The sequence below is a fragment of the Diplotaxodon limnothrissa genome, linkage group LG19 (genome assembly GCF_057381915.1).
Source record: "Diplotaxodon limnothrissa isolate DT_005_m linkage group LG19, D_limnothrissa_male_GT1.1, whole genome shotgun sequence".
In the NCBI taxonomy this organism is placed as follows: Eukaryota; Metazoa; Chordata; class Actinopteri; order Cichliformes; family Cichlidae; genus Diplotaxodon; species Diplotaxodon limnothrissa.
Window position 1 is genome coordinate 27,081,433 of NC_140614.1, and position 120,931 is coordinate 27,202,363.

Consider the following 120,931-nt stretch of genomic DNA (forward strand, 5'->3'; position numbering starts at 1 on the left):
TGAAGCTCAGCTAATGTGGCCAAAGAACCATGAATAAAATTAAGCAAGAATCAGTATAACATTAAACGCCCCTTTCACATATTTTGAGAAAATCATAATTGATTGTAAAACACATAAGTTCTGAGTGAGGTGAAGCAAACAGACGCTACTTTTCTGTAATCTTTAGAAAAAATACAAATACATAATTTGAGATAATGATCAAGTATTCTTTCTGTCAGGTACATAACTTCATCCAGATAAGTTGTTGTTTGCTTGTTTGTTTGTTTTTTAACTGGTATACTACATGCTTATTTGTTTGTTTTTTATAGAAATTCATAAAGTCTACCAAACTAAACTTCTGTCTATAAACTGTTGGACAAAGACACAATTTCTATAGATTTGCTGCTGCACATCACCGCAATAACTTTTAAATCAGCCATATTTCAGCTTTAATTCGGTGGTTTGGCAAAGATTTTAATTAACGTAAGCACCTGTTAATTAAATTTTAATTACGTGTTTATGAATTAGCTGCATCAAACTGGCTGAAAGTATTAGCTATATTTATACATAGACCTTATTTACAAACATTCATTCTGTTTAGGAATAAACTAAGTCATAAATGCAGCCTAAAGATCAGACGATCTGTCTGACTTTGTTTGTTCCATCATTTGCACCAACATCTCTTTAGGTCCTATCTTGAAATTACAATGAAAGGTTTAAAAAAAACAAGGCCGCACTTGCCACAAAACAAAACTGTTTGTCACTGACTTCTCTAATTACATTTGAGGCTCTAATGAAGAACTATAAAAATGACTATAATAAAGTAAAATGTTTGTTAAACCTGCTGAATGTCATGGTCCTGGGCCATGTGGGCCCAGTATTCTTAGTTTTCATGTATTTTTGTATTTTGTTCTTTATTTAGGCCATGCTTCCTGGGTTGATCTGTTACGTTGTTCCTTATGTGTTTTCCCTTCGTGACTCTTACCCCCTGTGTGCCCCTCTGTGTATTTATGAGCCCTCGTCTCTCTTTGTGCTTTATTCTATGTTTTCCCCAGCCCGTTATGTCTGCGTTCTCCCCGTGCTCTCTCTCCTCCTGTTTGAACCTCTGTGTACTTCCTGCTTTACTTTGCCCATCTCCCATCAGTGTTACGTTCACTCCTGTCGTGTCTTGTTATGATTATCAGTGTCACCTGTGTTCCCCGTGTGCATCCACTTCCCCTGATCTTCCCTCATGTGTATTTAGTCTCTGTGTTTCGTACAGTCTGTGTCGCGTCGTCTGTGTTCTCACCCCCATGTTTTCACGATCAGTCTTTTGTGATCATCTTCGTCTCAGAGTTCTCTTAGTTTGTCACAGTATTAGTTTTCCCAGTTTAGTTATAGTTTAGCCACGCTATCCCTGCTGTGTTTGTATTCCTGGTCTTCAGTCATATTAAAGGCTCGCTTTCTGTTAAACTCACTCCCGTCTACTCACTTGTGTACGCTCCTGGGTCCATTACACACACCACCGCACGACCTGCCTCTGCAGACCGTGACACTGAACTAAAGTTGAAGGTCTGCACTTCAGTCGCATCTGAACTGTATGATTTAAAATTGTGTGGCGGGACAAAAAAAAATCCCACTGAGGTTGAATATCTCTGTCTGGATAAACCACTGAATGGTTACAAAGCCAAACACCCCCAACAAAGAGAAACGCACAAACAAATGTTTAAATCACTGTGAAATATTTTATTTATTTATATTTATTTACAATTTTATATACCTTTCTATTAAACATAAACCAGGGCAAAGGGTGACTCTTTACCCTGAAAAAAAAAATGAAATAATAAAAATAAAATTAATGTTGATTACATGCCACTGATCTCCGCCTCACTGAGGAAACCTGCAAATGTAATCAGTCAATAAACTGTAGGATGCACAAATATTTTTATATTAATCTGTGCACATGATCATAGGTTTGATATGTTTAAAAGGAATTGTTAATGAAATTGTTAAAAAAAAAAAAATCTTAGTAGAGCTAGAAAGAAAGTAGTTTAAGTTTCTTCTGACCTCTTCAGACCAGAGGGTAGCTTGCTGCAGTAGCAATCCCACACTGGTTGGATTTGTTCCTGCTCATCTTAATGTATCCCTTGTCTCCCCATTCAAGACCCCAGCTGCAGAAAGAAACAAATTAATAAACATTTAGCAGATATAATATGTAACCGAATGTAGCGACGTAATAATCTACATGTATTACCTCTCAGTAACTATTAGAACGAGCATCAGTCAAGTTATTTACCTGTTCTTGACCAGCCAGTAGTCATTTCCGTCCTCAGTACCATAACCCACAGCCAGCACACCATGGTCCAACTGTAAGCTGCTGCACTGGGGCTCATTGTACACTCCTAGAAATACATATCATTTAGACTGAGAGGTTTAAAAATAAATAAATAAATCTTCACATTTCTTTCTCTATATAAGATTTTTATTTGGCTCTTTCAAAACAGTGTTTTACCTGATTCGTAGAATTGGAATGACATCTGAGAAGCATCAATGGCTACAGAAACGGGTCCGATGGTGGCCACAGCCTCTTTCAGGGCGTCTTCATCGCCTTTAGTCACATCAGTATAGCCGGTGGATGTGGCTCCAATATTATCAGGATTATAACGGCATTTTCCATCCTAGTCGAGAGAAAATTATCTACTGACACATTTTGCAAGTCGCTATTGTAAAAATATAAGAGATGAGAGCATTTACCAAGCGCTATAATTTTAAAGATAAATATAAAAGTAGTCAATAAATTGACCTTGATCAGATTTGCGTCACTAGATATATTTTTTCCACAAGGTGGCAGTAAAGTACACCAGTTGTTTGCAAGTCTATCATGAATAATTGTCTTTTCATCTCCAACTCTGTCATTTGTCAAGATAATGACAGTCAAGTGATGAACAATAACATTATAACATTATAATAAGCACATTATTCTCCACTCTTTTATTACCTCGGCCTCATAAGGGTAGGACTCCTCAGTGTCAATCCCTCCATTTGCTTGGATGTACTGGAAGGCGGAGTCCATCCAGCCTCCACCGCAGCCCTCATTGCCATAGTCTCCCGAGCAGTCGACCAGCTGCTGCTCGCTCAGAGACACCAGCTTTCCTGTCTTCCTGAAGTGCTGACCCTCCAGTGAGCCAGTCTGCAACAAGCGTCAGTCAGTTTGAAGCCAACAGTCGAGCAAAGTTTCCTGCTTTACAATAATAGAGAAGACTACGTTATATGTACTCACTGCACTGAAGGCCCAGCAGGAGCCACACTGCTTCTGATCCTTGACATCAGTGACATATCCCTTATCCCTCCAGTCAACAGTGTCGGGCAGATCAGTACCTTCAGGTAGTGTGAAGAAGGTAGAGCCACGGCGAGGCAGAGAAGCATTGAAGGAGTGAAGGCAGCCCTGGGAAATCACTCGCTTGTACTCTTCATTTTCCTGATGAAGAAGAACATAATTCTGGGCTTATTGGGTTGTTATCCAAAATGCTATTCTCTGTGTCGTTCTCTGCTAATTGCAGTGAAAAATGCTGATGACCTACACATAAAAACCTAAACAGACATACAAACATACCATGTCAGCAAAGTAGGTCATGCCGAGGCGGTAGGACTTCAAACCCTGGTCTGCCAAGATGTTGTGTACAAGCACAAATTTGCGGTTGTTGAGCCAGATCTGCCTCCGGTGAGCCTCCTCTGGTGGAGAGTGGTAGGATCTTTCTGCCATTTTGAAAAAACAATTGTCAGAAAGAGAATGAAGGAACCAGGATGAATCCTTAAATATTAACAATCTAATTTCCAGTAAGAGATTTTCCTTTATTCTAGTCTTATAATGTTTTACAAGCGTGAGCAAGGCCAAATTTAAGGGTTCCTTTAAGACCACGAAACATGATGAATATCATTTGACAAAAAGCTCAAACAAATAGGAGAGGAAGAGTCTGCTGTCTCACCAAACTTGAGTTTCCAGGCATGAAACTCCAGATCTTCCAGAGAGATGCTGGCACAGCTGGCCACAGCCAGAACAGCAGCAACAACAAGCAGCAACTTCATCTTGACTGGACACAAGCAGAAAAAGACACAGATCCTGTGTGGTGTGCAGAAAACCAGACAGATTGTTTCTGATGCCTGTCACATCAGCTTTAAAATACTCTCTATCGTGATGTTGGATGTCACTTCCACACTACCACAGTATCCGCTCTACGTCCTGGTTTCTTTAACTTTCTGTTTCATCTCTCCTTTCTATTCTTTCTCAAATGAATGACTCTTTCATCATTCTGTCACTAAAAAGTGTAGTCTGTTTGTGCAGTAGTCTGTGCTGTAGCTACTCACCTGGCTCGATGTCAGTGTACGTGCTGAAGACTGAGGTAGAAGCACCTGTGGGTGTTGTAGAGCTGTCTGAGGAGTTCTTATATAGCCAGCTACAGTTATGACTACAGTATTCCAGTCAGGTGGCTGTCAGCAGGTCACAAAAAATATGGCACATGAAAGTCAATCACTGAAACAGACAAAGGTGGAGTTATACATTAAGAGGAGGATCGCACGATGACACTGTTTTGAGGAAATATTTTAGTCAACCTCAGCAAAAACACTGAACATTACTGTCATGAATCCTGTTTACTGCTTTTTTCTTTGGTTTTTAGGTTTTTTTGAGGGCATGATCAGTTTTGGTTTAGTCATATGGATTCACGTTCAACAAACACCATATGTCTGTATGTGTTATTGTTATGTGTTTTCCCCTGTAATCTGTTTCCCACCACAAAGAGATGGGAAGTCTCCAAAACGAACAACAGCAGAAAAAACAAACAAACAAAAACAAAGCAGACATACAGAAACAACACAGCGTGTGTGCTAATGTGTCATCCACCTGCGAGCTGAAACCTTAAGAAGAAACAGATTACATCATTCTGGAAAATATGCAAAATCCTCATAGAGGTGCTTTTATTTCTTGAAATTGTAGGTGGCACCTCAGCTAACACCCACTCAGTGAATGTTGTTTAATGAGTTACATGAATGATCAGGATGTATTTGAAGTGTTACCCCATCTTTTTTCTTCTTTAAGAAACTGAAATGATGTATTGTCTTCATATGTACGCATATAACCTCTCTCAGACTGATTAAAGTCTCTAAATTTTCCCACAAATATGGAATTTTTGTCCCCTTTTGTCTGAAAGTTTTCTTAAGGTTTTGAGCTACGGTGCAAACAAGCACACAGCCACACACAACTTCCGATAAACTCTATTCTGAGTTTGATATTGTTTGATTTATGATTCATGCGGGTTTCCACTGACAGTTATTCAACACTTCCTTTCTGTTTCCACAAACACATCCTGTTTTTAAGCTTGACTGTAAGGCCTGATTTTCTGGGCAAATCCCACCCATCTTTATCAGTGCAAATACAAAAATGTGCATTTTGTCTTTAAATTCTTCCCTGTAAGTAAGATATCAGCCTTTTTTTTTACTGGCAATTTATCTTCTGTAACTGACGTCTGTCTGTCTGGCTGACTAGTGGTCACAAGGCTTTCAGTGTTACGATAGCCATAAAGAAGATGTGGAGTGGGTGGGAAACTAAGAACTAAGCAAAAGGTTTACAGATTTCAAGGAACTCTTATTTTAGTTTATGTCATGCATCTGACATCCCAACTGAAAGCACAGATATCAGTATTTTGTACACAAGATTGGGGTTATTTCTGTCAGAAAAGTGCAAATAGTTTGAATTCTAATACCTCTGGATCAATAAAAAAAAAAACAATATGCTGTTTCCTTTCTATGATAGAAATGCATAACTATTGCTACAGTGTAGCTTTGCAGTAGTATTATAATGCTTTATATATTTTCAGCAGTGGCTAATGTAAGGCATGAGAGGACAGTTCATTAGTGGTAGAAGAACACAGTTTTTGTTTCGTTTTTGTTTGTTTTTTCACTTAAGTGAAAGTAATACTACTCTGTAAAATATATTTAAAATTAAAGCCTGAAAGTCAAAATCCTCTAAAGTGAAAAAACCTATAATGTGTGAAAAAAAACAACTACAGCTGTTAGTATGGGAACCAGACAAATGTGTAGAGTCATGAAAACTATTCACAATAGACGATCGTAGACAAACATGAAGATTGTAATAGATAATAAAGTTATCTTTTTATTATTATTTTTTATTATTAGGAAGGTTGATTTTATTGATTTTATGTGTTTAATTATTTTATTATAATAAATAAATGTCATTATTTTTTTCCTGGGGGGTGGCATGTCTCCCAGCTCGATAAATTAATCTCACATAGTATTAAAATGATTCGTTTTTATTGTGAAGTCCAGCAGAAGTGGTCAGGTGCAGCATAGCGTGGATGCATAACAAGTAACAGGTTCACCGTGAGTCAGCACAACAGCAATTACGAGGATGGAAGTTCACAAATCAAAGTTTGCACATTTTTGTCTGCTTGTTTCGGGAAAAATGTGGAAGTAAAGCATGTGAACATGTTATGGTAAATGGGTCTAGGGACTTATCTGGAAAAATTAAAAGTGAAGAAAAAAAGTTTTGTGTGTGTTTTGTGATTTCTGCTACCACTTGTTTATACTACATCACGTGTTTCTTGCTTCATTTTTATTTGTCTCCTTTAGCTTGCACATGATGATTGTATCAGTTAGATATTAAAAGTTAAAACAGCAGGAAAGTCACATGTTTAAGAAATTCAGATGAGTAAAGCACAAAACTCAAGTTTACTGTGTTTTACACTCAGTAATCAGGTTATAAGATTCCAGTTTATTTAAAGCAGGGAGGATGACAGTTGATCACTGAGTGAATCATATGATTATTAAAATAAAAGTTGAAGATTTGGATCACAAACATGTAGTAAATCTGTATTTGTATATAATGTGCCATTTGACTCTAGAACCTGTATCATGTGACTACCACCAATGAGCCATCATATGACTATTGTTTTGAATCTGGGTCAGCATAGGGTTTGTCTTATTATAAACTCTTACTGAAACCAATGCATAGTGCAAGTGAGGCAATCAGTGGTTCTCAGAAAGTGCTCAGTAATGTCGGCCACTAACCTTTGCTCCCATATGTTGAGATGTTGTCCTGAACATGTAGTTCTCAAATTTCTGTGCCATGTTTTTTACACATGATTATGTATTATTTTTTATTAACAGACAGTCTGTGCACATTTATGAAAATGTCTTTTCAGTGTAATGATTATATAGCTGGAGCAAATGCAAGGGGGGTTTTTTTGCATTGGGCTCGTTAGTAGCTATTGATAAAGCTATATATAATCAACCAAGTAATCAACAGTGACCTCTGTACTAAGAGATAATACTGGTCAAATAGTTATAAAAAATGAGCTAAAGTAGTTCTTGGTTTTGACAGTTGATCTGACAGGTGCTCTCCAGTAGTCACGGATAAATATGCAAAGCAATTTATTCGCTCAAAGAAGAAGCTCATGCTATTTTTTAATTCTTAATTTTGTGTTTTCATAGCTAGTTTTAGTTAGTGTTGCTGTAAAAGCGCCATAAACTGTGTCTTGGCTGCATTACAGCAGCTCAACCTGTTGTAAGTGTGCCCTGTAAAACCTTTATTTGTTGTTGGCTTTGCAGTGCTATAAACACACCAGGAGATGTCACTATTTCATTTGGAATATTTCAGTTTACTAACAAACATGGAAACCACCAAACCAAATCCACTTTCTGTTAGTAATAAAACTAACGAATCAGTAATTAATCAAATTAAGCTACAACTTTAGGTTAAATCAATTTTAATTTTAATCTTGGTGTTATCCATAGTGAGTCAATTTATGCCTTCCTCATACAAACTACACTTGAATGTGCTGCTTCACATTATGTGGGATTTATTGACAGCCATGTACTGTAATGTGACAATATCTGTGGCTGCACACTTACTATGGATTAGATCCTGGAGGGTAAAAAAAAAAGAGGCTAGTGCCAGCAACAATACTAGCATGAAAAGGCTGTAAGGTGGTTGGAATGGGAAGCTGACAGGAAAGCTATCCCTGGTAAACTCTTTTAATTTTATTACTCTACATGTTTCCTCAGATTAAAGCCAATCACATAGTTGGCTGCTCTCTTAAGGGGGCGAGGGGTCACACATAACAGCCACTAAATTGTGACGGTGGCCAAGACTGGCATACCTTAGGGCATAATCTGATTATCAGATCAATAACACAGCAACATTTGGTGCATAGCTGGGATGGCTTGCTTCTTCTCTGGTTACACGTGGCTGGCATTTGCCACTCATTCCCACTTTATAGGTGACAAAGTGTGAATGCAAGCAGGAATTCAAATGGAAGGCCTTTTAAATAAGACGAGGTGCACAGCGTAACCTTGATCACATCTGGCTCTGCTACTGTATCTGGGAATCAGACAGCTATGAAAATGTCAGGGCACCCAACAAGTGTGCAAAATTAGAAACAGACCGAAAAGCCCTCATCACAGATATGTTACCTGACACCTGGAGTCTTCCCATGGAGCCAAATTTCTTCAGGCTAATATTAGTATTTATTATCTAGAAATATTACTCTCTTATATTCATGTTGCTAACATCGTTCAAGGTAAACATTTATGAGATGTGACAATGAACCATAAAAATATTTATTGACATCACATTCTTGGACACGAAAAAATGAGCACACCGAAAAAATAATCCCACAAATATTAAGAAAGCCAAAATTCAAAATTTCCACGAATGACAGAGAACAAAAGGACTAAAATGGAACAGCATCAAATTGAAAGTTCAGTTTTACCTGATAGTTCTGAGCAAACAAATCGTGGTAGATGCGAGAGATATTCTCCACATAAGATAGATGATAGATCTGGTATGGTCAGCTTTATCACCTCTTTTAAAATATATATATATATATAAAGCACAATCAGCTTGACACAAAAAAATTCAGAACACTGGCCAACCTAATATTTTAGAAATGCACATAAACACCAATAAATATAAACACTTTATTTCAGAGAGCAGTATTATATAATAACAAACACAAAAGGCCTCATTATAACAGTCACAGAGCTTAAACTGCCATAATTGCTGCTCTTGTTTATCACTGAATGTTGCATTTGTGAAATGCAGATAAGTGGATAATGAAAACCACTGTACCAACACAGAGCATGAGACAGAGATAACCAGGGACATTGGAGGAAATCCCTACTCTCTGCTATTCATCCCTCTGTCCCTCCATTCATCCTTCCATCTCTCTGTCCTCTGCAAAAAAAAAAAAAAGAAGTCTGTTGTGATCCTGTCTTTCTCAGTCCAAACAGGTCACTGTGGCTCCCACCTTGCCAAGGTCTGTGCAGTGACAGCAGAGGGAGACCAAAAGAGCTGAGAAAAAGAGAGCAACAGCACAGATTACAGACAGTTCGGACACTCTCCCTCTCTCGCTCCCTCTTTCGCTTTGCTTTATCTCCATGGTGCACACATGTCGACCTGGAGCAAGGCTGTATACTGGCAGGGGAGGCTAGAAACAGAGTGAAGGGGGTGGGTAGATGGGGATGCAAAGTGTGTATGGTGGAGGGGGGCGGGGGATAAAGGGACCTGCTGCGACAATAGCAAAGTAGGTCCAGGGACTAATTGGATCTGGTAATGGCTGGTCACTGTGACTGAAGGGCTCGTTAGAACCAGTAGAGCTCCTTGCCTTTCTTGTGCTGCTGGAGACCTGAGGGGAAAAAAAGAAAAGGATACAATGAGGAGGACAATGGTGAACACAGAACACAGGTTGTCATGGAGTCTACTTGTGCCAAACATCCTGTTTTTGTGGGGTGGCGGGGCTCCTGTGATGATTATGATGTGTTGTGTGCATTTGTGAGTGTGTCTGCATGCGTGGGAGTGTCTATAATGGTGACTGAGTTATTTAACTTCCTGAGCGTATATATGTTTGCATCTGATCATTTGTTTTCATATATAGAGCATTACAGGGGCTGAAAGCTGGTATAGCAGTGTGCAACAGAGTGTGGGTGTTTGTGTAAATGGTTATTTGACTGTATATTATTCATGAATCTTTGATATTTTAAAGTCAGGATTGCTTGGTGTGTTGTGTTGCTAAATTTAAAGGGATGAAAGTTCAATCTTGCACTAAAACTGCACTGTACCATCCAAAAGCCTCACATGGTTGAGTGGTTACCTGCATCCATGTTGAGGGCCAGGGTCTGGCTGACATCTCCTGGGGGGAGCAAACTGGGCCATGAGGTAGCGGGCTCCAGCTTGCTCACTTCATAGTGGCTTGGCAAGGTGGGAAGATGTGGTGGCCTCACGGTAGGCATGAGTAGGGGCCCATAATGGGGCTCCAAAGCCGAAGGTGAATAAAGTTCATGGAGAGGCCGTGGGGGGCCGTAGGCTTGGGCCTGAGGATATCCCCAGCTTTCTGGTGGGTGAGGGTGGGAGTGTGGATGAGCGTGTGGATGAGGATGAGCGTGTGGGTGCTGCAGGCTGGGGTGTAGCCCTGATGCGTACGGGTCCATGGAATAGGAAGGTGCACCGGTCTCACAGTGGGAGCGACTCTGAGGCGAGGAGTAGTTACTGTCCCAGAAGGATGGGGGGAAGCTTCGTCTACTGCTAGGCGACGGGGTATCTAATAAGGGAAGAGGTGGGAGAGAAGAGGTAGGAGGAGGCACAACAGTCAAACTTCGGCCAAGTCATGAACTGTTGCACAACTGCGTAGTGAATTGAATTGATTTATAGAAGCAAATGGAAAGGCTGGAGCTGTGCAGGAGGAGCAACACATACTAAAACATAGATGTCACTCACATGACTGCTACACCCTCTGGCCCAGATATCTTCCCCATTGGATCATACTGTCACACCGTCCTAGCCCCAACAAGACACAGAAATAAACACAACCACGTTCGAGCAGACAGAGGGGAGTGAGCGCTAAAGAGAAACGTAGAAAGCGCGATGTCCCTATACCCTGGAATTCTATATAAGGCAGGCGCTCTGACCTGGAACGAGCCCAAGACTCACAGGGTCTTAAATCACTTGCTGTGGTGACATCTCTCACTCTCCTGTCAGCTCACTACTTTTGAAAGTCTCACAACACACTCAAGCCGACACAGACACACACACACACTCAAAAAGCAATTCTAGCCCCGTTCTAGCACCCGCCAACCCTCTCTTCTGTCTCCTGCACCCCCACCTGTTGTTTTCTCTGCTCCCCCACCCTCCTCGCCCTTGACAGAATGTCAGCAAGCCATTATATGTTTTTAGCAGTATAATTTTCCCATGGGATAGTTATATGAAAAAAAATGCCCTATGCATCCCCCCAAGAGGCAGCGTTTCCCACTGCCCATATCACAATGACCGCAACTTATATAAATCTGACTGGCAGGTGGGCAACTGACTGAGCAACCATTGTGGGGCAAGAGCTGGAGCAAGAGACAGAATGGCAGCCATGGAGACGTTTGAAGGGGATACCGCAGCGAGGCTGTGCGCTTACGGTCATGTATAAACATAGCATCTGTTGTGAGGCAGGGAGCGTGCACTGGTGCTGAAATGAAGACGTCCGACTCAACAAGGAAAGAGACTAAAACCGACAGAGCAACAGAGTGAGTAGACGCTTTAGGCCCTACATGGATATCCAAGGGATATCGTCAAGCTGGCAGCAAAAAAGAACACTGGCATCTTTAAAATATTCATTTCGACATTTTTGTTTACTTTACATCCTGGTGCAATCAGATTTAAAATTGTAAAAAGAGGAAAGGAACATCTTTACTTAACACTAATTTGAGCTTTTATAGGATTCTCTGGATGATAGTTATGGATTATCTGTACTTGGTATTAACATAAGCCACAATAAACTCATAAATCCATAGCGTTTCGTGGAGATAAAGTTGCCAAAACATACTGCAATCACAGAGTCATATTTAGACCCGGGAGGCAGATATTAGAAATCTGACTATAGCTAGGTCTGATTTTGGGATTTTCACAGACAAAACCAACAATGCACGCTGACTCTCTTGTGTCTTTTTTAAACCTTTTAGCCTGGAAGAGTCAAAGTAGACCCATTTGACTTCCAACTGCTCCTAACCTTCCTGACCCGATGCCCCGACCTTTCCAGGGACAACTTTTTGAACAAATGAGCCCTTCAACTGACCAAATTACCTGTGTGACACTCTGCTGCGCTCCCTGTCAGTTCAGCATGTGTGGCCTCAAAATCTCATGCAATATATCTCAACTGTGACAAATATGCCACCTGTGCTTCCCTAAATACATGGGAGGAGAAGGATTTAGTTAGGAGAAACCCAACAATCGTCATGTAAACACGCCTAGAATAAATTAGTCTATTAAAGATTTGATAAAATTGATTGGTGTTGCTTTATTTTTGTGCATATACTGCACAAATTTGATTTTTAAGAACACCAAACATTCACTATGACTTTGTATTGCTGGTACAAGGACCTTTATTTGAGTCAAATAATCTTTCTGCATGCGCAATGAAATTTACCTGTTCCCCGATGTTCTGGTGCTCGACGTTTGCCCTCACCATCCATATAGGAGCTGAGGGCTCTGGAGAAGTGCTCATCCACAACGCTGCTGATGTCTCCCTGGTAGTAGGTGAAGAGGACACAGCGAGAAGTCAGGTATTCTGCCTCGGGAGCTTCCTGCTTCTCTTTGGGGCCTTCTTCTGGTCTTGAAGCCGCAGGAGTATAGGAGGAAGAAGAGCTGGATGAAGCAGAGGAGGAAGTTGATCCTCCAGTGCCTGGGCCCCCAGACATCCCCTCCGGGCCGTTGGGAGTGTCCATAAAATCCCGGCAATGAGATGAAGTGCAATTTAGACCTGTGGCAGCCTGGCGCGGTGTTAGAGGGCAGGGAGAGGAAGAACAGGGAGAGAGTTGAAACAGGTGTTGCAGAAGACAGTTCTGGAGCTGACTATGAGACATTTTGACACGATGCTCTTCTTTGTATGAGGCAGCACTGCTATGTGTAATCTGTGTGTGCGTGCGAGCTGCTGTGCGCTAATTAGTGGGTGCAGAGTGACTTCTGTGCTTGGTGTGACATGTACAGATATAAAGAAAAAATCTCAATAAATCAAACTAATTCTTAAATCACAAACTTAAACAAATAAATAACTTTTTGAATCGGGTTGTTTGCTTTTACGCACAAGCTGCATAAATTAGCATATCTGTTAACTAGCACAACAGGCTCCAATACTTGAGATGAGAGTTATCACAAGAACGTTTCCACATGTGCTCATTTCTTACCTGGAAGTTACTGATAAAAGCGGGAGCAGTCGGTGCGTACGATGCGTAATGTCCATAGGCTGGGTACATAACATCCAAACAGCTCATGGTAAATGAGCGATGTCTTCAATGCTCTGTTGAAACCGACCTTAGTGAGAGAGAGAGCGTCAACATTCCGTTTATGTCGGAGAGAAATGAGCTTCTTAGTCGCCGATCAGTGCACAAAAGCCCGTTCCAGGCTCGGCATAGTCACTCCAGGAGGAGCGCACCTCTCCGCTTTCATTGCGTGCGCCACACAGCTGCGGTACCAAAATGTGGTGAGGTTTATGGAGCAAGCATGAGGGTGTCCTGTCCTGTACATCTTTGTGTCAACCCCTCCCACCTTTACCAGCTCTCAACACCCCACATCACCGACATTAAGACTCCCACTGGCATAACATCTATAACAGATCGCTTTCGAGCAAATTTGACACACTACTGAAATTAACTGCCTGATGGGTGTAATCGTGTAAAAGCTCATTTAAAACATATAGGCGTAAATTATGTCAATATTTGTGAATATAAAATTGAAAGAGTGGGCAAGAGTGTATTCTAGAAAAGCTGTAAGCACACAGTAAATCATTATGACTCCAGACCATCGTAATCCTGGTGTAGAAAAAAAAAGGGTTAAATAGAATGTCATCTAGTTACACAAATAGATTTGGATGAAGTCACTGAGCTTTATAACTGGCCACACAACAATGAGCACATGATACACGTGGTTCAGCGACTTTTTATTCGTCTCCATGTACTTTGGATACTTAAAAACTTTGTGTTCAGTCCAGGTCGAAAGTGTATCCATGGTCTTAAAACAGCTATCGGTTGCCAAGTAAACCCTCAAGTCATCTGAAGTATTTAGTGGGTTCCGAGAATGACACATAGGTGTCAACTATAGGTTGCATACACTGGTCATACCAGCATAAAGGAGAAAGGGACTCTGCACAAATCTATGACAAATTATCACCTATCAGAAGTGCAAATAAAAAGATATTTTCACACACACTAACACAAACAGTGACAATCACAAGCACCACAGAAACACGGATTTCAAAACAACAACCATTCAATGTGAAGAACACTTTTTCCAATAGTGCAGCCTCTTTTGCTTGTTTTAAGTGTTTACGGGTGCCTGATGTTTAGGCATGCCAGTCTTTTTGACAGGCACTTCAGAATGCCTGGGAGAATAGTGTGGAAAGTTCGCAGAATTCCATGGACGAGTGTCAGATGAGGTGGAATGTCTCTGATGTATGCTAGTGGACGAGCTCCTCTGGAAGTTACATCGTTCCTTTGCTGCGTTCTCTAGATGCAGAACATGACCAACATCTTGCTATGCATACATCATACATACTGTGAATAACTGGTAGCAGGTTATTGGCATGCTAGTTAATCAAGTATGCTCTCAAATAGCAGTGGATATGCTTAAATATGTAAGTTTTCTCTTTTTCTATCAGCTTTTAATCATTATTATTTCAAAGCTGTGTGATATAATTCTCTATAATGCGCGGCACAGCATTGTATATAATCCCAAGACAGCAACAGAATCTCACTTTCTAAGCCACGTAAGTATTTTAATAACCTTATTTGGGCATTAGCCCTGCTTCCAGTGCATTGCCCTTGCAGTAAGTTGTGGAATAAGGGCTACCAGATCCATGTGCATGCAGGGTAATGTAATGCAGGACGCCACAGGAGTCAAGGAGAAAGAGAGTGATGCAATGCTAGAAAGCTCACTGTTACACCAGCGTGATCAACAGCTGCAGCTGACGGAAGGGAAGGGAGGCCACTATTAGTATTAATGGCCATGACTAAATTTCTCTGTCTCTGTAACTCTTTCTGTCTCTGCTCCCCCCACCCCTCCACTTGTCTTCCCTAGTGATACACACACCTTATCTCTATTTAATCACCCTGTCTTCCCCAGCCATAGCCAACCCCTGTGCACATTTGCGATTGCGTGTATAAGAGAGTGCTGCTGAGTGTGTGTGCACACATACATGTGGCCACATTTGTCATCAAGTGACCAAACTAGGAAGACAGCGAGAGAGACAGTCAGCCTGCAAGAACATGGCATTGGTCCCAAAGTCCAAAATTTAGTCAGCTGCTTCATTTGTTTTTGTCAGTGATATTTAATAGTGTATGCCAAACTCTATGCATGGGAAGAACAGTGTGCACACATCTTTAATTTATCTTGTGTGTGTTTCTGAGGGGAAATGTGTTTGGTGGTGTCTACATTTACGTGTATAGGCTGAAAATAAACACAGGTTACATCATTCCTTGTGACCCCTCAGCACATTTAAGCCCCGCCTCTCTTAAAAGAGGTCTGACCAGGCAAAGTCTTTCATTGGCTGAGATTTGCGGGCCGGCTGAGGTAGTAATGGCAACCAGGTTTTATTTAGACCACTATTCAAATTGCAACACCACCATTAATAGTTTATACTCTGTGCTAGAAATACCTGAGAACATTAAAGAAATAATTGTGAATGCTCCGTGTACCACTGTCTTTTTAAAGATCACTGAAGTTAAACTGTCAAAAGGAATATAAAGTTTATTAAGATGTAAATGCCACTGAGGAAAATGTGATCAGTAAGCATATGGTGATGGTCTGTAAAGTGGGGCTTGCAATATGAACCTGAAACCATATAACCTACCTCCTGAAACAACAAGTCCTTTATTAAGGTCTCAGAGTGGCTTGGTCCCGAGGGGGTCGGCCCCTCAGGATTCCACTGTTGTTTATATGCTTCAGTGAGTATGTGTGCCTGTGTGTGCGTGTACGTGTGTGTGTATATGTCCAAGACAGAGATGTACAGCTGCCCCGTTGTCCAGTTCACAAACTCATCTCAGCTGTTCAAAATCATCACCAAGTGTCATCAGAAACACAGACACCCAGGCACACACACACACACTCACACATGCATACATACAAAGGGCCACATATGGACAGGTCTGGCTCATTCAACCTTCTACACAAATGTTGGTGATAAATCCTCTGTGATAGAATGTGCATGTGTGCAGCTATTTTCTTCGTCAAACAACCTCCGCTTTGTCTCCGCGGACCACCAAGGCCCAAGTTTCCAGAGTTTGAATCTACAAGTTAGTTAACAAAAGTTAAGAAACATGCACAAATTTACCGTTTCAGTAGAAATCACATGCATTTGGCATTAATCGCCATTTTCCACAGCAGTGTTTACAGTGAATATAGAATGTATTTTATTTGAGGAAGTCTATGGTTTCAGGAGCCTACAAGTTAAAAAAAAAATCTATTCTGTCGCCTAAATGCATCTCAGTCTGTCAACAATTTTTTGGTCTTAAGTTGTACATTACAATTCAATGTTTACAGCAAATTTTTCTGTATTTCTTGAAATATTTAAGAAATAATTTAGAAGGTACAATAAATAATCATCATCATATTACACAACTGCCACGCCCCAAAATGATATCCATTTTCAGGTAATAACACAATCAGGGAGCTGTTGCTCCTTCCAGCACTAATTTACAAGAATTACCTTCTTGAGCAAGCAACCATGCAATAACACCAGTACTGTTGAGGGCTGGGAAAAACGCTTTCACAAATTTAAAACCAAGGTTTGATTTGCAAAGAAATCAGCAATAATGTTTTGGTTTATTTTTAGAATCAATGCTCTTAAATATGCAAAATCGCTGGTTATTTAGAAGTACACAGACAGATTTAAAAGGCTTTTTTAGAATATATTTATTAAACAGATCTGTAATACACTGACAGAAAATAAAATTTCACTATTGCTGGGGAGTCAATCATACAACAAGCAATGTGCTCCCTAGCTAAATATACTCAATTCCCACTGTATTGGAGGCTAACCTTATTAAATGGGTAGAATGTGAATTAACAGCATCCTCAGAGAGCCTGACAAGTGCTACATTGCTAACATCCTATTGCTGAGACAATTTTGCCGCCACATAACTGCATTGGTCATCGGAATGAGGCACACAAAAATACAAAATTACAAACTCGTTGAAAAGCACACACAGATATACAGTAAGGCCAAAAGAAAACATACAGACACAAGAAAGATGCACACAGGACCTCTCATCTGAGCATGTGGGATTGTCACCTTACTGCCTGACATTCCTGCTTCAGGGTGCCAGCAAGGCCTGCAGTTAGAAGGGCAATGCTGGTGGCAAGGGGGTGGGGGGGAAAGAGATGCGAGGGTGGACAGAGGGCAGAATCAGAAATTTGTCGTGTCACATGGTCAAACAGGGAAGATTTACGACAGATCAGGTTCCTCATCAGCAGCATAGTGTTGTGGCTTTAGAATGACAGGTATGGGAGTGAGATCAGACTCCGGCTTTAGTTTGTACACCCTTTCTGGCAACTGCAGCCAGTGTGACTGGCTCAAGATGGCAGTGTTGCGGATGGTAGGCATGAGTAATGCAACAGTCTTTCCTTGTGCTCGGTTTAACATCGTTCTCAGTGTTTACACGTGAATCTGAAAATGCAGACGTGCCAAATTCATAAAGAGTACATGCAGAGACTGACACAAACTTAGACAAATTAGGTCGAAAAACAACAAGACAAACTTTCAAGAGAAATTCTTGAAAAAAAAATCTCGTGCAAACATGCAAAACAGAGATTAGCAGTTATTTAATCATTTTATGTCTCTCTCTTCCTACTCTCAGAAGCTATGATTTACTCACCGGTGACATCATGGAGACCACAGCTATTTTTATTGGCTGGTAAGCAGCCAGCTCTTTGCCATGCTATGCCACCTGTCCAATCCACAGCAGTCAACAAGCCCCAGGGGAAAAAAAGTCAAGCACCCAAAAATGATTGAGAGATGAAAGGTGGAATATGAGACATGCATGCCATTCTACTGTCCTAGGCATGTTTCACAAGTCAAATGTCTTGTCACTGCTACTGGTTTGTCATCCCTATTTGCATTTGTTCTTCGTTAAGTCTGCTATATTTTCCATTCTTCAACACTTATCTGCGTTACTTCATCTCTGGAGTAATGGCTTTTACGCTGCTCTTGGACCATCGCTGACATTGTCTGAGCTGCAAAGATGGGGTTATTCCTGGCCCTGTATCGTGCCTTCTTAGGTGCAATTTAGTCACATGCCACGTACAGTAGATTGGGGTGGAGGGGGTCACCATTTCACTCAAGTGCCCTGCATGATGTTAACTATTACAAACTAAATATTACAGAGGCTAGAAGCTGGTGACATAAATGACTGTATATAATACCACATGTTTTGGAAGATTACAGTTTGTTAAAATATATTAAAAGTTGGTCTTGAGATGAAAATGACTCTGGGTCTTTGAATGAGTGGGTGTATTCTTAATAAGTTTATAAAGGATGACTTACAAGCTGAGGCAATATCAATATAGACACATTTGTAATTAGTGTCACTGAGTCTTGCATGGTCAAAATCAAACACATGATAAACACATAAAGAAAAAGTTAACTTCAAGAAAAGGATCTTCTTGTGAAATGCTTTTTATACTCGTGTAAGTGAGCAGAGTTCCTTTATAATGGAACTCATGGGAAAATAAGTGGAGGATCATTTGTGATAATTGGATTTCTTGGCCTTGCCACACACAAGAAAAAAACAACAACTTGATTTTAAAAGTTAAATTGAAAATTCAGGATTGTGTCTAGGTGTCCATCTTGTGGAAAGAGCATGAAATAGCAAGTACTAGTGTTGGAGTATTATCCTCTGAAACAACACTAGTGGGTGATAAAGACCTAGAAAACTAAATAGTGTCTGCAAATGATGGACAACTGGATGATTTGGTTTTTGTCAGAGGAAATCAAAGTTTTGGTTTATTTAGGGAAGTTCCAAAGAGTTTCAGCTGTCTTTGCATGCCCCAAAAAATACATTCACACAGTACTCAGTACTCACAAAGTACATTCATTCATTCAGAGGCTCAGCTTACAACCAGGCAAACTAGGCAATCGCTAAGTGCCCAGGGGTCTGTGCGTCCCCAAGGACCGACAAACTTTAAAATACAGTAGTAGCAGTATGCAAAGTTTGCAATGACAATAGTGGAGCCACACTTGACTCCACTCACGCTGTTCCAAGTAGCCTGTGTGAGTCAGATTACCACAAATCAATAAAACAGCAGTGTAGTTTTGTAGCGACGAAAGAAAAACAGCAGTGAGTGCAGCAGATAGCAACAATTACATACAGTCCCGATCCAAAGTTTAAGATCACATGAAAAATGGCAAAATGGCATTGTGTACTGTAGCGTTGTTCAGTTGAAAAACCCAGTCGTTACCACACAGACAAGGGTCCTCAGTCATGAGGGATGCTCTCTGCAACATCTGGACATAGCCAGCAGCCGTTTGACACCCCTGCACCTCCTGAAGCGCCATTGTTCCACTGAAGGAAAAAGCACCCCAGACCATTATGGCACCCTCTCCACTGTGCCGCGTAGAAAACATCTCAGGTGGGATCTGCAACGTTGGAAACCATCAAGGTTAAATTTTTCTCATCAGAGAATAAAACTTTCTTCCACTTTCAATGTCACATGTTTGGTGTTCTCTTGCAAAGTCCAAACAGTCAGTTTTGTGGCTTTCAAGGAGATGAGCCCTTTGAAGACATTTTTTTGTTTTTGAAGCTCTTCAGTCTCTGATGTCTGATGGTTATGGAGCTGCAGTCGGCACCAGTAACAGCCTTGATTTGGGTTGAGAATCATCCAGTGTCTTGACAGACAGGCAACTGGATCCTCCAGCTGAGTGTTGGTGAAATTTTTGGGGGTCTTCCACTTGACGTTTTTGTTCCCTAACTCTCAGGATCATTTAAGAAATTCCAAATGTCTTACTGCATCCCACCTCAGCAGCAATGGCGCACGGCGAGAGATCCTGTTTATGCAGTTCAACAACCCAACCAAAAAGGGAGAGGTTTTTTTTGCCTTTGCCATCAGAAAGTCATGACAGGGTGACTATCTGACAGAAAATGACAATGAATCCACATTTTTTGCACAGATTTAGCCTTTAAAGGCATGTGGTCTTAAACTTTTGATCAGCTGTAAAACAGCCTGTTTCAGTTTAAGCGCTGTTTTCAATAAACTGCATGCTAAAAAAACATGTTTTTTCTCTCTTTTTTCACTCCCATTTCTTCTTGTTGCAAGTTGAAGCTCTACTTGGAACCTTTTTATAAGATCCAATCAAGTAAAATGTGATTTTTTGCCATTTTTTAAGTGGTCTTAAATTTTTGATTGGTACTGTACAATATTAAATAACTAAACTGCTGCCAGATTAGCCTTAACTTTTGGGTGAGAAATACTTGCTACCCACTAACGTCACAGTATTTATTTTAGTCTCTTTGACATTTAATATTATTTAGCTAAGCTAGCAGAGCAGCCAAGGGTGTCCAGCTGTGGTGGCTGTGACAGTGAGTGCGAAATTTCTTTTAATGATGTCAGATTTTTTTAAACCATAATTTTAATGAATGGTGGTTGAAGGGGCCACCTGTGAATTTTTGCCTAAGGCCACTATAGACTCTAGAATCGGCACTGCATTCATTCATACCTCCAACCTGTACAATCACAGACTTCACAAGCTTGTAGCTCACACAGCAGCTCCCCTGGGGCAGGCTGGGGGCTTCTCTGAAGAAACACGTAATTTTGCAACCTACAACATTCACTCTGGGGCAACCTTCTGCTCTACTGATTTGGAAAGCAGTGCAAAAACAGCATGAAAATGATTTAAAGGTGCAACTGTTTCAGCAGTGAATTTTGAAAATAAATTCCTGGGTAAGTAACAGTTATATAACAGATTAGTTTTTAGGATTTTTAGATTAGAAATCCTGATTTCCTGATGTGGTTTTGTTTATCAGAATCAGAATCAGAGAGACTTGATCAATCCCAGAGGAAAATTGTTGTCATAGCACCACACATTCAGCAACCATCAAGCACATATATATGAAACATAAATAACATATTTATGTTATATTGTATATTGTTATGTTGTATTCTACATCCTACAGTGGTTTTATAAGAAATTTATATCTCAAATATCTTTCAGATGTTGATGTTTTATAATGAAAATAATAGCCTCTAACATCACCCTGGCTCCTCCACACCAATGGGGGGCGCACGTTTTTTGTAAATAAATACCATCGTGGGTTGACGAGGGCCGCCCAGCCATGTTGAGGAGTCTGTCAAGCAAACTGCAGCCCGCCATTGTGTAGAACCAGGCTCTGTAGAGAGATAAGGGTGCTTGGCTGAAACGCTTCAATAGCTTGATAATTATTTTACCCTGCCGCTTTTATTTAGGAGTAAATACAGTTACACAGGCTCCGGGGGGGGAAAGACATGTCAGCCAGCAGTCTTCTTGAACAGGTAAAGAGAGGTATTTTCTGAACATTTACGGGGGCCAAATTTCTCAGCATCGCGACGGGCTAGCGAGGATAGCTTAGCTCAGAGGCAGCGGCTCCGTAGTGCAGTAGGCCTGACCACCTGCTAAAGGAACTGACTGCTGAAAATATATCTCTTCATCTATTTTTTCCCCTTCCTCTCTTCTCATAAATCAAACCTTCATGAATCACCTGGACCCAATCCAGAGACCGAAAGGCCAAGCTAATAAAGGTAAGACCAAATATTATCTAACATTGTCGACTTGGGTTTGAGAGAGTGCGAATCTTTTTATGTACCTTTCGCTTTAGAAAATCTTGCGTGCGCGAACGCGATAGCTGGCTTCCTAGCTGCTCGGGTAGAATGGGCCTCTGTGTACACGATTTAAAGGTTTTCATATAATTTATCACTTGAGTGAAACGCCTAATGATACTGTGTTTCAGGTTGGGATTTTTCAGGCTTTAAACAAAGCAATTTTAAGTGTCCTTTACATCCCAGAAATCGCACAGGTTCCCACAGGTAGCTTCAGGCTAGCTGTCTCCAGAGTGGCTAACTTTAAATGGCAGCATGATACACATGAGCATCCTTTTCCTGGTTCTACTTTTAATGCCTTTTATCACCCATAGTTGCGTGGAAAACACCTTACTGCTCAGTGTCTTTAATTATCAGACATTATGAAATTTCTTTTGCAATATTAGGGCTACAGGTGCCACCCTATAGCACGCTGGCGACCTGGCTAATGTTAGCCAACTCCGTCAAGTTGAAAGGACTCTTGGCGCTCGTTAACATGGAGACGCTAGCGTGCTAATGTTAGCTGGTTGCTAGGTTAACCAAAATGACACGTCTTCCGACATGCTTTTCCTGTGTCAGAAAGGCCCTCGCGCTTTCCCATCATTATGCTGTCAGTCTATAATGTTGAATAAACACATTGAACAAATAATTTTTATTTTAATTCTCTGTCCCTTTCTCCGAAAAGCTCTGACAATCTCGTGTTTTCCAGCACATGAACATCACCTGTAACAGAGAGCGCTCTTTAACTCGCGGGGGCGGGGGGGCTCGCTCACACGCACTACTCATCTACCTGCATTTTAACATGCATTTTTTTTTTCTCTCGAAGTGATGTCAGTATTGGTTTTATGTATTTTTTTAATGTGTCTATTGCTGTGGGAATCTAAATTTCTTTAGTGCTCTTTTATGCCAGTATTTGACTACTTCCAAGTCCATTTAATTTTTCTTGGGCCTGATTCAAATAATTGAGCATACTATGTAATCTGAAGCATACTGAGCAATTATTGCTTTTTTTCCCCCTTGTTCTAATTTCAGGGAGTGGTTTTGTTATGTAACGAGTGGCGTTGGTGCTGATGTTAATTGCCTGATAATGTCTAACCCATTGCACCTCTGGGGTTGCACAGGCCTGTTAACACAAGTGTTGTTTCATTTACAGTGCAAAACGGAGCTGTGACCCAAAAGGATACTTTGAATGACGATGAATTTGAGCCTTACCTGAATACTCAGGCCAGACAGGTAAATGTTTTCCCAGTGTGTGAGGTTTTTGTTTTGTTGGGTTTTTTTGTTTGTTTTTTTAAATCTGAATCTTTCCCTTTTTTTTCTTTTTTTTTTTTTAAAGTAGTCTGTTACTGGCTTATCCTTAACTGTTCTTAGTTGAACACGAATCTTTTTTGTTTTATTGCACTAAAATTCAGATAAATCTGATAAGGGTTAACTGAAATTCTGGTTTAAGGAAGTTAAAATGGTGATGTAGAGATCAGCTGATATTCTCTAGCTTGCATCCACGACAAGTTTCATGACCGTGCATATATGAATAAATATATCCTAGTTACTGTAATCTTAGCACATCTGTTAAACCCAATTTCAGCCATATTATTAATTGTAAGTGAAACTATAAAAAAAGGTTTACTTTGCACATTTTTGTGTTTTGATTACGAAGAATATTAATGTGCATCTCTTTATTCACCTTTTTTATTGCTTTAATTTTTGTTAAATGTGGTTGTTCCCTGTGCAGTAACTAACACACGTACACATGCACTGTGAAGTGGGCTGTAGAGGAAAATAATAGAGCCTGTCTTTTGGTCCACTCAGAAGAATAGCTGTCCTTATCTTCTTCCAAGACACTCTAAATGGTGGTGGGGGAACAGTTCATTGTTTAGTTCTGTTTATTTATAGATGAGTTTAAAGGAGGAATAGTGAGAGGATTGTTTACATTGTTGTCACAATCGGTGGTGAGCAGTGACAGTTCAATTACTTATTTTTACTGTGGTTTCACTCCCTGAATGAAGAACAAGTTGCGCTCATGTTAAGAGGAGTGTTCAGCTGTTAATGTTACAAAATATGTTGCTTTAATACTTAAATGCTTGGGTGCTTTTCCACAAATTTTTTTATTTATTTATTTTTATTTATTTATTTTTCCCCATGTTGTCACTAAATCACATTTTTCTATTCCATTTAGAGCAATGCCTATACGGCCATGTCGGACTCGTACATGCCCAGCTACTACAGCCCCTCCATAGGATTTTCCTACTCCCTGAATGAGGCAGCATGGTCCACAGGTGGGGATCCTCCTATGCCTTACCTGGCCTCCTATGGACAGCTGAGCAATGGGGAACCCCACTACCTCCCGGACGCTATGTTTGGCCAACCAGGCCCCCTGGGGAGCAACCCATTTCTAGGTCAGCATGGCTTCAACTTTTTCCCCAGTGGCATCGACTTCTCAGCATGGGGTAACAACAGCTCTCAGGGACAGTCGGGGACACCGCAGAGCTCTGGCTACAGCAGCAGCTACGCCTATGCTCCCAGCTCACTTGGAGGTGCCATGATTGATGGACAGTCCCCATTTGCACCTGCTGCCAACGAGCCCCTTAACAAGGCACCTGGTATGAACAGCCTGGACCAGGGCATGGCGGGACTTAAGATAGGTGGTGCTGCTCCTGGTGGTACCGGGGACTTGGCGCCTAAAGTAGTTGGCTCTGGATTACCCGGTGGGGGTCCACTAGGCCCTGTATCATCTGTTGGACCTCCCAGCATGCCTCCTGTCTCAATTGCCCCTGCCAAGCCTGCCTCTTGGGCTGATATTGCCAGCAAACCAGCCAAACCCCAGCCCAAGCTTAAAACTAAGGGTGGCATGGCTGGTGCTAATTTGCCTCCTCCGCCCATTAAACACAACATGGACATTGGCACTTGGGACAACAAGGGCACAATGCCTAAAGCCACCACTCCTCAGCAGGTGCCCCCTATTCCCAGCAACGGGCAGCCGCCCAATCAGGCTTCCCCGCAGCCTGGAAGTACTGCTGTGGGGAATCCACAAATGCCCCTGAGCAATGGACAACTGGTTCCACCTGTTTCCCAGATGGGTCAGCATCAGCTTCCACCCACTGGGCAGCCAGGTATGGGTCAGATGCCCCAGCCTCCTCTCTCCCAGGGTGGTCCTCCTCCACCAAGCCAACAGCAACAACAATCTCAACCTACCCGCTGGGTCCCACCACGGAATAGGGCCAATGGATTTGGGGATACGAGTGGGAGTGGTACAGGCCAGTCACCTCCCTCTTCTTCAGGAGTGGGTGTGGTTCCAGGGGTCCCTTCGGAGCCTCACCCAGTTTTAGAGAAGTTGCGTATGGTCAACAACTATAACCCGAAGGACTTTGACTGGAATCCCAAGCAGGGCAGGGTGTTTATCATCAAGAGCTACTCCGAGGATGACATCCACCGCTCCATCAAGTATAACATCTGGTGCAGCACGGAGCATGGCAACAAGAGGCTTGATGCAGCTTACCGTTCACTGGGTGGTAAAGGACCACTTTATCTTCTGTTCAGTGTCAATGGGAGCGGTCACTTCTGTGGTGTAGCAGAAATGCGCTCACCCGTGGACTACAACACGTCTGCTGGCGTGTGGTCGCAGGACAAGTGGAAGGGTCGTTTTGATGTGCGCTGGATCTTTGTTAAGGACGTTCCCAACAGTCAACTGAGGCACATTCGACTGGAGAACAACGAAAATAAGCCAGTGACCAACTCTCGGGACACACAGGAGGTGCCACTGGACAAGGCCAGGCAGGTGCTAAAGATCATCGCTGGATATAAACACACCACTTCCATCTTCGATGACTTTTCTCACTACGAGAAGCGTCAGGAAGAAGAAGAGTGTGTGAAAAAGGTAACAAAGTCACTGTTGAATAAAGTGAATGACATAACAAATGAATGAAAAACAAGTGTGATCTTCAAAAAAGGTGGAGTGTTTGAAGCCTGTGTATGTGTGTTTGTACAACATTGATGTTATGCATTACAAAGAAACGGTACAATACAACCCTTTACAGATGGGCTGAGAGCTGATTTTCATGTGCTTATATGGATTAGAACAATTTGTCATCTTTTTTTCCTTTAGCTTTTATGTTCTACCTGTTAACAGTCACATGTAATGTTCTACTTTAAGAGTGGACAGCAAGAGAAAACATTTACAAAGATAAAATGGATAACATGCATGGTGTTTAGTTGTGTAATTATAGCAACTTTATCAGTGTTATCTTGTTCACAGCTGAAGCTGCTGTGCTGCTAAAACTATGAGAGATGTGGTCCCCTTTACTGCTTTATGATATTGATAATCTCTTTAGCTTATTTGAGCATGAAGGTAGCGGAGCAAAAATGGAAAAATGTCAAACCGAAAAGGGAAATTTGTTAAGTTTATACTGGGATCGTTCAATGGTTTTTTTGTTTTTTTTCTAGGGTTTCTTTCTTTTTCAAGCAAGCGGTGTGTGTGTGTTTTTTTTTTTGTTTTTTTTTTTTTTTTTTTTTTTTTTTTTTTCCTTTCGTGTTTTACTCTTTTTCTTTTTTCTTTTTTGACTACAGATACATTGATCAGTTAGTCTTGATGCCAAAATAGAGACCTTGTCTTTAGTCAGTTACTAAATCCAATACCTGCGTTACTTTAATAAGCTCTGTTACGAAGAGCACCAGATATGACATAACATTGCTTTTCTAGCTAACTGAAATGAAAAGTAAAATGTATCGATTAAAATTTACTTAGTTGTCCGTTATTAGAAGGATAAATGTCAATGGGACCTCTGCCCTCTCCCACTAAAACTCAAAAGGGGGTCAAATAAAAAGGTGGGGAGGAGGGAAGTGAGTGCTTAAAGTATTTGTATGCTTTCATGTCCGTCAGATGAGACATGTGTTTTGTCATTTTTAATCGTAATTATTTTGCCTCCCCTGTTAGTTTCTCTTCCCGTGAGCCCATCCTCACACATGGAGTTGAGAAAACGGGTGAAGGAAAATGTTACTCACTTTGGGTACAACTCATGCCACTTTCCTATTGTCAACTCATTTGACCAGTGTCAGCTGGATCACAGCTAAGCCACAGACTGGTGCAAGCACACAAAACTTGTTGGTGTAGTAAGCAAGAAATGACTCCATACTGCCAGCCCTTATTTCATCTTAATTGTGCGTTTCCTCTTTGGCAAATGGATTACATCCAAAATATGGGCGTATCAAGGTGGAGACAGTATTTAAATTTACATAAGCATACTCTGTATTGGAAATTACACCCACCCGTCTCCAAATGCTTGTTGATTTTCTATTTGTTGGGCAAATCTAGGGACAGTTGTTTTATTCAGTGTCATCTTTAAGTTTGCCTTCAATGAACTATACTGAACCCCAAGTGTGTGTGACACAAGGGTGGGGATTGTTGCTTTTGGGATTCTCCATCAGTTGGCTGGTGAGTGGATTATTCAGACAGAGCATATCAGAAGAATAATGAATGGCGAAAAGGCAAGCGGATACTGGTAACAAAGATCCACAATGCTTAACATCTGTCATCATTGTTGGGCCACAAAGCACCCACGTAGCAGTGTTGAGCTGGAACCTAATTTAAATTAGCCTCTTAATTATTTTTTTAATGGTGTGCACTGGCATTATATAGATGCATCTATTGACATGATTTTGCATTTTATTTTTCAGAACTGCTGTGATTGGAAAAACACGTGTAGCTTGCTAAAAACCCAAATGCGCTGCCTGGAGGTTACCACTTAGTATCTATGAGCTTGGATAGATTTAAATATAACTAAAATAACAAGAGGGGGAAAAAAGCAAAAACTTATATTTTTCATGAATATCTTTGTCTACACAATGTTTATGCTCAAATACGTAAGCTCGACTATTGGTGGAGGTGAATTTGCAGTATGTAGTTTAAATTAAATTTTATTGGGTATTTTGGCTTTCTCCTTCCTCGCTTGATGGCAAGACATCTGTTCAAAAATGAATTGAGAGCATAACTGCTCTTTTGTGGTCTCTGTAAGAAAGGGAAAACCTTTTAAATTTTATCCCAGGTGTTCGAAGTCTTAAAAACAGCATTTTAACCTGTGGTGATTTGTTCATTTTGAGTTATGTTTACACCCAGACTTGAAACTGAGCCACTTAATTGAGGACAGTAAACCTGAATTAATTGCTTACTGAAAAATAAAAAATGATAAATGGACATTTGAAGAAGATTCATCTAGGGTACATTGTCTTATATATGTCAGTTTGAGATGGACAACATTTGGTTTTATCTATTTTAATATCTGTTATCTGTATATAGAGTTATTGATATTTAGCTGTTGAGCTAGGCCACTCAGAATCTGCTCTGTTTCTAAGTAATCCTTTGGGCCAAATTACTGAATGATCTTACTACAAAGACCTGGCTCTTTCAATCTGAAGTGCTTCAGTTGTGCTCAGTTTTTGCTTCTTTTGTGACAGGTGGAGGTCCAAGGCAGTGAGCCATATCCCAGCAACCCAAACAACAGAAGTCATTACAGGCTTCAGGTAACTGTATTCTGAAGAAATTTAGCCTGTTTTCATACTTTGAGTCTGTGCCACTTGGATATTTTTCACATACATTACGTAGTTGATATTTTGGTACCTGTAACGCTGCTAAGTTATCGAGCTTTTCCTCCTTAAAACCCACAGCTGTTTAGGTTGTCGTTTGCAAACAAGAGCCGTGGTTTTATGAAACTATTAAAATGTGTATTAAGTGGATGCCCACATTTAACAAGAGAAACTGGAAGGATCTATTGCAATGTGCCTATATTTTGTATGATGTAATTTCTGCTTTGTGTGTAACATGCTGTCCTTTCATGTTCTAGGAGCGCCAAGGACGAGTCAAGTAACAGTTGGTGCTTTGGTCAAAGACTGCAATGGCCCCCTTAAAGCCCTCTACCCCATTACGTCATTACATCCAGATCTCTTAAAGAAATTCTAATAGGGGTGAAGAATTAACAAAGGACAGAAACTAAATGAAGACTTTGATTTCTTTTGACTTTAAAGACTTACTTTGAACTTGTAGTAAAAAGAAAAGGAAACAATTATTCATAGGACTACAACTAAATGCATAGCATCCTTAGGTGATTTTTTTTTTTTGCCCTCCCCCATTCCACTACATATGCTTTCTCCCCTTGTATGCTGCTTTTTTTCCTTTTTGAAATGAATGGATCAGCTTGTTGGTTTTTTTTTCTTTTTTTTCTTTCTTTTTTTTAAATGGTCCAAGAGCAGGTCTGTAATTCTCACACAAACACACAAATCAAATAGAAATAGTGTTGACTAATAATAGTGTCCCAAAGTGGAAAAATGGGCTGTTTGTCTCATTTTCTTTGTAACCCCACCACCACCCCACCCCAATCTGTCTTTTGAGGATGCTCAAATGTTCAACCGGGACCCAGCAGAGTTTCCTCCTTGGTGGATTTTCATCGTAGGCGTATGCCAGCTACACTCACTCCAGAATCTCTCTACACGCTTACCATGTTTTTGTTTGAGAGGACTGCAAATGTTCAGAAGGCCCTTCATTTTGTTTTCCCAGTGTGTTGGATGGAGTGTGTGGGGTGGTAGGGTAGGGAGGATCTAGAAGGGGATGGAAGAGGTTTAAGAGTTCGAAAGTAAAAGAAATGTTAAGTTGATAAAACCTTGCCCACTGTATAATTTTTAAGGTCTTAAAAAAAGGGGCCCTCTGACAGTCTTTGGACCTAATTTACCCCCCCCTTTTTTTTTTTTTTTTTCCTTCTTTCTATTGGACAAGTTGATTCGTTGTTGCTATGGGCTGCTTTTTGTTTCTCTCCTTCCTCCGTTTTCTAAAGACAGTGATGCGAGTGGTCTTGACCCACTCTTTCTATTAATCAGTTCAAAAGTAATAAATGTGGTATATTAAGCAGAACGGTGTGCATTCCCCTTGTTTGGAAAGCAGTTTTGTCATGCAGCATGTCTGTGTGGGTTTTCTATTTTTTTTTTGTTTTGTTGATTATTTTCCCCTCCCCTCTCATATGGGTATCTGAATGTTTCTTCCTGCCATTCTTCATCCTCCAACACCCCCCCCCCCCCCCCCCCCGACTGTGCTGCCCTGCATTTCTTACCTCTACTTTCCAAACCCGCCTTTGTGCTACACACTCCCGGATTCCCGTTTCTGCTCAGCCAACCATACATACTATATCACAATCAGCTTCGACCATTTTCAGAATGTCATTGTTGGTGAGTAAAAAGCGCAAGGTCCTCTTTCAGAACTACTGGCTTTTATTTGTGGCATAATAAAGATGCTCCACGAAGTCATGTGTGGTTTCTCATTGGGCTTTGCTTCCCCCCCCTTTAGTACCTAGGTTGTTTATACAGACTTGTCTGTGTGCATTGTCTTTGTGCTGATAGCAGGCAGGAATGCCATTTGGGATGCACAGTAAGATTGTTTTTAGTGTTTTGTTTCATCTGTCGCTGGGCCAGACACCACTTGTATGGTCTACTGGCATAAAAGACTGCAGGTGTACAGTGCGCAACACATGATTTGCAGCTCATTGTAAAATGAGCCTGATCGTCTTTAGTTTCCGATTCTACGCACTCAAAGGGAGCAAAGAACCGGAAAAACTGGTTCCTCTTACCTTTTGATATGGCGGAAGTAGAGTGAGGAAATGTGATGTACAGCTGTTTAACGTACAGTCCGCCATTTTCTCACCTTTGCTGCTTGCACTGAACATAGCAGACACAAGAGGGCGACACAGGACTATTTACTGACGCTTCAACATGATCAAGGACGAGGATTTTCAGCCTGGGCTCGATGGCGTTCCGAAACTGGCCTCAGCATCAAGGGCCTGCTGCGACTTTATTTGCTCTGAGATTCGTTGGTTTTATTCTTCCTGGCATTTTTTTTTTTTTTTTTTTTTTTTTTTTTAAATTCCTCCAAAAGTTACTGATAATAGAAATGGCACGTGCTCTTTAACCCTCATATTTTGTTTTTGTGAGACCTTAAACGCTGCCAACAGCTGGATAAAGATATGTAGTCTACAAAATTTCTAATGTATCTTTAAAATTGAAAAGCTGGTAGACAAAATTAAACAATTTAGCCTATTTCTGCACAGATAATGTAAACACTACAAAAGAAAGTCGTCGGTTTTTAATGCAAAACGCGTCCAAAGAGCCGTTCAATATTTTTAGAGCTTATGCGGCTTTACATCAGTCTTGCAAACACTGAAAATGTGGTATGCTGTAATTGCGAAACACTATTACTACTTCTTTATTTGCAGCCATACACGTTACATTCATAACTGACTTAACATAGATTCCATAGTCTGTCAAAAGAATATACCTCATAACGCTTTTATTTAAAGGAAGGGGTCGTTGCTTCAGTTCAAGTCCTCTTTCTTGCACACTGCCTGGAAAGCTGTAAGGACCTGCTGGTGTTGGACAACATAACTACAATGTGCTCAGTGATGGGCTTAAAAATAATATATATATTATTAAAGTACACAATGTAACAGAGAGAGGCCTGAGAGGAAAATATGAGGCGACACGGGCGAGCATCCTTTTGCTCTTTGGGATGAAAGTGCGGGGTCTGTGTAAAAGAACTGTGTGTACAAAGATAGAAGTAGCCTGCGAGGATCTGTGTGTGTTTGCGTGTGTGAGTGTCGAGAGGGAGGTCGACGGCACGTGTCGTGTCTGCATGGAGGGTGCGTGGCAAACATGCTGCCTCGAGGGGATCTCCCGTGACCCTTATCTGCGCGTCTCTGGGGACGCCTTTTAGCCCCTCCTGGGATGCAAATGAGCGGCCATAAAACAGAGGCAGATACTGCTACAGAGACGGTGGTGGAGGAGAAGAAAGGGAAATGGGACCAAGGGGAGAATGGAGGAGGAGGAGGAGGTGGTATAGAGGGGGGTCACCACTCACATCTCAGCGCGCGCATGAACCTAAATGCATGAAGGAGGTGGAGGCGAATATATATATATATATATATATATTTTTTTTTTTTTTTTAAACCCAATGTAGATATGATGGCTGCGTGTGTTGGTGGAGGACTTCTTGTGTTTTTCCATGTGTAGAATTCGGCATATTGACTGAATTCACAAGAGGCACTTGAATTATTATCAGTTAAAGTCCCTTTCCTGACTTCTGTGATTCGGAAAAAAATTTAGCTGTTAATACAGCAGCACCACAAACAATCCAGTGGATCTGTCAGCTGATTAAAGAAATGGTCTGATGTAGGCCCGTGGCGGGTTATTTATTTCATATTTCAAACATTAGTCCCTGCAAATTTTTCACACAGGGGAAAAAAGATTATTAAATATTTTCTGTTGGGAAGTATTGTTTAGAGAGAGCTACTTGAATGCGTTGTGTCGGTGGGTTCATATTGCGCTACAAGGTCATGGATCTGCTTTATTTTCCCCTCATTATCATAAGGCATCCATCTCTTTCTTCCATTAGTGACGCTTCACCATGTCGCCAAACCGACCTCTATTTACATGACTAAATTAGATTTCGTGCATTTTGTTTCAGAAAGCCTGCCCATAGCTAAAAGTAAAAAATAGAAGCAGTCCTGAAAGAATAAGGCACTTAATATAACTAATATGTATATGGACTGATATTTTTCTAATAGAAAAGAATAATATATGCATACACTCTGTGTTCTTGGACCTCACTGGCTGCAATTTCAGTCACTTTATTATATTTTGCATCTAATTTTCAAAGTGGATTTTTTTAATCAGGAATTTTTCACTATGTATACCTATATATATCTATATATATAGATATAGATATCTATATATAGATATATATCTATATATATATATATATATATATAGAGAGAGAGAGAGAGAGAGAGAGAGAGAGATATATATAAAGAACAGTCAATTCATGTTTTTTACCACATGATGGGGGGGTTTACACTCAGTCACCTGCTCTCCATTGCCAGGGGTTCCACACCGTTAATATATTGAGTGGTACCCCCTCATTTTGCCCATAGTCTTCCAATCGTATTGAGAGTTTTACAAAAAATGCATAATGTGTAGACAGCCATAGGGGCCTGAAAACAGTTGATGACCTCTGTCTTAACATATGTGGCACACTTGCCCTGTGCACGCTCTAATTATGTGCAGATGACAGTCAATAATGAATTGTTCTTCACCAGCATGTCAGCATAACGCATTTAGGCCTACAACAGATGCAGATTATTCTCGGGAAAGAAAACAAAAAAAGTCTTTTGTGTTTTTAATCTTCAAGTCTCTTCAAAATGTTGTCTTTTGGGGATGTTTTTATCCAGTTTTCCTATACTGAACACACTGAATCAAATTTTGAATATAAACTTTAATAATCGAATAGTATAGATATATAAATAAGTAAAATTAAACAAAATCAATTTATAAAAATATATATATATAAATTTTTTTTTTGCCTGTTCTGCTTCCATCATCCGAGATGTAGGTCAGCTCACATCTTTATTGCCTACAGCGATGTACAGCTTGAATCATCTGACACATCTCTGTGATTATAGGAGTAAAACCGAAGCTCGTCTTTTAAATTACTTTATTCATTATGTTTTTTTATTTACTACTTCTGAATTTTTCTCTTTTTTTTTTTGCTTTGAAAAGAAATACTAGATACTACAAATAGAAATGTTGTCCATGAAACGATGTCTTTATTGAGACTTTTTGCAGAACAAAAACACAAAGGTGTGACACAGAAACTGACAAACAAAACAAATATCATTCTAAATGAGCAAAAGTCATATAAAGTCAAGTGAAATCAAATTTTAAAAAGCCGTATTTTCAGACTATGAATAGCAACAGAAATCGGTTCAGTGGAAAAAGAATAAATCGGCATGCATGAGAATGGTGGAGGTGGTTGTTGTGTTTTATGATAGGCCTAAAAACAATAATTGTGTAGTAGCACATTATCCCCTTGTAGCATTTTCATCCTGTTTTTCATCTTTCTGTCAGATAGGGCAAGTGTACGCTCATGCGGAAATACACAGACCTTTGAAGTGGCTCTCTGTCACCACATGGCAAATCCCCCTAGTGTGATCCCTCTGTCCATTTGGCCAAAGGACCAACACTGGTAGGCTGCCTATGGCTCTGTCTGTCCTGACGTTATGGAAAACCAGTTTATTAGTATAGGCTTAGCCTGGCACCCAGTGATTGTGGTGTCCTTATTTCGCCTATTTTCCCTCAATGTCTAAAGAATATATGTTCTGTGGTTTGCATTAACTCATCTGTACACCTGTCTTAGGCCACTGTTTAGTAGCTCTGCCTAATGCCTACTTTCCTGATTCTCTTCCTAATCCCATAGAATGGTAACAAACACCCATCTGTGCAGTTACCAGTGCCACTTTCCTGTGTTGGATGGGCTTTACACTGTTTTCTCAGGTGAGCGAAGACTGTGGCTTCTCTCTTGGCATTCACCGCGTGCCTTAATTGTATTGAAATTAAATCAAGGTCCACTGTGAACACAAAGAGCCCAAACCGAAACTTCCAAAATGTTCCCAGCTACTTCGATGCCTCTAATCGCTTCACTTACCATGCTTGCACTACAGCAATTTTTAACATGCGCATTCTTTGCTAAACGCTGTCACTTTCTCAGTCTTCAATGGGCGTTTTGTTTTGGATTTCGCCACTCCGTCCCTGTTTGACTTTGTCATTCCTCTCTCCTCACCTGTGATTCCTTGTCCCTGAAGCCTCAGGGGCTGCTATGCGGTCCTTCTACACGACAAAGTACATTGCATGCTAATCCCACACTAACATGCACTCTCCCTTTGCAACGAAAACACATTTTCAATATAAACAATACAGAAAAAAGCATACACAATACAAGCCAGTGACATTGTGATTCTTCTAATGGAACAGCTCACAGTATGTAAATGCATGCATGCAGTTCTAGCTGTGCAAAAGAGAGGGTTTCCAGCAGAAAAAAGATGAAAAAAAAAATACATTTTGTGATCATCAAAATAGAATTCACACCATTAAGACATGTGTACACATTTTGTATACACATACTAAAGCATATCATAAAAACACCACAGAGAGAGGAAAGCACAGAGAAACAGGGAGGGAGATAGAGCAGGCGAGCAAAGCTACCTTTGTTGCACCATAAAGAGAGCAGCAGCCCAGCTACCTGATTGCTACCATTCCTGCAGACCATCTTCCCCTCAGAGCAAAACAAAGGACGACGACTAGATATTTATGAGAACACGTTACGATGCACAGCTACGCCTTATCCTCGCCATAGCACTGCCTCCACTGTTCCTGGTTAAGAGCTTGGTACGGTTTAACCAGATCAAGCAGTTCTTCATTACAGTTGGTAAAGCTGTGTCGTTATCTCCCCCTTACCCTCCCTCCCTCCCACTCTCCATCTCTTCTCTACTGTTCTCTCTCTCTCTCTCTCTGTGCTGCTCTGCGCATGCAACTATAGCTATGTACAGACTGGAAAACAGGATCTAAATAACAACACTCTCCATCCTGTAATTAAAAACTATGTATGTATAAGTAAATAAGTAACTAAAAAAAGTGAATATTAATGTTTGGCCCAAAGCAAAAGCGCAAGAGGAAAAATTAAGCTTGTTTGCCATTACGCAAGACTCTCCTGAAAAACTGATAGCGTTACAGCTAAAATCGCTCTTTTTACAACTCTTGATCACTGCCCTCAGGTCCTTTCTATTTTTAATACAGTTTTTGTTTTTTTGTTTTTCAGATCAAATATATCCTTCCTCACTAAAGACGTAGCAAAAAAAAAAAATTGCAAAGAAGGTGCAGTGTATTTCCTCCTTCGGGTCCTTGGTCCTGATTCTGTGATTGTTGTCGCTGTAGTTGTAGCTGTGCCTGCGCAGCTCCATCCTGTGAAGGTCCTTGTGGGTTGGGAAGAGCAGGGGAGCAGTCACACAGGGGGATGGTGGGATGGCGGACAAGGGGCTGAAGGGACGGGAGGCAGGCAGGCAGGTGTCACGCATGCAGTCAGGGGAAAGAGGAGAGGGTAGCAGGAAAAACAAAAAAAACAAAACTAAATTCTACCCAGTCACCACAAAATAGAAAAATCCATTCGGATCTGCTCAAGACAAAACCAAAAAGGAAGACAAAAAAGCCCAAGATGTAAAATATACATATATAAGCCAGGCAGGTATATATGTATAAGGATCCAAGGGAGAAGGAGGAGAAGGAGAGAGATAATGGATGGACGGACGAGGAGGAACAGGCAACTGGCTCACACACAGACACACTGCGCCGAGGCGAAGGCACGGGCTTCAATTTATGCTTTCTGGTCGACACCACCCCCCACCTAACACACACGCACGCAAACACACATGCAGACAGATACACGCGCACACACGCACATAGAGTGTCCCGCCCCTATCTGCCCCTGTCCCTGTCCTGTCCCGTACTGGATGCGTGGCCCAGCTGATCAGTGCAGAGGGATTAGCCAACAGGGCCAGCTGGCAGGGATTACACAGGCAAAGTGGGGGAGGTGTGTGTGTGTGTGTGTGCGTTAAGGGGGGGTGGGGGGTGATGGGAATGGGAGGGGGCATGAAGGGCGAGGAGGGTATGCCTACTGGGGGAGGGGGGATGGGAGGCCTTGTCTTGTCCTGGTAACACACAGGCGTACACACAACCACACACACACAGATGTGCAGGGAGACACACAAACTTGACCAGATAGTCGGCGCATAGATGTTTCATGCAGATGCGCATCCACGGCATGCACCAGTGCCTGGACACAACATAAAAAGCTTGCAAATATGATTTGAAGGAATGCATGAGCTGCAGTAACTGCAGGGGTAACGCAGCGAGTAAGCCGTGCAGCGCAGCCTCTTTCCCGACAAAACAGGGCAACACACAGTGTTGATAAATGTATGTAAATGTGCAGGAGGCTCCGGGGAACGGATGGCAGAGGGGGGCAGAGAGAGGGAGGGAACCCCACGGGAGAGTGGGGCCAGGCTGACAATGCAAGGCTTTGACCCTTGACCCTTCTCCGCTCCTTCATCCGTAGCCATCAGCTGATCCAGAGAAATGGACAGCCACAGTAATACCCCCCCCCCTCCCTCCGCTATCGCCCTCGCAAACACATGAACACATGCACACGGGGCGCTCGTCTGCTAACAACACTAAATCCACCCAGACCCATCTCACCTCTCTCTTTTTTTTTATTACCACTCCTTTTCCATCTCTCGCTCCCTCCATCCCTCCCTCCATTTCTCTTTGCCGTCTCATGCCTCACTTCACCACTTAGCTCAATCCAATATCCCCGCTCCTAACCTTTCTGATTATTTTGAAATGTGTCGACATCTACAACTTTCACATCTCTGCAGGAAGAGATTCAGCCTGCATGAGAATATTTTTCTCATACGTTCATGTTTTGATTTGTCCCTGTGTTATACTTAAAAAAAAATCCTAATTCAACCATTTTTAGACTTATTTTCAGCTATGTCACAACACAGTGACACATACTGTAGTTAAATTTTATATTTGTAGGATGAAACAATTTTTGCTTTTATAAATCAATCTTTTTTTGGAAAGTGTGGTAACTGTTTTACAGTAATAAACACTGAACAGCACGTAGTGTAAATTACATGTGCGGCTCAAACGATTAGAAATCATATAAGCAGCATCAGATTCTAATCTTTTACCTCCTGTATGTTCAGCTATCTATAATGATGCAGTTTAAAATAATCCTGGAAGCATGAATCATATGGTTTGGCCACTGCTGTCAGTGTGATTTTTGTCAGGCATTACCAAAATCACGCAGGCTAAACTACCCGCAAGTCTCCACAGTAGCAATTTGACACACATTTACTTCACACCCCTTTGATCTTCATTTCTGCAAAAGCGTCAAATATCTGCTTTAAATATCGCACAGAATTACATACCTTGATGGAGTGAAATGGTGTAGAATTTGATATATTATTTTTGCACAGAAAATATGATCTGTCTCGAGCCCGTCACTAAATCTGCCCAAACTGCCACATATACGGGGATAATTCGGGGATATTTTCAGTTAGCGTTAGCTGCGTCGAGTGTTATTTTGTGAAAAGCTAAAAGTCAAAAGTTATTCAGACTGTCAACAGCAGTTTGAGCTACAGTTTGTTAGACAGAGACACACATCAATCCAAACACACTCTTACACAGACGGGTACAAACACTACGCAGAGGTACACACTCACACACACAGTATGATTTATGAAAAATCAAAGAGACATTGTGTGAGGCCTTACAGGCAAAAAAGAAAAGAAAGAACTGTGCCACTGTTTTATAATAAATATATAGAATTAGACTTGGTTGACGTGTGACCGACATGACATTAGTTTACATTTGTTTACCGGGAATACACAATAACACCGCAGCAGAGCTCAATAGCTTGGCCACAAATGGAGGACAGCTTGGCCTTCTGTTTATGAGGCATGGGGAGATGGATTTTATGAGGTAACATAAGTTAAGGTTTACCTCAGAGGCATTTAGAAAAAAATTGTTTTATGTTTTTGTGGAATACACTTTTGTCAAAGATATATATACTTTTTTGTCTATGAACTGACAAAAGCTTGAACTTAATATTTATGCTCATCAATTACATGCCATACTTTTCATGCATATTGCAAATTTTATTTGTTTGTATCAGGTGTGTTGAGGATTTTGCACTTTCGCATGGCATTGGGAAAAAAAAAAGATTTGCAACTGCATTTTAATGTCCTTACAACCCCGTCCTCCATTTTAAAGGCTTGTACACGTGAGGATGAGAGCGGGCGAACAGGCATGCAACCTTACAAGCGCACAGCTCGGAGGATCATAGAGAGGCTAGCAAAGACTTTTTTTTGTCTTATCATACAGAAAAAATAAAAGGAGAAATAGACGAGCGATTATACAAAGAGACAAGCTGTCAGAGACAGACAGGCAGGAAGACAGAGAGACAGGCAAATAGACAGTGCTCGTCCCTACTTTGGTAATCTGATGGAGAGATTAGCAAGCAGGCAGCATTTGGGTCGGATTATCGAGTCATTAGAAAAGACTGATGCTCCAGAGCCTCTCTCATGTGTTAATGTGGCTTTACAGGTCCTCCCGGCAGTCTGTGCAGATTGTCTTGTATTGAGAGTATATATAGTAGATAGTCCTTCAATATGCAAATTCATAAATCTCACGCACCAGTTTCTGTATGTATGTATGTATTATTTACATCCCACCGGGATTATAATAGTCTTTATGAGTGATGTTCTAATTATTCAGAATATTTTAATTATCTTTTAAGAATGGCTCATAGTCAGAATTACACACGTTTTCTTTTTATTTGTATCTATTTTGTAAAGGTTGTAAAGGTAGCTCGTGCAATGCTTTAAATGTGTTTTAAAGCATGGTTGTGTTGGTACAAGAAAACAATATAAATCAAATTTCAAAATTGGAAATCTTTAGTTTTTTTATAATCTATATATTTTGAAATTTATCACCTGTAATTAGACTGTATTTATGTTAAAGTACCACAACATAGTTTCTTTTTTTTTAAATTGAAAACTTTATTTTTTAACTACACTGAGGCGTTAGTAAAAAGTCACTGAGAAAATGCATCTTCACTGTCCTTAAGTGTACTGCTAGGTAAGCTGTAGCATTTAGCACCATGTAGGTCAGTGGGGAAAATGGTGCTATATGGCCTTCTTGCACTTGCAAATCATATAGATGTGACGTTCAGTGATGATGGGATTTAAACAGGCTCAGGAAGGAGCCAGAGAGCTTATGAGTGTGTGGGTGTCTTTGCAAGGGAATACATGTATTTACAGTAGGTTATATGGATTTGGGGTATTTGCTCTCTAAATATCGGCAGTGACACACACAGCTCAGTTGTATGTGTATGTGTTTTGTTGTGTCAGGGGTCGGGGCAGCTGGGCTGTTCATTGACAGCTGATCAATGCTGCTGACGCTCTCTGTGTCAGTTGCGCTGATATGGTCGAGTGACTACAATATCAGTTTCAGTTTCACTAGAGTAGGCAATACAGCTGCTGATGAGTGTGTGTGTTTGGGTAATATTAGCTAGCCTTTTTTTAAAAAGAAAGAAAAAAGGAAAATTCCTCTCTGTCCAGACTCCTCATTTAGCTTGTGACCACTTCGCTACTTCACTTCCAGGTCGATCATACGCGCGTTCAGCCACTATCAAACAAACACACACGCATGCACGTGCAAACTCACACTATCTGATCTGCGTGTTCCCAAAAACCTTCCCTTTTGCTGCTGCCTCTGCATACAGCATGCCCCAGTTCCCCACCCCCATCCCTTTTTGTCAAATAAATTGCTATGTGACCTACTTCCCATTTTGCACCATTTCTCTCATGTTGAGATATTATTGTTTGAATGCGAGTGATTTGCTTTGGGGCATACAGTTTCAAAGAAATCGCAGTGTACAGTAAATCTTATGGGACAATCCATACTGTAAACTGTAATGAATATATATTTTAAAAAATATGAAAAAGTTAACATCACCATTGATTTTTTTTTTTCATGAATTGCAGTTTGGTGTTGTTGCAGTGTTGCACGTTCTTTTAATGTATAGGCAAACTTTTTTTTTTAAGGCTTTTGTTATTAAAATTGCTCTAGTATGATTTGTAATTAAAATACATGGTTCACATATTTCCCGATTAACACATACAATAATACTCATAGCCCTCATAATAGCAGGATGTCTTTGTGGTTGTCATAGACTAAAGAAATAAGGTAAATCAATTTTGCAGCCTAGTCAAGCAGAAAGCACAGTGGCAATTTCCAGTAATAACCATGGCTAATTCATTGGACCTCATTGCATTTATAAACCAGTTATGTCTGCAATAGTTGGCATCCAGTGTTTTCTTTGGAGTTGAGGTGGATTTATCAAATCACTTCACGATAAACGGGCTTTTGTAGCAAAGGGTTGAAAATCCAGAAAATTACAGATAGGCAGGTTAAACAGCAGCTGAGCTTTACTGACTTATTGTGTTTCGTTATTTTGCTTTAATTAAATTTTAATATATAATACTTCAAAAATAGCCTTTCATAATTTGTTTCAATTAAATCTTCTTTATAAATTGTACTCATTAACTCATTTATTCATATATCTTATATTTCTTGTTCATCGTTTTGAGCCTTACATTTAAATAGCTGTCTTCGTGAGAGTGTGTGTGTCCATTATTGTGACTTTCCATGTGTGTATATTTGTATATGTGTACCTTTTCCTGCATCTCAGTGTATCAGATCAAGGCTCCCTTGTGCCTTTGCCCAGCCATGAAGAGATGGCACCGGAGACCACACTGACCCTGATTTATTGGGATCAGAATCCACATGACAGCAATTAATTTACATCCATTAACCACATCGCTCGCTCTTTCTTTCGTGCTCTTTGTGGACGTTTGGCACTCTCGCACAATCGGTTTGAACATTTTTTCGCTTCTTCCACTTGCTCTAAGACTTTCTCCCATCTCAGCATGTTCTCTCCGCTTTAATCAGTCACTCTCACGCTACCGGTAGCTCCCACATTTCCCTCTTAGTGTACCGGGATTTCATATTCCTAATCCATTTAGCAGACCTTTAGCATCACTTTTGACCTAGGTCTCTACATAAACGATAATGCCATCAAGTTCATAGTATTTGTCTGTGAGTTTGTGCTAATATAGTGTGTATGAGGGAGATAGGGAGGGAGGGAGTGTGTTACTGCCCCCCGAAGAGCTGAGGAATCTCCTGTTTAATTGTATAAATAATCCCTGTAAATAATCATTATGTTACATATACTCACTCTTTTTAATAAATGAACACACATTGTGTAATCAGAAGGAATTAAACAGTGCTCAGTAAATTGTCTGATTATGATTAAACAAGGAATTTAACATTAACATTATAAGCTCAGCACCTTTTGTTCATTTGAGTGCATCCTTCATGCTGTTTTATCGTTAAAGCATCCAAGTTGTGCAGTTTATATGCTCAAGGGTGTTCCTCTCTTCCCCTTACATTAAGTCTCTTTATTGCTGTCCTACATCTGTCGCTGCTACCCTACCTCTTACTCGTCTTTTCTACCAGTATCTGTCTTCCAAATGCTTTTTGCTGGCCTTTCAACTCAAGACAGGAGACTTTGCTTGAGGGAGAATTTGCCATTTATTTTTGGAGACAAAAAAAAAAGGAAAGGGGCTTTAGTGCTTTGTATCTTTTCCCCTTTTTGTCTTCTTTTTCTACGCATCTTTGCTCTCAGCACCATTGTGGTGCCTCTTCATCCAACTCAGGCCTCCATGCCTTCACTTTGTCCTTGGGGTGAGAGGAACAGAAGAGCGTGGCTGGCTAAATGTGTGCGTGATTGGGACAGTACAGCAGAAGATGAATTCTCTACTGTCTCATTTATTTCCTTACCCTATATTGACAAGCACTCACGTGCAAACACATAGCAAGTCTTTTTAAAATAAGGCTGCTTCCTATGTATAGTCATGTATTACCGCATGCTCATATACACATACCCAAGCAAGCGTTTCGTTTTAGCATAGTGCGTGTGCAAAACTTGACACTTCTTGCCTAATTCAAAATTTATTCTGAAGGGAGAGACAATGAAAAAAAAATCCTTTTCTTGCATCTCTTAACCAGCATAGCTCGGGGACAGGTTCTACCAGTATCTGTTCAAGGATTGGCTCAGGATGTGGTGCGGGAGGAAAAGTTGCAGTTGGCAGCAGGCAGAAAGACACTGCAAAGGGAGCGGGGGTTCACAATAAAGGATTTTAAACCAAAGCCTCTTTGGTAAAGAGGAGGGAGGAAGGGAGGGAGGAAAGAATGGGGCTATGGGGGTGGTGGATAGAGACAGGATGACACCAGGTCCAGATTAACCCTAATCTCAGGCCTGGTGCTTTAGGTGAGGCTGAGCGACTGAAGGAAGCTATCCCATGCCAGGTGGTCATGAGGAGGTTAAAACTGGGAGAGGGTGGGGGGCACTGGGAGTATGAGGATGGGACTGGGTGTTGCTAGGGAAGGCGGGGAGAAAAGAGAGTGAGGGGGAAGCGACTGAAATGTAGGTATTTTGATATCTGCTTATCCTGGGCTTTTTTTTTCTTTTTCTTTTTTTAACCGATAAAACTAAAACCAAAAGTCCAAAATGACTGACCGTAAACAGAAACTGAGAAGATGTTATGGATTGAAGTGGGGGTTACAGAGCTAACAGAACAGCAGGGACTGTGGTGGTGGCTGCAGGGTGATTGGGTGGTTGGTGCATGGTGACAGTGGCACATGCCCTAGTGCATGGGATTAGAGGGACAGCCAGTAATCTGCTGTTTAGGCTGTATGTAGGGCAAGAGTAGCTTAGCCCAGCCACTCTTAGCATGGGTGAAGCACCGGTGTGAGAGGGAGAGGAAGTGGGCTGGTGTTACATAGCTACACTCAAATCACCCCTGGCTTTCTCTGTGCTTATCTCCCCCCCTTCCCACTTTATCCTTATATTTCTACACAGAGTTGGCTGATCAACTTTTTCATGACATCAATTTAAGGAGAAAAACTTTCTAATTTTTTTTTTTTTTTTTTTTTTTTGGGGGGGGGGGGGGGGGGGGGGTGTCATTCACTCATTTGCTTAGGCAAGTATGAGTACATCACAACACATTTCCATTTAACCCCTAATTATTAAAAACAAAACAAAGAAACAATGGAATAGTTACTCAAATGATCTTTTTTGTAAATCTTATAAAATGTTACAATTCCTATTACAATATTGTAATGTTAAATTGTCTATTTGGGAGGAAAATTGCTCTATAAAAATGTTTCTAAAAAAGGTTCTGCAAAAAAAAGGGACTTAAGTATGAATATGTGTGAGCCCGTGTTGTAGCCCTTCTGCCCCCAACCACAACAGTGGAAAAGCCCTTAATAAATACATTACATTTTACTGAGGGGAGAAAAAAAAATAAAGGTATAAATATAGAAAAATCTGATGGGTGCAGGTGCAAAAAAAATAAGTGCTCCCACTTACCATCACTTGAGAAGGATCTATTAAATATAAAATCTAGGCCTTAACAACCCCTTTAATACTCCATAACGTATTTAGTTGCAGTAGTGCTCCAGATTTACAACATAAGTATGTCTTAGACTACAAATGTTTTATAGTGAAGTAAAAATCAGTGGGCAAAATAAATCTAATTATTTGAACCACTGACAAAACAAATGCAAAACTCTCAATAAAATGATATGCTAGATGACTCTAAAGAGAGAGTACAAATTGGCCGACTATCTCTGCAGAAGCACGGCCACATCCTGACCGAGTTTACAGTATAGTGACTGTCAAATGAGAGGGAGAGAAAAATGCAACAAAAAAACGAGTGCATACAGTTTGTAATCACTGTTGAACAGGGACAGTTTAGACAGAGATGCACTTTCTCCTTCACTGTGGAAAGTTCTCATTGTTCTCGTTGTTTTCTGAGCTGACAGAACACACTCCACAGAAATTCCCTTTTATCTGTCAAGACTGAGAACATTTATGAATAAGAAAGCAATATTTTATTATTCATTGGCAATACCTCTTGGCTTCTGCATTTTCTGTTGCTCTGAAACACTGAAATTATTATAAAATCAAAATAAAAGTATTTTTGGTACTTGGATGTTGTGTGAGTGAGTTTTTAAGCAAAATTCAGGTAATTGGTGGGGCTGAACTATTCAATCGTTCAAGCTTCAAAGACTATGAATATTTTTCTTTTTTGGTCTTCTGTACACAGAAGTAATCCGAGTATCTTGGAGCTTTTTGTTTGTTTTTGTGTTTTTTGCTTGCACAAAATCAGATACTTGACAGCATCACAGTGATGAACATTTGTCACTTTCTTAAGACATTTTAACAAAATTTGCAATAGTTTAAAAATTAATGAGGAATAAAATTAAGTGATGGTTGCAATTATTACCTGCACAGTCAACATTAATAACAGACTTTTTATAATCCATGCACTTTTTGATGAATGACGAAGCATTCTGCAAACACAACGTCCAGATAAACAGAAACAACTTTTTGAGCTATTTTTATAATTTAGGTTACTGCCTTTGCCCTTGTGTCAGTGAAGTTCATTGAAATCAAAGAAAAGAAGAGAGCAATGAGTTTATACAGTCATGGTAAAAGGAAACGTCACCCCCTTTTTATTCTATTATTTTACATATCAGGCATGAAAAATAACTTGGTCTAAATTAAATGCTCTTAAATAACTGATCAACAGCAAGCGTGAGCACCTCGCTAAGAGCAGACGTTTTGGCAGTTAGCTCCCTGAGCCATTTCTATGTGTTAAAACAATGCCAAGGAGGAAAAACATGTGCAGTGATCTTAAGTAATCATTGTTGCCCATCAATCTGGGAACGTCATTTCCAAACAATTTAAAGTCCATCATTCCAATCTTCCTAGCAAATTTAACCCAAGGTCACGCTGTGAAATGCCAAAAATAAAAGGAAAACACCTCCTCTCTCTTTTTCCAACACAGCATATCAGCACAAATGCCTCATCCCAACTGTCAAGCACAGTGGTGGAGGGGTTATCATTTGGGTTTATTTGGTACCCACAGGAGAAGATCGCTTTGCAGTCAGTGAGTTTGACGAGTCCATGTGACTTTTGAATACATGAAAAACATGTGAGGCCATCTGTCGAACAGCTAAAGCTTGGCTGAAATCGGGTCATGGAACAAGGCAAGGATCCCAAGCACATCAGTAACTCTACAATGTAATGGCTGAAAATAAGAGAATCAAGGTGTTTCGATAGTGCAGGGAAAGTCCAGACCTCAACTTGTCTCACGTGCTGTGGCAGGACTTAAGTTTCACTGAACTTATAATATTGTAAAGAAAATTCTTATTAAGCTTGCAAATCATGGGTGTACTTTTCACATAGTTTCTGTATTTTGGCTTATTTTTACTAAATAAATAGTGACACTGTGCAATAGTTTGTAGTTTATTTGAGATTGTATTTGCCTTATTTTAAGGCCTGTTAAAGACTACATTATTAGTAGTAGTAGTAGTAGTATTATATCCTGATGCACAAAACCTTGCTTTCTTTTTACCAAAACTGTACTATTAAATCTAATATAACATGGACAAATATTATATTATCATCCATAGTAGCTGTCCATTATAGTGTATATTTACTTTCCTGTTGAAACAAGTGAAGAAAGGTACTGCCATGGCTCAGCCTTTCATGTCATTCAAACAGGCCCCCATCTCTTCTCCCTATTTTCCAATGAGCCAAGTGGTTTATGTCAAGTGAAGTCAAGCATGGGCCAGCATATGAATCAAAATTTGTCAAGTTCGTTTTTTCCCACTCTGCTGTATGAATTGATACAGCCTTACTTTTTAATATGAATCCCCGGAGAGCGCCATGTTGCTTTTAACTGACTGTAGGTTCAGCAGAGCAATCAAACCCTTTGTTTTTTCACACCATCCCACAATCCCACCTGCTTCGACGATACGATAGAGGGCCCTTTGAAAAGAACGAGGCGGCATGATTTATTATTCTAATTAGGTGAAGTGAGACTTTTGCAAAGCCACAATTACACTAAATCGCCAAAACAGTTTTCTGGTTGGCTGGCTCCTGTTCTGTTTAGATGTTAATCAGAGGCAGCTATTGAGTTGAGGTGCAAACTGCTTGTGAGTCACACTATTGCTTGGTAATATCTTCAACAAACACACAAACAATCAGATGTTTGGAGTCCTTTACTAAATTGCAAATAGGCTTTTTGTCTTATTAAATAAAATTGTGTAAACCAGGTATGCAAGCCTGCTTCCCAACCATGTCGCCATCTAACAGAAGGCTTAACATGCAATGATACCGAGTACTGCAGTGTTTAATTCCAGGTCATTTCATAATTTCTTTGATACTCACTCACATCTGCACATCTCTTTGCTCTCACTCACTGACAATCAAGCAGCTGCAAGCTGGCATGCTCACTAAATCCTCTGCTACTACACACGAGTCACACGCCAGACATATGCAGTCGCTCTCCGCATGCATATATGAGCACGACCTGCACTAGTGCCCATTATGGAGCACGCACACACTCATGCGCACAGGCCCTCATACATGTTTACGTGGATGTAAGCACTCAGGCACAAGCAAATCCAAGTGCAGGCACAACTGAGTACTGCACTCATGGAAAAAAAAACACTATGCATATTATTAGAAATTAATGTGTTGGCAGAATGAACATATATACTTTTACAGACTCAGACTGACACGCAGGAGGAAATTAACCCACAACACAGAGTCCTTTTAGATCCAATCCATTCCTGTGGTTCTCATCTTCCACCCCTTCTCCCCTTTCCACTTCCTACATTCCCTACAACACCCTGAAAACACCCCAATCATCCTGCATCAACAGGCATGTGAACCTTGTGCTTGGTTCATCTCCTTCTATCGCTCTCTTTCTCCCTCACTCCCTCTCTCCGCTGCCTCCTCTATTTTCATCCGTGTGCTTCCACTCTCCTAGCTTTCGGGTAATTACCTGGCATTTGCATTGCAAAGTCCCCAATGCCGCCCTCAGCTCCTCCGCAGGTGATTGAGCTTCATTTCCCCAGCAGGTAAGAGAGAGAAAGAGGAAGAGGGAGAGGAAAAGAGGATTGCGGCAGGGTGTGATGTTATTCTGGATTGCAGGATATAGGAACAATGCCCCAAATTCTTTGTTATTCTCATTGTCTGGTTCAGAGCGCACACAAAAAAATTTTTTTTAAGTTTCCGCACATAAATAATCACAGTCATTACTATCGCATCACCTGGTCTGGCTGTATTTGCAGTAAAACTCTGCTTTTTGACTGTTGCAGACTTGTAACTCTGAGTGACTTTTTTTAGACTAATAGTTTAAATAGTTTTGTGCCTTTGCCTTTTTCTGTGGGTTATAATTGCAAATCACACATCATATTAGTGCCAGTTAAAGACAGTGAAGGACACAATGATTGTTGTTGACTCCTGGGTGAACTTTCTCCCAAAGTAGGAGTTTTATCTGCCCAACAGTCCTAAACTAAAGATTTAGGACTTTTTGTTTAACAGACAAAACCAACAGATTCTAGAGTAGAAATTCTGGCACAATTAATTAGTTGTCCTTAGTTATCCATCAGCTGACCAATACTTTCAACTTTTCTTTACCTCTTAGTCTCTGTCTCTTTTGTCTGTTTCACAAAACTGAAATTATGTTCAGCTTTCAATCCAAGGCATCAGCTTTCATTGCTAATGAGATGTCAGATGATTGATAAGTATGCCTTTCTTGAAGACTTCAGACTGGAATTTGCGCCTTTTTAGTCATCGAATCATCATGAATGATGTCTCCAGACATAATATACGTGCACTAGTTGGGATTTTACATTCCCTCATCCAAGCATTTGTAAGTACACATTCTTCATTCTACATATTCTTCCATATGATTTTTCTAAAGAAAAATATAGGTGTCAGGTTTATAAGGCGGAAATAACCAAGAAGACCTGTGTTGTCCTCGGGATTCCCATATACTTGTTTGCCATTCACCTAGGGGTCATTTTTGACCCGAGGACAACACAAGGGTTTAAAGGGCATGACTTTTTCGATATTTTAGGATCGTTTATGTGGTCAGAGTTGTGTCCACGAAAACGTGGCCCATCTTCGTTTGCATTTCATTTATCCTGCAGGGCTTAGAGCCATTTTGTTAGATATTAACTGCGAGCTCTTAATGCTGTTTCTCATCAACGTTAACCACAAACGAGCATTACTTTATATAAAATACCACAAAGGGGAAATAACCTTCCATACATCTATATTCCAACCCGCTCCACCAGTAGCACCTCCTACAGAATGAGCGCTGATTACTGGCGAGTGCTCATTTACATGCTGGACGCCGTGGATATTTATTTAAATTTAATTTCTTTCCCGCACACGGTGCTGTGCAGGCTTTTGTGCCAAAGTCATATTAACCCCTTGACTAGTTAATATGCAGTGCACGGCGTTGCCCACGCGCGATGAATATTCATATTGATGGCGTTTTCGACGACGTCTCTCCATCCCTTTCTCCCTCCCCTTTATCCCGCTATGTAACGGAACGACGTGGCGCTATGGAGGCATGCCGGAAGACTCGGGCAACCTCACATTTACGCCCTCAAACACAAACACAGATCGTGTGGCTCCTCGTAGTTTACGTGTGCTTCGCTGTCGCTGAAACAATGAGCGATAAAACATTTGATAAAACTCAGATGCCGAGCAGAGAGGCCGCGCTGAAAGGAAGGGAGGAGAAAATGGTCGTGGCAGGTAAATATCGCACGGTGGTGAGTTTGTACCAAGATAACAGTTGGCACGGGGGTGACACCTGGTGCTCCAGGTTACCTGTGGCACACGCACACGAGTGACATCAGAACAGCTCGTGTGAAAAATAGTGACAGAAAACAGCGTCGTTGTTAAGAAATTTTAAGTTCAGAGCAAGCAAAGTAAGATGTGCAGTTGGTACTGCTTTATAAACTAATTATTAAGTGTATAGATAGTTGAAGTACACAAGTAAGTAGCTGAAGTATACAAGGATTAAGGTGACAGCTTCCAAACAGTCGAAGCCTCTGCTCCATCTGCAGAATACCTACCAGCTGAGAAACTTGTTCTGCTGTTATTTTCCACTCTTGGTAGGAGGTGCTGATGCCCTGCATGACCACAGGTTTGAACTCGTTCCATTCTGCAGAAAAATAGGGGCAGCACAAATGAAAACAGTATTTTTCAGATTATAGTTATCAAGGAAAACCCAGGTTTCAAGTGGGTGTTAGGTTTCGTTATTTAATTTTTATTTCTTTTTTCACTTGTAAGTCCTTGACTTCATCTTGGCACAACGTAGGTGTTGGACGTTTTGTTCAGGGATCAATCCAGCCATATTAAAGGTTGAGACATATCACAACAGACACACTGGTTTGTGTTAACTGAAGTTATATCCCTGCGCACTGCAGTGTGTGCAACTGATGGTAAGGGCTTGTGACTGTTTATCCCGGACATTATGGCTGTCTTATGACAGAAATTGAAAATATGATCAGATCCAGAATCACGTGAAAGTCTGTCTTGGTGGATTTTCAACAAGTAAATCTTCCTCCACTTTTGTAACTGACCAGACCTGTTGTGTTGTCAAAACTCTGCAGCACAGTGAAAAATAGAAAGGCTTTCAAAAGTCAGGCAAAAGGAAGAGTAAATATATATATATATATATTTACTCTTCTTCTTCTTTGCATGCAACTTATTAATTTTGTGAAGCTATTAGTTACTGTTTGATGAACACTTACTTACAGAAATGAATGCCAACACATTGCAATAACCCCAAGGTGACACTGAACATAGTTTAGCAAACCGTGCTGGTAAACAACAATGGTAAATGTAACATACACGCAATGGTCATTTGCTTTAAGATAACCTACTATACACACACACACACACACACACACACACACACACACACATATATATATATCATTTGTAATGTTTTGAGTGTTAAGAAAGTATTTTACAGACGCTATATAGATGTTGATAATGGTGGCAGTTTATATAGCAAGAGTTAGGCACCAGACATACATACACTACGATCATTATAGTAAGAGAAGATTATCAGATTTCGGGTTGATTGGTAGTCAAGAAAATTACTTAGGTTCAGGAAAAGCTCGGGGTTTGAATTAAACCACTTTCACAATGTTAACCACGTCTTAAAAAGCCTTCAGAAACCCCTGAAAGCGTACTTCTCCTGAAACTATATTTTTAGCTCATCCTGCCTGTGAACTTATTCCATGGCGGGGCATTTACAGTTCGTCCGTCCATCTACAATTCCTCAAGAATCGCTACTCCTCCTACAGTATTGGTCAGAATTTAATCAAACTTGCATGCGTTTATCACCTAATGGGTCCTCACCTAAATTGTGCTCAAGGTGAAAGTCATACTTGTCGTTTTACGGGCAATAACATGAATTGCGATGGATTGTGAGCCGGATGAGTTACAGTGTCATTGACGTTCTGGCTCCAGTCTTTTCTCCACCTGAGCTGTAAAACTCAGCACAGCATCCTGAACAGTCAGTTTTTCAGTGACGGTTTTGGAGCAGCATTAATTACGGTGGCGTAAGAACAACACCAACACATTGATTCATTCTCCATTTGGGTTTTTCCCATGGAAGCTCTAGTATACTACAACCCTTCCATCCAGGCAGACTATGTACCGCCATATATAGTTTTAGTTTTGTTTTCCAAGCATTGCACAGTAAGTGAAGAGGCCATTTTACGATGACTAGAATGGATGCAGTATTTGTTGCTTAATTTATGTTGAATTAAATGTGTTTGAGCTGCAGGTCAGAATTATTTACTCTTTAAATTACAGTTTTTATTGGGTGGAAATAAAAATGTTAGTATTTGCTGGACTTTTGACATCACACTATGGGTTGCTGATATGGATACGATGACTAAGTAAATTGTATCCACAGAACTCTTGTGTTAGCCTGACATTTTCACAACTGTGGAGATATAAATATGGAGGTTTGGAGCTTTTTTACCTGCCCTGACATTAACTTTTCAAACCAAGTACCTCAGGATACATTTGCTGTGATACTATTTAGTAGAGTTGGAAATAAAAGTTATTTAATGTCTTTTTTTTTTCTACAAAAATGATAATAATCAAGCATGCCAACACCTGCCTTAAATGTGTCCTGAAGACGGAGCCAGTCTGCTATCAGTCTGCGATTGAATGGGGTTAAGTTAGCAATTACATGCAACCTGTTTCTGCAGCAATTAACTGTGATAGGTCATAGAAAAATCACATAACTGTTGCTGTCTACATGGACAGAAACTAATATTTAACTATTACATTTGTGCTCAGCAACTTTCCCTTTGTTTGAGCGGTTTGGTCGAGTAACATTATCTCAAGATGGTGGTGCATGAGATCAGCCCTCGCGTTTGTTGTATTTCCATAGTAGTTTGATTTAATGAATAAAATGTCGATATTTGGTGTCACTGTACTGTATCTGTATTTTTCCCCTCACCCCTCTGTTTAGCCTGTTTAGTGAATTTGTGTGATGTAGTCTGTGGACAGTAATAAAATCTTTCAGTCAACAACAAAATCTGTAGTGGCAGCAAAAGCCTGTTGGGATATGTGGTGGGATTGTGTACAAATAGTTGTTGATTAAGTCAGGATAACACAAATCTGTTTGGATCAAGTCCTCAGCTCTGTTATAGCCATCCTGGCACAGAAAATGTCACATTTAAACAACTGAATGAAATCATTTTACTACTTTTTGCTGAACTGTTCGGAATATCATTCATTCTGTGAGTCAAACATCCCTGCCTCACCTCAGCTCGTCTTGTCGTTTCATTCACTTTTTCGTCTTATTAATTCGGGACCGCAAGGCCAGTATCAGTGTACCACCAAGGAGAATCGTGGTGTGATATGAACATAGATAGCTCTATCCACAAAGTGCATTGTGGGACCTGGGTGTGAGCGCATAGGATGAAGCCGTGCCGCAGCGTCCAGAGGTCCATCTGGGCATTATGCGCATGAAGGCTCCGCCCCGTCGTAAGTTCCTTCTCCGTCTGTTGAAGCAGCTCGGAGACACCGCATGGCAGAAATCTGTTCCTCCCCTTTCACCATGGGGGAGCAGTTTAGATGGGGTCGTTCAAGTGTGTGTATGTGTGTGTTGGAATAGCATGCTTCTGTGTTTGACGGTGTGAGCCATTAAGCATGAGTAATTTAAGGATTGCAAGAACGGTCTCCACATATGCCCTGTGCTGTCCCAGCCTCGTGTGTGTCCGAGTGCACGCACTTGCGTCCTGTCCACAATGAAGATCGCTAATTTTGAAAGCTACTTCTAGCCTTCCATTTAAAGAAGCACCCCGTTTCTTGTTCAGATGTCCTGTTGTCCTGTGTTCTCTCCCTTCCTTGCTCCAGTCTGTATAATGTACTCAGTGACCTTGGCGAGAATGATCCAGTGGCAGATTGCTACATGGTAGGGGCACAGTAGCTATTATTTTGAGTCAGTGCGGGATAGACTGCCAATATTTCTTCTAAACAGGATGGGGGAGGTCAGCTGACTAAAATCAATCTCTGCTACATGTTTCACTATAACTCTTAAAAGCAGCTTCATAGAGAAGATATATTTCTGGTGTTATACCTCTGTTGCTTCTCTTCCGTCTCTTGATGCCCTTGGGTTCCTAGTTTTGGAAAGAGCTTGGAGGGGGAGAAAGCATGCATGCGTTGAGTAAACATATAAATTAAGTATCCAAACAGAAGATAAATAAATGAGAGATTTGCTTATGGGCGGTCCTGCAGCTCACTGATTTTTACTAGAATGTCAGCGCAAGAACATAACCTGAAATCTGTCATTTGATTCTTGTATGGTTTCCATACCACAGTCAGTCAGTGAATTGGAGACCTTTACACTCTTCATGCATCTTGGTCAGTGCACTCTGGAGTAAACCCCTCTGTGACACTAGCTGTATAGAAAATCATTGGATTTGCTCTCATATATGTGTAGGGGGAGAATGAGCATTTTTCTTGGGCCACTTGGAGACTGTTTTATTTTTTTCCCATCACACCGGCTTGTGTTAGATTTACGAGCAGGCCCAAACAGGATGCTCCTCCATCTTTGAGGAAGGGGAATAGTGGAGCTGATGTAATAATCGCAATCTTTTTCCAACCCAGAATAGTGACTGTGTGAGGTGTATGTATGCATCACAATAACAAGTTGGGTTAGTTGTTTACAGGCCACAGCAGCAAAGTTTTCATTACTTACCTTTTAATGGTATTTTTTTTTATCCCCCCCTCCCCAATTTGTTCCACTCTTTCTCGCCCCTACCCACCCTCCCATTCAGCAGAGGAGTAGTTGGCAGCGGCATAAAGCATCAGCCTGCTCCGACGACTCGTGCCTGAGTCCCTGCCAACCTGTGTGAAGCTAGGAAGGGGAATAGGAAAGAGGGAGGGAAGGGGACGAAAGAGAGGAAAGCGATAGAATGGATTTTTTTTTTTTGGAAGGAAGTAAACAGAGCAGCCTGGAAATCAACCTTCCAATGCCAGTTTTGGCATCCAGGGATAGAACCTCTCCTGGGTCCCTGTGAGGAGGCAGGAGCGCTTGGACTTCAGTTTTACGGGTGAGAAACACGGGATCACGGGTAGAAGCGGAGGTTAACAAAGACTAAATACCCACTAAAACAAGTCAAACTGGGCTTTATTGTCCGCTAAACAACAGACAGATTGTTGTCCCCTTGACTGGTGGTAAGCTTGATTCAAGCAGAGTGGCAGGGTGTCCGGGTTTGATTTTTCTGGTTCTGGTCCAGCTGCCTACAACCGACATCCTAAAAGCAACAAAAGGTGACCAACGTATTCCGCTTCTGTCCTGCTGCACTGTATAGAAGGTGCAGTGCTTTTCAGATATCCGAGAAAACAAAGACACGCAAAAAAATTACGCCCATATCTCATCCAAGTTGGGAAAAAAAGCCTTTTCATGAATCCTTCCCCCATATTCAGCCTGTTTTCTCCTTTTGTAAGCCCAGTCAGTCACCCTCCCTGCTTGTTTTTTTTTTTTTTTTGTCGTCCTCTGTTCTTTCTTTTGCTGGCGTAGTGAGGGAGCGTAGTGAGGGTATTCAGTTCTTTCTCAGTGCCTGCGTGTGTTAGATGGGGTAATTCTGGCAGAGTGGGGTGTGGGCGCTGGTCTGGAGGGGGAGGGCGGGGGGTGCTGGACCAGGCACAGTGAAAGGAGCCAGCCTGGCACTGTCTGGACCTCTGCCAGATGCTCCCTGGGAGAAACACCCACTGCAGAGGTTGGTGTGCAGGTGATTGTGTGGCTGGTTGCGTGCATGCAGGCAGCCGCGCACATGTTTAGCAAGAAGGGAGTGAGGGATGATGGGAAGGTGGTGCGAGGAAGAGAGTGTGAAGTGAAGATGGAGAGCAGCTGACAGAGATGAGAGGGCGGGGAGATTTGGCTCTGAGTTTCCTTCTTTGGACAGTGCTGTGTCGGCATATTCTTGGCTAACTTTGTTTTTACCTCTCTCTCTCTCTTTTTTGTTTGTTTATTTGTTTGTGTGTTTGCTTTCTCCGTGTTCTCTTGGATGAAGTGCTTGGTCTTTTTATATAGCGCCCAAAGGCATGGTGGTCCGAAAGCCAAAAAGAATCCTTCACTGCCTCTCTGCTACCCTCATCTGTTGCTTCTCACTGGCTATTTACGCCTTTTATTGTTTTGGCAAGCTTGATCTCTCCTCCTCCCACTTCTCCTCCTTCTCTATCGCACACTCTTCTCCCTCTCACTCTCTCAGTTTCGCGCTCTCTTTCTCTCTCAGTCGTTTGGCAGCTACAGTACTTTTTATCGTCGTGGCCAGAAACAAAGGACAAGAGGGTGAGAGTGAGCGGAGGATAGAAACAATGCAAATTCACAGGGAAAAAACGGAAGATATCTAATGTTCTCACACCTCCTCAAGTCACCTCCATCGGATGAGAATATTTTGCCCGTACAGGCACTCATATACTTTGACTGGAGTTAACTGTGCTCGTGAACATGACCTAGCACTGCCAAACAACCTGCTGCTGAAAGACAGCACTGTCGCACAACAGGAGGGCAAGAAGAGACCGCCTTAGGGCATCCAGGCCCCCGTGACATTTTACTTCTTTGTGCTTGTGCAGTGTGCTACTCCACAGTAAAAAACAAACAGTTTTTTGTCAAGTAACAGAAGTGCCTTAGCACGCCAAGAAAGTATTATCAGCTCAAGTGTACTCTTTTATTGTGTAGTCTTCCAAACACTTAATCTTAAGGGCCCAAGCATTCAGAAACTGTTTCTTTTCTGTGCTCTGCTGTCTGGGTTCGGAACGATTTCTGGAAGCCTAAACTGAAGGTAGCTGCTGTTCTTTGGCCTTTTGTCGCAGAGGGATATCATCCCATCTAGGAAATGAACTATTATGTCCGTATCAGATTAGAGATTGTTTTTATTCAGGTCAGTGTTGCACATAACATTTCTGAGCAGCCAGAAAGTAATCGCACATTGAACTCAGCGCAAGCGTCCATTATTGGGATGTGCCTAAGCTCTTAGTGTACCCCGTGGCCTGTTTATCTGTAGACTAATATTAGTGGTTGCAGTACAAACCAGCCTTGCTTAGTGGAGATTTGCACGCTAAGTCACCTCAGTCTTCTTAAACCCTAATCCCCCTCACACATCTGCGAGCTACACACTCACACACACACTTCCTTTTTAGCACTCTAATTCCACTCAGCACAGTTGGCAGTAGAGTGCTACCTCTCAGCACTCCAGTTTGTTTTACTTATTGGGTATTTTTAACATGATGAAGATTAGGGTGGCATTGAGTCTACTTGCAGTGCTCTTCCCCACATGTGAGGTTATACAGGCTCACGCCCTTGAAGTGTAGTCATCTTTTTTGCTTTGTGGACGCCCAGTGGTGTCGAGCTGCACACTAAACACGCTTTCATTCCACATAAAGTGAAGTAAGAGGGAGAGAGATCAGACAGAACTGCTGCTTTGTGTTTAATTGTGTGTATTGAGGAGAGGACAGCAGGGATAGAATAGCAGTCAAAGCTGTGTAATCCCTTAAATGTCTTTCCTGCACAGAAGCCTCTGGCTTTGATTTGCTGGCCCGGGGCAGCCTGTAAAGACTTGTGAGGCCAAATCGAGGCGCCTAATAGGCCTCTTTGCTCTCGTATTGTAATTTGTACTTGTCATGAATCGCTGTGCGGCAGGCAAGAGTTGGACCCAAAGTGCAGGACTCACAGACTCAGGGAGGTGAACTCAAAACTCAGCTTTATTTGCTGGCAGGGAACAAACATACAAACTAATCTAAACTGGGAACTTGGAAAACTCACAGAGAGACACACAGGGAGATCCACACAGCATGAGGGACGACGCGACACTGACTCAGAGAAAGACGGGGTTTAATGAGACACAGAAGGAGGGCACAGCTGGGAGAAATCAGGACTGACGAGACAAGCAAAGCAGGACGCATTCACATGAGACACGGACCATCAAAGTAAAACAGGAAGTATCACACAGAGACGCGAACTTGACACAGTGGAGACAGCAACTAAGAAATACAGAGACATAAACCATAAGGCAGAGGTCTAAGAACCAAAATACACAGGGAAATACTCAGCTGGGAACACAAGAGACTAGACTAGAGAGAGTAACAAAAAACCAACCATGAGAACATAATGCACAATGCAGTGACAGAAAACAAGAAACTCAAACATGCAAAGACACACAATTACACAGAACAGAGGGGACACAGAGAGACATGAAGGGCAAGGGATCAAAACTAGAAGCCATAGAATAAATCACACACAAGTACAATAATACAAAAATCACAAAGAACTAAAAACGCTGGGTCAGGAGACCCAGGACCGTGACAGTACTGTTGCAACACTGTGTTATGGTCTGAAGCCATATTTGCACACTGTTTCTCTTCACAGACAAGCATGCAGTCAATGGGAATCCAACTGTGGAGCCTTTCCCAGAAGGGATGGAGACCATCATGTTTGGTGAGACTGCACAATCACACTTTTGAAAAATCAGAAATAAACCAATATGGCATCCTCTTTTACCAGTTTGTGGTTAGTAACACATTTTGGCGAGAAGCTGGTTTTACTGTAGCGCTGAAGCAGGGGCGATTCATGCATTTGTTTGTGCGCATCCAGGAATGGGCTGTTTCTGGGGAGCCGAGAAACTTTTCTGGCGACTTCCGGGAGTCTTCTCCACACAAGTGGGCTATGCAAGTGGCTTCACACCAAACCCCACTTACGAAGAGGTCTGCTCAGGTACTGCGCTTTTACGCATTTGTGTAATTATACCTGCACTTTGATTTATAATAACCGATCATGCTACCTTCCCCTGAGCAGGACATTTTACTGTTACATCTATGGCCAAAATAAAACAGATAAACAGCTGGAAAGGTTGCTTTAAGTAAAGCTATCTCTTCCTCTTGCTCCTTCCCTTCATCTGCAGTCAACTACTCAGAATGCACCGCTCCAGATGGGCTGCACCCACCCGTCCCCACCCCCCCATGACCTACTTGTAAGGATTGGGCTCTGTACTGTGCTGTACTGCGGCGTTTTTGCCAACAGAGGTTACTGTGTATGAAGCGCCATAGATTGGGCTTCTTTCCCTGAGAGTTTGATTTGGCGAACGTGCCGGAGATGAAGGCATAAATCCTGAGTATTTGCAGTCGGAGGCTTTGAAAATGTTTGGCTACCTGTCTGAATCCCTCTAAATTAGTCTCTCAGCGGTCCTCATCATGACAGTCGAAAAGATTTATGTAGGCAGTTGATGTATATATTCAAGAGAATATGTTAGATTTTACTCTCCTTTTCCCTCCCTTGTGTTTTAGGAGATATGAGTGTTAGTTTGAGGCTTCTCCATCACTCCATACTGGCATAATGTCTAGGTGAAGGCACAGCATGTGTAAAGGAAGGGAAAGATGCTCTGGGCTTAGTTGGCAGATTTTCTGAGCAGAGCCCTTCATAGAATTTCTATGTTTCTATCTGTTCTCCTCCCAGTCCTGCTTTCTGTCAGTTTCCCAGCAACACGATGGTCAGCTATGGAGGAAGATGGAGATGGAGACAGATGACAGAAAAAGAGAGACTGAGTGACGAAGCAAGTGGGGAAATGGGTAAAATAAACTTTTGAGGAAAAAAAGTGTGAGAAAGAATGGTTACCTGTCCATCGGCTGAGAGAGTGCAGGCGTCGCTCCATTGGCCATGACGGAGCAGAACACTGCGACGGCATGAGACCGAGGAGCTGTCAACACAGCCAAGGCAGGACAGACAGACAGACAGAAAGAAGGGGTTGATGGAACTGTCAGAAGAGCCAGGGAGGGATAGAAGGACAGGCTGGATGCTCTGACAGACAGAAATAGAAGAGGTTGAGGTGCAGTCAGATTCGACAGACACAGACAGACAGCTGGGAGTGATGAGAAAATGATGTTATTATCAATGAGCATATTTGAACTAATTTGTAAAACAGTCCATTGCACGAGATGTTTGCGATACAGAATCAAAGGCTAATGCTGATACCTTTCAGTTCTACCGTGCTGCATGAAGATGAATCCAGTCCTCCAACCATAACAGTCAGATAGACTGCTGATCATATCAATGGATTTTTAAAAATCTCTCATTAGTTTGTTATTTTCTGCCAAACCTTAGTAAACTAACAAGTGGTAAAATTGGTTACAAAAAAAGGTTGGTGATTGTTATTAGAACAAAAAAAACCCATAAATTCCAGACTCCATTGTTTTGCTTATATCCTCACAGCGACACAGCACCACTACACGACTTCCATGTTTTCCACTTTAGTTCAGTTTATATCTTACAGATAGAGTTAATGGAGGCCATGTGTAGATCTCTAAGGTATAGGCCGTAAATTCTATTTCAGTGCAGGATCTGAACTATTAATATCACAACCACTATAATAAATAGGAGTGGAAGAAAGGAGAAAGACTGTGACTGTTTATATAGTCTTTCATACACTTTTGATTTGGGTTGGAAGGTCAGTTGTGTTTTGTGATTAAATATAGGACTTTTCTATAAGGAACCACTGTGATTATGTTGTGTCATTCACTGTGACTTGGAGCAGTGAGCAGAAAGTTTGCAGTAAATATGGCTTTGCTATAGGGCCATTACTGCAATAGAGAGTGTGTGTTTTATTGCTTCATGCTGTTTTGGCTCTGGATGATTGCTACTGGCATAAGAAACTTGTAAGAGAAATGTCAGAAGGCAGTAGCCCCAATGTGAAGTTATATTTTTCAAGAATGCATTCTTCAGCACAGGCGTAGCTTCTGAGTGCATTCATATAGCCACTGTGGGTGAAATAACAATAATTATACTTAAGACTCTTGTTTGCTCACTGAAGGTAATTCCAAGTATTTCTGTGGATTTCCAAAGCTTTTTCACTCATTGCTGTTTATAACAGCAGATAACAATTAAACTAAAAAGGCCAACGGGATGCCATGTTGGGCTTTGAGGTATTTTTCACCCAGAGGGCTGTTCACCTTGCTGAAGGGTCCTTCAGCCAAAAATTGAATCTCTAGCAGCTTTAGTGTTGCTGGCCTTTTCCACTTTCACCCCTTTCATGTGCGACAACCCTGAAGAGTCATACCACAGTCATATTATTTCAGATCTTAACAGCTATTTTTGCTCCAGCTGAATTTCTACCATTTTTGTTGAGTTGCTCACAGCATGACTGCCAGTCTGCAACCACACTCACTGTTCTGTGTTTGCAGAATGTTTGCAATCCCACAGAGTTAGAGGTTTTATACAGGTAATACATATTAAATATGCCAAGTCCAGTATTATGCATAGTCTCGAGCCACCCCTCATTTCTTTATATTTTGCTAATATATTTAGCTAACTGTGTTACACCAGATAAATGACATCTGAAAGTGATGTCATTAAGAAATAATCCAGACCTGACCTAACACAGGACCCAAGAGATGCATCTGGCCCATCAGCTGATCCACCAGCTGTTCACTGAAGTCATAAGAAATGATTTCAGGGTGAGGGTGGCTGTTAAGAATTCAGTTCAATTCAATTCAGTTTTATTTATACAGCACCAAACCCCAACAACAGTCACCTCAAGGCACTTTATATAGTAACGTAGACCCTACAATAATACATACAGAGAGAAACCCAACAATGATAAGATCCCCAATGAGCAAGCACTTTGGCGACTGTGGGAAGGAAAAACTCCCTTTTAACAGGAAGAAACCTCCAGCAGAACCAGGCTCAGGGAGGGGAAGCCTGCTGCAACAGAGAGTATTTAAAGCATTTTTTAAAGTATTTAAAGGTCTTTTGAGACGATTATTGCAAATTTGCAATTTTTGGTTTAAATTGTCGTGTAACTGAGATCCAACAGTTAGTGTCTTCAGCCATCTATAAAACACAGTGGAGGATCTGTCATAGTGGTGTTGAGGATCGTATCATAATTGATGGAATAATGAATGCAGAAAACTGCCATCAGATTTTTATCCACTATGCAGTGCCATCTGGAAAGCATCTGAAAGCAGTGGCTCCATTTTCCAGCATGATAATGATCCCAAACACACTGCCAATGCATTTAAAGCATACCTGGATAGAAAAACACACAGAAAGCTTGACTAAGAGAGTTCAGACTGTGTTGAAGAATAAAGGTGGTCATATGAAATACTGTCTTTCAAGCTCCTATATACTGTACTTCTATGAGTATTTGCACATTTCATTAAATAGCTCCACCTGTTTCCAATTTTCCTTGCAAAATATAAACACTTGAGGAGTTTTGCTGCACAATATGCTTATATATTACAATCTAAATCTAAAAATATGCTTAAAGTTTCTAGCATCACCTTTTTTTTCAGAAATTAGTTAATACACACTCCTTGACTTTGGTAACAACAGTTTAAATAAACGAACTCCTCCATTTTCATTTGGCACACCATGTTCCTCTGAGCATCATTTAGAAAAGAGAAAGTTGGTTTCAAACCAGATGCATGAATTTGGCAGACATTCATCTATTATCTGCAATGCACCTGATAAATCTTTCTGTGTGGGCATCTTTTGTGTGTGTGCTGTATACTGTACTTACAGTTTCTTCTGAAGCAGTTCCAAGCTGACACCTCTGTCTTTATGTTTAGAAGAAAAATGTGTTTGCAAAGGGGTGCTTGGCGTTTGAGATTACCTTTTCTGCTCTAAATGTGTTTCCCGTTGCGGATGCACCTACATGTGAGACTTAAAGCAGCTCCTACTTTGTGAATGCCTGCAGGCAGCTTGTTGAAGCTTCGGGGTCCTGGCAGCTGCAGACAGGAGTGAGTGCTTTTGGCAACCTCCACCATAAACCCCAACATTGACTGCTTTCTCTCTTGCTCTCTCTTTCTATCTGAATCTCTCTTTCTGCCACTTTCTCTCTCCCCATTGTGCCATGAGCAATGGCTGACTGTCTTCTACCTGTGGCACCTGAACTCACTGCACAAGCATCCCACTCATGAGCTCTCCTTTGCAGTTTTCAGTAGGCAATTGTTTTAAATTTAATCAGCTGTTACAGTATGTCCAGTGTTTGTGGTGAAATGTAGGAGAACAGAGTGAAATAAGGAGAACCTGGATCGAGTGGACATCATAAGAGGGGATGTCGTGTCACTTTACTTAGATTAATGCAAATTTGTGCTTCTCCACTAGGTCTGACAGGTCACACCGAGGTGGTGAGAGTGGTGTTCTCCCCCCAAGACATCAGCCTTGAAGAACTGCTTAAACACTTTTGGGAGAAGCACGATCCAACACAAGGTAGCAGCGCACACATACACTCACAGACAAACCCCAAAGTTGCCCTCAAATAAGTCCTCTCCCAAGGGGCACAGGGTGTATTAGAGCAGAAGGATGATGCCCAGACGTGTGCCTGTGTGTGTGTGTGTTGTGGTGGGGGGAGGTCTCATGGGTGTAAGTCAACGCCAGACAGTGTTAATGTGTCTGAGATCCAGCCATCCATGGAGAGACCCACCAGTGCGGTGCATGTTCAAGCTCCCGAAAACCTCACTGAGCATGTGCGTCTTTCTTACTTTATTATATGTATACCAGCCTTTTGTCGTTCACTACACATATTGGATTCTGGGTGACGCAATGATGATACTAAATTCGCTCATTTCTAGGTTGAATAACGTCTTTGGATTTTTATGTTATTGTGCTCACTTGTGCTTCATCCGTGGGTTTAGTCCCTTAACGACATATCTGAAGTAGTCAGTGACAGGAAGCTGGTGACTGTTCAGAAACTTTGGAGCGACGTCGTAACAGCTCGCTTAACTAATTCAGATGCTTCACTTGTGATCGCTATTCCATCGCACTTGCACAGCATCGACAAGGACCACATCCCCCAAAAGCCATATCTCTTCTTTTCTTCAAGTCTGTTGCTCTCTTGTTTTCTGTGCTCACTGGAGGAGGTGATGTAAGAACATTAATGCACCGGGAGGATATGTAGAGGGTGTGTGCATCTATGTGTGTGTGAGAGACAGAAAGGACAGGCAAAGAGGTACTGTGCTCACTTATATTGAATGTAGGGAGGGGCATGACAACTTGGGAAGAGATGGATCAAAGATTCATAGGCCCAACCTTCAGGCTTGTGTGCACGCACGCAACACTCACAGTAACGTTGCCCGTGACGGTTTTGTCATCCCTTTTGCATCTGTCATGATTGCTCTCTCATGATCGCTCCTGGTGTGACCTACATACACTGGAATGTCAGCCATGTTTGTGCGTCTACCGCAAATACCCAGATAAATACAAGCATAAGCTTTTCACTTCGGCTGTTCTACATGAGGCAGGATTTTGGAAGGATGCAGGGGAAGAAGAAGCTACTGAGCGCTGAAGATCATCCAAGAGCCCCATCCTCCTAATCAGAAGGGATTCTTCTCCTGTTGACCACAGCTGAGAGCAGAGACACGTCTTACTGGGGGCAAAGAGTCGAGCTGACACACCACGGTGAAAAAGCAGTGAGGCCAAAAGACTAGTCATGCATTTCCCTTGACTCGCTGCCTTGTCTCATCTCATGTTTTATTAATAGTGTGCAGCTTATTGTCTATGCACTATGTATTTTTATTTTTATTTTTTTGTCACAGGTAAGATCAGACGACATATTTTGGAATAACCACAAACTCAAATGTACTTTTTTCTCAGTCTCCCTGAGTGTTGCTCCTTTGCGCGTGACTTAAATGTGAATCCCGGCCGTTTCTCTCTTCTCAGATTCCGGGTTCACGTGTAGCAGAAATTCCTCTGATTTGACAAATGTAGCATGGAGTGGTGGAAAAGGGCCCGCTGGCTGTGCCTTCACGCATGCTTAAGCTCCAATTTATTCTGTCCACCTTAGAGCTGGGCTTAAAAGAGAATGGAGAAATTAAGGAAGTTCACTCTTTTCCCTTTTAACTGCACACATTCACTAGAGATCGTATATGAAGACGAGCCCGGGAGCATTACGAATTCTGTTTTCTCCTGGCACGTATCAAAACAGCAGAGGTTTGATAGATGTAGATATATATCTATAAAAACATATGCGCGTGTGTGTGTCGGGGGGGCAATGCACAGGTGCATATTCAGTTGCATGTAATGCTTCCCTTTTAATGCGTTCATGTGGGTGTGTGCATGCACATATGTGTGTGCGCGCGTGTATGTGTTTTGATATCTGTGCCTCTCTGCTTTGCCTCAGTTCAAAAGGGTTTAGTCCCGACAACGTGATGTCGGGCTGCGTCAGCTCCACCAATCCCAGCCTGGATAGCAACATTAGCAGCCAATCAGAAACTCCCAGCAGCCTTTGCTGTGTGCCCCCTTTCCATATTCAGCAACACTAGTCTCAATCTGCTGGCTTCTATGGGATGTTGCATAAAGCCACCCCCCCATTCCAACATGCTTCCATATTATAAGTTTCTCATGTCTACGTTCAGTCAACTCTTCAGGAGCACCCCTCCACGCCAGTGAATGACAAACTCTCAACAGTCGGGTGACATTGCATGTCAGAGGGCAGCAGCCATTTTGTTGCATCTTGAAAGCTGAAAACGTGATTTCGTTGAGGATGATCACCGCTGACTTGCGAGCCCATCCAGTTTTTCTTTCGCTTTAATGCGGACTCCGGCGCAGTAAAATTTTACCTTATGCACAAGTGCCCACTATGCCTACTTTAAGCTTTAATTAAGCTTTGCTTCATTTGAACATACACTTAAGAGCACACCCATGCATACTGTGCATGCAGAGAGTGTACACAGCAGCATAGGCTGCTTGTCAGTGTATTCACTGGACGAGTCCTTGTTACAGAGGCCTGTAGGCCCGGTTTCACTCTCTGTTTTTGCTATCTCCGCACTCCCTGTGGAAGATAGGAGCACCTAATCTGGTCATTTCTTTATCCTGCCAACCTTTCAGCGCAAACCCCACTGTTTCTCTCTGTTACTTCAATATTTGCCTTACCACCCTTTTTTTTTAATCCTTAACCCTTTTAAACAAGCACCCCCCCCCCCTTTTTTTTCTCTGATTTCTTATTCTGTTTTCTATCTTCTTTCCTCCAATTCTTTCCTCTGTGTTTGCACATTCTGTCCCAGTTTCCCCCTCTCCTCCTGTCTCATCCTATCACCCCCTCCGCCTTCCCACCCCACCCATTTCACCTGCACCCCCTACCCCTGTCCCTTTTGCAGTGAGTGGAGCGGAGGGGCAAGTGAGAGAGCAAACGGCCCGGAGCCCGTCAGTACATCCGCAGAGCAGCACAGTGAGTCGACCGCTCCCTGAGGCCATCCGCTCATCACACAAACACACTCACATTCACTCACTCCTCTTTTATCTCTTAGTCACTCTCTCCTCCCTGTTCCTCATCCCCCCCCCTCCCCCCCGCTCTCCTCATCTCTTCCTCCGTTCCCCTTGTCCCCCACCCTCTCCGCCGCCCTTCATCTTAACAAGCGAGGCTTTTCCCCTCCTCATTGTTTCCTCCCCATCTCTTTTTCCCCTTCTTTGCTTCCTCTTCCCTCATTCCCTCCATCCTCTCTATTTTTTGAGGCCATGCAGTATTTATGTTGTGGGCTGCTGATGCTGCGTCAGTGAACAGACATCACAGGCGTACGCCGATAGACACAAAAACACAAGTGTACAACTAAAATGGCCGACGCATCTGTCCTCATTTGATAGCGTCTGCACCATACATGCATGCTAACCTTTGTAGGTTAGATACTTTAAATAGTTTAGTTAAAAAGAAGAAAAGAAAAAAATGATTGTGAGGGGTTTTTTACATTTGAGCTTGGGGTTTTTTTTTTGTTCTAAAATCTATATTTTACAATATGAATGTAAGTTGCACAGCATTGTTGCTGCATTACATTCTATATGACAAGCTGTATTTAAATGGCTTATTGCCTATCACACATAAACATGATCTATTTGAGTCACCCTAGCAGCGGTTACTTTCTGACAATTGCAATGAGCATGAATATTCCTTTATGTAATATCTTCACCCCAGCTGGCGGCGACACACGTCAATTCCCTGTTGGGGTACCCCCGTGTCCCCCCCGTGTCACCACATCCCTCAATTTCAGGGGTGCCCGTGCACATCCAAAGCCAAAATCCCACAGGAGATGACCTTGACATATAACCCATGACCTCTGCAACCCCCCACACTTCTAATCCAACCCTGTTTCTCTCCTGTGGTTGGCTGAGGTTGGCGGGCTCATTACCAGGTGTCGGTTATTACACCCTCACACATGCTGACGGCCTTAATTTATGGAGATTGAGGCACGTGTGTTCACAGCGTGGGGGTTGAGTTCTGCATGTCCATTTGAATATGTTAAAGTTTTCTAACATTTTCATACTTCAATATTTCGATGTATTTTTTCAATTTGCAACCTTTCTTTCTGTGGGTTTTTGTGAACGTATTCATATTTCGTGGTAATAACCCAACACTGATGACAACTGGACTGAAAAAATATATTTAAAACAAACAGAGCTAGACATGAGATTTGGGGTTCCAAAGGTAAGTGTGGTTTCTTCTTTCAAAATTAAAGTCTAAACTAAAGTGTTTTTCAGAATAAAGAGTGATAGTGTCCTAAACATTTTAAGTTTTTTGACTGCCTGTCGTACATTTAATTTGACAGCACACAAAATGAGATCAAATTTATTAAAAGAAAAATAAGATGTGCAGCATTTGAAAAATCAATATTTAAAAAAACATATTCCCTCCAGGGAAGAGAAACTGCATGTACTTAATTCTGGACAGAAACTCAAAGAAGTTAGAGTGTTATTATTGTAACTGTTAATTTGGAGCAGTCAGGGTTTTTTTTTTTTATATTTCTGTTTACTTCATTTTTACATAATTATATAATATGTAAATTTGATCCCAGTAGGAGGTTTGGGTTTGCTGAAACTGCTGACCTGAACTCTGTCTAAAGTAGAGAGGGATATAACTCGAGGAATCCAACTTATGCTCTCAGTATGGACTGACTGGAGTACAATGGTAGAGCTCGCTTCACTGTTGGAGCAGCTAAAAATAAACAGCTCAGGGTTAGAGTCACAGTGGTCTGACAACATGCCCAGAACTATGAAGTGATCATGTTAGAGAGCACTGCTCCTGTATGGAGAAATTAAAAACAGTAAGATGAGGCAGCTTTTCAAAAGAGGTAACTGCAGCGATCTACCTCATGCATTGTCACATAAACAGATGTAGTCGCGGTAACATCCCTGAGAGTCACAGCTCTGATTTAAAACTACCTCCTTTCAGTGTTGTGTCACTACCTCACAGCAAGCTTTGCAATGGCTTATTTTTTTCCTTTGAATGGTTATGTTATATATGCATACAGTACATCTGTCCGTATGTGTGCGAATGCGTTTGCACGTGCAGGAGAGAGTGTGTGTCCGCTGGGGATGCTCTCCTCATCCCATCTCCGTACTCTGCCTCTGTCTCCAGCGCATCAGGAGCGTCTTACATAAGAACAGGGCAAAAATAGCATCTGAGAGTGGAGAGGAGGAGAGAGCTCTGCTGGCACGCACAGTCGTAACAGGACCGCGGGGCACGGCACAACCCTGAGTACTATCACACACACACAAATGCACAGGGAAGACTGCAGTTATCAGTCATTATACATCTTTTTGTGTTTCCGTGCGTGCGTGTGTGTACTTTTCTGACAGAATAGTAGAAATGAGGACTCCGCGAACACCGAATAATTCCCGATGATCTTTCAGCATGGGCACAGGGCTGTGTTAAACCTCCTCCGTAACCAGAGTTGTGTATGCATCGCACTAAACGGAGGTAGAGAGTAAGGAATCAAGAGTTGAAAAATAAAAAAGAAACTACATTAGTTCATTAGTTTTCACTGTGCTGCAGTGTAATTGGTATGTGCTGCCAAGTGCAGTAGTTCTGAATTCACTTCACATGTTTTTCCCGCCGTGTTCAGAAGCATGCAGAAAGTCACCAATTATGCAGAAGCGTTTCTTAATTGCAGACACCTACAGAAGCTTGACTGCTGAAATGTTTGTTGTTCTTTCTTCTAATGATTTTTTTGTGCCTCATTTTCTTGTTTTACATCTATTTAAGTGTCAACTGCGCGTTTGAAATACAGGGATGGTAGAGCAGCCGATGAAGACCGAAGGGGAGGTGGGAACGGTACGTGAAGCGGTGGAGTGCTACCAGATGAAGGATCACGGATAAAAAAAATAAGCCCCCACTTCCGTAGGATGGCGGGAAAGTGGAGCATGTTTAAAGTGTGCCACTCGCTCTTCCCTGGCTTGTAATTTCTACCTTCATCACTTGTTCGTCTCCTCCCTCCCTACCAGTTTGTCACAACACCAGCCTTCATTTTAATCTGATTACTTTCTTACTATTTCATCTCTTTTCTTGGCCTGCAAATAATATTTTTTTTAATTCACAAGTCTGGCTACTCGCTGGTGCCAGAACATGCCCCTCTCTGCATCCTTTCAGCACAAAAAACATATACGTGCATATGGCAAAGAAAGCAAGGAAAGAAATCTGGAAACAAATTAGTAAGTGGGCAATGAGGCAAGAGCTAGAGAAAGAAAGTGAAAAAGCCCAGAGTGCTGAAGGAAGGAGGGAAAGTGAAGTTGGGAGTGGGAGAAATGGCGTGCTTTTATCCCCAACAGCCAGAAGGGACAAGCTGAGTGGAGCCTTTTTGTATGTGTGTGTGTGTGCAAGGACAAACATTGGAAGAAATTGTATAGAGTTGCAAGAAATCTCAGCAGGTTTAAACGCAACAAGACCCAGAAGAGTTTGCTTCTGCATACGCTGGTTTGTGTGCAAGCGTCTCTTGAAGAGAGTAGCTACTCCCTGTGAGACTTCCGCCCTCCCTCTTTTTCTCACTGTGGCTTCCATTTGTGTTAAAAGATACACTTTAAAGGTTCTCATTTGGTCAGGGAGGGGGGTTGGAGGTATACATCAGTAACCCAGAGAGGCAGTGTTCATATCTATCCATTCACTTCCGTTTATCCTTTCCAGGGTCGAGGGAGGTGCTGGATTCTATCCCAGCTCTCATAGGGCAAGAGGCAGGGTACACCCTATCACATAGAGACACAGACAACCATTCGCACTCACATTGACACCTATGGGCAATTTAGATTAACTGCAGGTTTTTGGAGTGTGGGAGGAGTACCTGGGGAGAACCCACACAAACACAGGGAGAACATGCAAAGTCCACACAGAAAGACCCCTGCCTGATGGTGCCTGATGGTGGAATTGAACTCAGGACCTTCTTGCTGTGCGGCAACAGTGCTAACCACCGTGCCAACGTGCTGCCCTATAGATATATATCTATATATACATATATATGTGGATGAGTGTGTTTGTGTGTGTGTACATGTGTCACCTGTAGCCCCTCCTCTTCTGTCCACCCCCATTACCCTCTGCTTTCAGAGGCAAGGCTCTCATGCATAATGCAGAGTGAACAGGGAGGCTCTCATTAATAATTACTGCTGCCTTTGATGGATGGAGAAAATAACGAAGGGGGCTGTTAAAAATGGAGAGACTGAGAGAGACGATGGAGGCGGGAGGGGAGAATCAAGAGTTTTTGGGGTGTTTCCCCCCCTCCTGTTTTTTTTTTTTTTTTTTTTTTGCCATCATAGTTGAGGGCTGAATGCTTATGGGGATGGATTTGGAGTTAGTATAATCAAAGGCTAGGCTCATATTTTGGATGGTGTTAATATTTTGATTAGGGAGTGACTCCTTCTGATGGTGGATGGATCTCAGAACTTAATTGTGTTGGAAGCTGCAATTACCACTCCAGGGTGTTTGTCTCTTGGCTTTTCTCTGATATTCCATATCGTCTACCACTTCTTTGTGATGAGAAGCCTTTTTCATCTTTACTTTTTTATGTGAGATATTAAGCTTCCACTGTTTCTGTAAGGTGGAAAATTAATTATGTTCAGCTGTATAAGAAAAAAAAAAAGCTTTAATCAAATTAAAGCGGAGTAAATTTCGAGATATTTGATGGTGTTCCCTGGCATAATTAATATATGTGTTGCTGCATACGACACCATGCACGTGCATATGCAAGCGGTGCTCTGTGTGTGGTCAGCATGCTCAGGACCACAGGTCAGCAGGATAGGTCAGAGGGAAGCGCCAAGCTGCAAAACCCCTTCGAGTTAACCAATCAGAGGAAAGACTCTGAGTGAGAAGCCAATGGAAGATTGAGTTGGTAGCCTTTGATAGAGGGGCAACCATTTACACTGAACAGCAGTGCTGGAGGGTGGGGGGTGCACAATGCAGGTTTACGGAAGATGGAGTTTGAGGGTATAGATGCAGTAAATGCTAAATTAAAGATATAAAAAGGTAAAATTAGAAAATATTACAAAATTGCAGAATATTTGTATTTGAGTTCCAAGCTGGTGGATCATAGAGAACATACACACACTGATTCCAAGCAACAGGGTGACATTTTGAAACTTAATTACTATTAGTTGGTTTTTACTGAAGGTCAGAGCAGTTATGTGTTCATTTTATTTCACTCACTATCCAAGTTACTCCAAGTATGCACTGTCGTAAAATTTACCTGTATATCACTTTTACTTAGGATTGCCGATTTCAAATGTATTTATTTTAGTGCTGTCAATAGATTAAAAAAAATTAACTAACTAATCTCACAATTTTCTGTTATTAATTGCGATTAATCTCAATTACTTTATTAATAGCCTGGCTCCAATTACATTTTTTTATTCTTTATATTTTAAGTAATTATCGTTGTTCACCGAAGTCCAGTGGTCTCCGGTGAGAGCGACATTCCTTACTTGCACAAGCTTGCTGGACTGCTGAGCCCTCTGGTCCCCATACAAAGTGTGCAGTCTCGACACAATGGTTCCTCTCGAGGGCAGATTGTAACACTCATCTCCTGATGCAGCACGAATGACTTCTCTCAGTCCATCATCTTCTACTATGCTAACTGGTCGGCAGTTTTTAGCTATCCAAACAACCAAGGAATTGGTTACCTTTTCTCTCACATTTTTTGTTATTCGTCCACAAGCACCATACTCCTGAAGCGTAGACTGGCGAGGTCCCGTAGAGGTGGATTCAGTTGGGTGTTTTGCTCTCAGGTGATACGCCAGTGATGAACTGCTTCTGTGGTACTTGAATTCAGCGTTGCAAATTGTGCATCTTACTCTCGTTTTGTCCAACAAGCCATCAGGCAACTTCTTAAAGAGAAACTTTCCACCCAAAAGTCCGCCCTCGTCCATGCTTGCGTGTGTTAGCTAGTGTTAGCTAGATAGTAGCATGGTGTCACTTCTTCTTCTTCTTCTAATCATTTCTGTCAGGCCAAATGCCAGCATAGCACACTGTTGCCCCCTCCTCCAGAGGTGCTCATGAATTTAAAGGTCTTAGATTACAGGAAATTAATTAAAAAAACAAAATCAGCGTTAAATTTTTTTAATGCATTAAACATTTCGCGTTGATCTTAACAATTAACGCGATAATTTTGACAGCACTAATTTATTTGTATTGCATTTATGATATGTATGCCTTCTTTGTTTTTAGATCATGTTTTAAGTGTACGAGCATTTGATATTGTTCCAGAAATATTCAGTGAAGCAAATTCCTCAAGGCAGCAACATTAGTAACAGTGAGTTTATTCAACGTGTGTCGGAGAGCAGTCAATGCCTGCTTGTCTGCTCTGATTTGAATGAAGATAAGATAAGATAAGATAAGATAAGATAAGATAGAACTTTATTAATCCCTCGGGTGGGTTCCTCTGGGAAATTCGACTTCCAAAAAGCACAGCAACGACCGAAGTTACAGTTACAGAATTGTTATATATATATATACACACACACACACACACATATATAAATACAGAGACAAATATAAATAAAATATACAAAGGGGATAAATAGAATAAATAGGAATAAAAAATAAAAATACAAGTGAATTGCACATTTCAAGTATTGAGTCTATTGCACTGTTGACTATTTACAAAAAGTATTGCACAAGGTATTGTACAGTGAGGTGAAGAGGCACTACAGCTTAGTTGTTCCCCCCTCCTTTGTCCTCCTGTTTCCCCTCCCTCTCCCCTCCAGAGAGGAGTTAAACAGTTTGATGGCGTGTGGGACAAAGGAGTTTTTAAGTCTGTTAGTTCTTGTCTTGGGGAGAAGCAACCTGTCACTGAACAGACTCTTCTGATTGTTTATGGCCGTGTGCAGAGGATGCCCAGCATTGTTCATAATGTCCATCAGTTTCTTTAATGTCCTTTTCTCTGCCACTGTCACCAGAGTGTCCAGCTTCATGCCGACCACAGAGCTAGCCTTCCTGATCAGTTTCTCCAGCCTGGATGAGTCCCTCTTTGCTGTGCTGCTCCCCCAGCACACCACAGATGAAGACCAGATGAATACTTATAGCCATTATGCCTGAACAGACTGTGTCACAGATAGGTTGTGACACTCTATGATGTAAGGTAGCATTTAATCTAAAGAGAACACGATATGCAGATCACTGTGTCAGGGAGATATCTTGTCCGTACAGTGAGTGGAAATTGTTATTCTGCCACAGTATAGATTGAACACCCACATCTGAGATGTAACAACAGACATCGCTTACAGTGTGTTGTTTTACCTTACACGTACAACAAACCTTACATTTAGTGACGTAAATATTTGAAGTATGACACGTTTTTTTGTCCTTTTGCCATTTTCATACATAGTTCCACATAATAGGCTGAAAAAGAAATTGGACAGTTGACTTACAAGAAGCTCTGTGACCAGGTGAGACCTGTACCTTTGTTTTTCCATGATAAATTAAGCGGATAATAGATCTGGAGTTGCTTTAAAATGTGGAATTTACATTTTCTATCTGTTTACTGGAGCTGTCAGCTCCAGGTCCAAAGAGCTATTGATGCAAGTGAAGAAGGCCATCATTAGGCTGAAAAGTTAAACCTATCAGGGAGATAGGAAATCTTTAGGAGAGGGGAAATTGAAAGTCTGATGCACTTTTAAAAAGAAGCGCTGCACTGACCAGCTCAGCAAACCAATCCCCCCCCCCCCAAAAAAAAACACCTAAAGACAACTGAAGCCACCATTATTCAAACTCACAAGGCTGTAACCATTATTTTTACGTTAACAATTGGTTTGAGGAACACTTGTAATGAGAGCAGTTTCATTCTTAGTGACGAACTAGCCCTTATCATCTCTTTACCATCTTTCAGCTCATTGTTTTGGTTTGAACAAACAACACAAATGTACAATATGGGAATTTTGTTATTGTTGATGTCTGTAACGTAACTTCAAAAGCAAGACCATTCTCACCTTTGTTGGTTGCTTTTACAACTTGTGATTTTAGGGGTAAATCAGATTTTGAAGGTGGTTTACTTTTTGCGAGAGTATATCACCATGGTAACTTGTGCTGCAGACCTAACCTCCTCTGGAACAGGTAATGTTCAACATTAGAGATCTGCAGCTATGAAATCACCACATAAAGATCAAGCAGATCTATGGAAAATAGCTTTACCATTGCATTCATGGATCCAGAGATAGAAGGAGGAGCTGAATTTTTTAAGAGCGTCCAAAGTCTTTGCTTTTCCCTCCTGAGCCTTAGTGATAAATATAGATTCTTAATGCACTTTTATTCCTTTATGCTTTTTCCCTGTTGGCTGTAAACTATTTTACAACAGTTGTTTTGTTCTATAAGCATTAATATACAAATTTAAAACAGGACAGCTATTTGTACTTGTGGATCTTACACTAAATTTTTGAATGTGAAAAAAAAATCCTAAAACTTACTTACTTACATTAAAAATGTTAAAGGAATTTAACAGAATATTGAAATCAAGTTTTCTCCCACGTCTTCCATTATAAAACTGTGATATCAATAATTCTCGTACCTCACACAGTCTGTATTTTTTCCGGCTTTTCTTCCCAGCTTCAAATAGGCTAGACTTTATTAATGTGGGAGGTGTTTTCCAGTCTTACTGACAAAAGTGCTTAAAGTGCTCACACATTCATACAGGGCTTTTAATACTAAACTACTGTTCAGCACTTTTCCTCTCACACACACACTCTCATACTAGCACACATTGTCTGTGGCAGTCGGTTTTATATGTGTTTATTCTCTAAGTATTTTTCTAATATCATTGTATTATCTTTCTTTGTAAGATCAGTTGCTCTTCTGTCAGTAGACCTGCCCACATTTGCAATGCCTTTCATGTGAACACACTCGTAGCTAGATTTGGAAGTCCTGGGTTGACTTACTGAGTCGGATTGCCTTGCTTTGGTACAGGGCCCAGCACAGTTTCAAAATACAACACAAATGAGCAAAACTGTTGTTTCAAAATGTTGTGTGACTTTTTTCAAGAGTTGCTTCTTGCCAGATGTCTGAAGAGGCAGATGTTTGCCAAAATGTTCACGCCAGTTTGATCCCATGCTGCTGCTTTCTGGCCATGTAGGATATGGTGCCCCAGAAAAATCTGTGTTAAAACAAGAAAAAGAGAAAGGGAAGGAGACACAAAAGCATATTACCTCTACATGACAAAGACACAGCAAAATGTTCTGAATATGGTGACAGAAACATGACAAGCTTTAAAATGTAAGAATGAACCATTTGTTTTGCTTGCCAATCGCTGACCAGTAGCCAAAAGTGCAGTAAAATGAGAGTGGCTGGAAGGAGGAGTAAACGTGTTGTCCACATGAACTAATCCACCATCAAAATCAGGCTGAAAGGCATATCTGACAGGCCTCTAAACAAGAACACATGTATCAGTGATTCAAGCCCATAACAAAACGCCAATGACTGAAAAAGACAAGGATTTAGAAAGATAGAAGAAGACAAGAATGACACACTTCAGTAAAGAAAGGAAACAAATGCAGAGTGGGAGATGTGTCCACGGATGTCTGAGCTGCTCAGGAGTTTAGCATTTGAAAAGCATAGAAAGGATGGCAGCTGTTTGGCCCCCTAATCAAGTTACAGTATACCTGGATATCCTCCCAAACACTCTGACGTAAAGCTGATGAAAATGTTTGACACTGTCACATAGATGACAAAGAAGAGGAAAATGTGTCCACCTTCATTTGCCCATACACCTACACGACTCAGGCCTTCCTAATGAAAGCCTGAATCTGCTGTGAACTTTGAATTCATTCGGCCTCATGAATTCAAGACGCAGGATGATGACATAATTATGAAAGCCTTTTGCATGCAAATCACATTGTGTCTGCTCTGATTGTGGTGCTTCATGCATTTTTGTGGGGTGTCTTATTTTTCCTTTGTGTGTGTGTGTGTGTGTGTGTGTATGTGTGTTTTATGCAGGTATGAAGCAGCACAATGACCAAGGTACTCAGTATCGTTCAGCCATTTACACATCCAACCCCACTCAGCAGGAGATTGCGCTGAAGAGTAAAGTGGCCTTCCAGCAGGTATGATACCCCCTCACACACATCAGGAGGTTTTATTATTATATTTACTCAAGTATGGGATTGCATATAACCAAACTATAAGCCAAGTAAAGCAGTAGCCACGGAGCGACTCTTGAAAAATGTGAAGAAAGTCTCACACACCTTTCCAGTTAAAAGACTAACGTAATGCATGTATATAAATATGACTGAGTCATCATATATAGGTTTTATCAGTATATAGGAACCTTTTTGAGTGTTGCAGCAGTCTAAGTGGTAGTTTGGAGCTTTCTTTATTATTTGAATGGCAATTAAAAATTAGTGTCTGGAGTAGCAACCTCTTATGCAGTTTAGTCAAGCAAAACCATCTTTTTAGGTGATATGCATCTAAACCGTCTTTCTTAAACCGAAAGAGAGGAAGGGGGTCAAAAGGCCATCTTAACTGATTTCTAAAGCTCTCCCTTTCAGTGGCGCACGCGTGCTTCTTTTGTTCGTTCTATTGTTCTGCCCATCAGCCTGCCAATCCGTCCGTTGTTCCCGGCATCACCCTCTTCGCTCCTCCAAATGGTATTCATGGATGAGCTGGCAGGGGGCAGAGGGGAGCAAATTATGATCGTTAGGGTTACTTGGGGCTCCCGGGGTCAGCAGCCAGGCGCTGCGGGCCTGTTTTGTTGCCGTGGCAACAACCTCCCAACCTTGGCCTTGGGCTTGGGTCAGAGGTTAGAGAGGAGTGGCATCTGGGACCATAAAGGTGGGGGAGGAAGAATATGAAAAGTACAAGAGAGCCAGTTAGATCAGAGAGTCATCGCTGACAGGTTATCAACTGAAGATGACCCTGCCCTTTGGCTGTCAACTGACCACGACCTCATCACACCCACACGCACACAAGCACACATACCACCAAGATACACCCTTGAAGTATTTTTTAAAAAGCTAAAGAGCATGGGGCAAATGGATGAAGCCTGTAACAGTCAACAAAGAAACAGGGAGAGAAATGCACAGATGGCACACATGCATTACCATCTGCATAGTAAGAGACAGGAGGAAATTACATGTGTATATTTTGAGTTTAAAAGTTCATCTTTGAACTTAGAAACGGCATTCGACCAAACAATCTTACCTGTGATCTGTTTGGCAGCTCTTTGGAGTTCACCCGGTTCACTGTAGGGCCTCAAATGCAAGTGAAAGTGAAAACTTTTAGGAGACCCAGAATAATCAGTAGTTGCGAAGTGCTTACATTGAATTTTCTTGTTACCTGGGACCAATAGCAAGTAGTTTCAATGACCCATTTTCACCTGGAATTTGAGCGTGCGGCACCCTCAACCTCTGGATGCTTGCAGTTGCAAGGACTGCACAGTTCACCTGGTGGGAGACAGCCTGTCTCATTTCAACCTTAACTGGCAAGAGTCAGTCTCGAACAGATTGGAGAAAGGCCTGCAACTAATTGCTATTAAATTTATAAAGGCAGACAGATTGGCATGTGCTCCTTCAAATAATGAAACACACAAACCTGAGTGACTAAGGTTTTTGGCAGGCAATTAACTGTAAATTATGCTTTTTACACCAAAAGCATGTCTTATTTTGTGGCTGATATGTGTGTGTGATAATTGCCTCTAGGAGTGTTTATTTATTTGGAAAGACGGGGGAGATGTTATCAGAATGAGTGTGTAATTGGCATGACTGGATGGCTCAAAGCTGTGAGCACAGTGCTAAAACTTTGGCTCTGTCCTGTCGCTCTTTATTCAGTCCCCGCTCTGAGTGTTTAGAGACGAGCCACATATTCCTGCTCCACAGTAATACTGGGATTTTATTGAAGCAGAGCAGAACTGAACTGAACTTAATGGAGCGATGGAGGGAGGGGAGGAGGAGTATCCTTGTATGCAAGGCACATACAAGGATACATCTTGCTTTCCTTTTTACAGTGAGCAGAGCCGGTTCCAGTGTTTCAGACATTTCTACACAGACGTCAGGACATAATTCAATCATCTCTCCATGGCTTTTTTTCCAGGGTTCTGTTGCCTTTATCCCATTTATCAATGCTCCCCGTCTAGCCCAAACTCAAATATATGTCAAAGGTAGCATCATGATGGTGTAAAATCTTTATAAGATCAAACAAAAACATCAAGAATGAGATTTCCATACCAGATCGGTTGGGGCCCGAGTTAAAAATGACCTCCTCCGGTGCTGTTTGCCAACAAGGTGCTGGTGGAAACTGATCTATTGTTGGCTAAAGACAAAGAAAGCAGAGATATGGAAGTTGTGTTCGGACTCAGTGAGAGAGAAGGATGATCTGTACATGAGAGTAAGAAGCAGGTGAAAGAGAGGTGGAGGCATGCTCTGGAGACAAGAGGAGTGAAAGTCTGTAGAAACAAGGCACAATACATGCGTGTGAATGAGAGGGAGACAGGTATGACAGTGAAGCTGCAGGTAGTGAAGGTATATTAGTTTCAATACCTGGGATCAACCATCCAGAGCAAAGGAAAGGGCACAAGAGAGGTGAAGAAGAGGATGTAGGCAGCGTGAAGTGGGAGGAGATGAGTGTCAGGGTAACTTGTCACAGAAGGACAGCAGCATGAGTGAAAGGAAAGGATGTATTGTTTGGAGATGGTGGAACTGAGAAAAAGACCAGAGGAGGAGCTGAAGACAGCAGAGATTTTTTTGGGACTGACCAGACAAGATTAAAAATGAGTCCATCAGAGCTTAGCTGAGGTTGACCAGTTTGGAGAGAAAGTTAGAGAAGCAAGGCTGAGATTGTTTGGACATGTGCAGAGGAGGGATAGTGGATATATTGGGCATGTTAAATACGGAAGCTGCCAGAGAGGAGGAAAGGGATAGTGTGAGACGGAGGCAACCGCTAAAGGGAGAACCTGAAAGAAGAAAACCCAGACCAATGCACGCATTTGGTACAGTAACAATATCCTCATTAACACGTGGATCTTATATAGCGCTTGTCTACTGTAAGTACTCACAGTGCTTTACACAACATGGCTCAATCACCCATTCACGCTCCTTCATACAGGGACTCTTTTCTATACTAAACATCTGATATGGACGGCAACAAACATCCACAGATTTGTGATTTATCACAGTTAATCTCTGTTTTATTGCAAACACATTGCATGTAAGTGCCAACTTGACCCAATTCAAAGGAAAAATCAACAGCACGCCGACTGCCTCTTATTGCCGTTTTGTCCCTGTTTTATCGCCTTCTTGACACACCAAAGTTGCTTTGAAGATGGCAACTGACTGAGTAGTCTCAGATCTGGTCCCCGTCTTTGATGTGATCATTTCAAACATTGATGGTACACAGTCATAATAACTTCGGTCACATACGACTAAGACTTTAGATGAACGAAATCAGGCAGATATAAAAGGTTGCTTTGGCGTTTTTTTCTCCTTAAGTTCATTGTTAAATATCTCTTTTTTATTAGCGAGGATAGCAGCCATGCTAAATCTTTGCGTTATTGTCCAGCTGTTGTGTTTCCTTATCATTACTCAACACAAAACATTAGTTTTAAATGGTAACTTGCTACTTAAGAGGACATGTTATGTCTGTATATTTGAAACTTTTCACATGTCATTACATTATTCATTCATTCATTTGTTACCAACTATGAGCAGGGAAATTATATCATCTATTTATTGCCCCTCCACTTTGAAATAATTCAGCCATCCTGAATCTCCTGTAGAACTTTCAGTCATTTTAAACATTATTTTGTACACCGAAAAGGCATAACATTATGATCACGTGCCTAATATTGTGCTGTTGCCTAAACAGCCCTGACCTGTCGAAGCGTGGACTACATGAAGGTAGAAGGTGTGCTATTTTATCTTGCAGATCCTTTTAAGTCCTGTAAGATGCGAGATGTTGGGTTTGTTTGTCCAGCACATCCCACAAATGCTTGATCAGTTGAGATCTGGGGAATTTGGAAGTCAAGTCAACGCCTCAAACTTGTTGTTGTTCTCCTCAAACCATTCCTGAACCTATTTTTCTTTGTGGCAGGGTGCATTATCCTCTCCATTAAGGGTGTACATGGTGTACAACAATGCTTAGATACGTGGTACGTGTCAAAGTTTCCTAGAAGAACATTGCCCAAAGCATCACACTGCCTTCACCGGCTTGCCTTCTTCCCCTAGTGCATCCTGGTGTTTCCCAGATGAGTGACGCGCACTTACCCCATCATCTATGTGATACCCCAGACCAGGCTACCTTCTTCCATAGCTTCTATTGATCCATTGGTCTAGCCATCACAGTTTGGCCCCATTTGGCTCTGGTCCAACTCAAATCCTTATTTTTCCTGCTTCTAAAACAACGTTGAGGACAAAATGTTCACTTGCTCCCTAATGTATCCCACACAGTAACAGGCCCCATGACCACCTGTCAGTGGTCAAAATGTTATGCCTGATCGATGTATGATCCCCAGCAGGTCAGCAGATTAGGGTCATCTTTTCCAGGCAGCTCTAGACTAGAGAGGTTTTGTACATTGTACTCATTCAAAGAATATCAATATCACCCTTAAATATGTCATTGCATGATATGATATGTTATTGTAATATTATTAAATGATTTTCTATTATGAATTTGAGATTTTTTAAGACAAGATGAGATGTTTTTCTTTTTTTTAATAATTAAAATAGCCAGAAAAATTAAATGTAATTATTTACAAGTAGATGAATGTTAAACAAACAAACTGAGTTTGTATCACAGCACAGAAAAGGCTGTTATAGTGAGCATTATATCATCACCTGCCTGAGAAGGGCTGAGAATAAATAACCAGTCCATAGAAGACCCTTCAAAACACACACACTCACATTTGCAAACTTCTAGAATAGAAACAGTATTCACTCAATCTCCCCGACTCTCTGGAACGCTGCTGACTCCACCAATCTGTCAGCCACTTCAGTGGCATCCCAGTTCCATCTGAGGGCCACTGGGACCACTGGGATACGTGTCTTCCCAAAGCAGCTGACACACTCTGAACCAAAATGGCAGCTTCCTGCCCTGAAATGGTTGCCTCGCCACATTGATGCTGAGTCTCAAGAACGTCTGGCTTGAAAACAGCATCTCTACGGAGGAAGAGCTTGCTGTGTGTGTGTATGCGCTTGTGAGGTTGTATGTGAGTGTGTATTTTATCCTGAAAGCCCAATGCTGTCTGGGAGAGCATCAGGAGAAGTGAATGCATGTTCAAGAAGAGTGACAAGAGAGAGTGGGTGGAGGCGATCTAAGACAACCAGAGATAAGGCATCACAAAATCCCTATTCCACCCCACTGCCAGCACATGACTCACCCACACTCGCGTGTACATACAGACGCACACAGACATACATTTGGCACATACAGGCACAGCCCAATGAATAATTAACCCATACGAAGAGTCTCTTCTGCAGGGCTTTCAGTTTCTTAACTTCAGCATTGAGAGGGGGGGGTGCATGGAGGCTTGGGAGAGTGAGGCAGAAAAGCTTGTTTAAGCGCGAGAGCAGAGAGGGAGGGGGGAGGGGGTGGGTGAGGGAGAGGAGGGGAGGGGAGGAGAAGGGGGTTCTCTATAATGAAATTTGAAATTTGCAGAACATCAAAGGCTTCTGTAGCCAAGCTGCTGTGGCAGCAGAGCAGAGAGGAGGAGTGCATCACTTTCTCTCCCTCTGTCTTCCCCCATCCCTCTTTTCCCCCCCATCTCTTTTTCTTTCTATCCCTCCCTCTCTGCTAAAATGTGTCTCCCTTGAGCTAGGGTGAGGGGCGTGGGGGTGAGTGGAGGGTGAGAGAGAAGGGATGGGAAGAGTTGATTAGGAGAGTCGGGGGGTGGGGGTGGCTTAGAGATGGGTTAGGGGAGAGAAAAATGGATGAACGGGGGGTTCTATATATATATACACGTGTGTGTGTGTGTGTGTGCATGTATGAACAATAGGTTTTATCAAGCCAGCTTGAATACTGTGTGCGTGTGTATGCGCACATGCATGTGTGCAGGGCCTTGGAGGGGTGAGTGTGCCCTCTGATAAAGCATCCTAACTTAATGAGCTTGAAATGGGTGGGGGGTGGAGGGTGTAGGGGTGGTGCGCAGGGGTTCGGATGATGGCTGGGAAAAAAAAAGGAGGAGATCATTTGAGGCTAGAAGTCTTGAGGAGAAGCCCGGGGGCTGTTAAAACAGGGCACAACATCAGCAGGTTTCAGAATCACGCTTCTCGTCGCACAAGCTCACGTTCCACATTTTGGAAAGTCGTCAGAAAGTGAGATTTACCCTTCCAGTGATTCCCCGGCTCTAGCGTTCTCAACCCAGTCTGTGCTGCACATTTTTTTTAAAAAATTGTTTAAATTTAGCCGCACGCCGAACTGATCAATATTAAAACAGCATTATCGGCTTAGATGAATTAATAAGTAGAAAAATTTTAGTGGAATATTGTTCGCAGGCAACTTCTTTTTTTTAAGTCGCCGCCTGCGAGTGAGATGTTGCCGATCGCCTTGCAGCTGCGATGTTCGAAGGCGATCGCTTTTCACGGGAACGTCGAGCTGATCTTCTGCATTTGGGGTCTTCTGATAGCGAGCTACTTGTTGTCTGCCCTGGGAAAAAGAAAAAAATGCAGGAGCGTGCACCACCTTGCTCCGAGACTGAAGAGCGTGCATCCTCTCTCTCCCGCTCGAAATGTAGGAGTGTTTTTTTCTGCTCACAAAATGTAGGAGCCCTCGCTTAAGAAGCCCAGCTAAAATGGATGCCTGACCCATGATGACAGAGGGAAAGAGAGATGAGCAGAGCAGGCAAAAAAAAAGAAAAAGAAAAATCACAGTTGCACACATACAGATGCAGCGATGTGCACGATGAGTTTTACACTCATTGCATTTCACAAAACCTCACATGAACAATACAATATCCTTTTTTTCTGTTATTGTGTATGACCACACTCTGGTCACTGATCTTCACTCCATTTCTTCAAAAGTCGCTCTTTTGCTCCATTTTTTTCTCTTTTTGTATTTCCCTTAGAGTCCTTCCATCACTCCCACTCTGCCTCTCTCCCCGAGGTCACTGAGGGCAAGCATGGTGCCGTGGACTGGAGCATGAATATCACGTCGGGCTTTTTCGTGTATTTGCAGGCAGAGCCGCAGCCCGGCATTTCGCCACAGAGCAGGTTTGCCGTCCGTAGTACTCAGAGTGTATTTACATTTTTAAGATGTTGAAGAGCTTTTTGTGCTCCAGAGTTCATGTTTGCAGCTGCAGTCAGTGCCGTGCTGGCTTTTAGATCTGAGCGAAAGGAGATGGATAGCGGGTAGGAACGCGCAAATCTTATTTTGTCTTTGCGCAAACATGCGAACAACTGCTTTGCTCGAGTATTAACATTTTATGCTTCTTTATATTTCCACTTCTTTTGCCTTTTAGCTGTTACATTCAGTACATTTACACGATAAAACATTAATTCAGTATTATAGAATATATACTACCCAACGCTTCGTAAAAGAGTCAAAACTCGCCTAATTACGCAACTTTAAAGTCTGATTACACAGTAAGTCATCAACACAGACAGGCAAAGCACGATGAATAATTAACCCATACGAAGAGTGTTTTCTGCAGGGCTGCAATTTTGCTTAAGGTCTCAGTACTTTTTCATCCACAGTTAAACTATCAGATTTACATTGTAAATATACTGAAATTTATGGCAACACTGTACTTAATTATGATAATGGCAATAAAGCTAATTGGAATTAGCGACCAAGACGGAGGTGAGAGCTCAAAAGAAAAATGGAGAGACCCAAATAGCAGCAGTGACACACCGGTGAAAGTATAGCAGACTAAGTCATGATTACATAAATCACCGAATTGAGGTCATATCCCTCTTTCAAATGTCTTCACCATGAGTCACTGAGTGTCACAAACTCTATGTCAGTGCCTGACTCTTCCCCACCACTCTGCAGCCGTAGGCCTTCCGAGGGAAGACGACACAGAGAGACAAGGCAGTGGGGTAAGGAAGAGAGAGAGGGAGAGAGTACATTTTTCCTCCTCCACCTCAACCCTCTCTCGGGGTGTCACGTCCTATTTGTGTCCCGGGGCCGCCTCTCTAGCGATGGCGATGGTGCGAGGGGCTCTCTCGCTTGGATGGCGAACGGGGAGGACTTGGTAGCACGAAGCAAAGTCCTCTGTGCTCACATGGGAGAAAGAGCGAGAGAATCGGCAATGGAGGGAGATGCAGAGAGAGAGAGAGAAACAGACATGCACCCATTCAGCCATGTCTTTGACATGGGAGTCTTTCCGACAGGCGTGAAGAAAGGAAGGGCTGACTGGGCTGAGTGAGCTCAGCCCTGGACACACACACAAACATGTTTTTGTCACTTAAGAGGACATTGCATTGACTTGCGTTCATTAGCTTCAAATTTAATCCAGCGTTAACTGCGAGCCATGACTAGCCGCAATGCTAACTATGATCTTTGCTAAATAAAAACATATTAACCCTAAAATGCTTCGCTTTTTGGGGATCAGGTCCCCATGATGTGGATTTGTGACAAGATATCTGACTCCACAAATTGACTAACAGCACACACACCTTTTGCATCAGCCGTCTCACACTCATATACATATTTGCACATGCAAACACGCTTCTGCCTGTCTCTCGGTAACCATCATTTGAACGTCATCAACTTTTTCCTATCTAGAATTTTCTCCCCCTCATCTTTACATCCTTTCCTACCCTCCATATTCTTCCTTCCATGCCTTTGCTGCTGCCGCCGCTGCTGCAGTGAGAGAGAGGGAAAGCAAAGCCACATAAGGTTATACACAGTGGCATGACGCCATGCATTTTGATTTATAGATCTAAAATGGCCGCCGTGTTGTGACTGCTGTACAAGGCTGGATGGAGAGCGAGGGAGTGGCGTGGGGGTGTCAGGGTGGAGGTGTATGTATACTCAGAATAGCAGACCTTTGCTTGGACGTGGCGCTCCCTTCACACGGAGCATCCTCTGCCCCGGAGGGTTCTCTGCTACTGTGGTTTGGTGGTGATGGCGGATTAATTAGGCCATGATGTACAAAGCTCTTTGCTTGTGCCGGCTGGCTAACCACAGTGCTGGTGGATACAAGCAGGAAAATTGGTTCTTCTTTAGCAGACTGCTCACAGTTTGCCTTTGTAAAAGGTAAATACGTCTGTGCTCCTGAGGCTCGGGCTCTGTGTTAAGGACTGCATTGTGTTGTAGTTTGGATTGTGGACACTGGGTCCTTCCTGCAGGGAGATTAGAGCCCTCACATTGTAGCGGCAACCACTGAGGAGTTAGAGGTCAGCTGCTGCCTCAGCCTCTCTGTGGGGTGCAGAGCTTTGATTTACTGACTCCACTGCATCACCTCCAGCAAACCCGAGCACACACGGTTAGTACCACACTGCCTCCATGTGGGCAACATCACACACTACCCTGCTGCTTTTCACTGACATTAGTCTCAGTTAGAAATGATATTTTTTCTGATATTGTCTCACTCTCTCATCACACAATTACTGATGACCAAAGGTATGAGGTTAGCTTGTTGAACTCTCACAGCTAAATAGCTCTAGGCAGTGAAAAACAGCATACCGCTGCTTCATTGTGAGTTTTTATTGTTTCTCTTTTCCAACAGACTCATCAGCTCAGTTATAATTAGTAATTTAATCAAAGAAATTGTAACAGTTTTGATGATGGACTGACTGATTTAACAAGCAAAATCTGGTCATGTGGGTTTTTTACTAAGTATAGTCACTGTCTACTTCATTGGCTGGAGCTATTCAAGTGTTTGTTAATACAAATATCTAATCAGCCAATCACATGACAGCAACTGTATGTATTTAGGCATATAGACATGGTCAAGATGATGTGCTGAAGATAAAACTGAATATCAGAATGGGGAAGAAAAGTGGTTTAAGCTGCACAGCCGTCCCTTGGGTTTAGCAGCAGTTCTCTGAATGACAATGCCAAAGGAGAATGGCCAGATTTCTTCGAGCTGACAGGAGGGCAACAGTAACACTATAACAACTTGACACAACCAAGGTATGCAGACCTTCTGTCAGCTTAGAACAGTAACGTGAGGCTACAGTTCACAAAATCTGACAACATAGAAAATTGGAAAATGCTGCCTGGTCTGATGAGTCTCGATTTCTGCTGAGACATCAAAATTTGCCATAAATTCCTGAAAACACAAATCCTTACCGCTGGTGTTTCGTGGCACACTTTAGGTCCCTTAGGACCATTTGTACATGGTTGCTAACCATGTACATCCGTTTATGACTGCAGTCAATATGGAGCAAAATCCCTGATTATGTTTCCATTGGCGTGAAGAATTAAGGAAAAAGGGATCCAGCCTAGTGCTGGCAATATGTACCCTATCCCTAACCCTAAAGTGACCGGCGAGTGTATAAAAATGTCAACTTACAGTTTTTTCTGATTGCTTAAGCACATTTTTTGTAACTATTGGCTAATTTTGCAAAACTCTTCACACAAATAAGAAAACCTGTCACCCAATAATCAAAACATTGTAGTTCTAATGCAAAAGCGAACACAGCTAGATTAACCCTTCACACCTTCGTAAAAATGGTGTTTCCGTATCAAACAGTACACACAAGCCATCATCTACTAAGCACACAATGCGCCAACTGCACACTGATGGTATGAATACAAAACACATCTGGCTTTTGCTTTCTCTGCGCACAAGGTAGGCTATGTCAGTTTGAGCTCATACTTCTGTCATAGATCCATAAGCATAGAGGGATCCAAACTTCAAGTACTGGTGTTTATTCAAACACATCAAAACAAACACAAGTGTTTATTTCCAAGTATAGGATTATTTGCAATCGCCATAATGACTATATGGGTTACTTGGTCTGCAGTGAACATGCTTCCTCTGCCCCGAGCATCTGGTCATCTAGCAATTCTGTAAAGTAACAATTTCAGTATTTTTACATCAATGGTATTGGTGTGTTTCTCATTGGCATATGGCAGTGCTACAAATCTTTGTGCGAAGTGACTGTACTAACCGATTCTCATTTCAAGATGTCCTTATGATGCTTGCTACAGTGTAGCGGCTCGAGTTAGGCTGGACCCGTTGGCCAGCTTCCCTCAGGGTCATTCCACGGTTGATTACATGGTCCACTATTGTAGCTCTGATGTCATCAGCAATTCTATTTCTTACTCTTCCTACCCTTCCTCTCCCCCCTCCTCATCTTCCTCTCCCCCCTCCTCGTCTTCCTCTTGCTCCTCCTTGTCCTTGTCATCCTCTTCATCCTACTTCTTCACCTCCACGTCCTCTTCCTCGGCCTCCTCTACTTCTCACTCTTTCTGCTCCCTCCATTGTACTCCGCACACACAGCTTACCTGTATTATAGTGCTTAGGCTGATTGCAAAGTGAACTAATTATCTAAAAAAGTTTTCACATGTGAAAGTGTGCCAGACAGTTGGCAAAAACTGTAACAGTAACTAATCAATTTTCAACAAACAAAATATGGATTACAGTTTTTTCTGAATGCTTAAACCCTAACTGTGATTCCTGTAGCACAATCTCTAAAACTATTCAGACTTATAGCAAAACCACTCACTGAGTTTGCAAAACTAAAAGCACAAAAACTGCTTTGCACTCAGTTTGCAATTTTGTAACACACACTTTGCAAAACTGTAGGCACAATTCACTGCACAACACTCAATTATCAAATTTCCAACACACTCCTAGCAAAAGTATACACATGTATGGCTATCATTAACACTAATTTGCCAACTGTCTGGCACACTTTCACATGTGAAAACTTTTTTAGATAATTAGTTCACTTTGCAATCAGCCTAAGCACTATAATACAGGTAAGCTGTGTGTGCGGAGTACAATGGTGGGAGCAGAAAGAGTGAGAAGTAGAGGAGGCCGAGGAAGAGGACGTGGAGGTGAAGAAGTAGGATGAAGAGGACGACAAGGACAAGGAGGAGCAAGAGGAAGACGAGGAGGGGGGAGAGGAAGGGTAGGAAGAGTAAGAAATAGAATTGCTGATGACATCAGAGCTACAATAGTGGACCATGTAATCAACCGTGGAATGACCCTGAGGGTAGCTGGCCAACGGGTTCAGCCTAACTCGAGCCGCTACACTGTAGCAAGTATCATAAGGACATTTTGAGAATCGGTTAGTACAGTCACTTCGCACAAAGATTTGTAGCACTGCCGTATGCCAATGAGAAACACACCAATACCATTGATGTAAAAATACTGAAATTGTTACTTTACAGAATTGCTAGATGACCAGATGCTCGGGGCAGAGGAAGCATGTTCACTGCAGACCAAGTAACCCATATAGTCATTATGGCGATTGCAAATAATCCTATACTTGGAAATAAACACTTGTGTTTGTTTTGATGTGTTTGAATAAACACCAGTACTTGAAGTTTGGATCCCTCTATGCTTATGGATCTATGACAGAAGTATGAGCTCAAACTGACATGGCCTACCTTGTGCACATAGAAAGCAAAAGCCAGATGTGTTTTGTATTCATACCATCAGTGTGCAGTTGGCGCATTGTGTGCTTAGTAGATGATGGCTTGTGTGTACTGTTTGATACGGAAACACCATTTTTACAAAGGTGTGAAGAGTTAATCTAGCTGTGTTCGCTTTTGCAAGAGAACTACAATGTTTTGATGATTGGGTGACAGGTTTTCTTATTTGTGTGAAGAGTTTTGCAAAATTAGCCAATAGTTACAAAAAATGTGCTTAAGCAATCAGAAAAAACTGTAATTAACCCCAACCCTGATTACCAGCGGTGCTGGTTACAGTTTTTGCCCGTTGCTTGAACACTATAAACCCATGCTCAGACTAAAGTAACACAACGTGAAGCTTTTGTTACCATACCTCAAACACATGTACCCATACCTTAAACAAAAGCGCTGCTTTGCACCCCAGTACCAATTATGCAACACTCCTACTCCTTTATGCAACACACCTACCCCTTTATGCAACACACATGGTCCTGCATGCTACACTCTATTTCATACATAAGACACTTCGCTCACAAAATGAAATCTCAGGGTGCCATTCGGAAAACACATGTATCCAAAATACAAAACACATCGGATAATTGCAACCACTCAAATACACACCTGAAGGCACGTACTTGCAAAACCGAACACCAATTAGCCAACTACAAAAAGCCCTCAGCGTAGCCATTTCAAGAACTTTGCAAGCATGGATGGAGGGAGAGCAAGAGGAAGAGGAAGAGGTAGAGGAGGAGGAGGAAGAGGAGGAGAAGGCCGAAGAGGCCATGAACGGACCCATATTTCTGATGAAATAAGAGCAACTTTGGTGGACCATGTCATCAACCATGGCCTGACTATGAGGGAAGCTGGGCAGAGAGTCCACCCACATCTAAGCCGCTTCACAGTGGCATCTGTAATACGAACATTCCGACTAGAAAACAGGTATGTCTTCACCTCCATACCTTCTGCTCTACTCAGATGGTTTCATAGCACTGTTCTACAGTATATCACATTACCATATCAAGTGTACGGGGTGCTAATGCTCCTTTTGCAGCCAAAGTGGCTGATTCCTTATATTGAAGTACAGTGTTGTACAGTGGATGACACAGTACATACAGTAAAGTACTGTAAGAAAAATAAGCAAACCGATGACAATATGTGGTTGTATTCCTCCAGAATGACCCGAAGACCTTCTGGGGGAGGACGGCAACGCCTGTTCACACAACAGCAGGAACTTGCCGTTGTGGACCTAGTGAGGGCAGACAATGCCATCCGTCTCCACCAGCTACGACGGAAAATACTTGCAGACAGGCGAGTGTTCAGCAACATAAACCATGTGAGCATCACCACCATCAGACGCATCTTGGGTAAACTCAGCATCACCATGAAGCAGCTCTACAGAGTCCCATTCGAGAGGAACAGTGACAGGGTCAAAGGACTTCGAGCTGAATATGTACGGGTACGTGTAACTGTCCCTTACATTTACAATAGAGTATTGGTGAAGTCCAGTAGCAGCTGAATATGTACCATATCAGTACCACATGGATCTATTCTGAGAGCTACACAGGTACCTGTGTGATGGGGTGAGGGTGCCGTATGTGTAGCACTGTAGTACAGTGACATGTTCCCCTTTTTTTCAGAGAATCTCGGCCATGGATGGAGCTGCACAGCCTCATGAATACATTTTCATTGATGAAGCTGGATTCGACCTGAGCAAAACAAGACGACGGGGTCGTAATGTAATTGGCCAAAGGGCAATTGTGCACGTCCCAGGGCAGCGCGGGGGAAACATCACATTATGTGCCGCCATATGCCTTCGAGGGCTTCTGCACCATCATGCAATACTAGGTCCATACAATAGCCAACACATACTCACATTTCTAGATGCTCTCCATGATATAGTTGTACAGAACAGAGCAGATCAGCCCAGGTTTGTGGTGATATGGGATCATGTCAGTTTCCATCGGGCTGCTCTGGTCCAGGCCTGGTTCTCCAACCACAATCAATTTGAAGTGGTATACTTGCCCCCTTACTCACCATTTTTAAACCCTATTGAGGGTTTTTTTAGGCTTGGAGATGACGTGTATATGACCGCCAACCACATGCCCGCATGCCTCTTCTGCAGGCAATGGAACAGGCCTGCGGCGACATTCAGGTGACAGCAATCCATGGATGGTTTCGACATGCAAGAGGATATTTTCCCCGGTGCCCAGCGGGAGAGGACACTGCTTGCGATGTTGATGAGGTCCTGTGGCCAGACCCCAACAGACGGCGGGATCCATGAGCCCACTTATGCACAATTGTCATGGTTTTTTGTGTTTACAGTATAGTGTTTTTTCTATTGCAGTATTATTGTGTTGTGGTTTTTTTTTTTTTTGCTTTATCTGAATTCATGGTACTGCGATGTACACTATTGAGTAGGTCTATTTGCGTTTTTGGTTGTTTGGAAATGTGTCTCCTGTAAATGTGCCTTCTGAATACACAATGGAAATCAAGGACTGCAGTGTTTTATGTAAAGAAGACTAGTGTGTTCCCCCTGATCTGTAAGTGTTTGCATATGATGCAAGTATGTGTCATTTTGTCAACAGAGTTACATTTTGACAGAGGAATGTTAGGTTTTGACAGCAGAGTTTAGGTTTTGGGAGTGGAGTTTCATTTTGGCACAGATGTGTATGGTATATTTCCCAGTGTTGTGTCGTGTTTACTTGTGTTTAGAGTTTTGGCACAATGAGCGACGTTTTGCCAAATGTGTTCAAGCAACGGGCAAAAACTGTAATAAAAATGAAGCAGAAGAGCTCTCATAAAACCAAAGTGATGAGCCAAAACCTGCTCAGAAGGAGTGTAAAGTTTAGGGATAGATCTTTGAGGTTTGTACAATCACAACCTTCTACACAATACTCTTATCGGATATAAACAACATACTTAATGACTTACATGCAGAAGGTAAGAACATGCTCATCCTTCTTGAGCACATTCAGCTCTTGTTTTGTTGTACTTTCTGAGCCCATCTGACGCCCCCACAAAGCAAAGCACCTCAGTGCTGCAAACTGCTCTCTCTGAGGTGTAGCAATCTGTTGTACACACAAGCTACTTGTTGCCCACAGACAGTCCCAGTGCAGCTCAGACTTGTTGTTTGTCAGCTCTCAGGAGCACTGATCTAGAGAGGCCTGAGTGCTTGTATTATTAGATAGAGAAAACCACTCAGCACAGCAGGTAAACCTTTGATATATCTGTCAGAGGTGTTTTTCAAGGCGTTATGAGTGTCTATGTGAACGAGCGTGCTGCTTTAGTGGGTTTGAAGCCTTCTCTAAAGGTGTTTAGAAAAGGCTAAGTGTGAAAATGTCTTAAAGAGGCCTCAAAGAGAGCGGATACTCTTTGATGCTTTGTCCCACAGAGAGAGCCACAGAAGCACGCTGCACTACAAAACAAAAGATGTTCCTTTCTTCTGTCACTCAATCACCCTGCTTTCTAGTTGAGGAGCAGAAACCCTTTACTGTATGAGGGAGATGTATTGGAAGTTCACACGCAATACACTACAGAATTTGAAAAAAAAAAACATTTAAGAGGTGTGTTCATTTGAGGAAGCTAAGGGAGTTGGAGAAAGCAATGCTGAATATATTTCATGAGTGTGGTAATGAAAGCAGTGTGGAGGATACAAACCCACAACGTAATGACAATGACTAACCTCAGTCAATGGCATCACTGTGCTGAGCATCAGCTGAATAACAAACAGTGTACACTATGAACAGGTGCTTTTTTTTCTTTTCTTTTTATTTCTCAGTTTGCATTCAGTTTTAACTAAAGTGGTGAATGTTTGTGTTTTGTCTCTAGGAGCTGGAGAAAAAAGGATATGGTCCCATTACAACTGAGATTCTGGTTGGGCAGCAGTTTTACTACGCTGAGGACTATCACCAGCAGTACCTGAAGAAGGTACCTAAAGGCTACTGTGGCCTCAAAGGCACCGGGATTTCCTGTCCCATCGGCGCCAGAAAGGATGAACTGTGAGCCACGTGTGGTGAGAGAGGGAAAATACTCAGCTCGCAGAATATGCTTCAAGGCACTAATTTCATTGTTCGCAGTCCATGCATCTAATTTATTTTCTTTTTCTTATAAATGGACTGTATCTACAATGCATCTGTCCGTATTTGTAAGATAATAACACATTAGTCAACATCATTACTGAGCCTCATATCTGTTATAAGCTTCAGTAATTCCTGGCTGCCTTCCAGCTATGGAGAACACAAACATGTGTAAAACATTTTTGAGAGATTTTCTAAATAAAACAAAACAAAAAAAAACCTTGAAAAACTTGGAGAGCAATGACACAAAATAAATGTTTAAAAGCTGCATAAAAATTAATTTGAAACATGATTGAATTTTGTATTGCAGTGCTCTTTTTGACTGCAGTAACTAACAGCTTCCAGAGGGTGGCGAGATTTCACAAAAGAAATCCATACGTTATGTATAATATACATATAATGTGGGATGATATTGCAAAGGAAGAGTGTATAAACATTGTCTTGGTAAACTGGAAGATGAAACGGTTTTCCAACCTGATCCGTGTAATCCGTCTCACCTCCAACACTGCCACAGCACTGTGACAAAGCTCAGTTTCTTATACTTCTTAGCAGGCAAAGACACCAATACTAGCTTGATTTTAATGCTGTTTTTCTTTAGTTTTTAACTTTTCTAAACACTGCAATTTAATTCCTTTTATTACTTGTTGTTGCCTTTCTTATTATTACACTGGAAATAAAAATCTTTCTCCTCCTACCTTATGTTTAGTGTGCAGGTGTTTGTGTATATATGTGTCAGTATGTGTTAATTTATGCATATGTCTGCCCACAAAGCTCTGTATATATACACACACAGATATCTATATTTATAAAATAAAGAAAAACCACTGCGTAAAGTATTTTGTCCCCTTTTCAGCCCCATTTGAGAAGGGACGTACCACTGGGGGGACAAATGGGTGACTCACTGTGATAAACAGATGCACATTCAAAGGCCATTCATTCTGAATCACACAATGACACACTTGAATACCCGTGCATTCAATATGATACACGGTTTGCTTAAACTTTCACTCTACGCTACGTAGCCCATAATTAGGAATGAAAGGCTCATTATTTGACATACTTAAAAGAATTGAATTTCCGATTCTGCCTTGTGTGCAGAATTTCTTGTGTGTTTTTTATAATTAAACACATCAACATGAAAGTCTGTTTAAAAATGAAAATCACACACATGGTTACACTCCAAAATACAGAGATGATATCTAGAAAAAGCTTTCTGGTCGACCGCAGTAGTGTGATTCACCCCGCTCTTGTTCTTCCCCCTCCCTCTCTGCTATCTCTCTCTGTCTGTGTGTATGTGTCACATCCTGACACCTGTGTGTAGGTGTGGACCAGGGCACAGGTGCAGGTGCAACCTCTGTGGGCCTATTTTAGTATTGGGACAGATATTTTTGCATGTGTCTGCATGCAGCAGCTCTGTATGTGTGTGCGTGTGTGTCGAGGCATGTGAAGCTGTGGCTTGCTTGATCGAACCGCGCTGAGTGGTGTGTGGTTGGGCCAGCTTGCTGTTTTCCAGTGCCTGCTTATATTTTTGCATTCTGCTTTGCGTCTCAAGTGTGTGAGAGGAGATAACCTTTTAATGAAGCGAGCTTCATTTCCCCCGTCTTTGACGAAGAGGGTGGCATTAAAGCCTTAATCGCGCTGTGACATCAGGTTTTCCGCCATTTGTGATGATTTCTGACTGAAACAAGAGATGCCTGAGTGAGCCACGGTATGATTCTCCCACAAAGCAGAGACGCCGTTATCACTAACTCAGGTTATGAGTTGATAATACGTAGGGAGAGATTTTTGTGTGGAAAATTACCGGCTTTAACACAGACATGTAAAAACGAGTGCCATTTAGAGTGTAGCTGCGTGAGTAAATGTGTTTTCTCTGTATTCCTTTGTAATAGATTAAAATGGGGCTTGGAAATGCTTGGTACTCTCATGTACGCATCCATACACAAACACAGTGAGGCAGAACAGGACAGGAACCAGGCTGTGTGCGCCCTTCAGACAGAGCCTATTGTCTGCAGATGGGCCTTTAATGGCCCCACAGCTGGCCACAAAGGGCTCACCGCTCCAGCGTGCTGCTTTGCCTCTCACTGGCCTATACTCCAAGAGAGGGGGCAGCTCGCATCCATACCAGCATCACGCATTTGATATATTCTTTTTTTCTGTCACAAGAAATCTTTTTTGTGTATTACCCATCCGTTTTTAAACAACTGTGCTCATGAAAATCGTTGCCAGATGATTTGAAGAAAGCTTTTGCAAAGACCTGTGGCACTGTGGAACAGTGGGCTGAAGCTGGTGCTGGTTGTTTATGAGAGGTACTCTGCACTCTTACCCACACGTGTACACTCAACCCTCACAAACACAAGTCCCAACCGCTACCTCGAACTCCGTCCTGTACTGCCGCCTAATGCAAAAGGCAGCGCCCACGCAAAAGAAGCAAACACACCAAAAAGACACCTTGCAGAGACGTGCACCCACACAAATTCTTGCACTCTGATATGCTCTCTAAGGTGTCCTCCTTTCATAGCTTTTCATGTATCTTCCCTTTAAGAGCTTCAATCGAGCTAACTTTATTTATATACCATACCCTATGTGCATACACCATTGGAGAGAGCATTGTTTTATACCATTTCCTGTTTTAGATACCATGTGGTGACATAATCTATTGTTTTAGACACCAACACAGCTTTTCTTGGAGAGCTATATATAAAGAACAATAGCACAGAGCGGTGTATACTGGTGCTGTCCTACCAGCTGGAGGATTGTTGTGCCTTCTTGTCCTGCTCCTCACATAATTATGAGAATTTGGAGCGAGGCAACCATTTGGTTGTGTGGGGGTGCGTATCGTCTTCCGCACGTGTGATAGCGAAGGGAAGGGAGCGCTTTGCTTTACTATAGGGCCTGTACATTACTCCATGATGATATGAGAAGTTGTGTGCGGGTTTTGCAGATGCCAGATGTGTTTGCATCCCCTCTGTTGCTCTCTCTTCCCCTCCCTCTGGTTCCTGCATGGGCGCAGGGTCTCAATCAGAGCATCAGGGCTCCAGGAACCAGAGCACAGCAGTCTCTCTGTGCTGCCCAGAGAAGTGCAGCCTTGTCTGGGTCGATGCATCTGTGGCCTGGGGGCGAGCTGGGGGAAGAGGGCAAACCCTGGTGCCCCTGCATGCCGGTTTCACTCGAGGTCGGCTCTGTTAGTGCAGCCTGACCCTTTAACTCTGAGAGAGAAACAGGAGCATATTACCAAATACGGCAGATCAGCTACAGCATGCCAGTCATTGACAAAGCAGTGATGTTGTGTTTAAAAAATGTACTCTCAAACAGGTTACTTTGGTGCAGCAGAAACGCAGGCTCACACATGTTCACATACACATGTGTTTTCCCAAAAAAGACAGAATGTTATAACTTTGTTCTTCTTTGCCACTGGGAATAGCACTGGGGGGGTGGAGGCCAGCACGTGCTGCAGGGCCCTGTTGGCTGCTAACTGGCCCACAGGCTTTCTGGCTGACAGCCCACTCCGTGACACTCTGCACCTGGGAGCCTGTGTGTTGTCAGCCATGCTAGCTAGCTCAAGCTACCACCACATGACACACAGGAAACACAGAAATAACTGCTGAGTGTCTTCAGCACAGTTATCACGTACTGGGAGTGTGCTGCTGACAGAAAATGGTTGAGAGGAGCTCTTAAAAGAAAGCAGAAAGATGTAGGAGTAATGGCTGGAATTGGACTGAGTAATAGCAGTATGGAGCAAGAAGAGAGAAAAGTGAAAAGAAAATTGAAACACCAAGATGCTTAGGCTCTTGCACCTGTGCCTCTTTGTGTTAGAAGAAGATTCCACTGGCCTTGATTCAAACACTGCTGAACATTTCTCTGACACATGCAATGCATCCTGTTTATCATGTCATTTTTATAATCAAGCCACTACAGAGATGATTGTGTAACAATCAAAAGATTGACATTTTGCAGCTGGGGCGCCCATATAACAGATACATTTCCAAACCATCTCTCTTTTATGTAGTGTGTGTGTGTGTGTGTGTGTGTGTGTGTGTGTGTGTGTGTGTGTGTGTGTGTGTGTGTGTGTGTGTGTTTTTTATAGCTTTATCTGCTCTGTCCATCAACTGCTTGAGTCATTGCAGCTTCACATCGCGCAGGTGCGCAAGTTAAGTAAACTCTTAAAATTGCTAGCAAGCTCTCAATTAGAGCTCAGTGCAGGAAAGTATTGAGTAACGTTTGGGCTTTCAGGTGGCAATGTGCTGATGTGTAACCATTCTAAGGAAAGAGGGCAGAAACAGGACACACACACACACAGTCTTTGCATTGCAACATGCGCAAACTGTTTTCCGTGTGCTTGCCACAGCCAACTAATTTCTGTCAACGGTGCAGATTGAATCTTGGGTTCAGTTTCCTGATGAGACTCATCATAAAGATGGTGGCATGATGATGTTGCCTATTTGCAACTAAATATATGTTTCTGTCTAGGAAGTGGCGACAACAAAGGAAGATTAGAAATAAATGTGTAGGAAATGAGTAGATGGTGGGAGAGAAAAAGAAAAGGGAGGAGAGATGGTGCTCGCTGCACCAGGAGGAAGCTGGGTCTGATGCCACTCCATGCAGCTGCTCCCAAACACCCACACTCTTCCTGTTGGAGTGTGTGCATATGTGTGTGTGTGTGTGTGCGTCTATGTTTAGTTTCTTTGTATAGAAATTTACTTCCAACAGGTTCCAACACAGAATTATGTCATTCTGTGAAACATTTCAGTTGATGCACGCAAAAAGAAAATTATAACCTCCATGGTGTATGAAAGAGAAAGGGTTCAGCAGCGAGGCACGAAGACTCTTGGTATCCTACTGAAGACATAATTTTCTCCTGTGCGGCTGAGGCCCTCTGTGTCTTTTCAAAGAAATACTGGCCTCAAAAAACATCCGCTGGTGGAAACGCTGGCCTGTCAGTCAGTGAATGGAAAAGTTTGAGGTGAGAATGTGGCCACATTGAGGTGTCAGGGTGTGCAATTGTGTATGTGTCAATATATGAGTTTGGCGGTCTCTCTAAGTTTCCAATACAATAAAATGCAAAGAGTTTTCGTTAGCCACATTGCACTTGTGCTTTACACTGCACATTTGTCTCTGATCACACTGACCTCTGACATATACATAGTAACATGCACCATGTGCATCATTTCCTATTTATAGACCTCTGTGGGAGAAAAAAAAATATCAATACCTCAGAACGTTCAGCATATACATGATAAGTAACTATGACATATTAGACTATTAATGGCTTTGCATTTTTCTCATTTAACTGAATATTAAAAGTAGCAAAGCTGCTTCACAAAGACTGACGAAAAAAGAAAAGGCAAAAAAGGTTCAATGTATGCAACTTAATGCGTATTTATCAGTGAGACACCATCAGGGCTGTTACTTTAGATGCAGCCATAATGTCCTATTGTGTCAGCTGATCAAATATTGTCCTATAACGTGCTATTAAATTGGACTGGGTCAGTCGGATGATTAGAGACTTGTGCTACTGATTTTTGTTGTTTTATTGCTTTTTTTTTTGCAAATCTCCTTAATTGTTCATGATGATCCGAGTACTGTGTAATAGTCTATAGTAGACTATTACACAGTACTGCAAGTTGGTGTGTGGTTCTTATTGAAGAGAATCAGATTTTAATCAATTAATAGCATAATATGTATGCCACAATTTAACATACATATGTTTTTATTTTCGATCCCTAAGACTGACTGTAACCATGCTCCAAAAACATTGTGTAGCAGCCTCAGATACGAGAAGTGGACTTAGCCTAGTCCAAGGCTAAAAATGCTTACAGGGGCAACAAAAAATTGTCATTTAGTTTAGACTAGTTTTAACCAATGTCTACGAAATTGGCTATAAGGAAATAAAAACTAATGCATGAGGACAAAAAGTGTGAGGAAATGAACTGACGCTCACTGTGCATGAATAAAAACATCTCTGCAGAGATGAGATCCAATCAGAACTACTTAATTGCGTAGAAACATGGGACGAGTTTGGAAGTGTGCAGTAAGATTAGATGCGCACATTTGAGCTGCCCCAGGGAAAGGGTAGAGCTTTGTTTATTCTGGTAAAATGCTTTTTAAACTGTGTAAACTGTTACACTTTATATTTTATTCAAATGACTCAAGTTTAGATCTAAATTTAGTCTAATATAATCTCACGATATGCAGTCGACTAAAGCAGAGTAAAAAGAATTTAGATGACTAAATTACGGTTGAATAAAACTGACGTTTTAAATAAAAAACTATGACTAAACCTGCTTCTTTAGTCATTTAACCATGCATTTTATACACCTAAAGGACTTTGTCTGCTTACCTCACCTCCGTGGCCAATAGATGTGCATGTGTTTGGACTGTAGGAGGAAGCCCTAACTGGCACAGGAAGAAAGTGCAAGCTCCACGCAGAAAGGCCCCAGCTGGGGTTCAATTCAGGAACCTTCTTGCTGTGAGACGATAGCACTAACCCCTGTATCACCAGGCCACCCGTATATGGTAGCCTAGAAGACGCTTAGGTTTTAGGAAATCATGACTGGTGGGACTACGGTATATATGCTTTTTTTGCTTAAGAAGTAATCTTCTTCACTGTTGTATGAAACAACATGTATTGGCTCCCTTCCCAAGACCTCGTTCTGTGAGACATTTTATGAGAAGTGCAGTACTTTTGAGAAGAAACACACCAGCACCAGTACAAATGGAGGCCATCAAATACGAATTAGGCCAGCGGTGCATACTGATTTGTCGGGTATTTTCTAAAATCTCCTGTAGTGTGCAAACCTTTTGATGACAAATTTATTTTCCTCCACCTCATCAACTCGTTCTTTATCTTATCTGTATTTTCTGATCTGTCTTTCTCTTGTTCACTGGCTTCTCAGTCTGTCACACACTTTTTCCCCTTCTTCTGTTGGGGCCATGTGAGATGAGTACAAGACAGAGGAGAGTGTGAGCTGTGGTGAGCCACAGACCAAAATAACTGGTACTTTTTTCTTTTCTTTTTTTTGTTATAAAAACACATGTGCATCCACCCACACGTAAAGTCACACATGCGTGCGCTGTCCCACGCATAAGCACAGTCACAAAGAGGTCCCTTTTACTTTAGGATCCCTGGAGAGGGGTGTCACTGGATGTATGTTTGGCTCTGTCAGTGGAGATGCAAGTATTGGAAATGAACCCCCGTGAGGTGACACTGTTTGGTAGAGCAGCGGAAAGTCTTTTCGGCTGTCTCGACTTAATATTAGAAGGTACCATTTGGAAATAAAGCAATTATTTCATTCTTTCGGTTTCCTCGTTTTGTGCGAGATACTGCTCACTCAGTCGGGCTTGCTTTCTCTCTCGGTCTCCGTTGCCGTCTCTTGTGACAGATCCTGCAGCCTCCCTGTCAAGCTGGCATAGTGGCATCATTCTAAAACTGGTATTAGGCATTTCCTGCTGCGTCCGTTGGCGGGTGTAAGGGTGTGTGTGTGTGTGTGTGTGTGTGTGTGTGTGTGTGTGTGTGTGTGTGTGTGTGTCAGCGCGCGCGTGTGTGTGTGTCGGGGCGGAACGCACCTGGTCCGCGCAGCTGTGGGGATCCTAGCAGGGGGGAGAGAGAGAAAGAGAGATATAGAGGAAGGAGAGAAAGAGAGATGGATGGGAGGAGACGAAAAGGGGGCCCTGTGTGCTTTATCGGGGACCCAACAAGTTCAAATAGAAAGAAAGAAAGATGCGGGTAGAAAAAGGGGAGTTTTTTTTTTTTCAGTCTGTTGCCGTGGCTTGTCGCGCAGGTCTTACACCGTATTCATTCCACAAGCTTCGAACTTTGTGAAACTGCCCTCTTAGATTGAGGTTTTCGGGCTGTTGAAGACAGATTTGTGTGTCAAAGTTTCTCCGTCAGCCAGATGCAACTGTGATCAGCCAGATGCAACTGCGACGGAAATCTGTACGCTCTGTTTCTTCTCTCCTGGAATGGTTTGACAATCATCCCAAACACCCCACTTTTTCTAATAAATTGTTCCTGTGTGTATTTGAGAGTCATTTAAGTGAGACCCGTCCAAATGGCATTATGCATATCTCCACGAGGAAAGGAAAGGAAAGGAAAGGAAAGGAAAAAGCAAATATTAAATACTAGGTAGTGCGTCATCTATTTGGTTAACATGTAAAACTTAACAATATTAGGAAGTAAATGCAGCTCCTCTTTCGTTTGCCTACTCCCAAATGCCTTACTGTAAGTTGTGTCAGTCTGCGCAAATGCAGTTCCTCTGGTCCTCTGCAGAGGGGGCAAGGAATCTAGGGGGAAAAAACCTATGGAAGAACAACGATAATAGTAAAGATTCTAGCATGCAGATTTAGAGTGAGCAAATAGGCCAATCGCAGGAGGAAACCACGTAGGAACCCACACTGTGAGAAAACAAACAGATGTGTTTATGAGGCTTTTTCATTTAAAGAGCACAGAACTTCTTCAGGATGTAACCAAAGCGCAGATGTGCACAGTCTGTTTTACAGCTGGATGACCAAGGACGGGTCAACACTGGAAAGGTCAAGTGACCAGGCCGGAGGTCACGCTACAGAGAACCGCAACTCAGGAAAGATGAGCACAAAGGAATCTAGTGCACAATACACACTCACACCCTCTCGCACACATTCACTCAAGCCATCATTAAAACTGTTGCAACTCTTGACCCTTTGCTCCACATGGGTAGAGAAAGCGGATAGTCTCAGTCTGCATTCTGACGGCAGACACACACACACACACACACACACACATCACCACCCCCTTCATTAGGTCATTTGATTAGAAGCCACCGGGATGACATGGGTCAACATCAAAGCAGCATCTCAGCAGAACAGATGCAAATAAAGTTAACTTCATTCTCTGGAGATTAGATTGTTACAGTCAAACTCGTGCAATAAAATATGGAACATACGGGGAAATGTTAGGCTTTATGAGAAGAAGGTTGCAGATATCTGGTGAGCTCTTTCTAACTCAAAACTACCAGCTTTCCTTCACTTCCAGACATATTGTCACTTATAACAGCAGAAAAACAACCAAATGCTACCTTACTCACAACATCTGATCTAACCCATTTTAACATTGCTGCAGAACTTACACTTGTGCCCCTGGTACACCATGTTTTACCATTTACTCTTTCCTTAATGTCCCTTAATGTTACTTGTAGCTATAGTTACTACTGTTGAGCAGAACCTAAACTGTCTCCTTTTAACTAATGTGCAAGTATTTGCAAACTATTAACTGTGACCTTTTTTTACATTCTCACACAACCTCGAAAAAGCTGCTTTTTAATGATATTCAGGAGATGTCGGGTCACAGCAGGTGAAATGAAATGTCGTAATTACATAGAGGTGACTGGACTAATGCATTACAAATTGTGGTACTACTAAGTGTTCTAATTAGAGCAAAATGGATTTAGCAGCTATTTCAATTTGCCTAATTGCTACCTAATTTGACCTTTCAGTAGTTAGACTTTTGTATGTATGTGTGAGTTACTTTTTGGCGTTTCTTCATGTGGGCGGTTAATGCTGGCCATCTATTTTGAGAAGGATGCAAAATTAAATTAGAGAGCATTTGTGGCCTCTTATATGCGTACAACATCCAAAACATCAGGGGGGGAAATTTCCTGAGATGGGAACAAACGCTGGTTGTGATTGTTATTGTCCAGTTACATGCATGAATGTATATACTTTGTGTTTGCATGGTTTGTTTAATTGCAAGCTACTTCCAATTTAAAACCTCTTGTTCTATAAACAGCAGTGAAACAATTGTGGTTATTATCACAGCAACGTGTGAAAAATGCCTTTGATGGTCTGTGAATGTCATTTCCCGTGACACCTTAAACCACTTAACTGTAGTCATTCCTTATTATGGCTACCTTGGGTTCTGTTTGCTGTTTTACTTTAAATTACCTGCAATACACACAACCACGCGTGCACACACACACACACACACACACACATGCACACAATCTTATCAGTAGATATGCTAAGTAACACGGTCAGTGATGCGCGTTAGTGACCCTGAGTTCAATTAGCCTTGGCATGCAGCCTAATTTCACAGTGTGACCCCTGCCGATGCACAGACACACTCGCTCAGCGAAACCAGTACGACTCTCTTAAACTGTCTATCCACTGATGATCAATGTGCGCTTTGAAGGAAGCACTGGAGCGGGGGAACGAAGGAGGGGTGAGCAGTTGCAGGAACCATGGATGACAGTGTTGAGGAGGAGGAGGAGAGGTGCATTATGGGACAAGAGGTGAGGAAGGTGACATTGGGTCCACTTTGATGAATGGCCATTCGCATGCAGAGATAGTAACTTTAGAGGCTAAGTGTCCTTTGACCCAGCCAGTAAAGTGTTACGTGAAGATAACAGTTTTAGCATTTGTTTTAAAGGGAGGGATTGTGTGTCTGAGGTGTGTGTGTGTGTGTGTGTGTGTGTGTGTGTCTGTGTGTGTGTGTGTGTGTGGGGGGGGGGGGGGGGTGTAAAGGACGCTAGGTTGTAACATCGTCCAATGCACTGAACTTCCATCAGTCTTTTCCTTACAATGCTCTTTTACTTTTCACATATAATCCTATGAAACTTGCCTTTTAAAAAGAAAAAAAAATCTTTTATTTCTGCACCTACTGGCCAAAAATGTTGCTTATACTTAATTATTGTAAATACTACATGTAGCAAGCTGTAGTCCTAAACTATAAAGATGTGTCAATGGGCACTGATACTTTATTAGGTTGTACTAAATAAAACCTGTCATGAATAATGTCAGACAATAAATTGCGTACTTTTGTTTGGTTATAAGGTGTATCAGAACTACAGCAAACTGTTATGTACAACTTTGTGAAGTTTTAGTCAAAAATATCTAGTTTTTAATCTGTTAAATGTTGTTTTAGCAAATCAATGCAACAATGAAACGTAAAATAAAAATAGACAAAACTGAAGAAAAAACAGCAAATGAGGACAAAGAAAATTGCTAATGCAAATGTTTTTATGAAAGACGGAATTTTTTGTTGTTGTAGTGTTTTTATAATGAGAATTAAAACTGTGCAGAAGTCAAATTTCTTCATGATCATAAAATTGCACACAAAGGACAAAAGACACACACAAAAGTCCTCCCTAAAAAAAAAAGCTAACATTTTAAAGATCAAATAAGATCTGGCTTATAGTGAGGTGAATGACAGTAGAAGAGGTTATGAGAGCCAGTCTCTCAACATCTGGACTGTTGGTACAGCACAGCTGGAAAAATGGATAAGAGCAGGCGATTTAAGAAAAGAAGAAAAAGAACAGTAAGATATGATGGTGACAAAAGAAATATAATGTAAATTAGAAATATAGACTGAAGGGGAAAAATAAGATGATTAAATTATTTTCCAGAAAAGCCAAAACATCATAGCCATCCCTCCAATATTCATTTTAACATTTAGGTCTCATTCACTTTATAACAGAATAAAAGACCAACAGAAAATGAAGAAAGGGATAAAGAATCACAAGTAAGAGAGATTATTTTAATAATAAATTGTACATAAAAAAATAAATAAAAGGTATATAAGTAAAACTATGCAGCAGTTAATAACTCAAAAATGTAAATGTAACAAACACATTTTTCTTTCTGTTAAAATAATTTTTTACTAATTGAGTAACTGAACCAAATTACATGTTATTTATACCTGCAACTCTTAATATTTTAAGCATTTTTAATAGAGATTACAAAATGATCATTGCTGGTCAAAATGATGAAGTTAATTTCTATCTTTATTAACAATCAGTTTATGATTAATGAGCACAACCTCTAAATTGGAAAAGAAGGACTGAAGCGATTTAAAAGTCGGCCCATAGATTGTTGACAGTTCAAGATAATCTCATCATCAGGTTTATGTTTATTACTCTCAGTTACTGAAGAACGTGTCATTTACATGAAAAGTAAAAAGAACAAACCTCAGTACTGAGTCTTCTTGGACGCCCTTTGCAGTTTGCACAAATTCAACTGTAAGGGTTCCCATAATCAGACAATGCTGCCTGCCAAGAGATCACCTATATCAAATCTGAGAAGATCCCTGAAAAGAGGCGCAAAGTGTTTTTTTCTATTCAAAACACGAATGGTGTCAAAGAGCAGCAGTAATGACTAACAGTAACTCAACCGGTGTGTAAAATGTGCTGAGAGGAATAATGATGGAAATTCTATTATATCGCTAAGTGCGATAACTTCCACTGCCCTCATGTAACGAGACATTAGGGCACTTTATCCAGCCTTGGAAACTGATTGGTTAAAAATATATGGTTTGTAGCTGAATGGAGCAGATGACTCTATCAAAGGGTTGCCAAGCTTATCTTCACCACTGGAGTTCTTTAAATCTGCTTTGCTTTTGCATATTATATACACAATATTATATGTATATCTATCCATCTATCTATGTGTGTGTGTGTGTGTGTGTGTGTGTGCGTGCGTGCGTGCGTGTGTGTGTGTGTGTGTGTGAGAGAGAGAGAGAGAGAGAGAGAGAGTGTGAGAAACAAAGATGCATAATCAAGCTTAACCATAACTCTGTTTGTGCTCTTGCATCTGTGTTTGTGGCAGGTGTGAGTGTGTGAGTGTGTGTGTGCTGATGATTTTCCAGTGATCATGTTCAATGCACAGCAGAGAGTGCATGAACACTGGTTAGCTTGTGTGGCGAAACACTGAGTGTGGCAGGAAACAGAAGAACCTGTGATCTCTGCAAAAACGCTAATGGAAAACCTCACTCAGAAAACGTCAGCGTGTGTCCATAAAGACTAAGTGTGCGTTCGCGTGTGTGCATTCCACCTCTGAGCACAGAACGTCTTGCAAAGTTTTCTAATTTCACAATTATTCTCAAAACTAAGCAAACCAAAGGTTATGTCAGGCTCTCCAGAAGAAGAAGAAGTGCAACGTACAGCTGCGCTTGCAGCAATTAACTTGAGAACCACAGACCTTCCTTTACAGATAACAAGTGAGACTTCCCTCACTTTGTACAAACAAAACAGACGCGATCACAAACCCTAACCTTTAAATAACATTTAACGAAAGCTTTTTTTAACAACAAAGATTTCAAAGATACTGACTTGTTTTTGACATTTAAGCTGCAGCTTAGTTTAATAACTAATTTTAGATAAGAGTTTTTAAAAAACTCTTATCTGTTGAAAGTGTGCTCTTTTTCATTCTCTGCTCATTAATCTGGCTTATACTGTGATTACTAATGGCATTTAGGTATATTGGTGACAATTTATATATGATAATTTTATGAAAACACTTGGCCCTGTTTTCCTGTAAACAGGTTGCTAAAGGTATTATCCCTGAGTTGTTTGAATAGAGGCACAGTAATCTGCTAATCTAGATATTCCCCTGGACTAAAGACCTCAGATGGCAGTGCTCAGTGACTGATCTGAGTGTCATGCTTTTGAACTTTAACTACTAACAATGACCTGAAAGTTGCTCTTTGAGTGGCGCTTGCCCTGAGAATTGAAAGTAAGCGTCCCATGGTCGTGTTCCAGCTTTGAATAACTCTCGATTCAGCGTGGAAGTTAAAAAGAGATTTAACTGGGTCACCAGCAGAAAAATCTGCATGCACCCACATTTACAGGTCTACCAATGTGAGAGGTGGTGATATGTGCGAATGTGTGTGCGTTGTGTGCAAGGGTGGGAGGTCACAGGGATGTTCTTGACTGTGTCATCTCCAGCAGCTGTTTCCCTCAAACCCTGCCTCGCCCACTCCACCCCCCTCCCACCCCATCTTCTCACAATGAGACCAATACAAAGGAACAGGAAGTGCCTCCCGTTAAATGGGGCCCAATCAAAGCCATCATTATTCCCGTGTCAGAATTTTTACAGGAAATAGCTTCTCAGAAAATATGCCAGCTGTGCAGGGAGTGTGGTATTATTGTCTTATAGGTCTTGTCTGTTTTCGCTTTCTTTTCCCCCCCCCCCCCCCCTTTTTTTTTTCGTTCATCAGTCACTGCTAACAAAAGGGCACATAGACTCATCTCGACCACGTGCGCGGCACACTGTCACTGTTGTGCGTTCACTAGGCAAGCCAGGCACTGTGTTCTCTGGGGCTGGGTGGTTATTGTGCACTCTGTGAAAAGGGCATTCCTGCTGTGCCTGCTCCGGCTTCTTGGATTCCCATCCTGAACTGAGCGATTGTCTTTTAAAACCATGCGAGCAGAGCTGAGCCCAGAGAGTGCGCAGATGTGAGAGTTCATATATGATCACACGCTCTCACACACACTCACAGCCAGCTTTGCCTATTGAAGCCACATCTGTAAGAGCGCTGCTCAGATTACAGCATAAACGGTGGGTTCAGGTGAAGCCTAACGTTTGCCAGATGCTGCGATTAAGTCACCAGGAGGTTAGCCTAACACTGGAGTGTTGTTGTTGGTCGGGAGGGTGGAATCATCAGCCTCCTTAACAAGAGGGGCGCACATCTGGCGTGAAGCAAAGTAATTTATGAGCATTATCTTAAACAAGCGTGAATAACTGCACTGATGCTCTGGTTTATCTTCATTATTTAACCAGCACAATGGATCAGTAATCTCGGGATTGATTTGAAAAGAAAGGTAGCTTCTCCTGTTTATCTAATCCTCGGCTTGTAATCTCTCGGCCTCTGAGGCCCTGCAGACGTCTGGAGGACAATAATTAACTCAGTCCCTCAACACGTTGACACAGGTGAGCACTGCTCGAGTGGTTAAACACTCATTATGAGGTTGTTGTTACGTGAATGAACACATATGCACACTCACACACACTGATCAGCTAACTTTGTCTTAGCTTGTCTGTCACGTCAGACTTTGGCCTAATCAGCTACAAAATGCCACTGCTGACTGTAGTAACACCGATTAGATAAGCTCCACACCTCCATCCTCTGCTAACCTTTAAAATATAACCCACAGGAAACCGAACATGTTGCACCCCTTGGATTTTATGAAAACAATGCAGAGCTGCAAAACTTAACGCTAACCTCTTAGAAACTGTTTCTTTCTTGAAACTGAGATGTTGCTTTGTGTCCTATAAAGTATTTGAAGTGTCGTATTTATGTGAGATCACGTGTTTCAAGTCATGCAATGTAATCTAACAAGTGAAAGATCCCTGGTTCAGTTCAGAGGTTGTGTCACGAAGGGCTTCTGGTATGAAAATATGCCAATTTAGACATAGCAAGCTGCCCAATGTGGTGAAAGTAGCATATGTGTGTTGAGCTCATCTTTCTTAGGCAGTGGTCTTTATCAATGTAGTTAATATACATCTCTCACTTCTGTCTTTTCAAATATTTGACTAAAAAAGAAAAAGATCTCAAAATCTGAGCAAATAAATCATCACCGATCACAAATGCTGAATCCCATACAGGAGTTGAGTGAAATAATCCTTTTATGTATCTCATATTATGCATTGATATTTATTGTATTCAAATTAACACATATATATTACATGTGTCAATTTTATTATGAATTTCAAAGTCTTTTTTTAAGTGCTTCAAGTTCATGAGAACTTTCTCGCAAAGGCCATATTCCTCTTTTGGCCATCCTAGGGGTTTGGAGGAAGCAACATTTTTAGAAATCTTCAGTGGCGTTGACCCTCCACTTTTGGTCAGACTCTTAACTTAGTGGTGTGAGGATATTTTCAGTAATTACAGAGTAACCAGGGAATGCTCAGCAGGAAATGTCCATAATACAATACACACACAGACCAGGCACGGCTAAACAGATATAGCAGTTTCCTGGTAGTGTATGTCTCCTCTGGAGTGAGTCATGCTTCTATTACTTCACCTTTTACTCAGAAGTAATACTTTGTACAGATTTCTAAGCTTTTCTCGGGGAGGGGGGGGGGTCACACAACAACGGGTCACAGAGCCAGGATGGACTCACGGGGCCTAAAATGATTCACAGACAGAACACGAATAACAAAACACACTGGACCATTATATGAGCTGAGAGAGGTGACCTTTCAGCGATGGTGCCTGAACATGGCAATGCAATGATAACCAGCTGGTGCAGTATCCATTTTCCCCAAGTCTTTATGTCCATCCCGTGGTGGCGTTCACATCACAGCACCCCAATTAAAACCACTCGGGATAAAAAACATGTCTTTTTGGACTGATTAGATCTGAGCAGAAAATTCACAAAAACCTATGAAATATTTCTTATCACTGTACACATAAGTGGACAAGTATAAAACAACCAGAAAGTATTAGAAAAAGTCCAGTAGCTTGCCCAGGACGTGTGTCATTTGCTTGCTTGTGGAGATCACTAGTTTGTGTAAAAGCCTTTAATCAGGTCACTGAGAGCCCAGGCCTCTCTGTTCCCACTCTACGCCCTCCGTCTGGAGGGCTCCGCCAGGGGTGACCAAGAGGGGCACCGCTGACCCAGATTAGGAAAGGGTAAGTGTGTGTGTGTGTGTGTGTGTGTGTGTGTGTGTGTGTGTGTGTGTGTGTGTGTAAGAGTGGGGGAATCAGCTGTGCATCATGTCTCAGTCTGCACCGTTCCAATTCATTAGCAGCACAAGGAGCAGACAAGAGAAATGAGGAGGGGTGGATTGTGTGCGTGTATTTGTATATGCATGCATGTGGAGTGGGTGGGGGGGCAGAGAAAGGAAGAATACAATGTCAGTGACAGAAGGAGAAAGTCACTGCTGCGGTTCATCTTAGATTATCAGGCACCCACTTGACCTAGAAACACATGACACACAGGTGCAGAGATACCCACCAGGGACCTAATGGCCTCTGTATGTGTGTCTCTGTGAAGCCTGACCAGCTGAACCCCTGCAGCATCCGCCACAGCGTCAGACCCCTCTACAGCTTTCTTTCTCTCAATTCCTCTCTTTCTTTCACAGTCTGAGTGTCTCTTTCTCCTTTCTGTCACTCGCCCTCAAGTGTGTTCCTCAGACATTTTCCACACCAATTTTCTCTGCCCCTCTCAGCTCGCTCCCTTCATTGGACTGCTTTCTCATCACCCAAGAAAATTTCCTGTTTGTATTTCTCTATTATGTTTCCCGGTCCATGTGTTCTTCATACAAAACCACATGTATTAACTTCCGTGGGGTCTGTGAGGAAGTTGGACAGCCATATTTGACCCTGAACGCCTCAGCTAGTAGATACAAGTAGATGTCAGAATTTTCAACCAAACTCTTTTGTCTTAAAACTTCGTACCAATACCATTACATCATGTAATTGGTCACAAATGTTGGAATTAGTTTATTTCCATCTCGATGGTAGCTTGCAACCGCAACATGCCGGCTAGCACTACAGCAAGATAGATCAGTATAACAGACTTGGACCCCGACTCTTAAACTCTCCTCGTGGTACTGGCCACACTGTGTGGGTATGTCACAAGCGTGGATCAAGACAATCTTTAAATGCAAGGTCAGAACTCTAGTTCAAGTGAGTTTATAGTGCACCACAAATACCCCCTTTGCAAAAACTGCGAGAGGAACAGCTATTACACGAGAGCATTTGTATCAAAAATAATTATATAGTCATCATCTGGTAGTAATCAGCAAATAGTTGCCTGGATTGATTCTGGTTAAATGTTAAGATTGTAGCTCCACAATGGTGAGACCAAATGAAAACTGTGGATCAGACTCATTCTTTCCTAGCATTGTGGAGACAACTAGCAGACACAGCCAATTTGTGCTGTCTACAGAAGTGCATATTTTGCAACATTGAAAGCAGAGATTTGGGCCCAAAGACCTTCCATTAATGGCCAACCAGCTGTACAGTAAGCTCAGTGTCTGATGGAAGAGTGACTGTTGATGAATTTCTTGATTAAAGAAAAAGAATAAACCTACAGAATTCAAGTCCAAGCCCTTTTTTGTTTACAGTTGAAGACCAGTGGAAGGTGTTGTGACTAATCAGACCAAGTCAGACACCAGGTGGAGTTGGTGTAGATCCTAGCCACAATCACCAGGTCTGAGTTGTGCGCGGAAAGCCAGATGTTTATCCTCATTGAATGGCTAGAGAATAAACCAACTGTTCCAGTCTGTTGATGAAAATGACAAAACAGTAGTGTGACCAACACCTGGTCTCCACCCGCCAAGCCGCACTCAACATTATACTCAGCTTGTTTTGGACCAGTGTGGTGATCATGGATTTAAATGGCCTTCTGTGGCTTGTCTCCCACCTTCTATACAGTTCCACTGCCTGGATGGGTTCTTGCATCTAGAGAGCATTATTCATACCCAAGGACATCAACAGGGCCACCTGTCAACATAGTTATGACAACTACCCTGTTCCCGCAGCGAGCAGCACAATATTTCCTTACATTACCGACTTCTGGATTTTTTTTTAAACATAAACAGCAGCTCTACATGCTGTACTTCTGATGTATGTTTAATGGGACACATGCTGCTTAATCATTTGGCGCCCTCAGTGCTGGACAACGGAGATTAATTCTCTATTCAGTAGCAACAAAGACCCAGAACCCCTGTTCACACACTCCATTCGGATATTCAGCAAAACAACAGAAAAAGGCACATAGTGGGCGAGTGTGTGACTCAGTGAATGACGTATGGGTAAGTTTATCTTCTGACATATTATGTACCCTCTCATCTACAAATCCAGCAGGATCATTATGCGCAAGCTTGAACAAGAGACTCTAACATAGATAACAAGTGGCCAATACAAAACAACAATGTGCATAAAATGTCATGTCACTGCCTGGGTCACTAAGGCGAAAAGCTTGGGATCTGTAGGCTGCTCAAAGCTGATGGAGAAGACTGAGGCGTCTTTGATGAAGGACAGAGTGAAAACACACCAACAGTGCATGGCGTGTACTTGCACACACACACACAGACACACTTGGGATATAAAGAATTAAGTTTCACTGAGTTTCTTGCCACTTAATTATCCTCTCAAGATGAGTCTGCACTTGCAGATGAAAAAGCTACCCTTCTGTATACAGAGCTACCTCTCCACGGGACAGTATAGAGGTTTATCTTTGCTGTCTTGTTCTGTTTCATCTCATTACCCTACACCCTGTTTTCGTGCAAAAGGAGGCACTTTGTTTATGTTAACACAAGGTGCTTTGAGAGATAAAGACGAGTGGGAGTGAGATCCTGCATGTGAAAACTGATTTTTCTTTTTCATAGAAGAAGAACTGATGTTAATATCAGACTGTATTTTTGCTTCCTTGATAGTAATTGAATTTTTTTTTTTTTAAGTGAATTCAAATACCAGAGAGAAGAGAAAGAGAGAAGGGAGAAGAAGGGGGTGCTGCTAATTATGCGTGGCGATTGTTGATGGCTTGATTGTCTGCGTCCAGCTGCATGGAGGAGCAGGGAGAGGGAGGGCGGTGAGAGAGGCAGACTCACTGACGCCGGGCTCGGAATTCTCCCATCCATTGAAAGAGAGACCCGATTGTGTCCGGGGCCTTTCCGACAAGCACCTGATCCCTGCCCAGACACACTAGTGCGTGTGTGTGCGTTTTCACAGATTTACGCACTAGGAACTCTGGAATCTACAGGCCCCTGGCAATGAGTACCACAGGAAAATGCTATACAACAATTTTTAACAAGACAGAAATGGCTTCTTGCTCTCTAAAATGACTAAGAAAGTCATTTCTGTCAGATTAACAAACGCCAAATCTTTACCCAGACCCTGTCATGACAGCTGGCTCGGTCAGCAAACGCAAACAATTATTTTCCCACCAAGCCTGGGAATTTCAAAGCAATATTTGTCCTTCCCTTCAGCAAATTTAAGAAAGATACTTTAGGTCAAAGTCTTGTTTAGATACTCAGCGCTGCTCACACAATATGATTTTAAAATAGTCTGGATCGAAGTCCCGTCTCACGGTTCAATGTGGTTTGCGCTAAAGTGAGGTCTCTGAATGACTCCTAATACAGGGTCAACTGCCGTGAGGAGGAGGGGGGTGCCACAAGGAAAGCAGCGAGTGGAACATCTGTTGAACCTCTGGGCAGATGGGACATCTCTGGGAGCATGTTTGTGCACAGATTTATAAGATTATGAAGTTTTTGTATTACCCAGCTATTTTAATCAGCTACTCCTGTAGCATGCGGAGCGATGTTTTTGGGGGGTTTTTTTTTTCAAATTGTTGCCACCTTCGCTACAGTTAAAAAGAGCCTATGATAAGTTTTAGTTCTCTGTGGTGGAGACTTTCAGAGTGGTTGCAAAATATCGCATACAGGCTACTTTTGTGGCACCCACAGACCACTGGGCAACACTATTGTTCAAATCATTTTTTTCTCTTCACACTGAAATGTTACATTTGGACTTCTTCATTAGGAACAGAAATAGAGAATCTACAGTGCTGTGCTGTAACTTTTCATGATTCATTTCTAGCTACAGTTGCGTATATCCAGCATTGCAAAAGCTGTGGATATTTAGAAATACTTTCCCTTCGACTTCTGTCTCGAGTCCATCTGTAGACCCAAGCAGAGAAGCGTGGACGCACAGAGTCCGGTTAATGAGTGATAGAAGCGCTCAGCCAATCCGATCTCCGAGCGCCTCTGCTTCCCTCCCTCCCCATGGTTCACGGGGGAGGGCGGGCCGTCTGCCAAAGAGGGGAGTGCGCGTCGGGGTGAATGGATGACGTCGGGAGGCTGGCGCCAGCATGTCTGGGACTGGCGCGTTAGATCAACACAGCTGGGCCGGGATAGGACACACAGCTGGCTCAGGCCTGCATTCCTCCACAAAACAGGATTGTGAGAAAAGAGGAAAATAAGACCCAAATAGGAGCAGAACGGGGCGTGCTTTGATGTAAACTAAAATGGAGCGACATTCTACATGGTTAAAATATAACTTTTATAAAGAGTCTCGCCCAAAAGAAGCCCGATTTTTACATTAAAGGACATCTTAAGCACACAAGGCTTCAATAATAGGAGTGATTTTTCGTTATTCATGGCACACAGTGAGACTAAACAGTAGGCTGTGAACTATCACTGTACCCTAAATGGACAGCCGGGGAATAAGTGGATGAGCCTGTGATTCTTGGAAACTAATTTCCTCTGACCTTTTGCCTGTAATCGGATATAAATTTCCAATATATTTTTATCTTTGTTAGGGAGTGTGTATCTAAAAATGTGGAAGTTCATAAGATTTAATATAGAGCTTTTTTGTAGGGCCGTACTGATGTGCTGAAGCGATTCAGAAGCCTGTGAGAGAGGTGTTTCCAGGGGCTGGACATAGACACATTTCCTGAAGGGCCAGTGATCACGGATAACAAAGTGTGATGAAAGAAGTAAAAGTCCAACTCTAAACCACGTTCCTTGCTATTATTCACAAGGCAGAACCCCATAGGTAATAGAAGCCCTCATTTACACGGTATTCTTCAAAGTGACCTACTTTAAAACCTTTCATCTGTTTAAAATAAAGAGCAATATCAGAAAACGATAGCTTAAAAAATCGATTGACAATTCCCTTCAGGCATCCCTACCTTATTTCCTCATACCTTCCAAACGCTTCCCCAATTCCGTATCAGCCAATGGGATTAGGTTTATTCTTTACATTGGCCAATCACGAGAAAGGGGGCGTCTGCAAGCGTGTGCCTTATAAAAACCAAAGTGTACGCCGCTGTCACTGCACTGTAGCTGTTCAGGACACTGATCGAAAAGACCTCAGCAGGAAATCTTACAAGCCGAGTGAATCGCTCTAGTTTCACCTGCGTTTTCACCATGAAAGCCATCAGTCCCGTCCGCTCGGTGAGGAGCTGCTACAAGGCCGTGTGCTGCATTTCGGAGCAGAACCTCGCCATCAGCCGGAATAAACACTCCTGTCTGGATGAGCCGGTGAGCGCCCTGTGCGACATGAACGACTGCTACTCCAAGCTGAAGGAGCTGGTTCCGAGCATCCCGCAGAACAAGTCGGTCAGCCAGGTGGAGATCCTGCAACACGTTATTGACTACATCTTCGACCTGCAGATCGCGCTGGAAGCAGAGGACACGGCCACGCCGGAGATGGTTTTGTCAATAAAGGTGAGGGGAGATGCGGGCTGATGCTGGGTCGACATCCTCAGTCACTCGTCGCGATCACTGGCAGGAATTTGCCTGCTGGTTATTTGCACTGCATGAATCTGGACTGCAGAGTCATTTAAAGTTCAAGGCCGTGCGCTGTGAATTTTCCAAAGTTTGTTCGCATGCGTACGTGCGCGCATCGCGCTGCTGTTCTGCTGTAGACCGCAGTCACACAGCAGCAGATGGTGCTCTGCGATGTCACACCTCTGCTCAGGCATTTATTATATACTTCTGTTATTGCCAGCTTCTGAAACTTGCTTCTCTTCTCTGTCCTCTCCATTCAGACTGCGGACATTAGTCGCAATTTCTCCAAAGAAGAAGGGCGGTTGTGCCATTAAGATGGAGATGGCATGTTATGGTACGTATATATTCCTAATTGATACATATATATGTAAATATATATAATAATATAATAAATATATATATATATATATGAGGCAAATGTGCCCTGAAGCAAATCATCATATCTTGAATTACTCCTTTTTACTTAAGTTCAAATAAATCTATAAATGCCAGAGAGAATAATGTAAGTACTGATATGCTTAAAAGTGAAAGTCTTCACTCCTCCACTTTCATTATGCTCGCCAATTAGACAGGCCAGTGATTGTGTAGTGGATTCATTGCTATCTGCCTGGGGTTAATGAAAGTTCCATGCTAGGCGCCAGTCTGTCTGCTCCCCTCTGCAGGGAGGGAGAGAGGGAGGGTGAGAGATCTGACTTCACTTTTCTTCCTTTCTCTCCACGCAGGTGCAGGGAAACACATGTCTCCACTTCACTCCGGGCAAGAGGACAAGAGGGGCAGAACGGGTGGGATAGGTATTTGGGAGAGAAGGAGAAGAAGAAGGAGGAGGGCTTGAAGAAAGAAAGAGGAAAAAGTGGACTGTTTCCTAGATGAGTGGGGATCAACAGTATTGCATGAGCAAGAAAACAGAGACTCATTCTTTGGCCCGTGGACAGACAAATCAACACACCAAAGTAGAAGCCAGGATTGGAAAGTGAAAGCTACCAGCTTTGTATGCCTTCCTCTTAAAAAAAACAACCTGGGATTCCTTATAGATAGTCGGAGGAATTGTTCTTCTTTTCTTTTCTTTTCTTTTCTTTTTGTATTGCATTCCAAACAAAAGTTTTTGTGGACACACAACCTGAACTTTGTATCCAAGTCTCATATCACCTCACACAATTATCACCCCCCCCCCCCCTTTCCCCCTTCCCCAAAAGCAAAACACGTTTTCTAATAATCTTGAGAACTAATCAAACTTCTTAAGAAGGTGTACATATCTGCTGGGGGTGTGAAATGTGAATCAATATGGATGTTTCTTTTTCTTTTGTTTTTTTGGGGGGATTGGGAGTTCGCGTGTCTTAGGTATAATCAGAACTCTATACTAGAGTCAATTGTAAATGTTTGCAGGGATTGTGTTATTTCTACAGACAATGTGCTGTGAGTTTCATAAACTCTTTATTATAAAGTTTGCTTTGTATGTACATGTATGTTTTTATGTAATGAAATAAAAAAAAGAAGAATGTGAAACCGTTTTCCTGGTGTGGTGTGTTTGGTCTAGAAAAATGAATGAGTTTGAACTAGTCGTATTCTTCTGAAGACGATGGGGATGCTGACGTGACTTTCTGGCTTTGGATGACAGTGAAATGCTGATACAACAGGATGTATTTAGATGAATCTTGAGGTTGAGTGGTTGGAAATCAAACAAAGGGAGTTTCCTCTCAGTGTTTCTATTTTTCCAAAGAAACCAGTTCATAGCGATTGAATTTCCTAAATGGTGTAAAAGAGAGAGGATGTTATGTGATTGTAAAACTGTGCATCTGATCATTCATAAATCCTGTTAAAATGTCACCTTCATGACACCAGTGTATAGAGGTACAGTATGCTGCCTAGCTAAAGCTACCACTCTTGAGGTAGCACTATACAATTTTTAAAAAAGAAGATAGGAAGATGTTTCCATGGTTTTTACAGAGAAGCTTTCCTTATGGAATCATATTAGAGAGTGAAACAATGCATGGGAAGTATGACTGTAGACAACTGATTTCCAAAAGCTGAACAAACGCTTGGATCTGTGTGGAATTTCAGGAATTAGATGTTGACACACACTACCGGTATCTCTCTAGAACAATAGTTACACTGAACGGAAGCTTTGTACTTTTGCACTTTTCTTTCTTTCTTTGTTTTTATTTATTTATCTGAAAATAGAAGAAAGCTAACAACAACAAAACAACAAGGGAGAAGAGTTAAACATGATGACCCAATTCTAACCTTCCTCGTACAGCTAATAATGAAATAGCAACGCCATCTAGTGGTGCAAATGCGTTATTGGCTTTTCTCGCCGTAGGAAGTTATCACGGTGGAGAAGATTTTGTGATACAAAATATAATTATTACTACCTATATGGACTTCATATTTAATATTATATATGTTCTATACTTTTAAAATGCTCATGTACGTTATTATTAATAGTAACAGCACCACAGCCTGAAGTTCAGGACAACAAGGTTACATGACAGCTTAACTGCTATCAGACTAATAAGTGGACAGTATGCGTCATAATAAATAGATAATACATGGATACAGTGCAATAGCTGAGCACACCTCAGCTGTAGATTCTATTTTGTACATATTATTTTTCTTCATTTTGTTTTCTTTGACTGAACGACAGTCTTTTTAAACCCTGTCTTGTTTTTATTGTGACGTTCTTGTTTTTCTCTGTGCATATAATTTTGTTCAGCAATATATCAGTGATGTAGTGCTGAACGATAATACAGGACTCAATAAAGGAATGCATTTTAAAATAACAGTGTTAGGATGGCTCATAGCAGGTGGCTTAAAATAGGAGGCTTGTGGTAGAGATGAGGTGCAGACCACCCACGTGTTTGTTCACCAAAGTCAAAAAATAAAAAATAAAAGCCAAAACATTACAAAAAATAAAACCACGTAGACAGTGGTGGGACCTGGTTCCAGCAGGATGTTAACTGGCAGCAGTTAACCCAATTAACTGTTGCTAATTGGGTCTCAAGCCATAGGAGACATACATGCTAAAGTAAAATAATAAACTGCACACAAATCTTTTCTAATAATGTTTCTTAACATCAAATCAATACTGTAAAAATAATTACAACTATTATTATGAAATATTTTCCCACTTGGCCTACCACCTAAAATCTACAATAAAACTATTATGGCTGTTCATTCCCCTGTTCAATCACTAGGTGCTGCCTGGAACCTTTAAAAAGCACTTAGGAAGTCTTGGGACTCTTTTGACTGGCAAAAACATTGGGAGAAAACACAAGTAGGACACAATCTTGTCATCAAAATAGTCACTTGGGATATAAATTGGCTCTCCTACCCATTAGAATACACACCAGGTAAATATCAAACCAGTATTTTCCACCAGTAAATTTACGCACATATTAACCAGTGCCAGCTGAAAGATTGCCAACAAGAAAAACCTACAGACAAATAACCACTAAAAAACACGTCAAACTTTTTTGTACTTATTCTTTAACACCAATGTTAAACATTAATCATGTATGTTAATCTGGTTAAGTAATGAAGAAGACTATTGCAAGCAGCAAACAACATGAAGATCAGCTGCCAGTCCACACTAGATGGGGCTGTTGGATGAGGATGGAGCCTCCTGACATCAAGAACTGTTGCTTTCAGTGTCAAAATGAAGCAGCCAACCTCAAAATGTAGGATTGCACAAGAATTAGAAAATGATCTTTCTTCTTTACAGCAGCACAGTGGACAAATGACTGACAAGCTGTCTCATGGCCAAGTAAGCCCAGTTCTCTTCTTATTTTGTGACAAATTCAGAAGGTGAAAAATCTGGAGTGGATTCCAATTGTTGAACTTGCTGGTGAAAGGTGCAAATCAGTAGTCTAGTATATTCTTAAAAATAATGAATACCCTGACAGGCTCAATAACATAGAAATGCCCAAAAGACTGAACTAGTGCATGATTATAGGATAACCTTCTTTGTTCAGAAAACGCTGAAGACACGTTGAAAACATTCTCAAACAGGTGGGTGTATCACTCTCAAGGTCTGTTATTAAATACAGAGGGTTTATAACTAACTACTGGTGTCCCTCCAGAACAATGAGGAGAGATTAGTCTATGCCAGGAAACAGCTCAAAGAGTTTGTACAGTACTGGGGGGAAAAAATGTTGGACAGATGAAACCAAGATTAACTTGTACCAGAATGATGGGAAGAGAAAAGCATGGAGAAAGAAAGGAATGGCTCACGATGGTGATAAATAAACTGGTATTACATCATGCTTTTCTACTTGGAGCACTCAAAACACTTTTTACTGTCATTCACCCAATCAAACACATTATTACAAGGGCTTTTTTTCTGTATACCTAAGCACCACGAACATTTGCTCTAACGTTGATTGACACAGCGGGGGTTCTCGCCCGAGGATACTTCGATACAGAGTGGAGTAGTCTGGGATCGAAGCACTGACTTTCCGAGTAGGCAATCTGCTCAACCTCAGCTGCAGCCACCCATGACCAGAAGCATACCACATTGCCAAACATGGTAGAGGGGATGTTATGGGATGAGCATGTACAACAATTAGGCATAACATTATGACTGCCTGCCTGATATTCTGTTGACCATCCTTTTTGCTGCCAAAATAGCCCTGATCCATGGAGGCATGGACTCCACTAGACCCCTAAAGATGTGCTGTGATAACTGGCACTAAGATGTTAGCAACAGATCCTTTAAGCCCTGTAAGTTGTGAGGTGGGGCCTCCGTGGATTGGACTTGTTTGCTCAGCATATCTCACAGATGCTTGATTGGATTGAGATCTGGGGAACCATTTTTGCTTTGTGGCACAGCGCATTATCCTGCTGAAAGAGGCCACACCCATCAGAGAATATAATTTCCATCAAAGGGTGTACATGTCTGTAACAATGCTTAGGTATTTGGTACGTGTCAAAATAACATCCACATGATGGCAGAACCCAAGTTTTCCCAGCAGAATGTTCCCCAAAACCTCACACTACCTCCACTGGCTTGGCTTCTTCCTGTAGTGGATCTTGGTGCTCGCTGTTGTGCCAGGTGAGTGACACCACGTAGTGGGCTATCCATGTGATGTAAAAGAAAACATGCTTCATCAGATGAGGCAATTTTCTCCTCCAGTTCTGATGCGCACTTGACCATTGTTGATGCTTTCGGTAGTGGACACAGGTCAGCAAGAGCCCCCTGTCTGACACCTTTCTATCAGAACCAGCATCAACTTTTTCAACAGTTTGAGCTACAGTAGCTCATCTGTTGGATTGGATCACACAGATCTTCAGTCCCCACGTGCTTCGGTGAGCCTTAGCTGCCCATGACCCTGTCACTGGTTTACCACTGTTTCTTCCTTGGACCACTTTTAAAAAATATGATCACTGCAGAACAGGAACACCCCACAAGAGCTGCAATTTTGGAGTTCTAGCCTTCACAATTTCGCCCTCGTCAAGCTTGCTTTAATCTTTGTCCATATTTTCTGTTTTTGTCAGCTTTGCGGACAAAAATGTTCACTTGCTTCTTAAAATATCCCACTCAAAAACAGGTGTAATGATGAGGAGATAACCAGTGTTATTGACTTCACCTGTCAGTGGTCATATTGTTATGCCTGCTTGGTGTATGGCTCTAAGTGGAACTAGATCACTAGTGTTTATCGATTATATGAATGCCGATATAAGCAGCATGAATTCTGAAATGTGCATTACTATACTCTCTGCTCAGATTCAGTCAGATGCTGCAAAACAGATGAATGATGACCCAAAAGCATACAGCAAAAGGTACCCAAGATTTTCTCAAGACAATGGGATATCAAGGGCTAAGTTGGTCACCTGACTGGCAACCCCATCTAGCATGCACTTAGTTCACTAAGTACAAAAACAAATGCAGAAAGACCCATAAACAAGCAGCAGCTGACATTTCTGCAGTAAAGGCCTAGCAGAGTGTCTCAAGGGAGGAAAAACAGCATTTAGTGATGTTTTCTGGTTCTACTTCAGTCATCACTTGCGCCGTTACTGAAAATAGAGGACTCTGTATACAAATGGCTATAAATAGCACAGCCATTTGGGGGTGTAGGCAGCAAAGCTACAATAAATGTGTAACTGTCCAGACACTCATTTAACTCCACGTGAGTTTCATAAAACAAATTCACAGTTTGATACACTGAACACATTTTGAAGCATCACAAATTTTGATGTGACAGAGAGAAACATCACTAGTGATTTAAAAAAACAAAAGAAACAAACAACAAAGTTAAAAGTACAAAATGTACATCACTAGAATGCTGTGAGATGTTGCATGTCATGCAGTTGGGATGAAACATGAATCTGAATTTCCAGTATTGCTAGTTATGCAAGAACACCTACAAATTGTGCAGGATTTTGTGTGAAAGAGGAAGAAACATGAGGGTGGGGATAATATACGTTGCACTCTGTGGGCATCCAGTGCAGTAACAAAGCAAATTTCTTTCATCTGACAATTAAGAATTATCTCCTGATCTCTAATCCAGTGTAATAAGGAGGCAACTGTGTCAGCTTTTTTCTTCACCCTCGGTTTTTTAAAGGCACAGATGCACAACAAACAATCATTTTTGTTGTGCATTCAAACCACTTTCAACTTTGATTATTTCATTCAAAATGCAGTTCAGATTGACGCTGGACAATGGGGCTGCTTTGGTGGAGAGTCTACTTTGTCTTGGCCAAGGGGGTCAAGTCATATGGCTTGGGTTTGGTTGCTGCTAATGGGGGAGGGGGTGTTTTCTTTCAATACCTCCTCTGAGCCAATAAGCAGGAGTGGTACTGAGTGAATCCAATTATCATCTATAAATCTCCTTGTAACAGAGAACAATACACTTTGATCACATGGAATACAATAAAGCAAAATTGTCTTTATTGTTTACAAAAAACATACAGTGTATATTTAATTATATTTAAAAAATAAAACTTGTGAAAAAAAACTTTCCAATCCTTTCTTGCCCTCTGATTTCTAATACACATATTTTATTATGTCCTGATTACCCAGAGAGCAATTCGGCACTATTTGAACATACTGTACATGATTGCACCGTTTGCAGAATCAGACTTCATTTTAAAACACTACAAATTTCATATAAACATATGAAGTTAATGTTTAACCGTTTTTGTAATCTTTAACTGTCAAGGAACTGAACTGGGATGCTGTAAAATGCAAGTAAGTGGTTACAAGTGGAGTTAAAAAGGTAATAAAAAGTGCTCCAACAACAATAATGCGCCTCTAACGTGTGATTATAAAGTCTGGGCTGGTCATTGTCTCCATATCCAGCCTGGCAATGAAAGAACACCATGTCTTGATGTGTGCTCCTGTCCCTTTAAGCAGATCACTCCCATCCCCGTACAACTGTTTTATGCAAATTAGACAAGCTGA

General features: G+C 41.8%; 5 protein-coding genes across 5 annotated transcripts; 3 read left to right on the plus strand and 2 right to left on the minus strand.

Moving 5' to 3' along the window:
- Window positions 1-2,029: 2,029 nt before the first annotated feature.
- On the minus strand, window positions 2,030-4,044 carry ctsl.1 (cathepsin L.1). Its single transcript, XM_085343024.1, has 7 exons — window positions 3,945-4,044; window positions 3,572-3,714; window positions 3,239-3,436; window positions 2,957-3,148; window positions 2,471-2,636; window positions 2,255-2,360; window positions 2,030-2,129 (listed from the first exon to the last, which is right to left on the minus strand). The coding sequence occupies exons 1-7, from the start codon at window positions 4,042-4,044 to the stop codon at window positions 2,030-2,032; spliced, it is 1,005 nt and encodes a 334-aa protein (XP_085199150.1).
- A 4,562-nt stretch (window positions 4,045-8,606) lies between these two features.
- Window positions 8,607-13,529, minus strand: vgll2b (vestigial-like family member 2b). The gene is made up of 4 exons (XM_085342598.1): window positions 13,198-13,529; window positions 12,441-12,783; window positions 10,125-10,571; window positions 8,607-9,659 (listed from the first exon to the last, which is right to left on the minus strand). Exons 1-4 carry the CDS (start codon window positions 13,282-13,284, stop codon window positions 9,616-9,618), a joined length of 921 nt encoding a protein of 306 aa, XP_085198724.1. The 5' UTR covers window positions 13,285-13,529; the 3' UTR covers window positions 8,607-9,615.
- Window positions 13,530-21,363: 7,834 nt separating this feature from the next.
- On the plus strand, window positions 21,364-30,102 carry ythdf2 (YTH N6-methyladenosine RNA binding protein F2). Its single transcript, XM_085379230.1, has 5 exons — window positions 21,364-21,775; window positions 22,986-23,065; window positions 24,009-25,706; window positions 28,280-28,345; window positions 28,666-30,102. The coding sequence occupies exons 1-5, from the start codon at window positions 21,727-21,729 to the stop codon at window positions 28,687-28,689; spliced, it is 1,917 nt and encodes a 638-aa protein (XP_085235356.1). The 5' UTR covers window positions 21,364-21,726; the 3' UTR covers window positions 28,690-30,102.
- An 18,706-nt stretch (window positions 30,103-48,808) lies between these two features.
- msrab (methionine sulfoxide reductase Ab) lies at window positions 48,809-91,471 on the plus strand. The gene is made up of 6 exons (XM_085342393.1): window positions 48,809-49,001; window positions 57,157-57,225; window positions 57,382-57,501; window positions 61,885-61,989; window positions 74,948-75,054; window positions 91,298-91,471. The coding sequence occupies exons 1-6, from the start codon at window positions 48,809-48,811 to the stop codon at window positions 91,469-91,471; spliced, it is 768 nt and encodes a 255-aa protein (XP_085198519.1).
- Window positions 91,472-113,092: 21,621 nt separating this feature from the next.
- id3 (inhibitor of DNA binding 3) lies at window positions 113,093-115,031 on the plus strand. The gene is made up of 3 exons (XM_085342404.1): window positions 113,093-113,472; window positions 113,796-113,869; window positions 114,258-115,031. The coding sequence occupies exons 1-2, from the start codon at window positions 113,173-113,175 to the stop codon at window positions 113,847-113,849; spliced, it is 354 nt and encodes a 117-aa protein (XP_085198530.1). The 5' UTR covers window positions 113,093-113,172; the 3' UTR covers window positions 113,850-113,869; window positions 114,258-115,031.
- The last annotated feature ends 5,900 nt before the right edge of the window (window positions 115,032-120,931 follow it).

Excerpts from the sequence above, each read along its gene's own strand:
- ctsl.1 (XM_085343024.1), bottom strand. The coding sequence starts at position 4,044 with ATGAAGTTGCTGCTTGTTGTTGCTGCTGTTCTGGCTGTGGCCAGCTGT. Across the intron at positions 2,637-2,956 it reads CCTACCCTTATGAGGCCGAG|GATGGAAAATGCCGTTATAA; the intron begins GTAATAAAAGAG and ends TCTCTCGACTAG. Across the intron at positions 2,361-2,470 it reads ATTCCAATTCTACGAATCAG|GAGTGTACAATGAGCCCCAG; the intron begins GTAAAACACTGT and ends ATGTATTTCTAG.
- vgll2b (XM_085342598.1), bottom strand. The coding sequence starts at position 13,284 with ATGAGCTGTTTGGATGTTATGTACCCAGCCTATGGACATTACGCATCG. Across the intron at positions 12,784-13,197 it reads CTTTTATCAGTAACTTCCAG|GCTGCCACAGGTCTAAATTG; the intron begins GTAAGAAATGAG and ends ACACCGCGCCAG. Across the intron at positions 9,660-10,124 it reads GGCCCTCAACATGGATGCAG|GTCTCCAGCAGCACAAGAAA; the intron begins GTAACCACTCAA and ends TTTTCCCCTCAG.
- msrab (XM_085342393.1), top strand. The coding sequence starts at position 48,809 with ATGGAGGCATGCCGGAAGACTCGGGCAACCTCACATTTACGCCCTCAA. Across the intron at positions 57,226-57,381 it reads GATGGAGACCATCATGTTTG|GAATGGGCTGTTTCTGGGGA; the intron begins GTGAGACTGCAC and ends GTGCGCATCCAG. Across the intron at positions 57,502-61,884 it reads TTACGAAGAGGTCTGCTCAG|GTCTGACAGGTCACACCGAG; the intron begins GTACTGCGCTTT and ends CTTCTCCACTAG.
- ythdf2 (XM_085379230.1), top strand. The coding sequence starts at position 21,727 with ATGAATCACCTGGACCCAATCCAGAGACCGAAAGGCCAAGCTAATAAA. Across the intron at positions 21,776-22,985 it reads GAAAGGCCAAGCTAATAAAG|TGCAAAACGGAGCTGTGACC; the intron begins GTAAGACCAAAT and ends TTTCATTTACAG. Across the intron at positions 25,707-28,279 it reads AAGAAGAGTGTGTGAAAAAG|GTGGAGGTCCAAGGCAGTGA; the intron begins GTAACAAAGTCA and ends CTTTTGTGACAG.
- id3 (XM_085342404.1), top strand. The coding sequence starts at position 113,173 with ATGAAAGCCATCAGTCCCGTCCGCTCGGTGAGGAGCTGCTACAAGGCC. Across the intron at positions 113,473-113,795 it reads AGATGGTTTTGTCAATAAAG|ACTGCGGACATTAGTCGCAA; the intron begins GTGAGGGGAGAT and ends CTCTCCATTCAG.